The sequence below is a fragment of the Heterocephalus glaber genome, unplaced genomic scaffold (genome assembly GCF_053883595.1).
Source record: "Heterocephalus glaber isolate CG9 unplaced genomic scaffold, H.glaber_assembly_v1.0 deba00001452, whole genome shotgun sequence".
Taxonomy (NCBI): domain Eukaryota; kingdom Metazoa; phylum Chordata; class Mammalia; order Rodentia; family Bathyergidae; genus Heterocephalus; species Heterocephalus glaber.
Genome location: NW_028258302.1, coordinates 8,480,377 through 8,587,152, shown reverse-complemented (window position 1 = coordinate 8,587,152; position 106,776 = coordinate 8,480,377). Strand labels below are relative to the sequence as shown.

General features: G+C 38.4%; 2 protein-coding genes across 13 annotated transcripts; both read right to left on the bottom strand.

The window, feature by feature from the left end:
* Positions 1-12,882: 12,882 nt before the first annotated feature.
* Positions 12,883-49,129, bottom strand: Tmem35b (transmembrane protein 35B). 3 transcript variants are annotated; one of them, XM_087215340.1, is made up of 4 exons: positions 46,393-49,129; positions 44,655-44,835; positions 43,583-43,701; positions 12,883-18,758 (listed from the first exon to the last, which is right to left on the bottom strand). In XM_087215340.1, exons 1-4 carry the CDS (start codon positions 46,708-46,710, stop codon positions 18,753-18,755), a joined length of 624 nt encoding a protein of 207 aa, XP_087071466.1. In that variant the 5' UTR covers positions 46,711-49,129; the 3' UTR covers positions 12,883-18,752. The 3 variants fall into 3 exon arrangements, with proteins under 3 accessions (XP_087071466.1, XP_087071465.1, XP_004850972.1); XM_087215339.1 differs by lacking the exon at positions 12,883-18,758 and adding an exon at positions 21,490-32,853; XM_004850915.3 differs by lacking the exon at positions 12,883-18,758 and having other exon boundaries at positions 43,305-43,701; positions 46,393-46,564.
* A 125-nt stretch (positions 49,130-49,254) lies between these two features.
* Positions 49,255-85,973, bottom strand: Zmym6 (zinc finger MYM-type containing 6). 10 transcript variants are annotated; one of them, XM_087215336.1, is made up of 17 exons: positions 85,790-85,973; positions 85,143-85,206; positions 84,454-84,620; positions 77,090-77,174; positions 76,037-76,286; positions 71,651-71,825; positions 71,363-71,554; positions 69,233-69,383; positions 68,387-68,502; positions 66,953-67,222; positions 66,147-66,297; positions 64,999-65,171; positions 63,221-63,368; positions 61,852-61,992; positions 61,394-61,431; positions 52,996-53,149; positions 49,255-51,231 (listed from the first exon to the last, which is right to left on the bottom strand). In XM_087215336.1, exons 3-17 carry the CDS (start codon positions 84,544-84,546, stop codon positions 49,400-49,402), a joined length of 3,969 nt encoding a protein of 1,322 aa, XP_087071462.1. In that variant the 5' UTR covers positions 84,547-84,620; positions 85,143-85,206; positions 85,790-85,973; the 3' UTR covers positions 49,255-49,399. The 10 variants fall into 10 exon arrangements, with proteins under 10 accessions (XP_087071462.1, XP_087071458.1, XP_087071457.1 ...); XM_087215332.1 differs by having other exon boundaries at positions 85,143-85,201; positions 85,790-85,808; XM_087215331.1 differs by lacking the exon at positions 85,790-85,973 and adding an exon at positions 85,449-85,540.
* Positions 85,974-106,776: the final 20,803 nt, after the last annotated feature.

Below are 106,776 nucleotides of genomic sequence, written 5' to 3'. Positions count from 1 at the left end.
TCATCAGGCTTTGTCAGTTCTAAGATGTGTACTTTGTAAACCATACTGAAACTGGAAAGCATGTTACAATGGATGAGGGCATTCAGTATGTTTTTTTCTACTTTTCTCTTAAAACTGTCATCAAAGAATTGTGTTTTAAAAATTGTACTTTCGTTTGTTCACTCAACAACCATTTACTGATTTTACCTGACACCTTGCTAGCCTTGGGATATAACAATTAATCAGATGGGCTTGCCTTAGAGAACATACCCATCCAGTGATTAATAAAGTCAATGAAGAAGTAAAGCAATAATTCCCATCCATGTCAACTTCACATACAGTGCCACATAGAAGGACCTCACTCTTATTTTAATGCTCTGCTGTCACTGTCTTAAAATTTTTAATGATTTTGAACAGAGGCCCTGCATTCTAAATTATAATAGCTGCTATATTAGGAATTTCACATTTAAACAGAGGTGGGCACAGAATGAGTTCAGTGTCTAGAGGCAATAGCTAGCTCTGCCTAGGTGCAGAAAGGCATTTTGAGTAAAGTCTCAAAGGTCTGGAGAGAGAATTTCAGGAAGTCACACATGTGTAAAGACGGACTCATCAAAGTTGTCAATCAAGTGCTATGGCAGATAAGGTGCTTGATCTTCCCACTAAAAACATGATGAATTATTTAAAATGATAGATAAGATTTTTTAAAAATCTTAAATGTATCAATATGCTGATAAGAAAATAAGAATCTCTCCAGCCCAAATCTAAATGAAAGCACAGAGACTCCTGGAAAGATGGCAGAATGGTGAGCAGCAGAGAAACAGCCTCTCCAATATTCGGAATCCAGACACTGGAATATAGCAACTTGAAGAAGAGAAGGAGGAGGGAAATGGGACCTCAGGGCCCAGCAAGGATCTGAAGCGAGAATTAGAGCCCACAGAGAGAGTGAAGAGAAGGACCATAATGCAGAGGAGGGAGGTGGCAAGTGGTACTTTCTCCCTGGGCCTCCGCTTACAGTGTGGGAAAGGCAGCTGGAATTTGCAGAGGCACAGTGACTACTGGCGACCCCAGAGGCCTCCATGGAGAAACACACCAGTGGAAAAGAACAGTGAATGCTGCAAACTACAGTGGCTAGTGAGTTATTTGGGTTTAGACACCCCCAGGAAAGGACGATTGGCCAGTAGCCATTTTGGGAAGGGGCCAATGGAAGTCAGAACTCAGAGCATCTTTGGGTTGGCTCCATTTAGCAACTCCAAGTGTCAGGGTGAGACACAACTGAGTTGAAGTCAGCAGAAGTCACTTGGAGTGTTGCAAGCTGAAAAAACTCGGGTCCTACCCTCACAGCCAGAAATCAGAAGCAGTCTGAACTTCAATGGAACTAAAGGCCTGGGTTTGGTGGGATTAACCACCACTGCCATTATTCTACTGCTCCCTTTACTAGGATCAAACAAACTGAATCTAGGCTCTGTCTGCTCCCTCTGTCAATCAGTGACAGCAGAGACATGCCCTAAAGTAGACACTGTTCTTCCACTTTTCTTTTCTTTGCTTTTTTATTTTTTAATTAAAAATATTTTTAATTTTTCTATTTTTTTCTTTTTCTTGATTGTTTTATATGAGTGAGAACATTGTTTCTAGTTTTTTTGTTATTTGTTTTGTCCTGTTCTTGTTTCTGTTTCTTCCTTCTTTCTTTCCCTCCTGTCTTCTTCACCAGTTCCCAAAGCTTGTGTAGTCTTCCTTTGTCTTCCATCTATGCTTCCTTTTTTTTTTTTTTTAATTTTGGTACTGTGGTTTGAGCTTGGGTCCTTGCTCTTGCAAGGCAGGCTGCAGAACCACTGAGCTAAATCCCAGGCACATCTTTTCTTCTAAACCCTTTCTCTTCTTCTATTTCTCTATTTTTCCCCCAGTCTTTTAAATTTTTCTCACCTGAGGGTAAAATCACCATATTGAGGGGATAACTACTGTAGACAATTTTCTGGTTTGTTTTAGATTTGGTTATATAACTACAAATCCTGATAATATGGTTAAAGATGGCAAATTAATAGTCACCACAGTTTGTCATTTTCTAGGGTGTGTTTGATGCTATTGTTATTACTGATTGTACTGCTTTAGCCAAGGTGACATAATTGTTCTAATCAATTGTTCTTCCTTGTATGCCAAGAGTGAGATGGCTGGAGGTTCATAAACAGTACTATAGACCAGTGCCAAAGAACCAAGGGCTAGGCCAAATAGGCAGCAATTTTGCATCCCCAATAAATTGAAGAGGTAGAATCTTGCAACTGACTCAAAACCCAAAAGTCAGCTACACCTGGAAGACATCTCTGAGAAGTAGTCATTTCCTAAAGGTTCTCAGTACTAGCAATAAAGATACCTACCCTAAACAATTTACAAGCATCAACCCAGGAATTAAATTAAAAAAAAAAAAGAGAGAAAAAGAAAAATGAGAAGACACAGAAGCAAGATGAAACCCCAAGCTTCTAGTTCACCAAAGGCAAACCCAAGGGGCAATGGAGTGGAACAATTTGAAAGACACCCACCTGGACTCTCTGAACTGGTAACGGCAGAAGTAACAACACAAATGAATGAAGCTGTACAAAAAAATCAAGTCAGAAATAATTTCTCAAAAAGTTTCAGAGATGATGACCACAATGAAGGGCATAATTAGTGAATCTAGAGAAGATACAGATTTTTAAAAATAGAGGAGCCTAGGAAAATGATGGAAACCATGAATGCCGGACATAGGAAAGAAATGGAACCTATGAAACAGATTCAATCAGATATCCAAGAGATTAAAAATTCTATTAATAGTATACACAGCAGGGCCAGGGATTTAGCTCAGTGGTTTCACAGCCTGCTGCACAAACACAAGGACCTGAGTTTGATCCCCAGTACCAAAAAAAAAGCATACACAGCAGAATGAGCCAATGTGAGGACAAATAATCAGATGTAGAAGACAGCAATCATGAAAAGAAAGATTTGTGAAAAATAGCAAGGGACCACAAAAAAATCAATCCAACAGCTGCTAGTTGATTCAAAGAAGAATAACATAAGATTGATCAGAGTCAATCAAAAAGCAGGAGAGAGTGCAAATGACATAAAAAAAAACAAAACTGTTCACAGAAGTAATGGCAGAAAACTTCCCAAGCATGGAAAAAGAATTTGACATACGGTTAAGTGAGGCACATAGGACTCCAATTAGCCATGATTAAAAAAAATCTTCCCCAAGGCATATAATAGTCAAGATTCCAGAAATTCAACACAAGAACAGAATATTAAAAGCTGTTAATTTGAAAAATTGCACTACAACACTGTGGGCAAAGCTTTTCCAAGGATCTGTCTGCCTTTTTCTTTTCTTTCTTTCTTTCTTTCTTTCTTTCCTTCCTTCCTTCCTTCCCAGAGTTTAAACTTTCATTTGGCAATTTCTTATCACTTGCGGTGTCAACATTTACTAATTTTTGGATATTCTTTCGGCCACACCAAAGAAAAAAATATGGCTATTTTTTTCCTTACTGCCTGCAGTATCATGTCCTAATTTAGAAAGGTTTACCAAGATTTATGATATATTACCTTACTTGGAAAAAAATGCTGAATAGCTTTTGTTAATCAAATAAACTGATAAAAAATTTGTAGGGCTTGGCTATTAATTAGCCCTGGGAAATGAGTTTTTAGATTAAAAGTTTTTTTTGCAGTATTTGGTTTGTGTGTTTTTATATTTGTTTATAAATGAGTTGCTAACTACCGTCTAATCTTCTCCAGTCCAAATTTCTGTACTTTTAGATATGGGAGAAAAGTGTATATTTATTTTAACATAACATTTTTATGAGTCTCACTCTCTTCCATCTTCTGTGTACTTAAACCAGAAAGTCCTGTCTTCATCATCAGAAGGACCTACGATGACTGTACTGAGAGCCTTAGTTTACACATGGTATGACTTTTGTCCATTGCCGTCTGTTTTGTATGAAAATATCACCTGAATGTGGGACTGCACAGGTCAAAGCATCATAAAGCTTATGAAATTTAAAAAAAAGCTGTTAGAGAAAAGAAACAAATCACTTACGAAGGAAAGCCCATTAGAATTACAGCAGACTTCTCAACACAAACCCTTAAGTCAAGGAGAGCTTGGAGTGAAGTATTTCAAGCCCTAAAGAAAAACAACTTCCAACCCAGATTTGTACCCTGCAAAACTATCTTTCAAAATTGCTGGAGAAATGAGATATTTCCATGACAAAGAACACCTGAAGAATTCATGACCACCAAAACAGCACTCCAAAATGTTCTGAAGGACATTCTAGAAAGAGATAGTGAAGACTACAACTCCATGGACCCCAACAGAATGAATCCAGCAGGCAAGGCAAGTAGTTAAACAGAGGGGAAGGAAATGGAACCAATGGTAAAATAACATGACAAGGATAAATCAATACATATCATTTATAACCATCAATGTAAATGATCTCAATTCACCAATCAAAAGAAGCAGATTGGAAGAATGGATCAAGAAACAAGATCCAAGCCAGGCATGGTGGTAAACACCTGTAATTCCAGCACTCAAGAGGTTGAAGTGGGAGAACTGCCAAAAGTTTGAGGCCAGCTTAGGCTACATAGTGAGTTAAAGGCCAGTCTGAACTGCACAGTAAGAAACTGTCTCAAAAAAATAAATAAATAACAAACAAGATCCAACAACATGCTTCATACAAGAAACAAATTTATTTATTTATTTTTAATTTTTTTTTTGTACTGGGGATTGAACTCGGATCCTTGCGCTTGTGAGGCAGGTGAAGGAACACATTTAATTAAAAAAGAAATTCATAGACTGAATGTCAAAGTGTGGAAAACTGTACTCCATGCAAGAAGAACCTGGAAAAAAGCAGGGGTAGCTATCCTATTTGTAGATAAAGTGGATTTCAGGTCAAGACTAATTAAGAGGGACAACAAGGTCACTATGTCCTTGTTAAGGGAATAATAATACATATATATGCACCAAATGCCAGTGCACCTAACTATATAAACAATTTTTTTTTGGTATCAGGGATCGAACTCAGGACCTTGTGCTTGTGAGGCAGGTGTGGCATCACCGAGCTACATCTCCGGCAACAAATATTAATGGACATGAAAAATCAAACACTAAAACAGAACTAAAACTGGAGGTTGACCCTCCTAGATATCTTTCCGAAAGAATTAAAAACATCACACCACAGTGATATATGCACACCTATGTTTATAGTGGCACAATTTGTAATAGCTAAATCTTGGAAACAGCCCAAATGCCCATCAACTGAAGAATGGATAAAGAAGATGTGGGTTTGTTATACAATGGAATATTACTCTGCCATAAAAAAGATAAGCTTGAGAAATTTATAGCTAAATGGATGCACCTTGAGACCATACTCTTAAGTGAAATAAATCAGACACACATTTAAATATCACATTGTTTCTCTGGTATGAAAAACTGAAAGTGGAAATAAGGACTAAAATGTATCACAGACATTGGGGAATGGGAAGGAAATGTTCACATGAGAAGGGGAACAAGGAAGGGGGAATGGGAAAGGAAAGAAGGGACAAGAAAAAAAGAGACAAAATTGAAGGAAAAAATGTACACAAAACTTTTGGACATAAGGGAGAGGGGAATGGAAGGAGGATAAGAAGCAAGATATATTATGTACTGGTACAAATTCCCTATGATGAATGCTATCATTATATATATAAAATGTACCAATAAATGTTTTGCTAAAAAATTGTAATGAGGGGCTTTGATACCCCACTGTCACAAACAAATGAACTAGACAAAAAAAAAAAATCAACAAAGAGCCAGGGATGTAGCTCAGTGGCACCATGCCTGCCTCACAACCACAAGGTCCTGAGTTCAATCCCTGGTACTGGAAAAAAAAATCAACAAAGAAATATCATAATTGAATCAAACCTGTGAACAAATGGACTTAGTACATGTCTACAGAGTCCTCCACCCCACATCATCAGAATACACATTCTTTTCACCTCCACATGGGACATTCTCTAAAACAGATCACATACTAGCTCATAGAATGTGCTTAAGTAAATGCAAAGGAATTGAAATAATCCCATGGATATTATTGGACCATAGTGCAATAAAATTGGAAATCAATGGTAAAAGAAACCACAAGAACTTCATAAACACATGAAATTAAATAACACCCTCCTGAACAACCAGTGGGTCACAGATGAAATTAAAGAAGAAATTATAGTTTCTATAATTAAATGATAATGCCAGTACAACATACTGGAACTTATAGAATGCAATGAAAGCAGTCCTATAAGGGAAATTTACAGCAGTACATTCCCACATCAGAAAAACAGAACAAGCTCAAATAAACAACCTAATGTTGAACTTCAAGTTTCTAGAAAGAGTAAGTCAAGTCCAAAGCTCATATGAGGGAGGAAATTATAAATATTAGAGCAGAAATTAATCCAATTCAGACCAAGATAGAAATACAAAGAATCAATGAATCGAAGAGTTGATTCTTCAAAAGATTAAATAAAATTGACAAACCCTTAGCCAACCTTATCAAAAAAAGAAGGAAAAGACTCAAATCCATGCAATTAGAAACAAAGAGTGAAATCACAATGAATCCTGCAGAAATCCAGATCATTAATGTCTACTTTGAGAACCTGTATTCTAATAAGATGGAAAATTCAGAAGAAATCGACAGATTCCTAGATACATATGAATTACCAAAGCTGAATCAAGAAGATATAAAGATTCTAAATAATCCAATATCAGTCAATGAAAATAAAGATGTAATTAAAATCCTACCAAGAAAGAAAACCCTAGGTCCTGATAGACTCACTGCTGAATTCTACAAGAAATTTAGAGAAGATCTAATGTCACTACTCCTCAAACTCTTTAATAAAATTGAAAGGGAAGCAATACTCCCAAACTCATTCCGGGAAGCAAGCATTGCCCTGATACTAAAACCAGAGAAGGATCTAACCAAAAATGAGAACTACTGGGCAAGCTCCCTGATAATCATAGATGCAAAAATCCTCAATAAGATATTGGCAAACTTAATACAGCATATCATTAAAAAGAGTATACACCATTACCAAGTTGGATTCATCCCAGGGATGTAGGGATGGTTCAACATATGCAAATCAATAAATGTAGTACACTATATTAACAGAGCCAAGGAAAAAAACCACCCGATTATCTCAATGGACACAGAAAAGTATTTGACAAAGTCCAATACACATTCATGATTTAAAAAACCCTAGAGATACTTGAAATAGCCTTTACCTCAATCTAATAAAAGCCATCTATGATAAACCAATAGCCAACATCATACTAACTGGTCAAAAACTGAAAGCTTTCAGTCTAAAATCAGAAGCAAGACAAGAGTGTTCACTATCACCATATATAGTTCTGGAAACATTAACCAGAGCAATTAGACAAGATAAAGATATAAAAGGAATAAGGGTAGGAAAGGAAGAAGTAAATTATCATAATTTGTGCATGACATGATACCTACATACAATGACATACATGATAGGATACCTACATACCTACATGATACCTACATACATACAAAAAGACTTCTAGATTTAATAACCAAATTCAGTAGTGTAACTGGATACAAAGTCAACACTCAAAAGTCAACAGCATTCCTGTATACAAATAACAAACTCACTGAGAGAAAAATTAGGGAAACAACACCTTTCACAATAGCATCTAAATAAAATGAAATACAGTTTTCAGGCCTCCGTACCACTGCCCCCGAACGCCAAGGAGCAGAGCTCCCCCTGCCCCACAGCACCGAGGAGGTGAGCTGCAGGAGCACCAGCTGCACACTCCCCCACCCCCTGCCACTGTTGAAATGAGAACACAAGTAAACAAGTCTCAAAACCAGACTTCCAGATCACCTAAAGCAACCCCGAAGGGAAACGAGATGGACCAATCTGATACTCAACCACCTGGACTCCCTGAACTGGCAACAAAAGAGGATCTGGAAAAAATGAAATAAGAAATAATTTCTTAGATAACAGCAGAGATTGTGCCCATAGTGCAAGACATGATTAATAAATCTAGAGAGGAGCTGAAGAACATTATGCAATCCCAACATAGGAAGCAAATGGAATCCATAAAACAGATGCAAACAGATTTCCAGGAAATTAAAAACTCCATCAAAAGTTTATGCAGCAGAATGAGCCAATGTGAGGACAGAATTTCAGATATAGAAGATAAGATTGCAATTAGTGATCAGGAAAAGAAAAATTTCTTCAAAAAAATGAAATACTTAGGAATCAACTTATCCAAGGTAGTAAAAAACCTTTACATTGAAAACTACAGTACTCTGAAAAAAGAAGATCAAAGGGGATATCAGAAAATGGAAAGATTTCTCTTGTGCTTGGGTAGGAAGAACCAATATAGTGAAAATGGCCATACTCCCAAAATTATTATACAAATTTAATGCAATTCTGATCAAAATATCAATAGCATATCTCACAGAATTCGAAAAAGCAATCCTAAAATTCATTTGGAACCAGAAGAGACCTAGAATAGCAAAGGCAATTCTGGGCAACAAAGGCAAGGCAGGGGGCATCATAATCCCTGACTTGAAATTATACTACAAAACTACTGTGATAAAAACAGCATGGTACTGGCAAAAAACAGACCTGAGAATTAATGGAACAGACTAGAAAGTGCAGGAACAACTCCAAACATACTCGGCCACATTATCTTTGACAAAGGGGCCAAACACCTCTATTGGAAGAAAGATAGTCTCCTTAAGAAGTGGTGCTGGAAAAACTGGATTTCTACATAACAATGACTAAAACTAGAGCTGTATCCCTCACCATACACTAAACTAAAATCAAAATGGATCAAAGATCTAAATATTAAAAGAGAAACAATCTGCTGGAAGATAGAATAGGTGGAGCTCTTAAAGACATGGGTGTAAGCAAAGACATTATGAACAAAACCCCAGTCACACAGGAAGTATCACAAAGAATCAACAACTTGGATCTCATCTTATTAAACAGCTTTTACACAGTAAAAGAAACCACCAAGAGAGTGAAAAGACAACCTACAGGTGGGAAAAAACTTTTTGCCAGCTGTTCTTCAGACAAAGGACTACTATCTAAAATATATAAAGAACTCAAAAAAATCAGATCCCCCAAATTTAAAAATCCAATCCAAAAATGGGCACCTGAAATGAATAGACATTTCTCAGATAAAGCAGTAGAAACAGCAAATAAATATATGAAAAAATGTTCAACATCTCTGGTCATTCAAGAGATACAAATTAAAACAACTCTGAGATTCCATCTCACTTCAGAAAGAATGGCTATTATAAAGAAATCTAACAATAACAAATGCTTGTGGGCCTGTGGGGAAAAAGGAACCCTTCTCCACTGTTGGTGAGAGTGTAGACATGGTGGAAATCAGTGTGAAGATTCCTCAAAAAGTTAAAACTAGGGGCCGGGGATTTAGCTCAGTGGTTTCGCTGCCTGTTGAGCAAGCTCAAGGACCTGAGTTCGATCCCTGGTACCAAAAAAAAAAGTTAAAACTAGAGGTTTCATTTTCATTTGACCCAGCTATTCCCTTTCTTCTCCCTCTTCTTCTTCTCCTTCTTCTCCTTCCTCCTCCTCCTCCTCCTCCTCCTCTTCTTCTTCTTCCTCTTTTTTTTTCAGTACTGGGAATCAAACTCAGGACTTTGCACTGGCCAGTCAGGTACAGCATCCCCATCTTGATATCTTCCCAAAAGAATTAAAAGCATCATACCATAGTGATATACGCATACCCATCTTTATAGTGGCACAGTTTGTAATAGCTAAATCTTGGAAACAACCCAAATGTCCATCACCACTGAATGGATAAAGAAGATGAGGGTATTTTTTATACAATGGAGTATTACTCTATCATAAACAAGGATAAATTTGAGACATTTCTAGGTAAATGCTTTGAGACCATACTCTTCAGTGAACTAAGTTGGACACACATGTTCAAAAATCACACGATTTCTCTGGTGTGTGAAACCAAAAGTATAAATATGGACTAAAATGTATAATAGATACTGTGAAATAGGAAGAAAGTGTTCAAATGGAAAGGGGAAATAGCAAGACAGAGAGGGAAAGGAAGGGAAAAGGAATAAAAGAAAATAGAAGAAAAAAATGGAAACAAAGCTTTTGTAAATAGGGAGAGGAAGAGAGGTTGAAGGAAGGGGGGTTGAGGGAAAGGGAAAAAAAAAGAAGAATCAAGATCTATCATGTACAGGTACAAATTCCATATGATGGACATTATCATTATGTATACCTAAAATGTACCAATAAAATTAAATTTAAAAAATAAATTAAATAATCTTTTTAAAAAGCTGGAAAAAGTAAAAACAAATGAAGGCAGAATCAAAGAAGAACGTGGGGCACTGAGGCCAACTTTAGTATTGGGGGTGCCAGTTCTCCCCTCACCCTTGTTGGAAATAAGTCCCTAGACTCAATTTGTCAGTCCGGATAATAATGCACTCAGGCATCAAGAAATCTTGACAAAGCAAGTTTTTGCTTTTGCAAAAGGGTGCAAGCACACCCCAGCAATGAGGTAGCAGGTGTGCAGGACAAAGGAGGGTAGCCCCTTTTATCCCTAAGGAGAAGCACCTATCCTTTAAATTCACTAGCTGCATTCAAAGGTTTACACTCTCTTATGGCTGACTAACTCAAGTGGCATGAGGAGGGTGCATTGCTGGGTAAGTTAGAGAGAGCAGATGTGCCATTTGAAACAGAAAGTCCTTGGTTCTTACCTGGGGAACAAACTGTGTTCTGGGAAAAAGTACATAGTTAACATTTCTCAGAGCTCAGGATATTAACAGAGGGGGGTGAGTAGTGAGTAGATGTCCAGGTCATTTAAATCCAAAATGGAGTTGTTTTGGCCTTGTGCTTTGACAGAAAAGTCAAAGCCTGTTTCTTACACCCTGATCCCATGTCCTTTGCCGTATGATTTTATAACTCTCTGATCAAGAGACAAATTCAATTTTCCCTTCTCTTGAATCTAGGTGGACTTGTGACTTGCTTTGACTAATATAAATGTGGAAGAAGTCATGATGTACCAGTTCTCACTGTAGCCCCAAAGAGGCTGGTATACTCCTACTGTTTCCCTGGTCTCCTGTCTCCACTATGAGAACAAGTCTGAGATAGCCCACTGGACAGTGAGTGACAAGGTGGATGAGAGCCATGTCATCCCAACCATCTCATCCAAGCCAGCTATCTCCATACATGTGAGAGAGCCCAGCCAAGATCAGCAGAGATACCTACCTGGCCACAGCTGATTGCAGACAAATAGGTACGAGAGCCTAGCTGAATGGAAAAAACATTAAACCACTTAGTGGAATCTTGAGAATCATAAGTGCTGAATTTGGGGATGATATGTTATACTACAATGTCATGGCAATAAATAACTGACACAGGAACATTTGCTAACAGATGAAATTTAATTTCAGTTTTCATGATATCTCTGAGCATTAGAGAAAGGAGATAAAACCCACAGTCTGCCCACGATGGTCAAATACTCCTCTGCATAAACTTAGAATACAAGGGCTGTATTCTTACTATACAGGAGAACTAGAAAACACTCACCCCAATCCCACACCTAGGAAACTGCAAGAAAATTGGCTGCTTTAAACTTGACAATAGCAATTACTGTTGGGGAAACAACCACCTCCAGAGAATCCAACAAGTTAGACTTCACACCATATCCAGTCAAATTCACTGTACCTACGTGAACTAGAAAAGGCTCACATCAAGAATTGAGCCTAAAATGGTCCCAGAATGGTAGTGTCCCACCCCGGTCTCTGGTGAAATGAAATGTAAATCTTTGTTAACTCACTTTCATCTCTGGCCTCAAATTATTTCTATTTACAAAGTTCCCAAGCCTTCAGCCTCAGACTGCAAGTTTGGTCAATGGTTTCCCTGATTCTCAGGCCTTTAGATATGGCCTGAATTACACTGCCAGCTTTCCTTATTTTTCAGCTTTCAGGGAGCATATGGGATTTCCTGGCATCCATAATTGTAGTATAAGTCACTTCCCATAATAAACCCCTTCCTATGTATCTATATCTGTATCTACATAGATATATCATAGATTCTGTTTTTCTGGAGAACTCTAATACAACCAGCAAAAGCAACAAATAGAAACACATCTGCCAAGAACTCAATGATTAGAATCATGAGTCACAGAATATAAAATAACCATGTTTAGGATATTTAGAAAAATAATCTTATTACCTTTGGCTTATTTTTCTTGTCTTATTGTACTAGCCGGGTTCTACAGTGCAATGTTTAATACAAGTGGTGATAGTGGATATATTTGTCACATCCATAACTTTATTTTCTATTTTGGGGGGAACGGGTCTCACTCTGTAGTTCAGGCTGGCCCTGAATTCATTATGCAGCCCAGGCTGGCCTTGAACTCACAGTGATCCTCCTCCCTCAGCCTCCTGAGTGCTGGGATTACAGGCATGCACCATCATGCCCGGCTTATATTCATAACTTTAATGCTTCTGATTTTCTTCTTTAGGATGACATGTTGTAGTCTTTTTAGAGACCCCTTTTGGTCATATAATGAAAGTCTCATATTATTTTCTTTTTTTTTTGGTACCGGGGATCGAACTCAGGACCTTGCGCTTGTGAGGCAGGTGGCGGAACCACTGAGCTAAATCCCTGGCCCTCATTTTATTTCTAATTCACAAAGAGTTTTTGTATGTAATTTTTTAAGTACATAATTTATAAAAGCTATAATAATAGCTGTGTTAGATATTTAATAATAAATCTAATAAAAGATGCATAAAATTATAAATACTGAAAGTCATTTAAAAAAGAGTTAATAAATGAAGAGATATTTCACATTCATGGATTAAAAACTGTCATTTTTTAATAATGTTAATTCTTCCCACATTGATCCCTGGGTTCAGTGTAATTTCAATCAAAATGCTATGTAGTTCTAAATATGTGATTCTAAAACTAATATGGAAAAGTAAGAAGCCAAGAATGACTAAGACATTTTTAAAACTTTTTATCATGAAAAATAATTTTTGTTAAGACAAGTTCTCACTATGTAGTTCAGGCTGGCCTTGAATTCATGATGCAGCCCAGGCCACCTCGAACTCACAATGATCCTCCTGCCTCAGCCTCTCAACTACTGGGATTACAGGCTTTCACCACCAAGCCTGGCTGAAAAATTTCAAACATGTAAAAAATAGAGAACATAATGCCTCCATGTGTCTGTTCCCAAAATGCAATGATTATAAACTCATGGCCAATTTTGTTTAATCTATAACTTCCATTTTTTTCTCTTTGTATTATTTTGAAACACATATTTTAATAAATATTTTATTATGTATTGCTATAATGCAAGAACTTTTGTTAAACATAATTATACAATTACTACCTCTAAATGAATTCAACAATAATTTCCTAATTTCATCAAATATCTAGTTGAATATTTAGTAACATTTCTCTGATTCTTCTCATATACTGTAATCAATTGATGTCACTTAAAGGTTTTTTTTAACCTATATATTCCCCATCTCTCTCTCTTTTTTAAATAGCAAGTTTACTTGTTGAAGAAGCCAGATTGATTATTCTGAAAATTTCCCACAGTTTGGATTTTGCCTGTGGAGTTATCATATTTCTCTATCCCCCATATTTTCTGTAAATTGGTAGTTAGTGCTAGAAATTTGATCAGATGGTGTTTCAATTTTGGGGCAAGAATTCTCTATATATGGTGGTGTACATTTTCACTAGTAGATATACTTGGTTGTCTCTCTTTTTATGATGTCTCTTTTATAAATCAAAGTTTGCAAAATGTTGGTATACCAACTATATAATTCCCTATTCAGTTATTGGCTGGAACATTTCCATAAAGAGAAATTTCCTTTGCAAAAGGTAAAGGGACCAAGAATTCAAGGGAGGGGGAGAGAGGGAGGGAAAGAGAAAGGGATGGAAAAAGAATTAAGATGTGTTAGGTACATGCACCAACTTCCTATGAGGAATGTAATCATGTATTGCAAACAAGTATAAACAAAAATAAAAATTGAAAAAATAAACTTCCTCAATTATAATGCACAGCTTACACAGGAAAAGCAGGAAAAACATTCATTCTCGTTCAGTTTTGGTTTTTAAAAACAATGAGTTGGAGGGGGAAAAAAAATGAACCTTGACCTAAAAAAATAGAAGAAAAAAACCTTAAACACAGAAAAACCAATTAAACATGGATCATAGACCTAATTGTGAAAGGTAAAACATTAAAGCTTCTACAAAAAAAAAAAAAAAAAAAGAATGTCTTTATGACCTTGGATTGGACCAATATTTCTTAAGCAGGATGCAAATAGTGCTAACCATATAAGAAAACACTGAAGAGGAGAAGGGGGTGTAAAAAGAATTAAGATGTGTTATGTATATGTACCAACTCCCCGTGATGAATATAATAATTATGTACTGCAAGCATGTGCTATTAAAAATAAAAAGTAGGGCCGGGGAATTAGCTCAGTGGTGCTGTCGCTTGCCTCGCAACTGCAAGGTCCCCGAATTCAATCCCCAGTACCCCCAAAATAAAAATAAATAAATAAAATAAAGAGTAAAAGAAAAGCTAATGAATAGTATTTTGTTAAAATTAAAGAATTATGTTCATCAAAAGACACCATTAAGAAAGTGACAAACCACAGGGTGAGAGAAAATCTTTGCAATTATGTAGCCAATAAAGAATTCAGATAGATAGATAGATCTACATCTACAAATCAATAGGAAACAAACAAGCCAAAAATTGTGAAGGGCAAAGAACCCTGAATGAGTCTTCTTAAATGAGGATCACCACCTGGCAAATAAGCATATAAAAATGTGTTCAACATTATTACTCATGAAGTAAATTAAATTAAAAACCTTGGCGGGATAATACCACACATCCAACAGAACACTACAATGAAAAATATTAATGATACCAAGTGTTGGTAAAATGCAAAGCAACTAGAACTCTGATACATTGCTGGTAAGAGTGTAATAGGACAACCACTTTGGTAGACTGGCAAAATGCCTACCTATGACTCAACATTTCTACTCTTTGCTATATGCCCCCTCAAAGTGGATGTATATATCCATCAAAAGACATGTACAACAATGTCCATTACAACTTATTTCAAAATATCCCTGTCTTAGTTACTTCTCTCTTGCTGAGACGCTATACCTGACACCCACAACTGTAAATAGGAAAGGTTTATTTTGGCTCACAGTTTTAGAATTTTTAGTCCATAACCAGTTGGCAGCATGGCAGAAGGCATGGCAGAGGAAAAACAGCTCATGACATGGTGGCCAGAAGCAGACCACAAGAGATCAAGGGCAGAGGGAGGAAGATATACCCTTCCAGGTCATGCCCCCAGTGGACTAATCCACTCATGAGTGTCACATCCCTATGACCCAATCACCTCCCAAAAGCCCACCTGTGAGCACATGAGCCTTTGGGGGAACATGTAGATATAAATCATAACCAGTTCCAAACTAGAAACAACAAAAAAGTCCATCAGTGAGGAAAATAAGTAAATAAATTATGAAATACTGATGCAGTGAAAAAATTATGAAGCAAGAAAAAAGAACAAACTACTGTTACATGCTACCACATGGAATTCTATACCACAGCCTCACAAAGAATGGTCCTCAGACAAAGAATGGTCCTCAGACCTCCAGGATCAGCATCACTTGGAAGCTTGTTAAAAATGCAGACTCTCGGGCTAGAGTTTTAGCTCAGTGGTGCCATTCCTGCCTGGCAAGGACAAGGTCCTGAGTTTGATCCCTGGTACAAAAAAAAAAAAAGGCAAAATTCAAAGTCCCATCATAGACCTACTGAACCAGGATCTGCAGATTAATGAATTTACCAGATGATTAACACAAACATTAATGCTGCCAGACAGCATAGTGTCTGGTAGTTCTAGGCTCTTTCTGTTCCACCCAAAGAATTGACTGGGACAACCTATGAACAGTAAACACACCTTTTTTTTTTTTTTTGGAGACAGGATCTTGCTATGTAATTCAGGCTGCCCTTGAACTTGTTATATAGCCCAGGCTGGCCTCAAACTCATGGCAATCCTCCTGCCTCACCCTCGTAAGTGCTGGGATTACAGGCTTGTGCCACCAGGCCCAGCTTCACAACTTTTATTTAAAGTAAAGAAGAAAAGGAAAGACTGAAGAAAAGAGACAAGTAAGAAGAGATGTCTTACAAGTAAGATGGACCACTGCTGAAACAGGACAGCAGAATAGAACACTGCAGTGGCACTGAAGTCAATGGTTGCTGTCATTTTTATAATTTCAGATCCCGACTGTCAGAAGTTGCTCTGCCCATGCATCCTGGCTGACTGATAGGTCACATCCTGTTGCTCAGCTTCTGTTCCAGATCAGTTTACATCTTGTTTTTAGCCTTCCTGTTCCAACTCTTTGTAATTTGACTGATTATAGCCTGTTTTCCAGCCAGCCCGCCATGCCCTAATCTCTTTCTAAGATGGGGGGAGGGGGGACGACAATGACATGCTTCTCTGCAGTTAAAGCCAGGCTTACTGACTGAGAAGTTTTCCCCCCTTCCCTCATCATGTGCAGGCTTGCCTGGCTGGAAACTTCCTCTCAAGCATCTCAGGAATTTCCTTTGTTCTCAAACAGTTTTGTTACTTCTACCTCCCAGCCAAATGTAAATGAGGTATAACTCTGTACACTGAGCTTGCTGTCTGTAATGCCTAATAGTCAATGAATTTGCTGAGCCCATATTACTTGTCCTCTTTGTAACCAATGAAAAAATACAAAGTGTTCAACTCCTGCAAGCCACTCCCTCCTGAGAGTATAACCTGCCCTGCTCAAGCCCAAAGGGGCGAGGGGTCAGTCTCTTTGTGGAGAAGTCCGAGACTAACCCACTGGAGTTAAAAAATAAAACTGTAAAATAAATAAATAAAACTGTATACTTTGCCTCCAAAACTTCTGGGTGCATCTTCATCTTCCATTCTCCTGGACTACCTGTGTTGAGTTGTAGACACTAGAGCTGTATATTCTGACTGGCACTTTGCAGCAACATTGCCTCATTAAGTTTGAAAAATAGCCTATATCTTCTTTTGAGTGATGGTTATACCAATTCATAGTAAATTGTTCATCAATTGATACATTAAAATTATACTTTAGATTGTACATATTAATATCTATAAACCAGACACAGTGGAATATGCCTGTAGCCCCTACTTGGGAGACTGAGACAGGAGGATTGCTTGACCCCAGAAATTTATTGCCAGCCTAAGGCAGGAGGTAGAGAAAAGTTCCGGAGGGGATGGCCTTAGGGGCAGAGGATAAAAGAGGAAGTTAGCTCTCTAATTCTAAATTCTAACAACTAGACCACACCTGGTAAAGATGGGAAGGGGGTACTGGGCACACATGCACTATAGCCTTCTAGGGTGGCCCAATACAGCTTTCTTAAAAACTGTCACAAAATGAGGCCAGGGATTTAGCTCAGTGGCTAAATTTTAGCTAAATTTAGCTTAGTGCCTGCCTGAAAAGCTCAAGGTGCTGAATTCAATTCCCCTATACCAAAAAAAGAAAAAAAATCACAAAATGTATCCAGCTCTAACAACTAGGCCATACCTGGGACACATGGGCTATAAAATCTCTTCAACACTAAAAGCAACCCAAAATTAATTATAATTAATTCCAACATAATTTGCATTGTGGTTCTGACCCCTCCATGGAGTCTGGGCCCCATGATACTTCCAAGAAGGTCTACATTAAGACAAAACCAACCTCCTCCAACAGAGGGGAGATTTGCCCCTAATAGAAGTAGATTGCTGCAGGTACTCCCTCCTTGTAAAAACCACATATAGATTCTGATAATGGGCTTCTTTGAGGCTGTGAACTCTTCTCACTGACCTCCTCCCACCCTGAGGAGTGTTTTGCTAATAAATCTATGCTTTCACTTCTACTTCTGTGTGTCCTGCTCAGTTCTTCATTTGGGATACCAAGAACCTAGACTGTCACAATCCCTGACAAGTCTGAGCAACACAGTGAAACCCCATTTCAAAGAAAAAAAGAAAACTTAACATTTAAGATATGCTTTATGTGTCTTTTTCTCCCAGTCCTGGAGACTAAGCTCAGTGGTGCTCTCCCACTACACACTATATCCACACAGCGCCCTCTCTCTTTCTCTCTCTCTCTCTCTCTCTCTCTCTCTCTCTCTCTCTCTCCAGGGTCTCTTTAAGTTGCTAAATTGTCCAGGTTGGAATAGAATTTGTGATTCTCTGCCTCAGCCTCCCAGAGTGCTGGGATTATAGGAATGCACCACCATACCCAGCTACCTATGTCTTTTTTAACTCAAAAAAAAAAAAAAAGAAAGAAAGAAAAGTAAAAACTTATCCCCTAGCATATTCCAAAGGTAATTAATAAGAGCTTTTCATCATAAACATATTTTATATATTTTAATCCATTGAAGCTATTATTCTGTTACCAGACCCAAGTCCAGATGCTCACCACATGACAGGCCAATTATATCCAAAGAGAAGTGGTGAAGTGAAGCAGGCAAATGTACTGAAAAAGTTGGCTAGACGAGAAGACGGTGGACTCTTGTCACAAAGTCCATCTTGCAGGGAAACTAATTTAGGAATGGTTTATACAGGTGGCTGATGGGTGTTCCCAGACTGGTTGGTGCCTTTTCACAGCAGGTGTTGAGTAACTGCATTCTGGTGGGTGCCTTTCCCAGAGAGTGGGCCAGTAGAAACACATCTGGTCCTAATCACCTAGTCATGAAATGTTTTTCAGTCCTGCAAATTTCAAGAACAAAATTCATTTTTTCCTTAAGCTATTCTTGTCACCTATTAGTTTTCCCACATGCAGTTCCTGACATATTACACAATGGACAGGCTAGAGGGGGTAGCAGCCCCAAAGTCATCTTGCTGATTGCCAAACTCACAGTAATGAACAAAAACATCCTTAATGCTTGGCTTCAATTATACTCTATCTTCCCCATTCGGGGGCCAAAGAAAGCCTCTTTAAATTGGATGCTGGGTCCTTCACAAACTCAGAAATACTTGGTAATTTCCTTGTTTTCTAATATAAGAAAGTATTTAACTTATTTTGTACATTCTCCATGCCAGACCTGAAAACAGCCATTTTTCCAAGGATCCAGGTTGCTCTTAGTTTAAAATGGTATTAAAAACTTCAAACTAGGTACTAGAAGACCTCATTAATTACTCTAAACACTTCTGAAAAAGACTAAAGAGATGTCATTTGCCCTATCACATCCAGGACTTATGAGGAAGAGATAGCGGCAAAACCATATGATCTCTGTTGGCTCAGAGAGACAAATTGATCAGTACAATAGACTTCAGAGCTCAAAACTGACTTAAATATGGAGCTTGGATATATGACAGAAAAATAATTTGGAAAAATAATTAATTGGATCCCTATTTCACACAGTGTACAATTCAACTCCAGTTGGGTTGAGTCAATGAATAAATACCAAATGCAAAGTTCTTAGTAGAAGCTGTATTAATGTGAGTCATCCAGAGAAACAGAACCAACTGTGTGTGTATCTAGATAGATGATAGATAGGTAGGTAGGTAGGTAGGTAGGTAGATAGAGAGATAGATAGATAGATAGATAGATAGATAGATAGATAGATAGATAATAAAGAATTGTCTCCCATGATTATGAAAGCTGAGAACTCCTACAATCTAGAGATAATAGAATGGTCCATCTGAGTCCCAGAACAGGAGAAGGCCATGTCTCAGCTCAAAGGCAGTGAGGCAGAGAGAAAAAACACTTTCTTATTCAGCATTTTTTGGGGTTTTTTGGGTACGGGGGATCAAACTCAGGCCCTTGCGCTTGCAAGGCAGGCGGCAGAACCACTGAGCTAAATCCCTAAGCTGAGCTAAGGCCCTCAGCCTTTTTATTCTATCCAGCCTCCAAAGGACTGGATGAGGCACATCCACAATTGAGAAGGTAATTTGCCCAACTCAGTCTATGACTCAAATATTAATCTCATCCAGAAACATCTTTATAGACACATTCAGAAATAATGTTTAACCAAATATTTGGACACCCTGAGGCCCAGTGAAGTTGACACATAAAATTATCTATCACAGAAATGTAGGTAAATATCATTTTTTTGAAATGAGTTATCCTTACATTGCCCAGACTGATCTTAAAATCCTGGGCTCAAAATATCCTCCTGCCTCAGCCTACAAGTAGCTGGGCTTACAAATGCACACCACCACACTTGGTTAAGTATCCTTTGGAGATTTTTCTCAAAGATGCACCAAAAAAACACTATCTAGCCAAGAAAAGATGGGTATATCTGACTATATTAAGTTAAGAACTTCTATTCATGAAAATGTAAAAAGAATGAAAAGATACAAATGAGGAGGAGATATAACATACATAACCGAACAAGAATTGGCATCAAGATTTGATTATTTCTATATCCAAACTTCTTAAAATCAAATTTAAAAAACAATCAAACAGAAAAATACATCATATAGGAACATGATATAAGAGCAGGAAATTCTTACAGGAAACACAGATGGGTGATATGCACGTGAAAACATGTTCAAACTTATCAGTAACCAGGAAAATGCAAATTAAGACCAGAATGAGATACAAAATTAAACCCATTAGATTGGCAAAAATGTTTAAAAATCTGACAATCCCACATGTTTGACAGAATGTGAATCAACAGAATCTCTTCCACATTTCTGGTGGAGTTATAAATTAGAGCAACTATTTTCAAATTAACATTATCCTGCAAAGTTTGGCATTCATAGAATAATAGAATCCTACCTTGGTACTTGAAACTCATCATATTTGGTATCTGAGGCATTTTGACATCAAACTTTTTTCCTGGTACTCAACACAAAAAAACTAGAACTTGTCGCTGTTGACTGCCTAGTGACTGGTAACCTTTTCCAAAAGGAATTTTCTGCCACTCATCATTTTTGGTACTTGTCCTGCCTCATGGAACCAATTAAAGAAGAGTACCGAGGTACCATGGTACTCAAAATATAACCAATACTACATGATGCTGATTAAATCAGAGCTGATACCTAACTAGCCAAACAGGATGCTATCCTTTAGCTCTCTGGTGTGTATTGGCTAACTATAACCCTATGTATACTACAACTCAGCATTCCACCCCTGGTTATGTACCCAGTGGAAACAGCTGCTCATATTTGTCAGTGACAGGTACAAAAAATATTTTAAGACTGTATATTGTATATAATATATTGTATATATATAATAAATTGAATAATATATTGTAAGACTGTGTGGCGTAGGAAAAAGAACTAGAAACAACCAAAATGCCATTAAGAGAAGAATGAATAAAATAATCATAAAATAGTTACATAATAGAATACTATATAGAGTATGCAAAAATATGGATAAACTCTACATTTAACATTGAGTTTTTTAAAATCTCGCAAGATTATATATACCATAATATCCTTTTCAAAAAGTTAAAAACTGACAAAAACTGGATAATATATTTAGGCCACATATATATTTGATAAAACTAAAAAAAGAAAAGGAATGATAATGACAAATTTAGAAAGGAGAAAACAGAGTTCTAGGATAGGACAGGAGCCAATGGATAGCTCCTGTAAATCTTAGGTTGGGTGATGCGATTACTATTTAGGTATCCCTTACACTCTTTTAGGAATATACACATACATTCATACAGAAAATATGGAGCCTGTGTCTAATGATGATAGTGAACCATCAACCAAAGATTATGATTTATCCATTTCTGTATGTCTCAGCTCCATTTCTTTCTTAAAAAAGGAAGTTTGCATCTTGGGGTTACACACCTGTAATCCCAGCACCTTGGGAGGTTAGGGCAGGCAAGTTTGAGTCCTGCCTGGGGAATTTAGTAAGACTCTGTCTCAAAGTAAAAAGAAGTGGGGATGTAGCTCACTGCGAAGGTCCTGGGTTCAATCACTACCAAAAAAAAAAAGAGAGAGAAAGAAAGAACTTGAAATATGAGAATTTTTAAAGAATGGCCAAACATATAAGAAGAAAAGGAACTAAAATTTACTTCTAGAAATTAAAACTATAATAATTGAAATTAGAAACTCAATAAATGGGTTTAAGAGCTGACAAAAGGCAAGTGCTAATAGAATCAGTGAACAGGAAGATAACGACCGAAAAAATACCCAGAAATCATCATAGAGAGATAGAGCTGTGAGCTAGAGGTTAGGAAATACAAAAGGTACCATAAGATGGCCTAATGTACTCCTAATCAGAAGCCCAAAACCAGAGGGAGAGAAGGAGCAGAGGCAAAATATGGAGAGATAATGGCTGATGATTTTCCAGAATTGATGAGGATATCAAGTGGCAAGCAGAATAATTTGAAAGAAACCCACTCCTAAACAACACATTAAAACTGGAAAACCAAAGATAAAAAGAAGTATTTAAAAGTAGCCAGAGGGGCTGGAGATTTAGCTCAGTGGTGCCTCTCAAGTGCAAGGTCCTGGGCTCAATCCCCAGTCCAAAAAGAAAAAAGTAGCCAGAGGGGCTGTGGGATATAGCCCAGTGGAAAGCGCTGGCTCAATCCTCAGGGTCAAAAAACAAATAAACTGGCAATTTTCTTAATAAAGCAACAATGGAGACAGATACAGATTATAAATACAGATATATAATTGTCATGTGTTTTAGCAGTATCTTTGAAAAACCTTTGAGACCTTACTACTACTGTTTTATACAGCGAATATTTATTTTTAATTTTCCACGTTTACCTTTTCTTTGTTCATTGCTTCTTGAATCCTAGACCTTCATTGTGAGAAATATTTATAAAATCTCATGATTTACCTCAAACTCTGCCAGTCGATGAGTGCAACTGTCATCCACTAACACTACTAAATCTTGGTAGCAGAATTTTTGAAAGCAAGTGAAATGTGGGTGGGGCTTAGGCCGAGATCGGCCAAGTCAGAAATCTGCAGGCTCCAGACCCAATCATTCATGGAAGGGCTACTCCACACTGGCAGTTAACTCCTACCATTGCCATGTCCCATTGTCAGTGGAATTGAAATGCTGCTGCTTTGGCTTGACACCTGAGATCAAAGTTATCGCTTGCAAAATGGAAAGAATGCTTTTTTCTGTGTTATGCTCAGTCGGAGAGGTCCTAGGGTAAAATTGCTTGAACTGTTAGTTACATTGTTCTTTTTCTCATTGCATGGACATCCAGGCAGGTACTCTATAACCTCAAGCCCTAATGATTCCACAAGAGTCATACTCCTGCTGAAATTCCATTTCTGCTGATGTTATCATCACCACCACCACCACTAGGAATGAGTGAAGCAGGAACTCAGCTGGGCCACATGCTGGTGGAGCTGGAATTCAACTCTAGCCTGAAGGCATAAAAGTTAGAGACTGCATTGCATTCATGGCAGAACATCCATGTCTTTACTCTGTCAAAGTAACAAAAAGCCTCTCTTGAGGAATGCTCAATGGAAGAGAAAGAAGACTCACAGCAATGTTGAATGAGCCCCAAGATGGTCTAAAGATCCATAATCTAACTCTTCCAATTCAAGCTCATAATCCATTTCTCTTAAGGTACAATTCTGCCATCAGAAGACTAGGTTGGAATTAGTTTCAATATGGCCCTCTGTGTTGCACCTGGAACTAGCACTCCTCTCCATTACTTGGGACCTATTGCTCCAGGTGGTCCATGTGACCAACTCCTTCTTCCATTCATAGAGGGTTCTTCCTTGGTAACTTCTGGTCTTCTTCTCTGACATCAGACTTCTGTTGAGGATACCCCAGTCCATCAGTAATATTTGTATGTGTTGTCTGAAAAGATTTCAGGACTTCTCTTTAGGGGTTCTTCGGGCCTTGTGTAAATCTTACATGCAAATGGATACAAGGGGAGGAGGATTTGCTTACCTTCTCTCAGAAAGATCTGAGCCCTGGTTCTGGCCCAACCATGGCATTCTGTTACATATATATAAAATATAAAAGCAGTTTCAGAAGTAGGTTTAGAGGTAACTTTTTCTTTTTTAAGATATATTAAATTTTTAAATAATTTTAAATTTTAATTTTATTAAATGGCAATTGCATTGTATATATATGTATGCCTGCATACAGTCCATACATTGTAAGTACAATAATTAATGACTATGTCACAAACTAAACACATTCCTATAACCAACCCTAATCAAGAAACAGAACATTATCAGCACTCAAGTATATGCCTAAATGAGGAGAACTCAGAGAAGGAAGGAATCACCTGGGATCATTCCAAGGTCTGTGTTAGTTAACAGTGATTGTGGTGACATTCACCAAAATAAGAAACCCAAGAGGAAAAGTGAGTCTGGAAGAGAAAGCTATGAGTTTGATTTTGAACAAATCCAGCTGGAGGTGCTTGTGGAACCACACAAGAGATCATTTCCAGTTCTCAGTTGGAATTATGGCATTAGAATTGCTGGGAAAGTTTGGGCTAGATAGGTTGATTTTTTAAACTAAGGAATTAATACGTGCCACACATACTTTTTATTTACTGATTTGATCCGATGAGATAAATGAAAACTTGGTGAGAAAAATACTATTCTTTTTTTTTTTTTTTTTTTTTTTTTGGTACCGGGGATGGAACTTGGGTCCTTGCACTTGTGCAGCAGGCAGCGAAACCACTGAGCTAAATGCCTGGCCCCTCTATTCTTAATCCCATTGTACAAAAGACAAGACTAAGCACAGAGATCCAGTTTACTCGGCCAGGGTCACAAAGCAGTTGAATAAATAGGTAGACTTCATGACTTTATTTTTTGAATCAAGAACTGAGTTTCATGGTTTGCAATGGACTTTTGTATATTTTCTAGACATCAGAGAGAAAATTCTAATACTGAAGTATTGACATTCTTGGGATTTTTCAATGTTTTAGGCCATTTGCTTAAACTCTGTACCTTTCCCCTCATCTATGAAATTGAAATAATCATGGCACCCACTTTATAAAATTCTTATGAGTAAATATTAAGTACTGAATGAGTAAATGAATATCAAAGCCTGGCACACAGGAAACATTCAATAAATGTTAGCTAATTCTGCTTATGGAGACGACAGGACTAATGTCTAATTCACTTGAAATGAGAATTTTTCTCAATATTAGGAGACTTAATAATTGCTTAGTACAGACCAGTTATTAGAAAAGGAAACTGACAGAATAATAAACTGACAGGAATCCCCTTAAACTGAGGCAAAAGGGGTCTACCTGTATCTCTGGTCCCTCTGCTTTGAAGTGCCCCACATCTCACACACACACACACACACACACACACACACAATTTGTTAAAGAGTATATGGATATCTGTTGCTCTAGATCCAGAGCTGCTGAAGCAACAGGTGATAGTATTTTTTTTTTCTCTCTTTTTTTTTTTTTGGTACCGGGGATCGAACTTGGGAGGTAGGCGCCAGAACCACTGAGCTAAATCTCCGGCCTAACAGTTGATAGTTATTAAATGAGTATAAACTTTGATTAAAAACATTGGCATGATGTTCTTAAAAGAATAATACTATGTTTTGATACTTACCTAACAAAACCCAAACATTTCCAGAAAAGAATAGGTATTTCCTAGGTATAGTAGAAATAATTTTTTAATTTGATGATAAGATGGAAAAACATGTAATATGGATAAAAAGGTAATGATTAATAAACAATTACTGTCTGAAAGAGTTCAAAATGAGGCTAACAATTTAATGAGCAATATAGTGAGAGAAGAAATTACACATAAAATTTCAATAAGTAGATAAAATATTTGGTAATTTTGTTTAGTTGCTGGATTGATTAAAGATGTGTTATATTAAAAATTGTCAGCAAGCTTTGGTATTCTCTTACTTCACTCCCTAGACTTTTTTAAATAGAAAAATTAAAGAATCTTTATGACAAAACTGTATGGCGGTATTCACAATATCAGTTTTTTTCCTAGTTGAGATCAAGAAAAAAGTGTGCTCTACCTTTTCTCTGGATTATATGCCACTATTTAAAGCTAATTTCCAAAAATGAACAAAATAAATTGAAACCAATGTATTAAGCCTTATTTCCCTTTGTTGCCAGCTGGCAATTGCCTTAATAAAGTTTCTGTCACCTGCAGATTATAAACTTCTAATAGATAATTTTAAAGTTATTAAAATATTTTTTGATATTGAAGACTGAAAATTTTCTGACACTAGTATCTTTTCATTAATTTGTATATTTTGAGTTGCTGACTTCCCTGTTCAGCATCCAGATGGTACTTTCAATTTCAACTTTTCATAGTAAACTTATTAAGAAATAAAATATTTCACATTGCTTAATTTTATATTACTAATATTTATTGGTTGCATTTATTCATTTTTAGGAATTTTTCTGTCGTTGATTTTTGCCTTGTAATTCTAATTAGAATTTCTGTAGTAATATGTTAATTTATATTAGCAACGTTGTATAGTCTGTCAAGTAATTTAAAGCAGTAAAACTTAAGGTGTTTTATTTTTTAAGGTGTTTGTTTCCCCTTTTGGCATTTTACAAAAGCTTACAACATTATGCTAAAATGAAATTTGCTTACCAAATTGTATAACACATCTTTTTTTTTTTTGGTGCCGGTGATCGTACTCGTGACCTTGCGTTTTCGAGGCAGGCGCCAGAACCACTGAGCTAAATCCCTGGCCCCTATAATACATCATTTTAAGAGGGGTATTTTGTTATCTTTGGATACTGTTCATCTAAAATATTAATAATGAAGTGCTGGTAGTTCTGGAAAAAGATTTTCAATAAGTAGATATTATTCCACTCAACTAGTTGTACAAGAACAAGAGTTATATGTTGAACAATTCACTTTATTATATATATTGTAAACTACCAGAAGAAAATATGGAAGTCCAAAATAATTAGCATATCTTTGTATCTGTCGTAAGACGCACACGTAAAAGAAATTTTTGGTGATACTGGGGATTGAGCCCAGAGCCTTTGTGCTGAACTACATCCCCAGGGCTTTTTTATTTTTTATTTTAAAAATGAAAAAATTTGATAGCCTCTGTCTCTGGCACTTTTAATTTCTTTCTCTAGATCCATGTTTCCATCAAGGATTATTCTTTTCTACCTTAAGAATTTCCTTTAATGTTTCTTTAAGTGCAAATATAGTGACTATGGATCTCACAAAGTAATTGAAGTACCCAGACTGCTTGAACTTGCAATTTGCACTCTTGCAATCTTGCTACTGTATTTTATATGTTTTGCCACAATTAAAAAACATAATTGGCATTTGAAGCAAAACAAAGTGTTTTCGCATTCCAAGCTCAAGGTCCCGAGTTCAATCCCTGGTACCATAAAAAAAAGTGTTTTGGGAGTTTATAATACATGTAGAAATAAAATGCAAGACAACTCTAGTATAAAGATGGAATAGAAGACATTTAAATATTACTGCTGTGAAGGTCTTACATAAGATATGAAATAGAAAAATATTATTTAGAAGTAATCAGTGATGGGTTAAATTTTATATTATAAATCCTAGATTAACCACTAAATAAAACAATATAGCTAGTAAGATAGTATAGATTAATTTTAAAACAAATCCAAAAGAAAATCAGAAAAGAGGATAAGAGAAAGAGAAGATGGGAGAAATAGAAAACAAATAGCAAGATGATAACTTTAAAACTAACCAGTAAGAGCTGAGGATGTAAAAAAAAAAAAAAGAGCTGCAGTTGTAGTCAGTAGTACAACACTTGCCTAGCATGCTCAAAGCCCTAGATTCATTCCCTCATACTGCAAAAATGTAGGAGGCTGAGGCCAGAAAGTTGCAAGTTCAAAGACTGAGTAAGATAGTGAGATGACTGTCACAGAAAGAAAAGGAAGGAAGGATAGAAAGAAGGAAGGGGAAAAGAAAAAGAAAAGATGTCAATAATACATCAAGTATAAATAGTCAAAACACTTTAATAAAGAAACAGATTTTACTTTAAAAAGACACAGGTTAAAGGTAAATGGGTGTTAGCATACAAACATTAAACAAAATAAAGTGAAATGTCTATATTAGTGTCTGACAAAGTAGACTTCAGAACAGGGACTATTACCAAGGATAAAGACTACATTTCACAATAGCAAAAAGTCAATTTAAAAAGGGGACTGTCTACTTCTACATTCACATATATCTGATAAAAGAGCTAAAAAGCATGAAGCAAAAAGTGAGAGGTAAGAAAAAAAAGAAAAAAAAACTTATCAGGCATGGTGTGGCACGCCTGTAACTCCAACACTCATGAGGATCACTGTGAGTTTAAGGCCAGCCTGAACTGTATAATGAGATCCTGTCTCAAAAAAAAAAAAAAATCAATGAAACTTGAGCTAGTTCTTTTTAAAAGAACAATTAAATTTGTAAACTTCTAATTAAATTGATCAGGAAAAGGGTGACAGAACCCAATTTATTGATAATCACAACTAAAAGCAGAAACATCATGACACTACAGGTATTAAAAATCTTATGACAACTTTATTCCAGTAAGTTCAATAATTTATGTGAAGTTAACACGTTCCATGAAAGAAACAAATGGCTAGGCCGGACATTTAGCTCAGTGGTGCCGTGCCTGCCTTGTAAGGCACTGAGTTCGATCCCAGTTCCAGAAAACAAAACAAGAAACAAAAGGCTAAAGCTTACTGAAAAAGAAATAGAAGCTTCAGTAGCTTTCTATCCATTAAACAAGTTGAGTTCCTAATTTAAGCCCCCCCCATACATACACATAAATAAAACCTTCAACTCAGATGAATTCCTGGTGAAGTCTATCAAAATATTGTTCCAACCAGCTGAACTCATACCTGCAGTCTCCACAGAAGTGGTGGCAGAGCACTTCCCACAGAGGACAACCCTAGACCTTCTGGAGATGAGGCCAGCTGAAATTTCAATGAAAGAAGCACTACATGCCAAGGTGATTAGTCCAAAGCATTTAGTAGAGGAATTTATTTAAAGAGTGCTGCAGAAGTCAGGCACAGTGGCATGCACCTATACTCCTAGCTACTTGAGAGGCTGAGGTGGAAGGATCACAAGTTCAAGGCCAGCCTGAGCAACTTAGCAAGATCCTGTCTCAAAATTAAAGAAATAAAAGACAGGAAAGAAAAGAAAAAGAAAGAACGGCTAGCTCCAGGCATGGTGGTGCAGGCCTGTAATCCCAGCACTCAGGAAGCTGAGGTAGAAGGGTCTGAAGTTCAAGGCCAGCCTGGACTACAAGTGAGGCCCTATCACAAAACAAGATGAAAGGAAGATAGCTGACTGGTAGAGCACTCCTGGGTTCAATCTCCAGTACTGTTAAATAAATAAACAGTGCTGCAGAGATCCTTGAATTGGACAGCAAGAAAAACAGATGTTCTATCTGTAAGCAAGGGGTCAGATCATGGAGTTAACATGAAGGTTTAAAGAATTTAGCTCAGAGTATATGTCCTCTCCCCTCTCCCTCATTTTCTCTCCTCTTCTGATACATTTACAAACATATTAACATTATAACTGTTTCATATGTCTTATTATTTTGTGATGTATTCTTTATTTTCTCTATATTCTGTTAGAGTATTTTCTAACAACCTGCCTTCAAGTTCGTTAATTTTATAATCTGGGTTCAGTCAGCTGTTAAGCCCATCTAATGAATTTCTAGTTTCAGATTTTTCCATTTTTTAGTCCTAGAATACCCATTTGGTTGTATTTTTTAAGGGAAAGAAAAGAAACTCAACTTTAATTTTTGTATTCTCGGTAAATAGTGATGCCTGTGGTTTTTAGACAAAAACGAGCTATAAATTAATTTGGAAGGTCCAACTCTCAGGAGTCACTGCCAGTCACAGTCTTTGGGAAGAAATACTAGAAAGGACCCCTCTTTTATTTATTTATTTATTTATTAAATTTTTTTGGTACTGGGGATCAAACTCGGGTCCTTGCGCTTGCACAGCAGGTGGCAAAACCACTGAGCTAAATCCCTGGCCAAGGACCCCTCTTTTAAACAACATTCACTAATACATTGGCCATGGACATCTGTGAGCATTTCAGAAGGGGATAGAAGCTGCTGACCGTATTCATTGAAGCTAGTCCCCTCTTGTGACAGCCTTTGCAGAATAGCTGTACCCCTGCATTGGCCAGAGGAAGATTTTTTTTCAGCACAGACTCTTGCTTTAGTTAAAATTCACAATGCAGAAGATAAATTATAGTGCAGAATTGCAAATGTCTCCACTTTTGTCTGACATTTGGGCTGCTAATTAGTTTCTGCTTATTGTTAACATTCCATCTTCTCTGTTCTTCTTGTGAATAAAAAATACATAAATGTAAATACATTTTTATATATCCAGATTTCCATTTCAATATTCAGAAGCAGATATATAATTTCAGTGTCTGTCCTGAGCATGTGACCAGTGTCTAGATGCCATATTTTATACCCCATTATACTGCATTTTATTCCTAAAGCACTTTAGAAGCAAATTTGCTCAAAGAAGGTCCAGTTAAAAATAAAAATCTTCAAAGTAATAAGGATTTCATCTTCAAATGTGAGTCTCTTCCCAGATATAAGGATTATCTCTACTACCCAGTGACCCTCTGATGTTCCAAGCAGTATATGAAATGCATTGTGGATGCTGTTGTCCCCTTTATAACTGGAAAAAAATTGGGCATGCAGAGAGGTAATGCTTTATTAAGGGTCTATACTGGAGCATGGTGGAGCTGGGATTTTATACCAGGTCTTTCTAACTCCACAGCCTGTACTTTCTTCATCTGTATTCCAGGCTTTTGTCCTTCCTTAATTTCCAAGCAAAATTTGACAATCCAAGCAAAATAACATGAGCTAAGTGGATATTAGGCTTTGCATTTTTTAAGTCATACTGATATACAGTTTTTTTCTCAGCTGACATTTTTACAAAGACAATTTGTTCCTGTGACTTACCCTTTCCCTATGAAACTGCTATTGTCTTTCGAAGTTTCAAGGGTAACCTACTCCATCTCTGATTTCCTCTAATGCCCAGGGAAAGAGCTCTTGGCAGCCTACAGCTGAGGAAATCACTTGACCATTCATCTTCCCAACATCCTGCCAACTGCAGGCTATTCTTATTTTGTTTCTATCGATGTTGAAACATCTGTGATTCCTTCCTCACAGAAATCTCTGGTGAAAATTTACCAAATAGCATAAATGACTCCTGTTTATTGATTGACTGATTTGCTTCCAAAAAGAGGTCAAACATTGCTGTACTTTAATACATAGGTTTTGAATTAGTTGAAATTATACAATTCTGCTTATTATCTGTTATTCTATTGTAAAAGAATTACATCCTTCCATCATTATGTTCTCTATAGTATTCAAGTCATTTTATTCCTTTTTATGAATTCCAATTCTCTGATGAAAGTACCCATTTTTATTCATTTGTCCTTATTTTCTTTAGTCATTTTAATTAATTCTAGACATTTAAAGTCTTTGTCTTATTACTCCAATACCTGGAGCACTTATGGGTCTGTTTGTGTTGTCTATCTGTTCTCTTGATTACCAGCCACATTTTCCTACCTCTTGGTATACCTAGTGGCTTTTTATTGTATATCAGATATTTATATCTGGAATATAATAAAAAGTCTTGTAGAAGCAATAAAAACACTTGTGGACACCTTTTTACAGAAGGCCTGTAGAGATTCTGTATGGGTACCTCCTGCCAGACAAAGTTTCACCTTTCTTCTGTTAGGCAGATAGGATGAGGTACTGATCATCTCAATCTAAGCAGCAGTTAATTGAAACAGAACTAGTATGATTTAGTCCGTGGCCACTCTATTTCTGTTTCCAGGCTGGGCCTTCTTGGGCTTTTGTTTGAAAATCTAGTGGTTCTCTGTCTTCCCAACTTTGTATGATTGGCAGCAGATTCAGTTCTGCTCTTTGGATGTTCTGTCACTCTGTCTTTTTCCTACTTCCTCTTAACCCTCACAGCTTTCAACTGGCAAATATTTTGCAGAGAATACCAGCTATGTTTTGGCATCAGTTCTCTTTTTTTTTCAGTTCTCATTTTTCTAGGTGGACTTAGGGCCCTAAGCATCTCAGAATTATGGGAGATTTCCCCTTGCATTTTGCAACCCTTAGTCCAGCTTCCCAGATTTCCACATCCAGTCTCAGGACTCAAAAAATGTCCTATGGTGAAACATAGCTGTTTTTGGAGACCCTAATTTGTTCTACCACAGCCTCCATTTAACTCTCAAAAGACTTACTAGCTCCTTTCTCCCTGCATAGATCAAACTAAATACTCAATTCACACACAGAATGGGGAGGCAAATGTGCCCAGGAAAGAAAACATCCAGAAACTGTCAGCTCAACTCATTTTTCTGGTCATTGTTGCCTCTGCAGCTCTCTAGTATCTTAAAAATATGTTTTTTGTGAGTTTTAAACTTTTTAAAGTTATTGCAACCATAGCACAGTGTTAGAGTGCTATGTCCTATGCAAATCAGGATCTCAAAGCATGAGTTTTGATCTGAGTAAAGAACTGAAAAAACAGCTTTCAATGTTCAGCAATGATTTAAAACATTGCCAAGGATAGGTCTGAGGTGACGGTGCTCATACGATTAATGAACAAAGGTATACAAACCAGAATTTTGGTCACAACTTCAGAAGTAATTTTTGGCAATAAAGACATGGCTTCAACTGTGCCAATTCACATGATAGTATTTGGAGTAAAGATTATACATAATATTTTCTGGATGGAATATATTGATGAAACACATCAAATAATCTCAACTAAATTCCATTAAATCAATTAAATTGAATTTCTTTAAAATATGAGATATACTAAGAAAGTTAAGTGAAAAAAACTAAAATATTCAAGTAAAGAACAAATTGTGGGGCCGGGGATTTAGCTCAGTGGTTCTGGCACCTGCCTCAAAAGTGCAAGGAACCAAGTTCGATTCCCAGTACCTGAAAAAAAAAAAAAAGAATAAATTGTGATCTTTGGCAAAAAACATTAATTTTACATATGTATTATTAACAGTTACTTGATTTGCACTATCACTTGCTATTTAAATGTTAATAAAAACTTATTCAAACAGCTGATTTAGTTTAACTGTTTCATTTTTAAATTTAAAAATTCTTAAAATACTTTTATAAGTATTAGAAAATAATTTTTCTAAATTAAAAAAACTGCATGTGAAATATGCAACCAATGAGAGTTTTCAATAAAATATAAGGCAATTAGAACAAGAGATGTTTGCATGACAATGAATAAAATTCACAGGCAAATAATCTCAAAACTAATTTCTACAGAAACTTTTTTTACTGTAGCAGATTAAAGTATAATCTTAATTAAAGAGAGATTTGAACAAGTGTAGCAACTGTCATTTGTTGTTTTTTATATAATAGCTCATTGAAAATTTTGACAAAAGAACTTTAAAGAATGTATGAATATAAATATCCCTAAATAAATGTTTTTTAAAATTACATGGATAACAACATATATGATGAAATTAAAATATTGTATATTTCCTGTGATGATAATTTGTCACACATAATCTAAATATGATACTTAAACATAATATGTAAAATTGAATTCAATCATCTTTAATAATTTGCTGACTTTCACTCCACAGGCCATAACTTTACACATATTAGAAAAATATGACAGTCATTACAAAGATATTTATTAAGCCAGGAAGTTGGAATGCATTTTTTTTTAGAATAGGATAGCTTAATTCATAACTTTTAAATATCTAGACATTATCATGTGGGGCTCCATTTTGAATTCTTGCCAAGGACCCCACAAATGCTAGCGGCCAACATGAACCCAGCAACTCAACCACCAGTACATTTCAAGACAAGGTTGCTGCTCACTGAGAATTAGGGGTAAGGAAGCCTGATTTAATGACACTAGCTACTATTAGGCTTAGGTGTTTGGTAAATTCCACACTGTCAGGAAAGGGCAGTCTGAGGAGTATCCTAGAAATAATTGTTCTGGAAAGGATGTCATAGTCCCCAAAGCTGGTATATAGTTCAAGGAAGACTTCAGGGTCAGGAAAGGACAGGTGAAGCCACTGGTCTGCAGGACCCAGAGAAGGAAACACTATCCCCCTCCTGGGGCCAGAAAAGAGGGAGACAGATGTCAAGGCCAAGAACTAGGCACAAAGAGAGTCCCACAGGGACCAACAATAGGGAGAGAAATCAAGCTGGACTCTAACACGCTTCTCCCATGGAGGTCAAGGCAGCTGGTGGGGACTGGGCTAGAGGTGAGGATAAGGAAGAGCAGGCAGGTTACAGAGAACACAGGACTGGCAGAGAAGCCCAGGTAGACATGTGCAGAGCCAAAGACCTGGGCCAACCCTGGCCAAATGCAAGAATCTGGACTGTGATTAGGGTGAGGGAGACAGTAGGGTCAGGTAGAGAAAGGGAACTTCACTTTTTTCATACTAGGTGCAGCTTCCCTGCACCATGCCTGTACCTCACAGCCACAGAGTGCTATCTGGGTGGGAAAGGCCAAGGACTGGGCATTCCTGGCTCTGTAAAACAGCCAAAGAGTCCAGGACATACTAATTGGTAGCTACTGAAAACAGTTTGCAGATGAGTTTTCTCTGATTTCTGGAGAGAAGAGATGTCCAGCATCAAGTCAAAGATCAACACTTGCTCCCTTCTCCTTCTCCCTAGATTGAAAGAGGGTTTGGGGACAAATTCTTGAAGGTAGAGGGACTGAGAACCCAAGGAATGATAGCAAAAAAAGCATTCTGCTCTCTCTCACCCCTCAGGCTTTTTGCCCCTGCATATTCCTCCCAGGTTCTTCCTTTCCTAAACTGACCCAGAGGGAGGAGGGGATGCCCACACATTGTAACTTTAGAAGACATTCCATCCTGTCTGACTTCCCAGAGGTAATTGACTCTCAAATTCTTTTTCTCCAGGTCAGTCACAGAAGACTAAATTGGACATGTCCCAAAGGAAACTGACTAATTTACTAGGGGAAAAGTCACATCAAAAGCATGATAGTATAAGACCGCAGGGATGGATGAGGCCATAGGGAATCATTTTTTATTAGGACAGAATCAGATGCAGCCTCAGGAGATTCAGCTGGCCTTGGTGTGGATGCCAGGTCATTTCTCAAAGACCCAGCTTTACATGGCCCCCAGGGTTGAGCAATTCATTCCACCAGAGCAAGTGAATTAATGATGTTGAGAGACTGGGCTGTCTCCTGGCCTTGGGCTGAGATACTTGTCAGCACTGCACGGGATAAGCTAGCTTGATTCCCAAGGGAAAATAGAGAACTAACAACTATTGTGGGCCTACTCATATAATGTTTTAGGGCTCTCATCCCTACCACCACCATCATCATCACCCCCTGCTTCCACCTTGGTACTAGAGATTGAGCCCAGGGCCTTCACACTGAGCTACATCCCCAGCCTTTTTTTTATTGTTTTTTTATTTTGAGACAGGGTCTCCCTAAATCATTAAATTGCCCAACCTGAGCTTGAATTTCCAATTCTTCTGCCTCAGCCTCCCAGAGGGACCATACCCAGCTTAGTTTGGATCTTAAATATCCCTCAAATTTCCATGTGTTAAAGGCTCAATCCTCACTGTGGTGATAGTGGGAGGTGCTGTGGTTTGGGTCTGAAATGTCTCCCAAAGGCCCATGTACTAACTGCTTAGTCCCCAGCTTGGGACTTTTGGGAGCTGGTGGATACTTTAAGTAGTAGGGCCTAGTGGAAGGTTTTAGGTCACTGAGGGCATGCCCAGAAGAGGACTGCAGGACTTCATATCTGTCTGTCGGTCAGTATCTCTCCTCTCCCTCTCCCTTCCCCTCCCTCTCTTCTCGTCTCTCTCCCCACCCCCACTATGTATCCCAGGCTGAACTGTAATCACCATCTAGCCCAGGATGGCCTCCAACTTGCAATCCAGTTGCCTTAGCTTCCTGAGTGGTGGGATTACAGGTGTGTGCTACTATGCTTGATTCTCATTCATCTTCTCTCTCTCTCTCTCCCTCTCATCGTAAAGTAAAAGGCTTCGCTTCTACATACTTCCTGCCATTATATGCTACTTTGCCACAGGTCCAAAAGCAATAGGTCCACCTACCGATAGACTTCAACCTCCAAACTGTAAGCTAAATTAAACCTTTACCTTTATAAGTTGATTATCTCAGGGATTGTGTTATACTAATAAAAAGCTAACATGGGAGGTGATGAAACTTTTAAGAGGTGGGGCCAGCAGAATGTCTTTAGGTCATATGGCCTTCAAGGGGATTGTGGAACCTTTATATCCTCTTTCTTTTGCTTCCTGACCTTGAAGTCAGTGGTTTTACCTTGCCCTGGGTTCCTCCCATGATGTGCTGCCTAGCTACAGGCATAAAAGTAACAGAGCCAACCAATCACAGGATGAAAACTCCAATACTGTGAGCCAAAATATATTTCCCTTTATTAGGTGATTATCTCAGGTATTTGTTATAGATAGCAGTGATGGCGAATCTTTTAGACCAAATCCCCAAACTGCAACCCAAAACCCACTTATTTATTGCAATTAAACCTGAATACTGAGGTTTTAGTTTAGAAAAAAACACCATGGTAACTTGTCTCCCATGCCAACAGAGAGGGCTCTGGGCACACAGGCCAAAGGTTCGCCACCACTGTGTTATAGTAACACAAGCACCAATAAGAATACAGATTCAGGAAAGCAGGTGGGAGCTAGGCATGATGGCACATATCTATAATCCCAGCTACTCAAGAGGCTGAGGCAGGAGGATCACAAATTTGAGGCCACCCTGGGCAACTTAATGAGAACTTGCTCAAAATAAAGTAAAATAAAATAAATTAAAAGACAGGTGATAATACCCAGTGCCAGTGAAGGTATAGTAAAACATTACATGCTGTTGGTGAGTATATAATTTGTACAATATTTTTTGGAAGCAATTTGGTAATATCATTAAGCAATTTAAGCACACACTCATACTTTTTAACATAGCAATTTCATTGCCAAGAATTTATTTTACAGATTTACAGGTATGTAAAAGTTTCTGAAAAAGAACATTCATGGCAGTATTGTTTATAATGGTAAAATAATGGAAACAAATACCCATCAGTAGAGGGCCAATTGAGTAAAATAGGTCTTATATCTTATAAAATGAATGAGATAGAACTATAAGTGCTGCTATGGAAAGGTATACAAGATAAATTCAGAAAGGAAAGCAAGTTGTAGAAGAGCCTTTTAAACTATCCCATTTGGGGTTTTTTGACATGAATTGGTTCTCCATGTATTTATACTAGAATAGAAAACATCAAGAAATATACACATATACAAGAAACTGAATAGTGGCTGCCACTTGGGGGACCTTCACTTTTTATTTTACATTTATTTTCATGAACGTGTATTACTTTCAAAACATATAAGAAAAGTTAAAGAAGGAAAAGGAGACCAATGAGAAGTAATTTGTCAACATGAAAAGCAGAAATTTATTATTAGAAGAAAAACTCAGGGAACGGGCCTAACGGTAAGCAAGACATGGTGGCTGATGGATGGACCTTTCCTGACCACATAAACTTGCTGCTAACACTTGCCAACCTCCAATTCCTTGAGACTCAAGCAGTCTTCTGTGGGGCCCATTCAACATGGTTGAGGCCAGAGCGCAGTTTCCTTCCCTACTAGAACTGGATAGCTGAGTTGTCCAGGAACAGGAGTGGGGAAAACACTGGTAGCCAGAGTCATTGGCAGAGATTTGCACCTGGGAAAGTCTCAGATCAGCTGAAGCTGAAGGCAGCAAGTCTAGCCAATCCCTGTCCCAGCTAATGACACTATTGATCTCCAGCTTGGTTACCACTGAGTCTTGGCACAGCTGAGGTAATGGCAGTCACAAGTCTCCAACAACAGCAGAAGGAAGCAATCATCATGGCTGGGTCAGGAATGCACTGGGTAAGACAAGCTTGGAAAAATCCCAGAAACACTTGAAATTTTACCAGAGACCAGGCTGTCTGAGTACTTTAAGAGTCTTATATTAATGATATTCATATTTCATTCCTTCATTTGATACTTTGAGCTCTTACCGTACCAAGTACAGGAGTTATTACAGTGAGCAAGGAAAACCATGGAATTTATGAGGTTGAATTAAATGAAAATAGAATTGCCAATGTTCAACTTTTCTGGACCCACAAAAATGATGAATTTTAATGGATCATTGTAAATACATTCTGGCAAGAGAAAAAAAAACTGCACTGCCCAATTAATGGCTTGATTACAACTGTGAAAAGAACTATGAAGGAGAAATCAGAGGTGATCCAGTCTCATGTGCACGCATGCATGTCTGTGTTGGTAGCCAAGAAAGGTTTCCCTATGTGAGTTACTTTTGAGGACACAAGAATGAAGAAGAATTAACTTAGTGATGGAGAGAGAGGGAGATCACTCCTGGCCAAGTCAGGTACAAAGGCTGGAAGGACAGGAATCGGGCATGTTCCCTGGCTGAGAATGTGACTGAGCCAGAAGAGAGTCAGGGATGACAGAGGATGAAGCTGGAGGCAAGCAGGAGCCACATCAGGTAGAGCTTCATAGTTGCATTAAGATTTTATGCCATCAGGTTTAAAAGACAATGGCATATTATTTATATTCAACAGGTGGCAAAGTCTAGAGTTACAAAAAATGCTCTCTCCCTTGCTACAGACAGCTATTCTGCTAGGATAGGGTTGCCACAGGATTGGAACCTAGGTTCTTCGAACAAGCTTTCTGTTTTTTTTGTTTGTTGTTTTTTTGGTACCGGGGATTGAACTCGAGTCCATGCGCTTGTGCAGCAGGCAGCGAAACCACTGAGCTAAATCCCTGGCCCCTCAACAAGTTTTCTGAACACCAAATCCCCCTGGGAGGGTGAAAGCAAACTGCAGCAGGCAGGGAGGCCAGGGCCTCTCTTGGTGGAGGTCAAGGAGGCTCTATGCAACCCGGATGCCCACCTGGGGCTGCCTGGCAGCTTAGTGCCCAGTAGTACTGTAGGAACCAGCACATGAAGAAGCAGCAGATGAGTTTTTCCAGGTAGCTATTAAGGCCCAGCAATGCCAAGCTGAGGGGGTGCAGGATCCAGAGCATGGGGATGGCACAGCACCTGATACCCTCATCTTGCCACCCAGGGCACCAGCAGTGTGTGGTAGGAATCCAGGCCAAGGACAAAGCAACAGCTGTCCTGACACCATGGTCATTCCTGGCCCTGTGTCATTGTGAACTGGCAGGGCAGGGTAGGGGCTGAGAGCACCACGCCAAGCCGACTAGGGCACAAGCACCTCCAGGAAGGCCACAAAGAGGGCCCCAGTGGTACTAGACAGGCCCAAGCATGCCTAGCCATGCTCCACCTTGGCCAGGTTGAGCAGGTAGAGACTCAGGGTCTGGCCCAGGCACTCACTGCTGCAGACAAACACTGCCAGCAGAGCCTCAGTGGCAGGTAGCCCCAGGTCCAACATCGTCATAGGCCAAGGGCACCATGATCATTCCCACCAGGTCATCCCAGGGACTACAGCCTCCAGCACCCAGGTCCTCAACACTATTGACCTTGAACTGGGGGAGAAGAAGAGAGTCACTGTAGAGGCCTGCCTACAAAAAGAAGACCCCATTCTATCCTCTTCCCATTGCAGTCCCCTCTCCTTCAGTCCTTGCTGGGAGGGAATACTAGAGGCAAGGAAGACCAGGAGAGAAGAGATGAGAACCAAATTCAGCCAGAGAGGAGGGGAATGGATCCCAGAGTTCTTGGTGAAAAGCTGCGGGGAATGAGAAAAAAGCAATTCCAGAAAGCTCAAAAATTTCCAGCCTTGGCACCTGGAAGGTGGAAGTGCCTCTTATGGATGAAGTATGGTCAAAGATGTGGGCCACAGATATGTGAAGCAAACCCACAGAGGGCTGAACCAACAAGGAGTTCTAGAGAAACCAAGCTGGGATATAAAGAGAGCCCTTCCCAGAGAGAGGTCCAGCCCCCTCCCTGCACCACCCAGATCAGTGGTAGAGGGAGTGAGGCATAGATGGAGGAATGGTCTTGTGATGCTGGAACAAAGACAGGCCTAGCCATAGTGACCCTGGACTTGCCTTGGTGAAGGTCCCCTGGGAAGATGCCCCAAGGTCTGCAACACCCTTGGTAGAGCCAAAAAGGTTTCACATCTCTCAAGCCTTCCAGGCTGTTTCCTCATACTTCACCTTCTGACCACAAAGAAGTCCTAGGTCAGACTCATAACTCTGGACAGCAAAGCAAAAACAACACAGGCCCAGGAATCTGGCAGCTTCTGGATACAGACATTTATTTGCCATGTAACCTTGGGCAAGTTACTCAGCCTGAGGCTGACTTCACTGCTGTAAAATGGAGATTACAATACCTATCTCATAGGGTTGTTGGGAGGATTATGAGAAAACATAAGTAAAACTCTGAGCCCTGAGGGTGACACTGGGGAGATACTTCATAACTGTTAGCTCCTTCCCTTTGAGGCAGCACACAGATTAATGTGTACACCCACACAAGCACATATACAATGTTAGAGACAGACACCCTAAGCAAGTAAAACACAAAAACATCTGGCATCTGGGCATATCCTACCCTCTCCCTAAGGGCTATAAGTGCATAAACCCATTTCCTGTTACTATTTTCGACACGTAAACGTATCCCTAGGATGTTCTAAAACTCAGTCCCTCCAATACCAAAATCTAGACTTCTGCCATTGAGCCTCTCAGCCTCTGGTCTTCTGCAGGATTGAGTATATTCTTCTCCTCCTTCAGTTCTCGGCTCTAGTCCCCATAAACCCCATCTACAACTCCCTCCATCATCCAAGATTATTCAAATTACCTCTTGTTCTAGGTGCTAGAGCTCTCTAGGGTCCTGGGATCCTAGCTTTAAGGTGTTGAGACAGGACAGAATCCCCTCCCACCCACACATGTCAGGAGCTCCAAGTTAATCCCCAGGACATGACCTGAAGAATGGGCTCAAAACCGCCAGAGGTGGCAGGTGTGAGCGGGGTTTGTGGGGGTGCAGCCAGGGTTCCAAGGGAAGGGAATGTCATGCAGGGTAGGAGCGCCTTCAGCACAGGAAGGCAGAAATAAGGTGTTAGGAAGACTAGGCAGCTGAATGTTATTGTGCTGAGCTGACCTGGTCTTAGGCTGCAGATTGGGGGGGGGGGCATATTTTCTGAGGCCTGGCTTCTCTTTGGGCTACCGAAGAGGTACTGCTGAGGCTCAAGATACTCCTATGCTGTCAATCCCAACTGCTCCTCCACATCAGGTGGCCAGCCCCTTTCTCCAGCACCTTGCCTATTCCACAGTTGCTGGGCCAGCCCTACAGCCAAGCTTGAGGAGCTGGTTGCTGCTAATCCACCCAGGGCCCAAGACTTGGTAAACAGATGCCCTCAAGAGCATGCCAGCTGTGACAGGTTTTACTCAAAGTCCCGACTAAAGACAGGCTCGCTATAGCATCCTGGAGAGAGTGGAGAAACTATGAGGCCATGATCTCAGGGGCTCCAGGTTCTATTTTCACAAGTCTCAAAATTTTCAGGCAGAGGGGCAATTCTGGAAAGCAGGAAAAATTTAATCACAGTAGACAAGTCTTCCAGGTGTCATGCTTGCCCATTTTCAGCTTTGGCAGCTGGTACAGTGGAAAGTGTGGGTTCTGAAATCAATCAGGCCTTACTTTTAGACTGTTTTGATACACAGATAATAACACTTTCCAGTATTCTCTTTGGTAGAACAAATCAATATTTAATAGCCTTTACTGAGCACTTACTATGTTTCAGGCTATGAAATATTTACTGTTATGGTCCTTTTTTTTAACTTAAGTTATGAAGTGCCAGCTCAATGGTGCACATCTGTAATCCCAGCTACTCAGAAGGCTGAGGCAGGAGGATCACAAGTTCAAGGCCAGTCTGGGCAACATGGTGAGACTCTGTGTCAAAAAATAAAAAGGGCTGGAGATATAGTTCATTGGTAGAGTACCTGGGTAGTATGTACAAGGCCCTGGGGTTTAATCTCCATCATGGAGGGGTGGAGAGAGCTAGGAAGTGGCAGATAATACCTCCTCCCAGCCACCTTACTAGTGATTGGTTTAGGAATGGAAATGTGACACAATTCTGGCCAATGAGATATGAAGGAAAATCTAGCTTTCCTTTCTCTGCCTTTTCATCTTTGGATGTTATGTGCAAATATGCTGTCTGGAGCTGCTGCAGCTATTTTGCAACGCTGAAGGAAGTAGCCAATGAACTGAAAACAGCAGAACAGAAAGCTGAAAAGTTGGTCCTTACTGTTTTTATTAGTTAGCCCAATTAGCCAACACTGAAACTGAAGCTATCTCTGAACCCGTTATGTGAAAGAAAGTCTTATTGACTATGCCACGTGCATTTACATACTACTGATTCATCCTTGTTATAGGTAGACTGAGTGCATTACTGTGCTTGAAGACACAAGGAAAGAGCCAACTAAGAGTGTCAACTTGCTTGAGGTTCACGTCTGTCAGGGACAGAGCAGGAATTACCATTGTATTGTATAGTGAACACAAAGTGGAATAATACACATAGATGTCTTTTACTACTGTGGCTCCCCAAATCTATTGTCCCTACTCCAAAAGATTTACAGGCAGATGGCTAAATACTTGCTTAACTAAATGAACTCTTTTCCTTCATTCTTTTCCCTTGTGATTCCCACAAGGACCCCACTGGACTGCTTGATGACACAGCAGTAGGTGCCGTAACATGTTGCCTACTTTCCCTTGAGAACTGCCATACACATATCCTTCTGATCCCCAAGGACCTCTCCAATGCCTCCCAAGCCTTGGGCCCTGCTGTACCATTCAGCATTCCAGGGAGCTGGCTGTCTCTTGCGTCCATGTAGAAGTCAAGAAGCACTGAACTGAGTGCCACACCTCACTACCATAGGCTGGTGATTTCTGGTCTTATGACTTGAGCCCACCTTTGTTAGTTCTGTAAATCTAAACTATGAGAGATAAAAAGAAATGGGAAGGAATCCCTCATATGGCTCAGAAGGGTATAGGCAGAAGCAGATAAACACTGCCTCCAAATTTTTGAGTATGTATTAATAACCTTTACAATGTGCATGCCTTTTGAACCAGCATCTTCATTTCTAGGGAATGCAAATACAGTATAAGTATGCAAAGGTGATTTGTTGTGAGGTTTACAATTACAGAAAATTGGGAACAACCCAAATGTTCCTTATAGGAGGTAAATACAATATACACCCTTACAATGGAATATTATATAGCTATTAACATTGATGAGGTAAAACACAATGGCAGAATGTCAGGTTTAAAAAGTAGATAACAAAGTAGATTAAATTATCTCATCTTCATTTAAAAACATGTATCTGTACAAAGGAATAGAAAAGGTTGAGAGGTATAGTTATACCAAGGCAGGAAAAGTGGTTATCTGGGTGATTCAAATTTTTGGTGATTCAAATGTTTTCTATTTATTTTCTATTTTCACATGACATGAGGATTATTAATATGTGTAATATACATCCCTCAAAACAGAAGAGCATAGTTACAGAGAGAAATCAGGGCCAGGTAGACCAGATGTTTCTTTCAACACTGGATGACTAGGAACAAACTGATAATAAAATGGTAGGCTCTGTATGTTCAAGCATGTTCCTGCTGTCATAGCTGGCATGAAGAGACTCTCTGCTCCCAGGGTTTCTTCAACACACTCTTCTTCCTACAATATCTGCCCACCTTTTTAGTTTGGACTAAGGATTGGCAGATATCCAGCAGCCTCAGAAGCCCCAGGCAGATGATGGCGGGGATGCACGTACTCAGGCACTCTTTCAGGCATGCCAATGTGAAGATAGCCCCTGGAATGGAAAGTGAGGTCCCTGAGTCTCCCCGGGTCACTAAGGAGATCCAGGGACTCAGGAGTTCCATCCTAGGCTGACCTACTCCAGTCCAAGCTTCTGGTTATACACTGAACCACGACATACCCCACACCAAACCAGATATACTCATATCTGATCTCACAGAGAAAGCAGGACCAAGAATTAGAACCCTTTCAAACTAAGGCCCTCTCCAAGAGCAAGCAAGAAAGAGAAATGATCCAGCCAAACCAGGGACTGAGGTGGGAGGACGGGGACTGGGGAACAAATTCTCCCTGATTCTTTTCCTGTCTTAATTCTACATCGACTGAAGGGAAGGAGGCCAGAGGACTGGTGATGGAAGTGTGGCAAAGATCTTAAAATGAAGAAAGTTCAGGAAATGGAAAAGAATGCTTGGGGAGCAGGGTGGTAGTAGTGGCAGCAATGGTGACATTGGCCAGGGGATGTAGAAGAGCCTGAAGATGTCTGGTCACTGAAGTATGAGCTGTCTTTGCACATAAGCAGCCCCTGTGGGCAGAGATTTAGGAGGGGCCTCTCTAGGGAAATTCTCTACCTTCTTGTTCAAGGGGCCCCACTTCCCTGCTCTCTACTCCCACCTGTAAGACTCATAATCAAGAGGCAGCTGCTGCTCCACCCCCTCATCCCAGGATTGGGCATGTAGAGGAAGGGGTAGGGGCTGTGAGGTTACAATACATCCTCACAATGGAATACTACCTAGCCATATAAGTGATGATGGAGAAAGTGTACTTGACATGGGTCAGTGTTATGATATGTTAAGTTGCAAAAGCACCTGTCCTAGCCTGAAGAGTAGAAACTGAGCAGAGCAGAAGTACTCCTGTTCCCAGAGAAAAAAGGTGACAGCAGTAAGGTGGAACAGCTAAATCTATCATCTTCCCCCAGAAGACCCATTTCCCCAGGCCAGCTGGCCCCCTTACCCATCATTAGCAGGGTCAAGAACAAGTTACTGATCTCTTGTAGTATCGGTGGGCCCAAAGCCATCAGCAACCCAGCCAGCAGTTCCAGCCAGCCCACAGTTGTTTGGTAGTTCATGGGATCAGGCTGGTAGCCAAACAACTTCAAGGGAAACACTTCAGCAAACTGCACGAACAGGGCTTTCTAGGGGTGGCAGGGAATACCTATCAGCCACACTGGCCAAGGTTGCACCGCCCAGAGGCCCCACAGGGGCATTGTACACCTGTCCCCTCAACTTTCCCAGGAAAGCAACTACTATTCTACACCAGATCCAGGCCTGAGAGAGGAGAGGACCCCTCATGAGGGTGAGCACTGGAACCAGGGAACCAGCCTAGGCTCCAAGTGAGAAGGGCTGGGTGGAGTTGTCGAGACTACTTGACTTCCTTGAAACAGATTATAACTCAGATCCAAATCCCAGTTAGAGGGAATGTGCCCTGGGCCTTCCCATCTAATGCCAAGGCCTTAGGAATGCCACAGATCTTTCCTTCCTGCCGGGCCTGGTTTCTCTTCAGGCTGCTCAGCAGGGAATATATGAAGATGGGGTCAGAAGAACTCATTAAACAGATTTTACCTCCAATCTCCAGTGTGGGGTCCTACATCCCTCTGTGGTAGATAAAAGGAGTGGGTGAAGGAGCTCAAAGTGACTTATCTGGTTGTTCAAATGATTCATTTTGCCCTGAGTCAAAGGACAGATTTACCCTGACCCTCAGGGCTATCTGCTCTTCACCTTAGCACTACCTCTCCACTCAACCCTGGAATGAAGAAACTCTAAGCCATTTGGCTCTAGCCATGTACTGCTCCCTATAAACCACCACTCTACGCCAAAGAAGAGGGAATCACCAGGCCTAGGAAAGGGAGACCTCTGTTACCTTGCTGTTCCAGCCCTGGCTACTCCCTCTGCTTAGCTAGCCATAGTGGCACAGCCTGGAATCTGAGCACTCTGGGAAGCTCAGGGAGGAGGATGGCAAGTTTGAGCCCAGCCTAGGCAATCTAGTGAGACCCTGTCTATAAATGTAAACAAATAAATGTGGTGAACATAGCTCCGTGTGAAGGACTTGAGTCAATGTTACAGTGTGTTAAGGTTCAGTTCCCGATAAGAACAACAAACCAAGTCTGGCTTCTTTGAGGGACTGGGGGGATTGGTGGTCAGGGCATGAAACCTTGCCCTAGTTTGGAATCAAATACGAAGGAGACTGGCAAGGATTTCTAGGCTTCTCTTTCTGGCTTCATGGGGGAAGAATTCTGGATTCTGAGTTAGAAGCCTCTAGTTTGGGTCCTGCTTCCTGTCTGGTCGAATAACCTTTAGCAGATTACCCTTCACCCTCGGGGTGCGTTTCCTACCCTGCAAAATGAAGATTAGTAGAGCACTGCCTCGCGAACATCAGAGTACTCCGAAGCGAACGAGGTACAGGTGGGGAGCACGCTCGGCCACTCCCCCAACCCCACCCTCGGGTCCCCGGCCTTCTTCGCAGTCTAAATTTGCCTGGGGCCAACGGGGCTCAGCCAGAGGGAAAGTTCCGTCCCCTCCCGCCTCCGGAAGATCCCAAGAACTCGAGTAACTCCGTAGGAAGGCCCGGCGCTGCCCCCTAGCTCCAGGGCAGTCTAGCCGGGAGGCAGGCGGCCCGCGGGGGCTCGGCGGGGCAGCCAGGCCAAGCACACGCCGCCCCCGTCCCGGCCCCGCTGTCCCGCCGCACCGCTCACCATCTGCTCGGACTCCGGAGCCGAGAGCGGCCAGAGCTTGGCCGCCCCGGTGAGCGCGAAGAAACCGCCCAGCAGGACGCGCAGCGCGACGAACACGAGCGCCATGGCCGCGCCCGCCCTCCCGGACGCCCTGACGAAAGCCCGCCCCGCCCCCGGCGCATCTCCCCCAGAGCGGCCGCCCCAGCTGCTCGCCCTAGCCCCCCGGGGGGTTGCCGCGGTTTGCGCCAGTCGCGTGCGCAGGGCGAAAGCGTGTGGGTGGAACACCTCGTCTCGCAGAGGGATACACTGAGGCCCTAACTGGTAATTGGCCCCTCTCATCTAGAGAAGTCTGTCTCCCAGGCAACACCAAGCGAAAGCAAACGCGGGGATGTGGCTGTAAGACCCGGCTTCATTCCTGCCTGGGCCACACTACTGGTGGATCTGAGCTGTCACCCTACCCCAGCAGTTCTCCTTGAGTTGGTAACAGGCCTACCAAAATTTCCCCTCAGTAAGGGCTAAGAAAATTAGTTGTAAATTAAGCTAATTTATAGTTAAATCAATAACCAGTAATTGTAAAAATGTCCTTTTCCATCTTTGCCTGAAATATATTTTCCTTCTAAGTTCTCTCAGCTGAAATTGAAATGTGAAAAGTTTGAAAATTCAGATAACAAGCCACGGGAAGAGAGGCTTTCACCGAACAAAGGCCTGACATCTAAGGGTAGATGGGCAAACACAGGCCAAATTCTGCCATCGGTCTTTATTATTATTATTATTATTATTATTATTTTTAACTCTCCTCTCCCTTCAAGAAGTTTACTTTTTTTTCCAGTACCGGGGATCAAACTCAGGATCTTGGGCTTGCAAGGCAGGCGAGGCAACCCTGAGCTAAATCCCCTGGCCAAGATGTTTACACTTTTTTTTTTTTGGTACTGGGGATTGAACTCAGGGCCTTGAGCTTGCAAGGCAGGCAACAGAACCACTGAGCTAAATCCCTGGCCCAAACTTTTTTTTTTTGGTACCGGGGTCAAACTCTGGTCCTTGCGCTTGCGCAGCAGGCAGCGAAACCACTGAGCTAAATCCCCGGCCCATGTTTACACTTTTTAATGATGAAAATTTTTTCAAGTGTCTTCCATAACACATGAAAATTATGAGAAACTCGTATCTCAGCGTTCACAGATTTAAAGGATTCTTGAAACACAGCCATTATGTCTATGGCTATTTTGCATTGCAAACTGCAGAATAGTGGCCAAAGTATTGAGGCAGGAGAAAGGTTGTGACGGCTTAGGTGACAGCTGGTGGCCAGGAGAAAAAAATTCTTTTGGAGGCAAACCTTTGCTCCAACCTTACCTCACTCCACTGTTTGATGTAAAGGCAGGTCTCAAACGTGTTAGTTGTAAATTACTAAGAAGAAAATAGGATGGGCACTAAGGAGTTGATTTTGGCAGAGATGCAAAGTAACTGAGACCCTCATTTAAATGATCAGACACCCATTAAGGGGGGGTACTACTGGCCAAGCACAAAACAAGAGTTGAGTACAAAATCATATGTGGACTGTGACTGCTACATGTTCTTGGGTATACAATATGATACACTTCTTACACTTGCTAAAGCTTTTACAGTGGATCCTCAACATATGACAAACTCAGTTTGTTCCCAAAGGCTGGTTGTAACTCAAGTTAGTTAATTGCCTTCAAAGTCTCTCTCTCCTTATAATTTTAGGCCACCTTCTTCCAGGCAGATCTCAGTGCTCTTAGAAAGACAATGGCCCAGGATTTCTCAACCCCACAAAGGAAAGGATGTTGTAACGTTCCTTCCAGAACTCTTTAAGCATTAAATCTGAGACCAGCTGGAAACACAAGTGACTGGCATGCATACATGTCGTAACTCATGACTCTATTCGTAAGTTAAAACTAAAACTCCAGTCATAACCCAAGTTCATATGATAGGCCGGTTGTAACTCTAGGGTCCACTGTATTTTAAAAAGTATATTATCCAGCTAAGCATGGTGGCACATGCCTGTAATGCCAGAATTCTGGGAGGTTGATGAAAGTGATTTTGAATTTCAGCCTAACTTGGGCAACTTAGCAAAACTGTCTCAAAAAATTTTAAAAGGGCTGGGAGGTAGCTGAGTGCAAAGGCCTTGGGTTCCATCACCAGGAAAAAAAAATGCATGTAATTTCACTGAACCTCCAGCACAGGACTTCTCTGTAGAATAGCCTCCCTTGCTGTTCTTTATCCTGTCAACAGAGCAGCCCAATACTGCATCCAGGTGATTCTAATAAACTGTCCCTTTACTAATTCTCTTTGGCAGTGTCTTTCATCTTTTGTGAGTCAAAGAACTCATGGTGCTAGTGACAGGATAGCTACAAAGCCTACAATATTTACTACCTAGCCCTTTATGAAAAGTCTGGTTTTTGTTTTTGGTTTTTTGGCACAGGGTCTTGCTATGCAGTTCAGGCTGGCTTTGAACTCTAGGCAATCCTCCTGCCTCAGCTTCCCAAGTGCTGGGATTACAGGCATGCACCACCACACCTGGCTTTATGAAGTCTGCCAAGCCCTGGTCTTGTGGGCCAGAGAAGCCCCAAATAAGGGTCTCAAACTTGCATGCTGCTTCCAGTTCCAGTTAGCCAAGCTACTTAGATCTGTTTTACATAACCTACTGTGGATAGGTGGTTGCTTGGATGAAGACTGAAATTTCTTGTCCTGTTGAGTTCAAACTCTTTCAACATCCAGGTTGTGCTATTACATTATCAACTGGGCCTTTTATTATCTGGAATCTTGGTCACTAATCCAAGTTTATATGCCCATTTAAGAACTAAATTCTCTACCTTCGATTGTTAAAATTATATGTAATAATGTACAAATGTGTAACTATTAAATCTCTCCATGAAAAGGGAAAATTTATTAAAGCACTTATTTAATCGCAAATCCACAAACAAATTCACATTAGGAAATTATATTTTAGCATATTTATACAAACTTTAACACAAAATTATAGACTTTGATGATATCAGCAATATGCATGTTGCTATTCTTTCTCTTTTACTAGTTTTTCTATCCTTGGAATTAATGATGTGACTGCAAGTCTTAAGGCAGGGCCAGAAACCAAGAGGTTTCTTTGTTTTGACTCTGTCAAAGCTGAAAATGTAGCATCACACAAATAAACAGTTGAAAAAGGCAATAAAACTTTCACTGCCTTTTCATGGAGTTCTGGATAACTTGTTTTTGCATTTATCCAAAACTGAGTTATAGACATTGACTTAAATACTGATTGTAATCCTAAATCTGAAGATAACTGTGTTAGTTTCTCTTCTTCAAAGTCAGTGAGATTATTATTTTGGTGATTCATAAAAGGATTAATTACCCACAGATTCCCTGAACGCAAATCATCCTCTGGTGGGTGACAGTCATGGAACATTTGAGAAAGTCCTTTCAGGTGCTCAAAAATAATGCTTCTGAGATTTTTCACATTCAAGTCTGATGAGTTTGAGAATTCAGAAAATGAAGGGAACATGTCATAATCATTCTCTTGTGTGCGCTTCAACCACATCTTTAACTTTTTCTTAAATACATCAATTTTGTCACATAAACTGAAGCAAGTAGTCATGGTTCCTTGGAGACTTGAATTTAATTCATTTATAAGTGAAAATATATCTGCTAAATAGGCCAGCTTTGCAATCCATTCCTCATCATGAAAGTACTTGGCCAAATCTGAATGCTTTTGATTTAAAAATATTTCCATTTCATGTCGTAATTCAAATAATCTTGTTAAAATTCTTCCTCGTGATATCCAACGTACTTCAGCACGAAGAGGTAAATTCACGTGCTCAGATCCCATCTCATCACACAAAATTGTTAGCATTCGTGAATTCAATGCATTGCTCTTTACAAAATTTAAAATTTGTGCTGACTGCAAAAGAATTTCATGTAAGCACAGAGACAACTTTTCAGCTGCTAAATGTTCACGATGAATAAAACAATGTGTAAATGCCACTGAATTCATAGCAACTTCTTGAACTTTTGCCCTTAAGCCAGAACATCTGTCAGTCATACTTGCAGCACCATCAGTACAGAGACCAACACAGTATTTCCAGTTCAGAGATTTACTATCAATATATTTATTTATTAGTTCAAATATTTTAAAACCAGTGATTTGAGAAGACATTTCAATGCAAAATAATAATTCTTCTTTTATATCACTACAATCATAATCAATGAAACGAATATAGCATAACAGAAGGGTCACAGCAGAGAATTCTGATGACTCATCTATCTGAAGGGCAAACCACTTTGACTCTCTGACCTTGTGAATCAGCTGGTCTTCAATGTCTGCAGATAGTTCATCAATCCTGTATCCAATTGTATTATTAGAAAGAGGAATGGTTTGCATTTTGTCTCCAGCACTTGAACCCAAAACCTCTGAACACATTTCTACTAAATATGGTTTAATTAATTCTTCTGCAATGGAGAATGGCTTCTTGCTGGCAGCAATTTGGAAAGCAATTAAATAAGAAGCTTTCACAAGTGACTTTTCAACTAGTAAACACTTTTTTAAAGAACTGTTTTGACATTCCATTTCAAGAGATTTCTGTTCAAAAAAATCTACTGGCTTGTCTTCTAATTCTGAATGTTTTGTCTTCAAATGATGAGAAAGATTTGCTGGCTTCATGTTTTCACTGGGTAAAATTTCTCCACAAATGACACACTGTGGTCTTGGTGAGCTCTCTTTTGATCCAGGACAGATAATAAAACCAACTTTTAAATATTCTGCATCATAAGTGTGGAAAAACCCTATTCTCTTTTTCTTTGCAGGTGGAGAATTAAACTCTGCATCACTTTTCTCATTAAGCATAGGTAAATCTGAAGGAAATAATTGAGATCACTGTTTTAGGTTCAAGAACAAATATGCAATGTTCTTTGTTTTTCCCCTACACATTTAAAATTTATATTTGGCTACTTGTATTTATCAAAAGAACACAGTGATTGAAAACAAACCATAATCCTCCATGATGCCATTAAAAACTGAATTTCTCCTTTGCCCAAACTTGGTCACTAACTATAATAAAACTGGAGGCTATGGAACAGGTATAAGTAATCCCAAGTATCCAACAGATTTCTGGAATTAGCTTTGAAGTCCAAAGAATACATCAAATTAAGAGTAAATTACTTTATTTCAAAGAGTTTAGAAAAAACAAAAGACAAAACAAACATCAGAAAAAGTTAACAATTTAGTGAATCTAGATAAAGGATGTGCTGATATTCATTATATTTTATTTTCAACCTGTCTGAATTGTGAAATTTTTGAAAATTAAAGTGAGTAGGGCCAGGGATTTAGCTCAGTGGTTCCGCCACCTGCTGTGCAAGCGCAAGGACCTGAGTTCGATCCCCGGTACCAAAAAAAAAAAAAAAAAAAAAAAATTAAAGTGAGTGAAAATATAAGGGTAATTATTGACTTTAAAAACCAATGTCGGGCTGAGGATTTAGCTCAGTGGTTCCGCCGTGTGTTGCACAAGCACAAGGACCCGAGTTCGATCCCCGGTACCAAAAAAAAAAAACCAATGTCAGTGAGTGTAGATCAATGGATCCTCTCTAACACTGATGGTTAAAACATAAACTGATACATAACTTTTCAGGAAGGCAATTTAGCAGCAGGTTTCAAAAGCCTTAAAAATCTATGATAGACTTTGAATCAGTAATTCTACTGCTTAGGATTTATCCTAAAGACATAATAAAGCAAGTGGACAAAAATCCATTAACACAGCTTAACTAAAAACTGCTTATAAATATTAAAAATCTAGGGCCTGGAAGTATAGCTCAGTGGCAGAGCACTTACCTAGTATGTATGAGACCCTGCATTTGACCCTGGACAAAAGAACCTAAACATCTGCTCTTACAAGATTAGTAATGTTATATATACTGGAGTCTATATCTATTAAGAATCTCAGTGTAGGGCTGGGAATTTAGCTCAGTGGTGCCGCCGCCAGCCTCTCAAGCGCACGGTCCTGAGTTTAATCCCCAGTACAAAAAAAAGAAAAAAGAAAAAGAAAAAGAATCTCAATGTAACTGAGTGTGGAGGATCATGCCTATAATCCCAGCTACTCCAGAGGCCAAGGCAGGGGGACCACAAATTCAAGGCCAGCCGAGACAACCCAGTGGTACAGAGCTCCTAGGTTCTTTCCTCAGTACCACACACATACACACAAAATCTCCCAATGTATATTTAAATTTCTATTGACATGGACTGTTTTCAATGCAATGTAAAATGACAAAGTAGCTTACAACATTAGACATATGAACTGTACTTTTAGTAACTAACAACTGAATTCGGTATTTAAAAAAATAAAACTAAGGTTTAATCAATAATGCTTTTAACCAAATCCTTATCTTAGAAATTATAATAGTTTGTACATTTAGAAAACAGCAATGTATCCATGTAGGAGATATCTGTCTACTCTGTGCATAATGCTTTGTGTGCATATGGATTCAAAGTATGTGATCTAGAAATTAAGGAATGTTTTCACATTCAAGAAATTGCCAAATACGTTCTTTAAAAAATCAAACAAAGTATTCAAAAAGAAACAATAAACAAAAAACTTTTGACAGGGAAAGCACAAGAACACGTACCTGTCTGACATTCCTTGTGTTGGGTATGTGGTTTGCAAGAGATGGCCTTGGTCTGTGTGACAGGTTTGCATAATATACCTTTGTTCTTTAGAAGCTTAGGAAGCTGAGAAGACTGAGAAGACAGACATTTCATGGCATCTGACTGTGCAGTTTTCTGGTTAAAAACAAATTCAAGAACCAAAGAGAGTTTTTAGTACCTTATCACTGACTATAACTGTTATCATATGAAAGATGATATATCAAGAGAAATACCATTCTGAAAGAACAGTTCCCCAAAAGGCCTACTTTGGAAAATATATACTTTAATTCCTAATTCTCCTAATCAGTGTTAGTTCCATTTACTGATGGGGCGGGTACCAGGGATCGAACTCTCGACCTTACACTTATGAGGCAGGCATGGTCCCACCGAGCTAAATCCCTGGCCCATTTACTGATTTTTTAAAAAACATTCAGGAGGCTGAGGGTACAGCTCAGTGCTAGAGCCTTTGTCTTGCATGTGGGAGGGCCTGGGTTTGATCCTCAGCATTGCAAGATAATAACAGCAATAATAAAAATTCTATAATGTGATCTAAATAACAAAAACAATTCTTGCTGATGAGCAAATAGCTACTCAGATAAATTACATCCAATCTCCAACTATATGCAAAAATATATTCTTTCTCAATTAAAGACCTTAACATGAAAAAAACCAAAATTTAAAATTACTGGAGAATTTTCAAATTCCTAGAGCATAGAGAATGTATTCTTAAACACAAAATAAAAACAAAGTAAAAAAAGACTAAGATATTTGACTACTTGGAAATTTAAAACTTTTGTAAACAAAGGTCTCATATAAATAAAGTCAAAGAACAAACAGGAGTAGGAGAATGTATTTAAAACGTGTTTATTCATTCAAGAAATATTTATTAAATTTATTTATAAATATTTATTAAATTGTTCACCACAAGACTCTTCTAAGCCCTGGAGGAATAGCAGAAAACAAACTGGAGTCCTGCTCTTATAGACCTTACATTCTAGACAGAGACATGGAAAACACATATGACAAACCCCTGATGTACAATTTGAGGCAGTGATAAGAGCTGTGAAGAAAAATTAAGCAGAGTAAGAAAATGGAGAGTGAGAGCATGGAGGAGGGATAATTTTGTAGTAAACATCTGAGCAGAGGTCTTCCAAACTACTCAAAAGAGTAAGCCATGCAAAGGCTGAGGTTACAGGAGTCCAGGCAGAGGAACTGTAGGTGCAAAAGCTCTGAGTTGGAAAAGGCTTGGCTGGCACACTTTAGGAACAAGGCTAACAGCACATAGCTAGAGTTCTTACACCCTCCAACACATTTTCGAATCTCTTCCGGTGTTAAAGTGCAATAAACTGTTACAATGTAATTTCCCTTTTGGCCAATAATGTGGCCCAAAAAAATGTGCTGGGGGGGGTGGGTCTGCAAGGGTGGAATGGTGAGACTGGAAAGGCGGGCAGAAACCAAACTACATAAGATCAGAAGGTGCTAGTTTAAAACAACAGCAACAACACAATTAGGACTGAATTTTAAACGTGATGGGACACACACTGGAGATTAAATTTACTTTTTTTTTTTTTGGTACCGGGCAGGACCTTGAGCTTGCAAGACAGGCGGTGGAATCACTGAGCTAAATCCCTAGCCCTAAATTTACTTTTAAAATAAGTAATGGACACATTCAGTATAAAATTTAAAAGGTATGAAAGTATAAACATGAATGATTGCCAGACATTCAAACTGAACTCTGAATACAACCACTGTTCCTAATTTCTTATATATCCTTCTGGAAATGGTCTATATAAGCAAACAATGATAACATATTAGAAAGTTCAGCACCTTGCTCTCATCACTTAGCAAGCTATCTTGGAGGTGTACATAACTTTGTATGAAGCTGCTTCATGACAGTTTACATAGTATTCCATTACTGAATGTACCATAAATAATTTGAAGAATCCTTGCTGATAAACAATGGAATGTTATAAATCTTGTGCTATTATAAACAATGCTACAGTGACCATTCTTATACACAGATTAATTCTATGTGTTTGTACATTTATAGAATAAAGTTTAAGTATTATTGATGGGTCGCAGGTGTATGATTTTAATTCTGGTGGTACTGCCAAATTGTTTATAGAAATTATAATTGTGTGCCTATATGCAGTATATGTCTGTTTTCCAACATCCATGTCAACAGAGCAGTATCATACATTTTGCTATTTCTCAGTAAGTGAAAAATTATCTTACGATAGTGTGGTTTATTTTTCTTGTGTGAGCATTACTTATGTTTCCTTTTCTATGAACTACCATACCCTTTGCCCTGTTTACTTTTATCTTTAAAAACTTCTATGCATATTTTTGTATTTGTTTTTGTTTTGGGGTACCAGGGATCGAACTCGGGTCCTTGCTCTTCTGCAGCAGGCAGCGAAACCACTGAGCTAAATCCCCGGCCCTTCTATGCATATTTTTGAATAGTAATGCAACATAAAACTCAAAAGATTCAAACAGTAAACAATGGAAAAACCATTTTCTCTCTTAATTTCTCCCCCACTGAGTTCTCAGAGGCAACCACTATAACCTATTTATTGATGGCCTTCCAGGAATATTCTACACATATGAACAAGCACACATTTGGGGGGGGGGGAGGTTAAAGCACAGATGGGAATACAGTATACAATCATATGTCTTGTATTTTTCACTTTAGATTTCAAATTGTTCTATGCTTGTACACACAGAGCTGTTTTTCTTTTAACAATTTCACGGTATTCCACTGTATGGATATACCATCGTTATTTTGATTGCAACTCCAAGACCATTATGAATGTGTAGGGGACTCCACTTGCCAGACTATGTAAACAGATGTGGGGTTGGAAAGGGGTGCATTTTAGACTCTGCCTAATTAGGAATATTTTTTCTAATTAATAACTCTAGAGTGAATTCACCATGGCCCTGGTCACTGATGAAAAAACTCTTTTCAAATTTCTGCCATCATAAGCAATGCTGCTTAATATCCTTGTGCCTAATTCATTTCATAAATGTATAAAATATATCTGAGGGATAAATTCCTAAAAATGGGATTCCTGGGTAAATGGTATTTACATTTTAAATTTTAACAAGTTCTACTAAATTGCTCTGAAGCAGTTTTATCCATTCACACTCCTAATGACAATATGTATGGATGTCTTCAAAGTGTTATTCATCATTTTTATCTCTACCAATATGATTAAATTGTACCTCTAATGGTATTTCTCCAGTGTTGAAAATGAGTGTCTTTTCATATGTTTAAGAATTATTTTTATGTCCAGGCATATAAACTGATGAATCATACTTCTGCCCATTTTCCTATTGGGTACTGAGTCTTTTTTTGGGGGGGGCTTTTTTTTTTTTTTTTTTGAGATAGGGTTTCGCTATGTAGTTCAGGCTGGCCTCAAACTTGTTATATACCCCAGGCTGGCCTCGAACTGGATACTGAGTCTTTTTATTGATTCACAGACACTCTAAATATTTTTTTACTAGCTTTTAGTGACACAAGTTGAATACAGTTGAATTTTCCTATGGATTCTTAAATTTTCCAATGGATTCTGTTATGCTCTGGGTTTTGTGATTTAGAAATACTTTCCCCACTTCCAGCTTATTATATTTTTTCCTATACATTTCCTAGTACTTTTACGGTTTCTTTCATTTAATTTTTTTCTCTTTTCTCTGAACTTCATTGTGGTCTGAGAGGTGGAAATCCAACTGTTTTCTTCTATGTGTCTACTGAGTTATCACATCATTATTTATTGAATAATCAGTATTTCTCCTACTGCTCAGAAATGTCATCTTTATCATTACTAAATTCCCATGGATATATCTGTATCTATTCTCAGTCTTTTCTGAGTTGTCTGCATATTCATGCACCAATATTGGATATCTTAACTATATATGGAACTTTATAATATCTGTAGCTTTTCTATAACTTCAACATGTGTCCCCCTTCTATCTCTCTTAGACAGAAGCTACCTTTCCTCTCAATAAATTTTTCCTACTCTTAAAAAAAAATATGTGAAAACTAGTTCTTTCCCTTCTTTATTCTTTTCCAGGACTTCACTGAAGGTTTCCAGCACAGGGGTAACAGGATTTGATTAGTGTCTTTAAAAAAGATTATCCTGCTGCCGCCTGCCTCGAAAGTGCAAGGTCCCGAGTTCAATCCCCAGTACCAAAAAAAGAAAGATTATTCTGGTAACATAGTGGAGAAAAGAGTACTGTACATAGGACAAGAATGGATTCAGAAACACAGGTAGAAGATCGCTAACAATCCAGAAGAAAGACAATGGGGTTCACATTATGGAGGTAGCAGGGGGTTAAGAAACAGTGAACAATGGAGAGAAGCCTATGCAGAATACAAGGTTTCTGTTTTAGACATGTTTGAGACTGCTATTACTCATCCAACTGTAAATGTCAAGAAGGCAGTTAGATACATGTTTAGAGATCAAAGGTCAAGACAACAGAAATAAATCCGGAATCAACCACTGCCTAGATGGTATTTAAAAACCACCTAAGGTGGGCCAGGGATTTAGCTCAACGATACCTACCGTGCCTGCCTTGCAAGCACTAAGCACAAGGTCCTGAGTTTGATCCCTGGTATCAAAAAACCCCACAAAACCACCTAAGGATGGAGCAGGATGGCACAAGATTTCATAATGGTATTCAGAACAGCAAGCAATTTAAAACTTATGAATTATTTATTTCTGGAATTTTCCACTTAATATTTTCAGACTATGGTTAACTGTGGGTAATGGAAACCAAAGAAACAAAAATCACGACTATAGGGAGACTACTGTATATAAAGAGTTCCTAGGAATCAAGAAGAAAAAGATAATTCAATACAAAAATGGGGGAAAATTTAAAAAAGGAAATGCAAAGAAAAAAATCCAAATTTTAAAAACCCCACAGAAATATAAGCAAACCTACATGTAATCATTGACTAACAAGATACCATCAAATAGACAGGCAAAAAAAATGTTTAAATATGACAATATTAAATAATGATGAGGCAGTAGGAAATGAGTACAATCATTAGTTAGTGGGAGTAAAACATGGAACAGCTACTCTGTACAGCAATTTGAAACCTAAAAATCTAAATACTTTTTGACTCAATGATTCTACTCTTCCATTTCTACACTAGAGAAATATCTCCATGGGGTACAAGGAGACATAGTCAAGGATATTCATTGTGGTAGAGATATTTAATAGTGAAAAAGTAAAAACCCAGTCCATCAATAGGCAATGAATAATATGATACTCACAGATAACACAATACTATATACCAGTCAACAGGAATGTACTAAATCTATTAAGTATCAACATTAATGGATTTTTTAAAAATATTAAAATTTTTCCATGGATTATATATTTGAAAGATTACAAAATTATCTGAAAAGACAAAGTCATAATAGTAGTAGCTTCTGGAGATGTGAACAAGGGACTCCAAATAGTGATTAAAAAAAAAATGGTAGGGGAGGGAACTATGAGCAAATAAGCCAAGTATAACATTAGTTAATTCTGGGTGGTAAAAAGACAGTAGAGCAGGGGTTGGCCAACTATCAACTGTGGGCCAAGTCAAACCCCTACCTGTTTTTTGAAAATAAAGTTTTATTGGAACACAGCCACACTAATTCACTTATGTATTAAGTGTGTCCACCTCTGCACTACATTGTCAGAGGTAGCAGAGTCTCACATTGCAACAGAGACTGCCTGGTATACAAAATCTAAAATACTATTTAGGCTTTTACAGAAAATGTCTTTGACTTTTTCAGATTTTCTTTTTACTTTTTTGTATGTTTTACCATTTCCCAAAATGTACGACCATTTAAATAACCAGAGCAAGATTTACACTAATGTTCGTGGAGGAAAAGAATATTCTAAAACTAGCAGGGCTTTTTTCATAAGTGTGCTACATTGCTTATCATTACATGTTTTAGAGAATAAACTGAAGATAGTAATCAAGAACTACCTGGTAACACAGTTTAAATTGGTGAGTTATAGAAATATTCCACATGAGAAAAACATACAATCAGTCACATTAAATATGAAGTATATGTCCTTGAAAAACCTGAATAATTGAAAAATAGCATAATTAAGACTAATTGCCCCATATACATGAAGTAGAAGGATATATTCTCAGAATACATAAAAATACAATATGGAAAATTTTTATAAATGCACATTAATATTTATGTAGACAACACATTAACACCTTAATTGGACAACTTTGTAGTTAATAGCATCATTAATAGTACAAGAATAATTTATTAATCACATATTTAAAAATATACAACATAATGTATAAAGTTAATTTAATGATATTTCATTAACTAATGCTGTATATTGCCTGAAAATAATTATAGAAAAAGTAATAATTAATTAGAAATTATTATCTTCCAACAACATAAATAACGGAGAGTTTACTAAATTAAGACAAGCTATCTCTCCACATTATAGTGAAAGCCAGTCTGGTTCTCTGCAAGACTTTTGTTAAACAGTGAGTCTGATATAGTTTGAGCTTTCCTCATTTTTTTTTCCACTGAGAATTTCTTGACATGCAGATGCATTTTCCACCTTTTTTGCCTTGTCATCACAGACTAACAATCCATATTTGGAATATCTTCTTCAAAACTAGTAACTGCTACTAAAATATGGTCAAAAGCCTATGCCAGTAGCTTTACTGTTAGTTGAGCTAAAGGCCTAGGCTAACTGCTATGGTCTTTGTCCTGCTACCTTTGTATTTCTAATTGCAGCCCAAGTGAATCAATTTTGTGCAGGTCTACCTTATATACAAATATACTTTACATATAAATATATAAATATACCTTATACAGACTGCTTATTAACAAATGCTATACTGTCATTCAAGTTAAAGCCTCTTTAAGATTTTGATAGCTGTAGATAGCAGATACACCTTGCCTGCTCATTTTTGTATTATTAAAACTTCAATGAGCTTTAAAATTGGAAATGCATCCATGACTTAACAAAAACCTTGTACTCACCGAGTACATTTGAATGAAATTTCAAATCATCAAAAATGTTGTATGCCTGTATTAGTAAGATTTTTTCCCCACTTATTCCATTATCTTTGGCTGGCCATAAGATACTTTATAAACTATGAAGAGTACCTGTTTTAATGCTGCTTTTGGTGTTCTGAGCACTATCTCTAATAGTGGGCAGGGTACACTTTTCTAAATTAATCATATAAGGTATCATAACAGTGGTTTGGCCATCTTCGTAGATTTTCATCACATCTAACTTCTGTCCAAAGTTACTGAATTTGGGGACACACATTTCAGCACTAATACCACCATGTAACAACATTGTTATGTGACATAAGAAAAGATTTTTAATTATATCAAGAGTAATTATATCAAGAGTAAATTAACATTTACCACAACAGTCACCAAAAATATTAACCTAAGATCTGGTATAATAGCATGCGATACTAATAAAAGGTGATAGTAATTTTATTCCTCTGCTAAAAGGCAACAATGGCACAAATTTGTAATCTTTTCAGCCCACCAGATTTGAAATGATGCACTTCTTGAAAAAAATAATTTCTTTAATTTGGGGGACATTCCACAGTACTTCAAATTTGAAATATAAAGTAAGAGTTTAAACGTATTTTCATTTTGTACTATTTTCAGCCTCACATACTTCAAAATTACAATGATACTAAACTTTCAAAACATTTTCTAGTCCAAAAAGAAAATGCTGAATATAGTAAAAGAGAAAAATAAGCAACTAGATTGAATTATCAAGCATTTAAAGAAATTAAGAAACCTGAACACAAATGAATAGTACAATAAATCCAGAATATTTTCATTTTGTACTATTTTCAGCCTCACATACTTCAAAATTACAATGATACTAAACACTTTCAAAAAATTTTCATTTTGTACTATTTTCAGCCTCACACACTTCAAAATTACAATGACACTAAACTTTCAAAACATTTTCTAGTCCAAAAAGAAAATGCTGAATATAGTAAAAGAGAAAAATAAGCAACTAGATTGAATTATCAAGCATTTAAAGAAATTAAGAAACCTGAACACAAATGAATAATAAAATAAATCCAGAATATATTTTTCTTTTTTTTTTTTTTTTTGGTACCAGGGATCGAACCCCGGACCTTGTGCTTGCGAGGCAGGCGGTGGAACCACTGAACTAAATCCCCAGCCCAAGAATATATTCTTATTAATCATCTAAGGTCAAACTGTAAGATTCAAAACAAGAAATTAATGCACAAATACTACTGTATCTTCTGTAAAAAGTAAGCCACAAATAGAAAAGTACCCAAACATATAAATGAAAGTAAACCAAGTAGGTTCATCCAGAAAAAATATTAACAATAAAACTTACGTCTTCAATGATTTTTACTGCTTCTTTACTAGCTGCACCTGTTATAAATTAAAACACACATTATTATTCCCAGGATATACGTAAGTAAAAAGTTAATTTCCTCTAAAGTGGGCTATGGTCTGAACCAAAATTTCTCAAAAATGGTACAAAGAAATGCTACATCAATATCATCTGTGGTACCTGGTAAAAGTAAGGATAACCATGTCACAGACCAATCCAACTATATTACAATGTCTGGTATAAACAACAGGTATATTAAATCATTTGCATTCTCAAAAAAGTAAATCACACATACCACTTCTTTTCCCATCCACATCACTTTGCTTAACCACTCTCTCCAGAGACAGAGGGATACAGTTCCTTACATAACATAAAAAAGATATTACCAATAAGAGCCACTTAAACTAGGCAACACTCATCTCTGCTTTCTAGCCAAATGTCTTTACATCAAGTCATACCTTTTGAAACAGTCTTAGTGATCCCTGTAGGCTGGGCAGCAGGTATTTTTGCCAATGATACCACATTGGTTATGACTGGTGTTGTATTTGTTCTTGTAGAAGGGAGTGCCATCATAGCAGTTTGTGCCTTAGAAATACTTACTGGTTAAAATGAACAAAAGTATTAAGTCCTGATATAAACAAAAGGCTCAGACAAAAAACACTGTTTAACAACTAAGTTTTCAAAAAGCAATGTAAATATTAACTCTGTATAATATTGGCTTGGGAGATTCTAATCAAATTAGTGTTCACTAGGGCTTAACTAGAGCCTGATTCTGTAAAATGAGAAGATTCAAATGACATATGATAGGTAAAAATACATGTATCAGCTTCAGAATTAAATGGGCTACTCTATTAGTGAATATTAAGACTCCTACACTTACACATGCTTTGAATAAAAATTTAACATGACAATTTTTATAAGTAGATGAGGGAACTGTCCATTCATATAACACTGATATTCTTAAGCCATATTACAAAATGAATATTCTACCACAAACCAGAATGGTCCCAGGGAATAGATGGTAACATAAAAGTTCAGCACAAAGCATATATGATTAAGGTAATGATTAGTAAGACTGCCAAGCCAGGCAAAGAACCTGAAAGCAGATGGATTCTATCAATCAGGCAGCAAGCACTTCAGACCTCAATAAGAGAACATAACATTTATCTAATACTCAGAAAGTGATATGTAGGAGAACTACTTTAAAAACATGCCAAAGGGCCGGGGATTTAGCTCAGTGGTTCCGGAGCCTGCTTTGCAAGTGCAAGGTTCTGAGTTCGATCCCTGGTACCAAAAAAAAAAAAAAAAAAGAACATGCCAAATATCTATCTATTCTTCTGAATATTTAGACCACATTAGCTGTCCTACTTGCAAAATTATTTTATCCTTAGCCAGGAAAAACTTTACTACCCACGAAGAACTGGTCTACTTTATTTTTTTCTGAGATAATTAATGTGCTGTTCTCTTTTCTTTGGTGAAAAGCAATCTACAGATCAAATCTTACACCAGTCACAGTAACTATATTAGCATACTTCTATCTTCTCTTTGTCCTGATTTTCTATTTATATTCCTAGTTTATTAACTGAATAGTATGCATCCTTTAGTATTAAAACTATATTTTCTGTATATATAAATTCAATCAAAAGCAATCAAATCAAATTTTTCTATAAAAATTAATAAAAGGACTATATTAAAGGAAAATTTAAGAAAATTCATGCTCTTTGAATCCAGTGAAATTTTGATTTTATTATATTATTTTCCACTGGGTATGCTGATGGTATATCCTAGCACTAACATAAAGATTCCATTAGCCAAGTTTAATTTTACCTTTATTTTGTGAAAGAAGATCATTCATACTTTGTTGATGACAAAACTTCAAGACACAAAATAGGTTACAGAAATGTTTGATATTGCCTCGCCATTTTATGGACTCACTTAGCTTACCCTGACGATTACAACCATCACACTTGGCCATCTGAGAAAGAAGGCATGAGAAGAAACACAAAATTATAAAACAATGAATAGATAACTTTAATAATAAATCAGAGACACCATGAAAACCAGATACTATATGATGAGCCAGTTACAATTACAAAATGTAAGGTTCATACCTTAAAATACTTTAGCTAAAATAAATGTTTAGGGGCCAGGGATTTAGCTGAGTGGCACCGTGCCTGCCTCACAAGCCCAAGGTCCTGAGTTCCATCCCCAGTACCAATCAATCAATCAATCAATCAATGTTTAATTATTTATTTTATATAGTTTTATGTCTTAAACTGGCAGAATTACTATAAAAGTTCTGTTTTAAAAATTACTGATGAAGGAATCTAAAGACAGGCTCTATTTTAAAAGATTAAGAAGCAGCATACTACAGAAGAAATATGGGGCTGTGAAGTCATAAAGACTGATTAAGTCAACAAATATCTAATTAGACATTCTCTGTCTGAAGCACTGTGATTGGTCCTGCTCATATAATGATGAAAAAGAGATAATCTTCCTCCCCAAGAAAATTACATTTTGGGGATGAGGCAAAGAGGTAGTCACTTGACTAGTATGCTATCTAGTTGTCATCTACCAGCTTCGTTGAGGGCATTTAACCTCTCTGGACTTCACACCTTTTCCTTTTTACACACTGGCAATAACACACCTACCTCTTGGGACTGTGGTAAGGATTAAATGAAACAATAGTAATGGAACACCTGACATGTATTAATGAAAATAGTGGTTATCACCGTCAGCCTTTCAGAAAGGTAATTTTTTTTAAAGTAAGTTGGTAAAGTTGTCAGTTATTGTCCTTTAACCTATGAAGTGAGAACAAGGTCTGACTCCAAATTTCTCTGTGTAACCTGAATGAGAGAGCCACCTAAGGCAACATTATGTAAAGTTCTAACCTAAAAGAATTCAAATTTTCAAACAAGGTCAATGTGCCTTATAAGAAAGTGAAAATAAAAGGCACAGAAGAGTATGAAATTCCTAACATATGAAAATGACTGACATATTGTATTCCTAAAATGTACCGATGTAATCAATGAAAAACTGATAATCTGAAATAGAAAAAGGTCCAAAGGGGTAGGGGAAGTGGGAGGGGCAGGGAAAAGGAAAGAAGGGAAAGGAAAAATTATGAGAAATGGAAAAAATGGAAACAAAGTCTTCATAAATAGGGAAGGGTGGAGGGGGTGAAGGGAGGGCTAGGAATGGGGAAAAAAATAAGAACCAAGATGCATCATGTAAAGATACAAATTCCCAATGAGAAATGTAAATGTGTTGTATACCTACAATGTACCAATAAAACATTAAAAAAAATAAAAGAAAATGACTGACAGCTAGTTTGATAACACACACTATATAACTTATTGAATTGCTACAATGTGCCCAAAATATACAAATTTAATAAATAAAAGATACATAACCTCAATCAACATAGTCTCCAGAAATCCTTAACTTTTTCTCCAAAGATTTTGTCTGTATATTCAATCAAATTTTGTACTAATGGCTCATAATTTACTTTACTCAGCTCCAAATGCTACATTTTTCTTCACATAATTTGAACATACAGAAAATAGTTTGTACTAACTTCATAAAACAAATCACTGTATCACATTTACCTGATAAAAAAGGACTGTAAATTTGGACATGCACTCTTCACAACAAAACTCTTCTAATTTTCCCTCCAATCGATTTTCTACCAAGTTTGGGGATGTCTGTGAACAATAACTGCACATCTTACAGTAGTTTCCCCATCGTTCTCCAAAGTCTCGAGCAGAGAGGAATTTGCAAACTGAGCACAAAAAGGGATGAAATGAAGAAACATGAAACTCACATTAACTTCAAGGAGATAAATTGATTTTCTATGGTCTTAGACACAAACTTTAAACAAATGTGGATATAAACTTTAATTTCTAAATATATGACATAATTACTTGCCTCTAGATTAAAGAATAGTCTCTATATTCACAGAACAAACTTTTTAAATAAAATCACCTTTTAAATATACTCTAAATATAGACCACCTGTTTCACAAACATCATAGGCATAAACATTTCTTAAACCAAGGAGCCTAACTCCCTGCTCTACAAACAGGTACAAGAATAAAAAGATCTCTAATGTTATAGCTAAATGTATGAGATTTTTATGCTAGTATCATTGATTTAATTCTACTTTGACAGTTTTTCTTTACTGAGATTATTGCAACATATAAAAAGAAAGACGTCAGGGGTGGGGATGTAGGTCAATGTTAGGGCGCTTGCCTAGCACGTGCGAAGACTTTGGTTCAATCTTCAGCACTAAAAAAATAAAACTAAAAAGATATGGCAGGGAGGGTTACTGGGGATTGAACCCAGAGCCTTCACACTGAACTACATATGTAGCCCTTTTTATTTTTTTATTTTGAGACAGAGTCTCATTAAGACTCTCAAACTTGGAATCCTCCTGTTTCAGCTTCCCAAGAAGCTACAATTACAGATGTGCACCACCATGCCCAGAAAAAAGACAGACTTAAAACTAAAGTATAAACCCAACATACAAATGCTCAAATTAGACCTCATAAGAGAAAAATTATTGGGCCAGGGATTTAGTTCAGTGGTTCTGCCACCGGCCCCGCAAGCACAAGGACCTGAGATCGATCCCGGGTACCAAAAAAAAAAAAAGAGAGAGAGAAATTATTTGACAATTAATCATGTATTTGTCCAGTCATCATGAATTATTTTATATTATATACTATGCTATGTGAATAAAATTGAACTCTTTTCTTTACCTTCACTACAGAATGGCTTATCAACTCCTGAGAATCGCACAGTCTCCTTTATAATTTTCTGCAGTTTACAGTAGTCACACATTGCCATAACTTTATTTTTCTTTTTGTATTCATCAGAGCAAGTCTTGCAACAGAATAGAAACATTTTGCCCTGCAGAGAAATAAGTCACTGAGATCGAGCTAAACAGCTGCTTTAAGAAACCTTTGAGATTCCTCAAAAAAAAGAAAAATAGAAATTCCATTTGATCCAGCTATTCCCAGATCTCTAGGTATCTTCCCAAAACAGTTAAAGACATTATATTACAAAGATATATGTATACCCACATTAGCAGCATAATTCACAATAGCTGAATCTTGGAAGCAACCTACATGTCCATCAACAGATGAATAGATAAAAGAAAATGTGGTATTTATACACAATGGAGTACTACTCTGCCATAAAGGAAAAACTTGAGTCATTTGTAGGAAAATGGACATATCCTGAGACCATAATGTTAAGTGAAGTAAATCAGCAGGGGATTTAGTTCAGTGGTTCCACCACCTGCCTCTCAAGCGCAAGGACCCGAGTTCGATCCCCAGTACCAAAAAAACAAAAACAAACAAACAAAAAAGTGAAGTAAATCAGACACATAAGCTTAAGTATCACATGGTTTCTTTTATATGAGAAACCAAATATATTTAAAAGTACAAAATTAAATGTGGGGGGGACACTTTTTCCTTCACATTTCAAAGCAAACTGAGTAATTGTCAAAGACAGAGACAAAAGTGCATCTACTGGATGCAATCCTTTCAGGAGTGTGCTTTACCTTGTAGAAAAGCAGTTCTGGCTTTGTAGCAAACATCTGATTACATTGCTGACACTTCAGCTTCACAAGTGTATGGGCTAAGGCAACCTGCTGGGATTGTTCAGCTAGAGTCTGGAGGCCAGCTGGGGCAGCACCACTAACAGAACTGGAGGAAGAGGTGCCACCTCCTCCTGCTGACACCGCTGACCTGGAGGGCGTGCTCACAATCACTTGACCTTGAGGTGGGAGTGCTGCTGAAGAGTTTGTTCCTTTTGGCTTGTTAAATACATTCTGAATGAACACAAATAAAGCAGAGATTTTACCAACTGAAAAAAAAATGTAACTTACTGATTTTTACTTCCTCATTTTAATAAATTCTCCCTCAAATGTTTTTTACATCTTATTTCTCAGAGAAAGTGTTTCAATGACACACTGCTAGTATAGAAGAATGGAGAAATGGAGCATTAAAAGATAGAGGCCTGGAATCCAGGCTTTTTAAAGATCTCCTGGACAGAGCTCTAATAAATTCAGCATGCCTTTCTTCTCCCCCAAGGTACTCTCCTCCTGCAAGTCCAGCAGTAACCAACACCTGATGGCTATTACAGCACAGTGGCCACTAGTAGTCTCTCTCGCTCCTGGAGCCAGTGATACCACATCAGGCATCTGCCTATCTGCAGGATCACTAAATTCTATTTTTTTGTGTGGACTGAGGTGAGGAGAAAATGGGACAACTGGATGCTTACAATTCCATGCCAAGGGGCATCAGGTATCTGGCCCAGGATGAGGAAGAGGCACATGAGCTCCGACAGGCTACCGTTCAACTCCATACAACCTACTCAACCCATACCCTATTTGACAGGGAAGGAGCCAAGAAAGAAAATGGAAGGGAAGGGCACCTTATGCAAGGACCCCAAGGAAGGAAGCCCAACATCTGGGCTGAAACATTTTGCAAAAATGATCTCTGGGATTCTAGATGAGTAGATTTTTTTTTTTGGTACCAGGGATAGAACTCGGGTCCTTGCACTTACGAGGCAGGCAGACAGCAGAACCACTGAGCTAAATCCCCAGCCAGAGTAGATTTTTTATTTTAACTTACATTTAAAATTTTCTAAGTATCAGCCAGGCATGGGTGGCACATTCCTGTAACCCCAGCACTCCAGGAAGCTTAGGTAGGAGGATCACCACGAGTTTGAGGCCACCCTCAGCTACATAGTGAGTTCAAAGCTAGCCTGGACTACACAGCAAGACCCTATCTCAAAACAAACAAAAAAACATTTCTTTTTTTTTTTTTTTCGGTACCAGGGATCGAGTTCTGGACCTTGCGCTTGCAAGGCAGGTGCCGGAACCACTGATCTAAATCCCGTCCCCCAAAAAAACATTTCTAAGTATGGACCTTCAGCAATCAATGTTTTGCCTAAGAGAACTACATAGATGAAATACTACCTTCAATCATACCTGGAAAGCCACTACACAACTGGAGCTGCAGAAGCTGTATATAGTTCCATTTGACATAGCTAGGTGGTACTGAGGAATTGCTGAGGTTTTACAACTATGACAGGAAACCTGGACACCTTGATGACAAAAAATTAAAAAACAATGACTATGTTACCCCAGTGAACAAATGACCCAAAATTCTAGAAGTAAAAAAACAACAAATAGTACAGTCATACTTCAGTATCCTCAGGTTTCTAGTTCTAGGATTCCCCAAGGACACCAAAATCTGCAGATGCTCACCATATATATAAAATGGCACAGTATTTGTATATAATCTGCATATATTTTCCCAAATATCCACTTGTATACTTTAAATCATGTCTACATTACTTATGATAACTAATAAAATATAAATACTATGTAAACAGCTGCTATACCACCTAGGGAATAACAAGAAAAAGTCTACATGTTCAGTATAGATGAAATTTTTTCCCCTGAATATTTTTTTTTCCCCTGAATATTTTTAATCTGTCTGGCTGAATCCATGAAAGCGGAACCCACAGATATGAAAAGCCAACTATAATAAACACACATACACAAAATCAACAAACTTTATAATCAGTTCTAAATCTAATTACAACTAACCTTATTAAACTCCCACTTACACAACATTTTCTCACATGTGAAACTATAAAATACACACCACAACTATTTAAACTAAAAAAATCAGTTCTTTAAAAATAAGTCAATCTTGAGTTTTTATTTAACCATATAGATAAATTTAGTTTGTAACAATATGAGAGAAAAGTAGTTATGGTCTTTTTCAACAGTTACTAAATCTATAAATTGATGAAATTTAAATATTACCTGAAGAAGTGACAGTTTTAACTCTGTATGCAGATAAACAATTAATAGAGCAGAAAAGCTCTGTTTTTCCTGAGTCATTTGTAGTCTCAATCATTTCAGCTGAGGGCCTCAATGATTTCCCCAGGGCATATGGAGGCATTTGGGCTGAATTCTATTAAGAAAATAAAATAACATTTAGATACTTAGTTCAAGTGTGTACGATTAAATACTGGCCCCCGCCCCAAAGGCCACCTACCATCACTGCCATTCCTGAAAATATTTGAACATGACAATGAACATGACACTCTAAGTATTAGGCTGTTTTGAAAGTTGGGATGTGGGAAACACAAGTTCATTCAGACAACAATAAAATACAAGCTGAAGAAAATTAGATAAAAATTAGATATTTTAGTGACAACAAAACATGTTACAAGTAATGAATGGGGCAGTCAGAACAGTTTTCTCATCACAAATAACCAGAGGGAACCAGACAGTCCATGAACCAGAAGGCCATACTCAGTATAGAACCGGACCTCAGTCCAGCAGAGTCTACCATCTTTATGGCTACTTAATTTATAAGACTCAGGGGCTGGGGATTTAGCTCAGTGGTTCTGCCGCCTGCCTCGAAAGTGCAAGGACAAGAGTTCGATCCCTAGTACAAAAAAAAAAAAAAAAAATTTATAAGACTATTTAGCAAGAGACAAAAGTGATGCTTAATGCACATCAGGAGATCCTACAGAACTACCTATTTTTCAAGCTAAGTTTCATAATAAAATTTGCCTGTAAGTTTACTCATGTTTTAATAATAGTGGCTATTATTTATTATTTTTAATGTTTACCATGAGCCAGATCCCATGCTAAACAATGTATATATACTGTAATCATAGAATTCTTTCAGTAACACAATGAGGTACTTTTAAAATTACATTAACAAAAAGTTTAAATTAACTAATTCACAGACAAGGGCTGGGAGTGTAGCTCAGCAGTAGAGTGCTTCTCTACCACACACAAGGCCTTGGGTTAAATCCCCAGGACTGAGGGGGAAAAAAAAATCACAAGATAAACACAAGTAGGAAATAAAACATTTCATCAGACTATAAAGTTCAGGCTCCTAACCACTACACCATCCCGTCCCTGATAAACTAGATGGTCTCTCAGTAACAGAGTAAATGGCAAGGAAATATAAATGTAAAATTTCACATAATCTTCCTAGTAAAAGAGGAACCGTATTTATGCACTTGGTACAGTACAATACTACTGTAAAAAATTAAGGATGGAAGTGATTTTTTTGGATCATTTACAAAATAATAATCTCTTCCTGTGACAGCAGTAACCAGACTGCCAAAAGTGGCAATTCCCAGGAAAAAGATACTTTTTAATGATGAATAAAAACTACCAACTGATCAGAGAAATTAAAGAATCAAAGTTTTGCTAATTGAAAAAAATTTGTACTCTTATTTTTTAAGAGAACTTTTTTTTTTTTTTTTGGTTTTATTGAGACAAGGTCTTACTATGCAATTCATATTGGCCTTGAACTCACTATGTAGCCCAGGCTGGCCTTGAAACTACAGTGATCCTCCTATCTCATCCTCCCAAGTGCTGGGATTACAGGTGTGCGCCACCACACCCAGCTAAAATAACTTTAAAAATCCAAATCACTCAGTAATAAACTGACACAGTGATATATTTAGAACCAAATTAACTCATTAGTTATTGCAATAAATAAGATTAAATTATTTTAATAGGATGAGATTGCCAAAATAACTACAATTCATTCCAAAACACATTTTAGAATGAAAAAAATATACTTCCTTGAGATTCACTGATTTTTAGAAAGTTTTAACTTGCTCAAAGTTTATTTACAATGTTTTCTTCACTATCACTATTTTACAAAATACTTCACATAACCAATCATGAAATTACATCTATAAATTCTCAGTCATGAAGAAAACCTTAAAAACTGACCTATTTCACCTATATCATGTCATTCCGCAATCATCTCTACAGTATTAAAATCTATCCTATTTTTCTGAAGAGGAAATCACACATAAGGATGAAAGGATGGGAGTTCACTCTTTTATTTTGCAGTCCATCTCTGTGCAGCCAATTTAGGATTAGATTTAACTATGTGTGACAGACTGATGTTCATACCTGCTTATATGCCATGAAACTTGTTGAACTAAAAACCTTCTGGGATTGGCTAGGTCCACAGCTACTATAGCAATAGCTCCCGCAGTTCTCACAACAGTTCATGGTTAGGTTGTTGGTGGAATGAAATTTTGAAAAACAAGCATCACTACAAAGACCATGTACCCCATTTTCATACATAACTTCAAATCGAGTCTAGGAAATAGAAACACACACACATACAAAATAAGCAGAGCCAGTTAAAATGTCTCTGATCTTTGAACAGAATCTCAAAGTAAAAATGTCACTTACATCAGCATTTTTTTGACACATACTGCACTTAGTTGAAATACTATTGGTATATATGGTAACAACAGGTTTTTTCTTTAGCTCATAAGAAGACAGACATGACTGACTGCAGAAATCTTTGCTAGCAGAGGAATTTTCAAATTGGGTTGTGATCACATCCTTTGGATTTAAAATGTCTCTAAAAATAAATAAAAGGCAAAATGAAATATGTAACAAATGTAATTCGTTCCTCTTTGTAAGCTAAAGTAATATTTACTAGGGGGCCGCTATTGTATAGTGGGAAAAAGCCCTGGATAAAGCATCTGAAAATCTGGATTTGATGACTAGTTCTGTTACTTCTAGCTGAGTGATGATGAGTAAGGCAACTACTGTGTCAGTTTCCTCATGTGTTAAAATGAGGTTTATGATCTCTAATTATTAGCTGTGTAGATGAAGAATTATATTTAAAATATAACCAGCCAGATGCTCATGGCAAAAAATTTCATTTGCTGGAGCCAGTGGGACTCGATTCAGTGGCCACCTCACAACTCCAGACCCTAAGACATACTTCCTTTGAATACCCAACCACTGCTAAGAGTAGAAGCATGACTGAGACAGTAAATAATTTTTTTTTTTTAAATTAAGATTTGGGAAAAGATGATGTACCAAAGATTAATATAAAAATTAGCATGCTATATTTAGCTATAATTTAGAATTTAGCTATAAATGAGAGAGGAAGAACATAAATAACTGAGTTCTGTGAGATTTATGGAGACATTTTATAAGACCTAATTATTGCAATAAGCATTGATAGCAATACCCTGGTAAACAGGAGCTAAGTATTGCTATTCTTCACACAAGAATAAAAATTGAAGGAAATAGTCATTAAAAACATTAGTACAGGCCACAAAGACAAGAACAATAATGGCAGTAATATTAAATGTCACAAGTATAATGAGTAATTACAACATGCCAGGCATTATTCTCTTCATTCAAATTACCTAATTTAAATATCACAATAATGAAGGAAGTATTATCATTTCCACTTTACAAATAAGGATACCAAATCAGAGGTTAAAACACTTGTCAAAGTCATACTGAGGGTAAACAATGATACCATGACATAAACTTGGGCATTTTGGGGTTAATCATTCCACTATCCTGCCTCTCATATTATATACCTTTATTATCCAAGCCTGTTCCATGATAGATATGAAAGAAAAACAAAAATTATTTTAATTTTCTAAAATTCACCTAACCTTAAAAACATGACTATCTTTGAAACCAAATGGATACTTATATGCAGATGAAGGATTAACTTTGGAGAAAAGTAGCTTATTTTTTTACTAAAACAGCAATAAATCTTATTTAATAAGGTGAATCTGCCACTGATACATATAAGTTAACAAATGAGAATAAATTCATAATGAAAATATGTACATATAAATACAAATAGACTCTAAACCTTATGTATCCAAATGAGTATTTTTTTTTTCTTTTTTTCCAAATGAGTTTTATCCCTTTTTTTTATCTTGGAAAAACACACCTCTTCCTATGATAATATGAGCTCAAAACATTCTTTTCTTATTTCTTTTTTTTTTAATTTCTCTTCTAACTTACAGAAACCCAAAAAAATTTTTTTTTAATTTTATGGTTAAATCTCACCATTTAACAGCAGTATTCCATTTAATCACCTAGTATACTGACCTAATAAGGTATCAAGTAGCTTTTGGCAATTTGTAAAAATTTGGCACATGCTGAAAAGACAGATTTGTCACCTAACCTAGTCTAAACAAATATTTTATAGACTCTGAAGGCAATGGCAAATCTAGAGAACAAAACAATTTTGAAGGGAGTAAGGGATAGCTCAGTGGTGGAGTCTCTGCATTGTATGATGAGGACCTAGGTTTAATCCTCAGCACCACACACACACACACACACACACACACACACACATACACACACACACATACACAAGAGCAACACTGTGGTAAAAAGTAAAAAAAGTCACAACCAATATACATTTGGATGGATAAATAATGCTGTGATCTTCAAAATTTAATTCATTTTAGCCTGGCATGATGGTACAAGTCTGTAATCCCAATACTCAGGAAGACTGAAGCAGGAGGATTGCAAGTCTGAGTCCCACCAAGGCAACTTAGCAAGACCTTGTCTCAAAATTTTTTTTAAAAAGTTAAAAAGCTGTGGATATTGCTCAATGATAAAAGTGCCCGACTTCAATCCTCCAGTACCAAAAAAAATTGTTTAATTCATTGTATTCTGATATTTGATATGATGAAACAAAATATCTTAAAAATAGGAAACTAAATTTATTCTTTCATATCATTTTCATTAAAATGATAATGTATTAAAGTAAGGTGTTCTAGAGCCAGGGATTTAGCTCAGTGGTTGCGCCACCTGCTGCACAAGCTCAAGGACCCAAGTTCCATCCCCGGTATCAAAAAAAAAGTAAAGTGTTCTAAAGGTGTTTTAGAACACAGTAGGAATATTTAGGTGGAATATTTAGGTAATATATTTAAAAGCCCCTCTCTCCTTCTTAGTTGGACATTTTCATCTTAGCAGGATTAATTCTTAGATAATTTAGGCTAGGTGGATATGATAGTGCACACCTGTAATCCCAGCACTCAGGAGGCTGAGGCAGGAGGATCTCTGTGAGTTCAATGCCAGCCTGGCTACATAGTGAGTTCAAGGCCAGCCTGAACTACATAGCAAGACCCTATCTCTAAAAAACAAAACAAAAAAGATAACAAGCTAACACACCAAGCAGATAAACTGTTATATATCTCCAAAGTCAAAAGAAAACCCTATACATTTTGTTATATATACATATTACATTAATTGTAAGTAGTGTATCATGATTTGAATTTTATTACATTAATAAAATCTCACTTACTAAGTACTTGCGATGTGGTAGGCCATGTGCTAACTTTGTGCTATTAAAACCCTAAGAAACTGCCTCGCAAGAACAAGGTCCGGGAGTTCAGTCCCCAGTACCAAAAAAAACCCCTAGGAATTAGTGGCACACACCTGTAATCCTAGCACTGAGGGGGGGGGGGGCAAAAGCTAGAGGCCAACTTGAGCTACATAGTGAGTTCAAGGCCAGCCTGAACTACACAGTGAGACACTGTCCAAAAAAACCAAAAACATAAACAAAACCTAGAAATTAGATATTATTTGCAAATAAAAAAATGTAGGTTTAGAGAAGTTAAAATATCTAACCCAAGATCACTCAGCTAGTTTAAGTCACAGTCACAATTTAAAACTCAAGGGTTTTTTTTGTGTGGTTTTGTTTTTTGAGACAAGGTCTTGCTCTGTATCCCAGGTTGGCCTTGAACTCACAATCCTCCCACCTCAGCTTCCCAAGTATTGGGATTACAGGCATGCACTACCATGCCATTCTCTCTTTTTGGCAGTGCTGGGGATCTAACCTAAGGCCTCTCCCATGCTTGGCAAGAACTCTACCACTGAGCTATATCCCTAGCAATAAAACCAAGCTCTTAACTTTTCTTACTCTATGTTAATGACCACTGCCAATACAAATTTTTTAAAATATCATCTGTTTCATTCCTGTTTCCACTCATGGAAGCTGCTGGCTAGCAAGAAGACACATATCTCATGGTACGGGATTACAGGGTGGCCCCTGAATCTACTTCCATTGGCTCCAGTGGATGAAACCTGGCTGGAGCTGGAACCTCACACTACAACCCTGGAATTATGATAGCACAGAAATAGGCAAAACATGCCAAATTCTTCAAATATACTAAGACAGAAAAAGGTTTACATAACTTTGCTGTTTCTTCCTCTCTCTGCTTCTAAGCATTATTTAAAGCAATAATGACCTCATGAAAGTTCACAAGGATATTAGAAACAAACATCTATAGTCATGACCCCTTAGGGTTTTTTTACCTTCTAAAGAATTAACTTTCACATACTACTGTTATTATTTTATTCTAAATTTCAATAACTTTCAAGATAAAAATAATCTTAATGGTTGCTCTTCACAATTATAAGATATACAAGTGGTCCTGTAACTCCCACAAATAGTTTATTTCTTTCTATAGTAAAATTTACACTAAGAGAGACAGGAAACAGGTTTAGGCAACACTTCTAACACTAAGTCACTTATCTGATGTTGAAAAAGTAAACTAATTTGCAAATTCCCAAATAAGCTGAAAAGCAACTTCCAAAGAAATGTGCTCAATACATTGAAAGAAACACTAGCATCTTTGAAATAAACTATATACACATTTGAAAAAGTAAAGTGAAAAGGGATGTCATTAAGAATTTGATACTTGGGCCTGGAATCTAGCTCAGTGATTCCGGCACCTGCCTCACAAGTGCAAGGTCCTGAGTTTGATCCCTGGTACCAAAAAAAAAAGAATTTGATACTTGGAACAGTTTGTGCAGGTTTTCTTGGGAGGAGGTTGCAGGCAGACAGGTGAAGAAAATCCAGTGATGCATCGTGTAGAACAGAAGAGCTGAGTAGATCCTGTCTTGTGATATGCAGTTTGCCCCTTATAAAGCATTTTTTTACAACCAGAACAAAAAACTTGAATAGCTATAGCTGGAACTGAAGGAAACAATATATTTGGGGCAGATGATGGGAGAGAAAGTTGAAAGCCTGGGGTCAACTGTTGAGCTAGCAAAACAAATATAAAGAAAAAACAGTTTTAGTATCAAAATGAGGGCAAATACATTGTTTTTGTTTTTTTTAAGACAGGGTCTCACTTCGTAGTTCAAGCTGACCCTGAACTCACTATGTAGCCCAAGCTGGCCTGGAACTCTCAGCAATCCTCCTGCCTCAGCCTCCTGAGTGTTGGGACTACAGGCATGCACCACCATAACTGGCTGTAAATATATTCTTTGATAGTACAAATTTTCTCAGCTTTGAAATCCAATACTAATGAAGTAATAAGTACTCCAAAACAAGGAATTTTAAACTTTTTTTTAACCATTACCTATAGAAAGGATTACATTTTAAATTATAACGTATTTCTCACATACATATATTTGTGGGGGTTGAGCATTGTTTAGTAACTGACACAGGCCAAGTATGGTGGCACACAGAGGTAATCCCAGCACTCAGGAGGCTCAGGCAGGAGGCTTATCATGAGCTCAAGGCCAGCCTGAGATACATAATTTGCTTAAGGTCAGCACGAATTACAAAGTGAGACCCTATCTCAAAACAAAGCAGAACAAAACATACACCCATACACAAGTAACTGAAACAACAAAGTTTCATGAAACAGTACATTTTCTTACTACATGCATCATATTTTGATGTAATTTTATTCTATTTCATTTTTTTAAATGCTGGTAAAGACCAGCTCCCACTGTCTGAAAAACATGAAAGAAAAAGACACAAGAAGTGCTTTCCCTTAATTCTACTAGATAAAATAAACAATATTAACCATAATAAACTTTTAGAGTTCAATTTCTTACCCAGAGGACTTTGGTTAACTGAAAATACAGCACTGATTTTCAGTTCACTTCCTTGAGGTTTTGGCTGTTGGGCATGTGCATACTCCTTTTTTAAAAAGAGCAAGAGAGAGAGAGAAATAAATATACTTAAGAAAAACTAGAAACTCAACCAAATACTAATTCTATCATATTCATCACTTACAAATCCTAATCATAATTACCTTTACAAAAGTCAGAATTTATAATGTTTTGTACTAGATTTAATCTTTGCAAAGACACTCTTTTAGAACCGGAAAATATTTTTAAAAGTTACATTTATTTTTTAAATGTAATCTTGATGTATAATACATAGTTATTCCGATCTGGTATATTACTTGTTTTTTAGAATGTATTTACAAGAAAATGATAAATAAAGTTAAATATGAAAGATTCAGAATTTAGAGCTAAATTAGTTAACTGTAGTCAACAGACTTACCAGCTGTCATATCTATTCACAGCAGAAAAGATACAAGAATTTCAATGCAATCTGCTCACTATACACAAAATCATCAGTCTAAATCAGATTAATCCTTAACATATTCATTTTCTTTTTCGTTTTGTTTTGTCTTTTTGAGACAGGGTCTCACCATGTAGTTCAGACTAATCTTGAACTCACTATGTAGTCTAGGCTGGCCAAACTTGTAGGGAGTCTCCTGCCTCTGCCTCTCAAATGCTGAGATTACAGGTGTGCATCACCACACCCAGTTTAACATATTCTTTAAAATGCTATACAATAAAATGCAATCTTTGAATACTTTAAATGTCCATCTATGTATCCTTTTTTTGTACTTTTTTTTGGTACCAGAGATTGAACTCAGGACCTTGTGCTTGCGAGGCAGGCATGGTGCCACGGAGCTAAATCCCCGGCCCCCATCTTATGCATCTTTTAAAACAGTTTAAAAAGAAACCGACTTCTTTGAAAAACAGGAATAAATAGTAGTGGTATTTCGCACCCAGCAAAATAAACCATTGTTAATTTCAAAATTACCTTTGAAGTTTCTTTAGACCATTAGATACTAAAAATAAGGAACCACTGCATTAATTCACCATTTCCCATGATATATATTATCCCACCAAAAAAGGTGCTCCCTATAAGACAGGAACTATACGTAGGTTCTTTCTTTATAGGCCCAGAAAGATGTTCAGTAGCTTGTCCCAGTTCACAAAGACAGTAAGTACACAAATAGTAATCAAACCCAGGTGCCTCAGTTCCAAAACCCATGCTGTCTCCCTCACAGATGTACAAATACAGTGTCACTGCTACAGTGAATTCAAACTCTTGCACCCAACTGAAATTAAGTTCCCTTGCTATAGTTTCTCCCACCTCCTTTCTCTCACAGCACTTATCATAACATTATTTCATATTTATTTGGATTATAATTAATGGGTAACACAATCCCCATACACTGGACTGGAAAGACTATATCCACCATGTATAGAAATCATATCTGTTTCTTCACCTCTGTATGCCCAATACCCAGCTCAGTAAATATAGCACAACAGAGAAGATGATGGGTTCTGACAGAAAATGTAATCTTGACTCTTAAATGAGTAACTGAATCTTTCTTAGTTTCAATTTACTTATCTGTAAAATAAAGATGATATTACTTAATTCATGGGCCAATAAAGTAACGACTTAAAAAAAGGATATAGGATGATAGACACATAAATATGCTAGCTCTCACACTTATTAGTTTCATAATTACAGCACCTAATAAATATTTGTGGAATGACTGAATACAAGTCCATTGAACTGGATGTTCTTAAATATTGCTCTATACCTAAACAATTATTTATTGCAAAGAGGTAGATGTTTAACATACTGTACACATTTCCTTGTACTTATCAGAAAGAATGCTTAACATAAAAAAACTATTCTGCTTTATCATCATCTCAATCTCTTAATATTTTTACATCACAAAGTAACTGTTCTAAATCTTCTTCACTCACAATATTTCCTCACATATTTCTGCTCACGTTTCAATTTCACCAGCTAAAAATAAGCAACTAAAAACTCCCTCTCAACCTCCTAATTGTCCCCTCCACCACAACTACAAACTGATCAGCCAATTGTCCTCTTACCTCACAGGAAAAAGCAACATTCTTAACCACAGCTAAAAGAGTGCATATGTTCTGAATTCCATCCCTCTCCCTTCTTGGGCATTCCATTCTACCCTTCATTTTACACCTTTCTCTGTTTCCATAATGTTTTCTTCCCTCCTGGTTTATAAATTAATCTGTTCCCTTAAGAACTGCCCTCTCAGCTAGGTGTGGTGGCGCACACTTGTAATTCCATCATTCAGGAGGCTGAGGCATATGGATAGCAGAGAGTTTTAAGGCCAGCCTGGACTACATGGTGAGTTCAAGGCCAGCCTGAACTACATAGTAAGACCCTGTCTCCAAAAAACAAAAAAGAAAAAGAAAAAGAAAAAGAACAAAAGAAAAGAACTGCCCTATTTTCTCCTTTCCTTTATAACCAAACTCTAAAACTCTAAAAATACTTTTCTCTACTTCTTCACTTTGAATCCTCCCAAACCCAATACAATCAGACTATTAGTTCAATTGAAACTCTTTTAATTCTAAACCCATCATTCCACCAATTGCCTAATCCATAAACACTTTTAAGACTTCTATCTTACTTGGCCTCTCAGATTCATCTGACAGTGCCAATGATTCCACTGTCTTTGGTTTGGTAATTTCAATTCATTACGACCTGTTATTTACAATGAACTGAATATCTGTGTCCCCTCCCCACAAATTTGTACTGGAACTCTCATCCTTACAGTGATGGTATCTGGAGGTGGGGCCTTTGGGAGGTAACTAAGACCTAAGGATGGAGCTGTCATGAACAGAATTAGTGCCCTTTTAAGAATAGGTTAGAGAACTGATGCTCCACCTCTATGTCCTCAAAAAGAAGTAGGTATTAACATCCTGGAAGAAGGCCTTCACCAGAACCTATTCATGTCTGATCTCAGACTTCCAGGCTCTGGCACTACAGGGATAAACTTCCACTATTTGTAAGTCATCCACTCTATGGTAATTTGCTATAAGAGCACCAAATAACTTAGTGCTACAATTTTCATGATTTGCCCCCTCTGAAACTCATGTTGAAATCTGATTCCCAAAGTAACAGTGTTTAGAGGTCACATGACCCTTAGGAGGTTTTACAGTTTATCCCAAGCATCACTTGGGCAGCTGTGATTTCAACTAGTTGATGCTTGTATTGAATAAATTTGATTAAATTGCCATTTTTACACTTCCTGTTATATTACCTTATAAAATCAATGAAAAATATGCAATTTTTGGTCATCTTGTATTTAAATAATTGGACTGGTAAGTGGTTAAGAGGGATGCTTTCTCATGGTTCTGGATTTGTTACCAAGAGCAAGCTGTTACATAGTGAACCTGCTATGTTTTTTCTTCCATGCACATCTGCTCGCCCTTCCACCTTTCCACCTTTCCAAAACAACACCACATACTGACCAGAAACCAATCAGATGCTAGTAACATGGTCTTGGATTTCTAGGCTCCAAATGTTAGCCAAAATAAACTTGGGGGCGAGTGTCTGGGGATTGAACCCAGACCTCAGGCATCCTAAACATTGTGCTACTGAGCTCCATCCCCAGGCCTTTTGACTTTTGCTGTTGTTTTAAGCCAGGGTCTTGCTATGTAATTCAGGCTGGTCTTGAACTTTCTACGTAGCCCAGACTGGCCTCGAACTCTCAGTGGGCCTCCTGCCTTGGCCTCCCAAGTGCTGAGATTACAGGCCTGTGCCACACCTGGCCTTTTTTTTTTTTGAGACAAGATCTCACTACATTGCTCAGCCTGGCCTCAAACTTGACTTGCTGTCCTCTGAGGAGCTGGAATTACAGAAATACACTACTATGCCCAGCTAAAATAAACTTCTTTATAAAGAAGTAACAGCAACAGAAAATGGACTAACAGACAGTATCCTTCATTGTGTGACCGTTAACAAGTTAGTAGCTGTGTCTCAGCTCCTCATGTGTAAGATGGGAAGAACAACAGTATGTAACTCTGGCTGTGAGCGCAGCATGTGGATTAATATATGCAAACTGCTTTCAATAGTGTTCAAATGTTATGGATTATAATAAGCAGAAATAAAAATGCACTGAAAATTGGAAAGCTCAACTCTAATATCAGATAATATTAAATATTTTAGATTTGTCTCTTATTTTCCAATATTCTAATAAGATTCCTCAATATAGCATAGAAAAATCACATACACAATTTGTTCAAATGGCCGTTTGATAATAGTCCACATACTCAATCATGAAAAAATACAGCCTAGTCAGATAGAAGCATTAATAAAAACCAAGAAGAACTAAAAGCTCCCTAAACACTTAAGTTTTCATTTGAAGATGTTAGGGCCATTTCCATTATCACAATTTTATATTCAGAAAAAACAACTTACAGCACAGTATTTGTTAAGTTTATATATAACAAGCAAGGTAAAATGAAAGAAATACTTGATCATAAGTGGGAAAAAAAACAGGTTTGTATCCCAGCTTAGAACACTGGGAAATCACTTACTCCTTTACACTTATTTTCTCTCTGTAAAACAGAAGCTCTTCTATTCTGATTACTGAACATGTACTTTGGGCCAGTCATTGTGCTAGGAATTGGGGATCAGTTCAAGACCAATCTCTGGCTTCAAAGAATACAGTCTAAGATATGAATGTAAGGGAAAGAGTTGAAGAAGAGGATGACAGGATCAGCATGATCAGCATAAAAATAAAATTCACTGATGCCATAATAAAAGTGACATACACTATAAAACAAGAAAAAAATAATTCTGTATCTGAGTAACAGACAATTAAACTTGATCTTAAAAGAGTAGAAAATTTTTGTCAGGCTACCTAGTTTATTTCTTTTTCTGCAAGTAAAAAAAAAGAAAAGGAAATAAAACTGAATAAAATATATCTTTGAGTGACCTGCAAAAAGTTCACAAGAGCACAGATTAGAAAAGGTGGGAAATAGGGCCGGGGATTTAGCCCAGTGGTTCTGTTGCCTGCCTCGCAACCACAAGGACCAAAGTTCAATCCCTGGTACCAAAAAAAAAAAAAAAAAAAAAAAAAAAAGGTGGGAAAGGGGCCGGGGATTTAGCTCAGTGGTTCCGCTGCCTGCCTCGCAAGCGCAAGGACCTGAGTTTGATCCCAGGTACCAACAAAAAAAAAAAAAGGTGGGAAGGATGAATAATGACACTAAAGGCTAAACATGGATGGTCTGGAAATATGTAAAATTCCAGATAAGAAACAATGAAATAGGGAGGAAAAGGGACAGACTCAAAAGCTATTTGAAAGGTGGTATCCTCAAAACCAGGCAAATGGTTACTTCTGGGAGAGTGAGAAGAACAATTTAAATAAGTGTCATGGATGCCACGACTCCTCACCTCCATATCCTGCGGACACTACCTCTAAGACCATCTTGGCATCACTCTAGGAAGGCATGGAATTCATGAGTGAGACAAAAATCTATCTGGGATCTCTATCCTGGAATGATACTACCTGTGCGATGGTGCAAGATATTAAATACTACTTTTATTTTTTATTTTATTATGTGATTTATTATTTTAAAATAATATTGTTTTGATTATGCAATAAAGTCAATAAATATCAAGTATAAAACAAAGGAATTGTCCAAGAAGAAAAAATCTGTGCCAAAATAACTACTTGATTCTCCACAGTAATTTTGGTGTTTCTAATCTGGATCCCTGAAGGGTAGTGAGAAAGCTCTTTACAAACACAGATCAGAGGGCCGGGGATTTAGCTCAGTGGTTTCGCCATCTGCTGAGTTCAATCCCCGGTACCAAAAAAAAAAAAAAAGAAACTGACAAACACAAATCTGTTTCATATTACTGTCCCATTTATGGAGACCAAAATTTATAACAAGGCCCACGAGGTCCTGTAAAATCTGGCCTCAAACTATATACAGAGGCTTATCATAGAAGCAGGACACCATAGGATCTGAAGTCTGAATATCTGGGTTGAATAGTCTTCACCATTTACAAACTGTGGCTTTTTTTCTTTGGTTTTCTCATTTATAAAAGAAAGATAATATGGCTATGAGAGTGATACGTGGCATACTCTAACCATATATAAAAGAATGATAATAAGTAAATATTAAAATATGTCAACACTATGATATAGTATATATTGTACATTGATATAGTAATACCATCTATTATCATTGTTAATCATCATCACCATTTTTATGCCTTTTATACCAGCCCACTGATTTTACAATTTTTCCAAAGAACCATCCATCATTCCAACTCAACTTGTTTGTAGTTTTTAGAACATTCTCCCCCATGCCCTTTGCCTAGTCCATTCATTCTTCATAATTCAGCTTACAAATTCTTCCCTCAGGGAGACCTTTAACCTTAAATCCTAGCCAAAACCAGGTCTGATTCCCTGTTTTAGGCTTTTCTTCCAAAGCACTTGTCATAGTATATAAAATGATTCATCACTTGCATAATCTGTCTTCTTTACTAATCAATAAGCTCTATGAGAGGGGGGACTAGGCTGACTATTCTCTCCTAGATTCCAGCACCTGAACAAGAAATACTTAAAGGAAACTATCAAATATAAGAGAATTTTTAAAATGCCAAATATGAAGAAATGGCAATATATAATACTTTACACATAATCGCTTAATTAGCAAGATCTTTTTCATTCAAAGCACAGAAAACCTAATTAAATCATTATCTTAGTCCAGTGAGGGTGAACCTTTTAGAGCTCTCAGTGATAGCAAATAGCCCACTGCAGCATACACACCACAAGGTTTACCACCACTGTCTTAGTCTATTTTGTGTTGCTGTTAGAGCCTCACAGACTGAATAATTTATAAGGGAAAGAATTTTTTTCTCACAGTTCTGGAGGATATGAAGTCCAAGATATTAGCGTTGCATCTGGTCAAGGCACTGTTACTGTAACATAACGTGGCAGAAGGTAAAAGGGCAAGATGACCCAAGAAAGAACAAGAGAGCAAGAGAGAGCAGACCTGGCTTTTATAACAAGCTACTCTTAAAATAACAAATCCACTCCTGAGATAGCTGCATTAATTCATTCAAGGGGGTAGAAGCCACACTGATCTAATCACCTCTTGCTAGGTCCCAATCCCCAGCAATTGGGAATTAAGTTTCCAACACATGAACTCTGGGGGACACACATTTAAACCACAGCACCCATCTAATGATAAAAAAAAATTATTTGGGAAAAAAAAATCATTTGGGTTGTTTTAACTTATAAACCAGAAACTCCCTAGCTAAAATTTTCAATTCAACCGACAGAACTTTTAAAATTTAAAAATCAAGAGGAAATGCTTACTGCAGCATTGTCAGGTTCTTCTTTAATTTTATCCAGAAGCTTCTGCTGTGGGGCCATTGCTTTGCCACATTTACCATCCAAAGGTTCTTTCATTCTACTTTTTTATGTAGAGGTGTTCCTCAGTTTAAAACTAATAAATTTCTTCTTGGCAATGAATAGTTGGACCCCTAAAACACAACATAAAGAATTGGTACTCAGGTTGCTGGTTTGTTTCTTCTTGTTTATCTATATAAAAAGGTTCAGGGTTCACCAATGAAAAGCAATTCTGGGGCCATGACTAACTATTCTTCCTTTCTGCTCCTTAAGTAGCTACCTTTACATAAAATTCTAATAATAGCTCCCACTATTACAGTATCTTTAAAGACAAGTACTGGGGATATTTGATATGTTAAAAGGAGCTATGAGGAGTTGTTATGAACTTGTCTGAGGGAATGACTCAAGAAATATTCCATGCACAAAAAGAGAAAAAAAAGAAAGAAAGAAAAATAAATATTCCATGCAGTAAATATTATGATTTGGAGGCTCCCATCAGTTTTTAATTCTCAAAATGGGGCATATCAACCTTCATATCCCCACCTTTACTAAACCTTCACAGAGCCCATCAAGGACCCATTTCTTGGCCTAACTAGATTAAAGGGCTCAGGAGTCCATCGCAAGTGAACAATAGGTATAATCTTAAAGAGAGCTACCTGTAGTTTTCAAGGTCTCCGTGAGTGTCAGGTCCCTCTGAACCCCACTTTGCAAACACCTTCCCTTAAACACAAAAGGGTAAAGACCTTTCAGGAGAAAGTCCTTTCCCAAAATTGTAAACGTAAATATTCAAACTACAGCAAAAAGCAAGCTCTCCAAAGTTATCATTATCCAAACAGGCATGGACATGAACAGATGTTTTAAAAGCCTGTTCCAAAAAGAGAAGAACTTTTGACCACTTGCCACTGCCTAGTAATCTACCGCTACTCATCCCTCCCGAGTATCGCACGCGTCCCCAGATTTACCTTTCCCACCAAGAATCCCCAACCCTGTAAGTCAATGCAGTCAGTCTCAGAAGGCGAGCCCAAGACACGCGAGTGCAACTCACCTCGCCCCCGAGGGGGCGGTCTGCAACAGCCGCCACCGTGACGCCAGCCCCGCGCCGCCTTATCACGTGGCGCGGCCTGCTCCACACCCCCACCCACCACCCACCCACCCCCCTCCCGCGCCAGCCCTCCGGCGGCCGCCGCGGCGCGCCCGCCTTTGGTCGCCTCCCCACCCCTAGAGGAGCCACGAGCGGAATTCAGATAGGACCCATGGCCCCCACTCCAGGAGGAAGAGTATATTCTCTTACAAGAATTTTTACCTGATCCATCGGGAAACAACTCCCGGCAAACGGCGCGTGTGCAGCCCAGATCTCCGCTTTCTTTCCCGTCATGCCCCTGATCAGAGCTGAGTGGACCTTCCCAGCCCTGGTCTCCGCCCTTTTTACCCGCCATGCCGCAGAACTGAGCTGAGTGGACCTTCCTACCCCTAATCTCCACCCTTCTTTCCCGAAATGCACCAGACGAGCTGAGTGGGCCGAGTGGGCCTTCCCGGCGTCCCTCTCGCCTGAGTTATGGTTGACTTCTTAAAGAGACCAAGGCTTGATTTTGAAAAATGGGCGGGAGGGGGCTCTGGTATTAGAGTCATTAGATGGTGTTAAAAGTGCCTGGCTCTGTTCTTTAATGGCCATATTCAGAAAGGTGTCCTGCCAAGAAACATAATAATAACTAACTGGGCATGGTGGCACAAGCTTATAATCCCAGCACTAAGGAGGCAGAGGCAGGTGGATCGCCATGAGTTCGAGGCCAGCCTGAACTACTTAACGAGACCCTGTCTCAATAATAATAATAATAATAATAATAGTAGTAATAATGGCAACAACAAATACATGACATTCACTGAGCCAATTGCTTGCTAAAGTTGACCACATCCTAAGAGATGATAAGTTTTTAACTCTGAGATATAAATGAAGATATTGATTAACTAGACAAAGTCAAGATTTGGTATTTTTAAAATTCAACATTGTTTCAGGTATACATCCATGATTTATGAGGTTGTCGTTCTTTCATTTTAACTGCTATCTCTAACTCTATAAAGTATGCTACAATTTGATCACCTACAATTTTTTTTTTAGTTCTTTTATTGGTACATTTTAGGTATACAATTCATTTACATTTATCATTGAGTGTTTGTACCTGTACATGATATATCTTGGTTCTTTTTTTTTTCACCATTACCTGTGCGCCCTTCACCCCCTCTGCCCTTCCCTATTTACATAGATTTCATTTACTTTCTTTTTCTTTTCTCATAGTTTTTCCTTTCCCTCTTTTCCTTTCCCCTTCCCCTCCCTTCACTCCTTTGTCTTTGGACCTTTTCTCCTGTTTCAAATTATCAATTATTCATTTTAATCATTTTAATACTTGTTTACACTATCAGTTTCTCACACTAGAGAAACTTCGGTATTTACACATGTGTGTCCTATTTATTTCACTTAAGAGTATGGCCTCGATATGCATCCATTTAGCTATAAATGACTCTAGTTTTTCATTCTTTATGGTTGAGTAGTACTCCATTTTATTAAAAAACCACATTTTCTTTATCCAGTTTCCAGTTGATGGGCACTTGGGCTGCTTCCAAGCTTTAGCTTTTACAAACTGTGCCGCTATGAACATGGGTGCACATATGTCACTGTGGTATGATTCTTTTAGTTCTTTTGGGAAGATACTCAGCAGGGAAATAGCTGGGTCAAATGGGACCTCTAGTCCTAGTTCTTTGAGGTATCTCCATACTGACTTCCACAGTGGTTGCACCAGTCTGCACACCCACCAACAATGGAGAAGGGTTCCTTTCTCCCCACAACCCCACCAGCATTTGTTATTTGTTGATTTCTTGATAGCAGCTATTCTTTCTGGGGTGAGGTGGAATCTTAGTGTTGTTTTCGTCTGCATCTCTTGAATGACAAATGATGTTGAACATTTTTTCATATATTTGTTTTCTGCTTTTACTTCTTTGTCTGAGAAATATCTGTTCATTTCAGATGCCCATTTTTGAATTGGGTCTTTGAATTTGGGGGGTCTGATTTTTTTCAAATCTTTATATATTCTAGATAGTAGTCCTTTGCCTGAGGTACAGCTGCTAAACATTTCTTCCCATATTGTACATTGTCTGTTAGCTCTGTTGGTGGTTTCTTTTGCAGTGCAGAAGCTTTTTAATAAGATGAGATCCTAGTTGTTGATTCTTTCTGCTAGTTCCCGTGCTGCTGAGGTTTTGTTCATGAAGTCTTTTCCTATGCCAATGTCTTCAAGAGTTCTACCTAACTTATCTTCCAGCAAGTTTAGTGTTTCTGTCTTAATATTTATATCTTTAATCCATTTCGAACTTAGTTTAGTGTATGGTGATAGGTATGGGTCTAGTTTTAATCTTTGGCATGATCACCTACAATTGATGGGACACTTGAGTTTTCAATTTGAGGCTATTAGGAATAATGCTACTATAAACATTATTATTTTTGTATCACATATGCACACATTCCTGTTGGATTTATACCTAGTAGTGAAATTGCATGTTATGTATGTAAAACTTAAGTAGATGTCGAACAATTTTAGAGAGTTGCTATTTCAGTTATATTCTCACCAACTATATTTCAGTTACCCAGCATCTTTGCCAATAATTACTACTATACATCTTTTTAATTTTAACCATTCTGTTGGGTATACATTCAATGGGTATACCATTCTGTGGCTTTAATTTGCATGTCCCAGGTTACAAACAAGGTTGAGAATGTCTTCATGTTTTGGAATATCTGAATATGCTCTTGAAAGAGACTGTTCAAGTCTCTTACTCATTTCTTTTATTGTCTTCTATTTCTTTTTCTCCTGATGTTCTTTTTTATTTTATTAGTGCATGTTCATATTACATAGTGGTGAGGTTTGTTTGGGGAAGTTGGTACATGCATTTAACATATCTTAATTTTAATCCCATTATCCCTACCTTTTTTCCTCCCCCAAACCCCACCTGGTCCTCTTCCCAGTGTCCAGAAGTCTACCTCCTGGTTTCCTGTCATCTTTATTTTATTTATTTTTTTTAGGTTTCTATATAAGAGAAAACATGATATTTAACTTTCTGGCTAATTTCACTTACCATGATGATTTGTAATTTCTAGTTCCATCCTTTTTTTCTGCAAATGACATGATTTTATTCTTCTTTATGGCTGAATACTATTCCATTCATTATATATACCACATTTCTTTAACCATTAATCTGTTAATAGGCATTTAGGCTATTTCCAAAGCTTAACTATTGTGAATTGTGCTATAAACATGGATATGTGTGTAACACTCTATTATGCGGTCTTTTTTTTTTTTTTTTGGCTGTGCAAAAGCTTTTTGGTTTGATATAGTCCCATTTTTTGAGTCTTTTTTTTTTTTTTTTTTTTTTTGGTACCGGGGATTGAACTCTGGTCCTTGTGCTTGCGCAGCAGGCAGCGAAACTACTGAGCTAAAGCCCCAGGCCTGAGTCTTAATATGATTTCCTCTACTTTTAGAGTCCTATTTAGGAAGTTTTGGTGTTTTTCTATGACTTTTAAGAGTTTCCCCATGTTGTTTTCCAGTAGTTTCAATATTCCCAGTTTTATATCTAAATCTTTGATCCATTTGATTTGATTTTAGTATAGGATGAGAGACCAGGATTTAGCTTTAATTTTTGCCATGTGTATATACAGTTTTTCCAGTACCATTTGTTAAAAGAGACTGGTTTGTTGGTTTGTTGGTTTATTTGTTTATTTGTTCCCTCCAGCATATTTTTGGCCCCTTTGTCAAAAATCAAATGGCTCTAAGGGCTTGGGTTTGTGTCTGTGCCTTCTGTTCTATTCTACTGTTCTACATTTCTGTTTTCATGGTAGTACCATGTTGATTTTGTTACTATGGCTTTATAGTATGTTCTGTGATGAAAAAATACAATGAATGTTTAACTTTAAACATTTATTACAGTAAAAGACACATTGCCATTAATCCTTCTCAAAATATTTCCCTTTGCTTTGAACACAATTATCATCACTCTTGCCACTTTCTGAAGCAGTTCTGGAAGTCTTCTTTCATGTCTTTAGTTGTGTGGTTGTGTCTGCCTCAGTGTCCTGGATCAATTCAGAACATTTACCTTTCATGGTCATTTTGACTTTGGAGAAGAGCCAAAAGTCACAGTGCCAGATTCAGGGAATAAAGTGGACGAGGACACACTGTAATGTTTTTTATAAGCCTGTCTTTCTACTGGATGGCAATCAGCAGCAGCATTCACCATACTTTCTATCAGCGTCTCATAGACACAAAAGAAGACTTCTAGCAGAATGATGTGTATTCAAATATGGAATATTTTGAGGAGGCTTAATAGAAATCTGTCTTTTACTGTAATAAAAATTTTAACTTAAATATTTACCATATATTTCAGTCACCCCTTGTATAGCTTGAACACAGTGATGCTTCCAGAATTGACCTTTTTGCTCAGGTTTGCTTTGACTCTTCTGGGCATGATCTGATTCCATATGAAATTCAGGATTGTTTTTTCTAGCACTGTGAAGAATGTTATTGGTATTATAATAGGGATTGCTTTGAATCTGTAAATTGCTTTTGATAATATGGCTGTTTTCACAATACTGGTTCTTCTGATCCATAAACAAGGGCTGTCCTTCCATTTCCTAATGTCTTCTACAATTTCTGTATTTAATATTCTGTAATTTTCAGTGTAGAGGCCTTTTACCTCCCTAGTTAGCTTGATTCCAAAGTATTAAATTTTTTGGAAGCTATTGTGAATGGAATTAATTTCCTGATTTCTTTCCCAATGGATTCACTATTGGTGTACTGGAACACTCTGTATACTGGAACGCTCTTGATTTTTGTATGTTGACTTTGTATCAAATGTGACCTTATTTGGAAACAGAGTTGTAATCAGTTAAAGAAAGGCCTACCCTGGGTGTGAGTGCTACCCACCTAAGGGCATGTAGCCTGGATATAATACAAGGGACAGAAAGAGGGCTGCTGTGGTCACTTACTGCTTTGCTTCTTCACTACTTTGCTGCCTCCTGCCCACTATGAACTGTTTCTCTACAATGTCCCACTGCCATTCCACCCTGCCTTGGAGCCATCCAACTATGAACTGAAACCTCTACAAACTGTGGGCTAAATAAACCTTTCCTCCTTTAACTTTAGGTATAAGATATTTTGTCTCAGTAATGAGAAAAAGTGACTAAGGCAGTATCGATCCATCGCAGCCCCCCTCTAAACCCCATTTCACTTATACCCAATCCTAACCTCAAGGGGACTTCAGAGGACCACTCCTATCTTGAATTAATAATAGATTTCTCCTTAACAGTTTTTCACCACCTGACCTCTATTCACATCCCAGGCATCCCAACTGGTTTGTTGATAGCAGTGCTTCTAAAACACCCCCTTATCAGGCCACATATGCCATAGTAGAGGACTGTCATGACAATGAATGTGCCTTTCCACCTCAGGGAAGAAATTGAGGCTGCCCCACTTCCAAACAGCATCAGCTCACAACAGACTGAGCTCATTGCATTAACCAGGGCACTAATCTTAGCAAAGGACAGGGATATTAACATATATACTGATTCTAAATATTTCCACAATATTCTACATTCTACTGCACAAATCTGGCAGGAAAGAGGATTTCTAACACCCAAAGGAATGCCTATCATAAATGGGAAACTAATCCACGCACTATTGCAACCAGCCCTTCTCCTAGCCAAAGTAGCAATCATACTTTGCAGAGACCATCAAAGGGAAAAAGGATACCACTGAAGGAAACAGCACAGCAGATCACCTAGATTGGGAAGTGGCTTTAGGCTTCCCCCCACCTAAATCTCTTCCCTTTATCAGTTTGCCCAAGCTACACAGAGCAGGGGAAACAAAGGCTGCAGGAGCAAAGGGCCACCTTCTATAAATCGTGGTGGTATTTGCATGGAAAATTAGTCTTCCCTGAGCGCTCTCATATCCCTCTCCTTATTGAATTACACTCCCATTTTCATGCAAGTTCTCTTCCCCTTATCTATATTCAGACACACATACATTTAACCCCACAGATGATAAAAATCCTACACCAACTCTCAAAAGATTGCTCCATCTGTCAATGAACTTCCCCCCAGACTAACATCCATTCTCCTCTTTTTCCTACATACCAGGCTAAAGGCCACCTGCCCGTTAAAGATTGGCAAATAGATTTCACTCATGATTCTCCATCAAAAGGATCCATTATTTACTGGTTCTAGTGGATACATTTACAGAATGGATAGAAGCCTTCCCCACCACCAATAAAAGGATATCCACTGTGACTAACTTTCTCTTAACAAATCATTCCAAGGTTTGGGCTCCCAGCCTCCCTGAAGTTAGATAATGGGCCAGAAATTACTTCTCAGATTTCTCAACACCTGGTAAAATCACATGATATGAACAGGCATTTTTGTATTCCCTATCATTCTTAGTCATCAGGAACAGTAGAAAGGGAAAATGGGATCTTAAAAAACACACTTACTAAACTCAGAATGCAAACACAAAAAACACTGGATTCATCTCCTACCCCTAGCCCTCCTCAGGCTGAGGGCTCTCTTCCCAGTAAAACCACCAAGCTAAACTCCTTTGAATTTTTGTAAGGAAGGCCCTTCACCATCAGACAGTTAGATTCCAACTTCTCAGTGAACTAGAATCCCTCACCTCTAAGTCCTCTACTCTCATCCCTATTAAATGCAGCACATACTTCCTTGTGGTCATATGCTGAGTCTCACCTTCCCCAGCCAGCCCTGCTGCCTGACAGGTTTAAGTCCTCCTTTATGCCAGGCACCTGGGACTACATGAGGGTGTCACTAGATCCCTTGCACCCTAAATGGATGGATCCCACCAAATATTTCTCATAACCCTAGTAGCAGCTAAACTTGAAAGCTATCCTCATTGAGTTCACTTCTCTGTTCTAAACTGGCCAAACTTCCTCTTATCTGCTCCCCTACAGGACCCACATCAATCAAGATCTCATGCTTACTTCCTATAATAGAAGACAGTGACTGAGTAATGCTTTTTCTCTCTAACTTCTTGTAAAAACATTTCTTAATATTATAACACAAAAACTTCCCTTTTGCTTCTCCCAGTGTGATCCTCTAGAGATTGTGATCTCTAGTTTCAGGGATGTTTTTGTGATTTTACTCCAACCCAAATAGAGGGGTTTTTGTGTTTTGTTTTGTTTTTCACTTTTGTACTCTAGTTCTGCTTTCTCCCACTCAATAGCTTGAATTTCTTGAACATTTAAAGGCCACTTCAGCTGATCTAACAGTGGGAATGAACAGTCACTGCCAATAAATGACACAAATCTGGCTAATTCTTGGGAGTTGTCTCATGGAGTAACTATGGCAAATAATATGGTCTTATGAACATGTCCACAATGCACAGGTCCACAATGTCTTCCACTGCTGGGTATGTGTAGAAATCCCCACAAGTACAGAGGGAGGTCTCCCCTGGCATCTTGCAACACCCATGGCTGAAAATTTGACAGCTTTGTCTCTTTGAAACATGCAAGAATCTGAGTGGGAGGGACACCACATGACCATAGAAAACTTGCTCAGATGAGATAAAACAGGGCAAACACTCACAGGATATGCTGGCCCCAGTGGTAGGTGATGAGTAATATCTGAACCCGTTACAATAAAAGACCCTGTTATACAGTGTATTGAATAACATTCTGACCTTAAATGTGTGGTAAGATGAATACCTAACCACATCACATGTGCTATCACATGTGCTACTGTTCCCCATGTGTGGTGGAATGGGGAAAAATATCATGGAACAGACCCCATAGACATGTTCCATCAGGACATTTATGGGTCTGCAGCCAGTACAGCTGGCCATATCTATCTGCTAATTGGACAGAACGATGCACATGAGGATGTCCTTATATTCTTGGCTATATTCTCCCCTCTCTCCTAGAATCAAAATTGGGATGATGTTTACCACCAATGGCACCATGTAAAATGAATTCCCTGGTGGTTTTACCCCCTGCCTGTGACCCTTCCAAGAGTAGCTACTTTTAAGGTAGACTTGGAAGTAGAAGCTTTGCTCTAACACCTAGTCCATGCATTAAATGCCACTCAACAGGCTGGAATATTATTAATAGATGAAACACACCAAATGAGAAAGGTAGTTTTACAAAATCACATGGCTTTAGATCTCCTTACAGCTGCCCAAGCACATGTGCTATGCTTCATACATGTTGTGCTTTTATTTCAGATAATCATGATAATGTAACTGCAGCTCTGCAGGAGATAAATACAGAGGTTCAGTACACAAGATCCCCTCAAGGAGTTCATGGGATTCATGGAAGTCCACTATTCTATCTTGGATTCTTCCCTCTATAGTGCCTATTCTTCTTTACTCACTATTTATTATTGCCATGCCTAATCAATCTGTTTCAAAGATTTCTTTCCAACAAGATTGTGGCCACTTCACAGGCAATTGCCAAAGACCATGTCAATAGTGTTCTCCTTCAGTCCAAATGAAACCACAGCCCCTAATCAGCAGGAAGTAGATAAGGAAGAGATGCACTGCACGTTTTCCCTATCTAGCCGTAGAGTCTGGAATGAAGGAATCTGACCACCCCCATCCTAGGCTGACCAGAGACCACTCTAAACAAGCCTCTTCCTAGGTTCTGAAATAAACTTTTCCTGTTGAGCTCATACGTCTATTTCTCTTCCTCCTTTTTCCTAACCCTTACTATAATACCAAATAATAAAAAAGAAGTGTTTTGTTATTTAGCAATAGGTAATTGTTGCAGAATTGACATCTGGAAATAAAGTGCTGCTGCAACTGAAACATAAAACAGGTCCCATTGACATTGGGCCCAAACAGCAGACAGTCTGGAAAGACAGCAAAGAGACAGTGTGGCTAAGAGCAGTGAAGAAATTGTTATTAAAGGCCAGAGAAAGACCAACTTGTGTTATCATGTGGCAAAATGTCTGGCAGCACTGTCACCTGTAATAATATACAAAAAGTATGCTTCATGCCCTGATGGATCTGGCTTCGAAGATTTCCATGCAGAATATTAAAAATGTTTATTCATGGGCTGGGGATTTAGCTCACTGGCACCTTGCCTGCCTCACAAGCGCAAGGTCATGAGTTTGAAAAAAAAATTTATTCATTTATTTTAATCACCTATGATATGATATGGGCAAAGAGCTATAAGATAAAAAAAATCGTTCAGTTTTCAAGCAGAAAATAGACAAAATATAAATGGCTGAGGACAGGCTATCCCACTAGAAAAGATCATCAGAATAAGAAATGGCCTCAGAACAAATGTAGGACATTGCAGGAAAAATATGGCCTCAATCTCAAGGACAAATCAAAAGTGCAGCTATCAGACTTCATAAAGACTTAATTAGTGCCTCGTTGACCCTTCCACCTACACAAATGTGCTTCTGTGAAATAAAAGAGCATTGTGGTAATCTAATACATATAAAATAGAGAGTCCTGTCTCAGAAAGAAGTATGGATGTGATTTGGGGAGCATGGAGTGAATCTCAACCTTTATAAAACACCCACAAAGTTTTTAAGAGAAGTATATTGGCAAAAGCAAAACCATGGACTGTAAGGGGCAAATACAGTTTGAATGAAAAATATATCTGGACCCCCAACTTTATTGGACAGAAAGAAGCTTAAAAACCACTCAATTTGGGCCAGGGACTTAGCTCAGTGGTTTCGCTGCCTGCTGTGCAAGCGCAAGGACCCGAGTTCGATCCCCGGTACCAAAAAACCCCCAAAAAACAAAAACCACTCAACTGCTGGGGCCTGGGATTTAGCTTAGTGGTTTCACCACCTACCTTGAAAGTGCAAGGTCCCGAGTTTGATCCCTGGTACCAAAAAAAAAAAAAAAAAAAAGCACTCAGCTGCAAATATGAACCATTTTCTATGAATTCGGAAGGTTTCTATGGTAGGAAGCCAAGAACTCAGGGGGCAAAAGCAAAAGCTGCTGGAAAATAGGAATTATGAAACCACTCCCAGGAAAAAAAAAATCAAAGAATATTCTCTGTCCTCCGAGTAGGAGAACTTGACACTAGGTGCCTAAGTAGAACTCAGAATTTTTTTTTGAGACCTTATGTAGCTCAAACTGAGTTTGAAACTCATGATTTCCCTGCCCCAACCTCCTGAGTGCTGGGATTATGGGATTATAGGCAAGCACCACCACACCCAGCTGGATCAATTACTATTCTTTCTATTCTTCCCCTTTTTGAACAGGATTTTCTACTAGAGTCATTATGTCTCTGTATCAGGAGGTATATTGGATGTGTGGAGAAGAGAAGTGAGAATATGGGAAGCAGATAACTTATTTAGTTCACTGGTATCTGGGTTGAAGAAATTGCACCTGAACAGCTGCATGCAAAGAACTATACTTGAGTTTTTTTCTTTAGAGGTCTGATTCAGACTGAGAATCTGGACACTTGTACTATGCTGCCATAATGGTTTGAGACTTTAGATGGATGAGTGAATGTATTTTGATTGGGAGTGTGGGACTGCATGATTCCAAAATCAATTATTCCCCTAGCCTCTATTGTACTTGTAAATTAATGGTTAAAATGTGCTTGTTAGTTCTGGGATAATAGAATCTGTAACAAAACAGAGTTCCTAAGTAAAATTGCTCAACCGCTTGTTTGTCCAGAGAACGAATGTTCCCGGGCCCACTACCTATAGAACAATCCATCAATGTGTCTGCTGACCATCAGTACGTGACGGTCGTGACCATTAGTGTGTATGTCTGCTGACCATCAGCACGTGACAGTCGACCACTAACCTTTGTTCTTTTTTTTTCGTAAATCTACATGTTAACCTCCCCCTCAACCCCCTGTAAAACAGCCTCAGACTCTGAGCCAGTTGCCTCTCTGAGCTATTTTGCTTTGGGAGTGCCGTCTGGCCAGACTAATAAAGGTCTGTTTTATTTTCCAACTTGTCCAGTGTGTTTCTTCCCGGGTGTTCGTCACTGCAGTCAGCGCCTCGGTTCGTTTGGTAAGGCCCTCCGTCTTACATTTTGGAGGCCCCAGTGAGATCCCTGGATCAGGAACCCCGGTTCGGCCGAGACTCTGTGGCGGGATCCAGCAGGAGACTCATAGGCACAGACCTCAGAAAAACCTCCGGAGGTAAATTTTTGGCAGGTTGCAACCATTTGTTGTTAGGAGTGAGGTGGCTGTCAAGCCGGTAAGCCTCCCCTAACCCCAAGGTTCCTGATGAGGAACAAGGGAAGGTTTAGTTTCGGTTCTGTTGTGGTGCCTGTTCGTCTTGTTCGTCATATGTTAATGTCCTGTCTGTTTTGTGTTTACTTCTTTTCCAAACCATCAAGGGCAGAGATGGGAGGATCCAGCTCCAAGAATACTCCGTTGGATTGTTTTCTCACTAATTTTAAATTGGCTTTTTCCCCAAGCAGGAGGACGAATATGGGGTTAAATTTTCTCGTGAAAAACTTCGCTCCCTGTGTCAATTGGAGTGGCCGGCCTTTGGAGTTGGATGGTCAGCAGAGGGCTCCTTTGATCCGAGCCTCTGCCGGGCAGTATGGAAAAAGGTCACTGGACACCCTAGCCATCCTGATCAGTTTCCATATATAAATATCTGGGTTCAGGCTTGTCAGGAGCCTCCGGCTTGGTTGCAGCATTGTTTCCTACAAACAAGCTCTCGCATTTTGGTTAAACCCTGAGAGGCAAAAGCCCAAGCTCCCAAGCAGGTGCTCTCGCAAGATCCTGACCCCTTAGATCTTGAAATAAGACCTCCACCTTATGTGGAGCCATCATCCTCCTCTGATAAAATCAGCCCCAGATCTCGGAACCCCTTCTATCCTCCTCTTCCTGAAGAAGAAAAGTCTCCAGATTCTGTAACCTCCCCTTCTCATACACGAACAGGAGCCGCTTATGGTCCCAGCAGGGCTCCCACTGAAGGGAGTAATTCAGTTCCTCTTCTACCTCTTAGGGAAATAGAACAGGGTCATTATGTCTATATCCCCTTCTCTACCAGTGATTTGTATAATTGGAAACATCAAAACACCCCTTTTTCAGAAAAACACCAGGCTTTGATCTCCCTCCTAGAATCTGTTTTTCATACCCATGACCCAATCTGGGATGATTGCCAGCAACTTCTCCAAGCCCTTTTTACCTCCAAAGAAAGAGAAAGAATTCGAGGACAGGCCATAAAATCGGTGTTAGGAGGATCAGAGGGCCCACTCGATGAACAACAGCGGGCCCATATTGAGGCGCAACTTCCATCCACCCGTCCCCCGTGGCAAGCTAATTCCTCAGGTGAGAGAGAAGCTCTCCACAACTGCTGTCAGCATCTCCTAGCTGGCTTGAGGGGAGCTGCTCGAAAGCCTACCAATCTGAGTAAGGTAAGCAAGGTCCTTCAAGGGCCTGAGGAATCCCCTTCTGCCTTTCTGGAGGGTCTATTGGAAGCATACCGTACGTATACTCCAATTGACCCAGATGCCCCTGCAAATCGACAGGCAATTAATTTGGCTTTTGTTACTCAGTAGACCCCAGATATTAAAAAAAAAAAAAAAATTGCAGCGAATGGAGGGGTTTGAGGGAGAAAACAGGGAAAAGTTGATGAGTGTGACAATAAAGGTGTTTAACAACAGGGATCCTTTTGAGGATAAATGGCTAAAAAGATAGGGAAAGAAGAGGCTGGCAGAATCGAGAGTATCCGCAATTCTCCAGATTCCGAAGCCAGGCTCCAAGAAACAGGTGCAAGAGTTCCTAGGAGTGGTTGGCTATTGCAGGATCTGGATTCCTGGCTTTGCTGAGATTGCCAAACCCCTGCACGAGGCCACTGTGGGAGGAAATACACCCCTTGAATGGACTGAGGCTCGCCAGCAGGCATTTCAAATGCTTAAGACTGCACTTGCATCGGCACCAGCCCTGGCATTGCCAGACTTAAACAAGCCCTTTACCTTTTATGTGACAGAGAAAAAAATGGGTGGCTAAGGGAGTGATTACTCGGCTTTTGGGGCCATAGAAGCGGCCTGTGACATACCTCTCAAAAAAGCTCGACCCAGTGGCCTGAGGGTGGCCTACTTGTTTAAGGACAGTAGCAGCAGCAGCTGCTTTAACCTGAGAGGCTGACAAATTGACCTTTGGACAGGATTTAACTTTGATCACTCCCCATGCCATTGAGCCCTTGTTGAATAGCTCACCTAACAAGTGGCTGTCTAACGCCAGACTGTTACAGTATCAAGGACTCTTATTAGAACAGCCACGCATTACGTTTGCCACCACCGCTAGCCTCAATCCGGCTACTCTACTCCTGGAATCTGACGAACAATTGCCCATCCATGATTGTCTCGAGACTCTTGAAAATTTGAGGGGAGGGCGTCCGGACCTAACGGACCAAGCCCTCCCCCACACAGAGATAACTTTCTATACTGATGGGTGCAGTTTCGTTCGGGATGGTGTATGATATGCTGAAACAGCAGTAGTCAACCAGGACCAACAGGTAAAATGGGCACAGGGGCTACCTCAAGGGACTTCAGCTCAGAGAGCTGAGCTGATTGCCTTGACCAAGGCTCTGGAATTAAAAAAAAAAAAAGAGGATAAATATATTCACTGATAGCCGTTATGCTTTTGCCACGGCCCATGTACACAGGGAAATTTATCAAAATAGAGGACTGTTGATGATAGGTCTCCCACCACCTCAGCAGCTATTATGTATAGTTGCTGCCCTCTTCCTATGGTGCCTTGCCCCTTCCCCTGTGTGACGTCATGCCAAGATGGTTGCTCCCACCAAAGAACAAACCCTTCTTCCCAGCATGCCCCTGTTCCCACCTAGAGAGTAACCTAATACTCACTCACCTCCTACCACCTAGTGACATCCCCGGCTCCTCCATTCCCTAGTCACTACCTCAGTCAACCCCGCCTCAGCCCCTACAAACCCCACCCCAGTCTCTATAAAAGACTCTCCCTTCCCCAGCCATATTGCTTTTGTCTCTCCTTTGTTCAGAGACAGCCCGGCAGATCTATTCCCCTAATAAAGGCTTGTTGTGGCCTGGTCTGGTCTTGGTCTTCGGCCCTTTTACCTGACAGTTGACCTCTAAAAAAAAAAAAAAGAAATAAAAAATAAGACTGAGATATTGACATTACTACAAGCCATCTGGATGGCCAGAGAGGTTGCCATCATCCATTGCCGTGGGCACCAGAAGGGGCTTAGCCCCGAAACGATTGGTAATAATGCTGCTGACCAGGCAGCCAAACCAGCTGCCCAAAAATCAGTGGGGAGACAAATGGTTCTGCTTCCCATGCCGGTGCTCCCAGAGAAACCAGAATACACAGATAGAGAAATTAAAAAAAAATGAACAGGAAACATTGGACTTGAGGAGAACATGGATGGTGGACGACTAAAGATGAAAAGGTGGTGCTCCCAGCTGCTGTGGCAGATACGTTGCTGCGAGAACTACATGAGTCCACCCACCTCGGCGAGAAAAGGATGATGGCTGACCTGCAACCTCATTTCCTCAGTGAGGGATTAGCCCAAAAGGCCCAGGACATGGTGAGACGATGGCCCACCTGCCTCAAGGTAAATGCTAATTGGGTAACCTGGTCCCCCGGGGTCCGACACAGAGGACTAACTCCAGGAGAACATTGAAACTTGGACTTTACTGAAATGAAGCCTGGCATGTATGGGTACAAATACCTGCTAGTTTTTGTGGATACATTTTCAGGATGGGTAAAAACATACTCCACTAAGAGGGAGACAGCTGAAGTAACAGTTAAAAAGCTCCTGACAGAAATAGTTCCCCGATTTGGTTTGCCCTTAGCTCTGGGGTCCGACAATGGTCCAGCCTTTACGGCTAAGATATCTAAATTAATTAGTAATATCCTTGGAATAAAGTGGAACCTACACTGTGCCTATAGGCCTCAAAGTTCAGGACAGGTAAAAAGAACAAATAGGACTTTAAAGGAGATTCTGACTAAATTATGCTTGGAGACTGAACTAGGTTGGGTAGAGCTTCTCCCTTTTGCCCTCCTCCAAATAAGGTGTAGTCCCAAGCCTCCCCTCAATCTGTCCCCCTTCCAGATTGTTTATGGGTGATCTCCCCCAATCATTCCATTAATAGATGTAGAATTAAAGGAAAAGTTTTCCCACCTTCGCCTTCTTTAATCCTTAAAAGCAGTTCATCAGCTTCAGTCAGAGTTACATGAAACATTACGAAAGAAAATGACTAGTCCAAATGAAAAACCTTTACAACCTCTACCCTATAAGCCGGGAGATTTGGTTTTTATTCACAGGTTTGATTCCAAGACTCTGGAACCTCGTTAGAAAGGACTGGTTCCTGTTATCCTGTCAACTCCCTTGGTGGTGAAGGTGGCTGGACATTCTGCCTGGATACATCGCAACCATCTGAAAGCAGGACCCCTGTGGATGTCAAAAAGGACAAATGGAAGGTTATCAGCCAACTAGACAACCAAAAGCTAAGATTAGAGCGGGTTGGAGATGTTTCACCTTCATGATAATATTCTCTGGGACACTAACAGTATTGCCCCCAAGAGGACTAGATCTCAAAAAAAAAAAAAAAAAAAATGTATGGATTCAATTGACAAACTCGCTTAATTTGTCTGAATTCTATCTAAATGTTGATGTAAATTTCCATCATGTATTGGGGAAGTGCCTCATGTCGTAAACCTAAAAATGCTGTCAAATTATATACACCCAAGGTAATTATGTCAAATAATACCCAATGTGCTATGTATAAAAATTGTACAACCAAATGTCTGAGGATAAAACGGTCAGAAGGGATGTCCTGCCATATAAAACAAAAAAATTGTGTATAACAATTGCCATATCTCCCTGCCAATGGGATGGTTTTATACCTGTGAAGGAATAACCTTCAATTATATTCTGGCCAATTTAACCAAGAGTTACAAAAACAGAGACAGGCAATCTTAGATAATAGGGCAGTGATAGACTATTTGTTGCTCTTCCACCACCAAGGTTGTGAAAAAAAATAAAAAATATGATAGTTCAAAATCAAAAAAAGGTAAAACAATTGAAAGACTTGGCTCAAAAAGTACATGATGAGGATGGCAGAGATCTGTTTAAATGGCTAACTGAATGGCTGCTCAATTTACAATGGTTAAGACAACTATTCATTGCCATTATAATCATATGTATATGCTTATTATTATCATGCTGTTGTATACAATGGATGCCTACATTTACGCGTAAGATTACTTAGATTACAGAAAATCAGTGGGGAATGTGGGACTGCATGATTCCAAAATCAATTATTCCCCTAGCCTCTATTGTACTTGTAAATTAATGGTTAAAATGTGCTTATTAGTTCTGGGATAATAGAATCTGTAACGAAACAGAGTTCCTAAGTAAAATTGCTCAACCCCTTGTTTGTCTGGAGAACAAATGTTCCCGGGCCCACTACCTGTAGAACAATCCATCAGTGTGTCTGCTGACCATCAGTACGTGACAGTCGACCACTAACCTTTGTTCTTTTTTTTTCGTAAATCTACATGTTAACCTCCCCCTCAACCCCCTATAAAACAGCCTCGGACTCTGAGCCAGTTGCCTCTCTGAGCTATTTTGCTTTGGGAGTGCCGTCTGGCCAGACTAATAAAGGTCTGTTTTATTTTCCAACTTGTCCGGTGTGTTCCTTCCCGGGTGTTCGTCGCTGCAGTCAGCTCCTCGGAGCGTTTGGTAAGGCCCTCGGTCTTACAGGAGGAGATGTGAATGAGAGACAGAGACAGAGACACAGAGACAGAGACACAAAGAGAGACACAGAAACAGAGACAGAGAGGAGAGGAGAGATCTCATAGAGCTACTCTGCCAAGATCCCAGCATGTTTGTGGCACTCTCTTGGAAGTTCAAGCCAAGCTCCTAGCTGAATGCACCCATGAAATGACCACTGTCAACTTCATGTGAAACAGAAGTATTCCTCAACTGAGCCTAGCTAACCATGAGAAATAACAAATTGTTTTAACCCATTAAATTTCGAGCTAGTTTGCAATATAACAATAGATAATTAACATACTGAAATAGTTTGCAACTTTTAACCTGATGTTATTAGGAAATTCCTTTCAGATGTTGGCCTCAAATACCTGGGCTTATAAAGAGTGAGAAATTAGAGACATTTATAGCTAAATGGATACACACTGAGGAGATACCCTTAAGCCAAGTAAATAGGACACACATGCAAATACCAAATAGTTTCTCTGGTGTGAGAAACTGAAAGTGTAAATAATGATCAAAAGATACAATAGAAAAAGTGTGAAATAGAAAGAAAAGAGGCAAAGAGGAAGGGGAAATGAGGGGGGGGAGGAAAGAAGGGAGTGGAATTAATATGAGAAAATGAAAAAATGGAAACAAAGTCTTTGCAAATAGGGAGGGGTGGAGGGGTTGAAGGGAGGGCAGGGGAATGGGGAAAAATAAGAACCAAGACATATTATGTGAAGGTACAAATTTCCAATAATGAATGTCATTATATTGTATACCTAAAATATACCAATGAAATTTTTAAAAAATATCTGGTTTTGAACAAACCTCCTGCCTCAGCCTCCCAAGTAGCTAGTACTACAAGCATATGTCTTTGCACTCAACAGAAATTTCCTTTCAGCATTGGTGTTTTGTTTCAAGAATTTTCACTTTCTCTTTTGACGATAGACTCCCAGTTGCAATATATGCTCTATTTAGATTTAACTGTATGAATTTATTGTTTATCAGTCTTTCCCCCTTTCATTTTCCACTATCTTGAAAACTAGAGTACTCTTTCAATTGTTCTCTTCAGATAAGATTATAGATGATGCTCATCCTAAATCCCTGTGAATTAAAGACCAAATCTATATAACCAAGAAAGCCCAAAATGCAATAGCTCAAATAAAATTGAAGCTTATCCTTTTCTCATATTGCAGTTCAGAGCATTAGCAGTTGTGCTTCTACACATAGCAGTCTTCCACCTCATTTTTTCATCAGTGGGACTGGATCAACATATATCTTCCTGAGAGTATAGAGGAGGCATACATGGTCTTAAGTTGCTGAACTCATAAATGGCACATAACCCTTCTGATCAAATTCTAACAGAGACACATTAATCCACATATAATCAGGCTGGGGACTGAGAGAGTCATGTTCCAGGCTACATTTATAATCTCATAGGAAAGAGGATGAGTGGATTTTACTGAAAGATTAGAAATTTGCACCTCACCTTTTATGATATTTCCAAAAATGCCAGCATTTAACCCAAAAATGATGTATTAGCTATGTATAAGATCCTGGGATTTTAGTTGTAGTGTAGAAAAGAAGTCCAAATCTAACCTAATCTTCTTTCCTTTGTAAGATGTTCTTTTTGGTTCCTGGACTCATATAAGCCTTTTTTCTTTACACTTATTTCATTTAGGATTTCCCTCATATACTATTCACACATTCCACACTGTGCTCAGGAACTAGACTTGTATCTCAACAATTTTTTAAAAGGTGGCAGCAATTCATAGGCACATATGTTACATATTAGCAAAATTTGATAAGTGATCATCCTAAGTAGCGTAAATATAACCTGAAAATAGCCTGGAAACAGTTCTGGTCAAGCTTTGCTGCTAAATGAGTTCAGATCAGGACATGTGCCACCAACTGAAATATTTTTTAAAATGCTTTCCATCTTTCATATGAGAATGCCAAAGTATAAATAATTTAAAGAGCAAAATAAAAGATGAGAGGAAACAGGGACATAGACTTTTTGCAGATGGGAAGGGGATCTAGGAAAGGTGGGGGTGGGCAAAAGGAAGGGAAAATAAAAAGGATTAAGATGTGATATGAATATTACCAATTCCCATGTTGAATATATTAATAATATATTGCAAATATGTATTAATAAAAAATAAAACTCTTGGGACAACAGTACAGAGAAGGAAATGAAACAACCTGTACACGCTCCCTAGCTCCCAGCTTGTGGAGGGGACCCGGCTCTGAAGAAGCAAGGTGAGTGCTGGAGACTCCAGAGAGAAATGGCAGCAAACAACTGGGCCAGGGGCATAGACTCCAGTGGAAGCCCATAGTTGTTGTGATCTACACAGATATTGCATGGTTTTACACCAAGGGAACTCTTTCCACACAGCAGACAACAGCCATACAGGGATCCCAAGGCAAGAGTATGCCATATTGTCAGAGAGTGCTTGGTCAGGCACTATTCTAGGAAGGGATTATTTGAATTGAGGACTCAAAACTGCCAGGGGTCAGCTTCACTTTGGGGTTCCCAGTGTTACCCTCCCACGGTGACTGGGTGGATTAGTTAGTGCTTACTCCTGAAACAGACTTAATGCAAGATGTACAAATATATAAGAATTTACAAGATTGGCTTACATGACTGCCCAGAGTCAGGTGTTGAAAAGTGCAAAGGATTCAGTCAAAGGCCTGGAGCTCACTATAGCGTTCAGTGCAAATTTGTATCAGGAGGCCAAAGGGTCTGTGCTGGAAAGCTGAATAGTCTGCACTGGAAGCCAGGAGATGACATCTAAGGTGAAGGTGAAGACTGGAGCTCCTCAAAGAAATAGAAGTGAGGGCCAGGGATTTAGCTCAGTGGTTTTGCTGCCTGGTGCACAAGCGCAAGGACCCAAGTTTGATCCCCGGTACAAAAAAAAAAAAAAAAAAAAAGAAGAAGAAACAGAAGTGAGCCTTCCTTCTTTGTTTCCGTTTTATCTCATTCAGGCAACAAGCCTATTGGTTGGTGCCAATCACCCACAGGTTGGGACTTCTGATTTCAATAAATCCCTTTGGGCATATGCAGAACTATGCTAATCCAATTTAGTTGGATGTTTCTTACTCAAATTGACACAATCAGCTAACTATCACACTGGGTGAAAGACAGCCAGGGGAGACAGCTACAGACAGGGAGCAGGCTGGAAAGAGATCCTCTGAGGGTTTGACCTCAGGCCAGGAAAGACACAGGCCCTGTCCCCAAGTGGGAGGCCAAGCCCAGCTTGAGTTGTGCTAGGTGTACTTGAAACCTTGCCTTACTGCCTGCATCCAGCATGGACCTGGGGTCTGACTGATATCCTTATCTACCAGCACAAGGGAGGACGTGTCTCATCTTGAAGATTGCCACAGTATGGGTAAAACAGAGGGGCCTCTCGAATAGGCCAGACACCTCACAAACCCACAGGTCATAAGGCTAGGCAGAGAGAACCGTGACTTGCTGGACTCCAAAACTGCGGGTCCAGGAAGAAAACCACTCATTCAAAAATGCAGAGATTTTTTTTTTTTTTTTTTTTTTGGTTTTTGGACTCTTTTTCTTTTCCTTTTTTCTTCAATGGTTTATTGGAGCCTAGGAAATTTTCCTTTGTCCTTCCTCCTTTTTTCCCCCTTTGTTCTTTCAATTTTTCCTTACTTTTATTCTCCATATTATTTCTTTACTTTTCTTTTTCTTTCCTCCTTTTTTATCTTCTGTTTTCCATTTGTTTTTCTGTTACTATTACCTAATCTTACAAATATCCTTCTAGCCCTTAATAGGATCCTTTATCTCACTTCTTCCTCCTCCTTCTTATCTCTCATTATTTAATTTTTCAAAAATTTTCTCTTGCTTTCTCTCATTCCCAACCCCTCTATTTTTTTTTCATTAAGTTTATTGGTACATTTTAGGCATACAATACAGTTACATTCATCATTGGGAACTTGTACCTTTACATGATGTATCTTGGTTCTTAGTTTTCCCCATTCCCCTGCCCTCATTTCAACCCCTCCACCCCTCCCTATTTACAGAGACTGTTTCCATTTTATCCTTTTCTCATATTTTTTCCTTTCCCTTCTTTTGTTTCTCCTACCTATCCCATATCCCCTACCCCTTTAGACCTTTTCTTCCTATTTCACATTTTCAACCCCTCTATTTTTTAATAACTATTAAGCTTTATTAATCTTTAGATAGTTAACTCTACATTATTACTGTTGAATTCCTTTCCATCATTAGTAGAATATAGTTGTTGCATTTAATACATATTTGCTGTGTGTCAATATCTGGGTTGTCTGAGTGTTCATACTATAATTGTAGATTTCTTTTCTATGATTACAGGTGGTACATTACTGGTTCTTATGGTATGTTGATATTCAATTGGTCTTGGATGGTATTATTGTTGCTAATTTGCTTGATATTGCCAGGGTCATATAATTGTTGCTATTAATAGGTTTTCTCTTTATGCCAACACCTGGATTACCCTTGTGACATTAATAATTCTGAGGTCCATTCCTGGAGAACTGGGTGTTGGGCCAACTATACTGCACCCTTCACTCCCAAATCAACA

Excerpts from the sequence above, each read along its gene's own strand:
- Tmem35b (XM_087215339.1), bottom strand. The coding sequence starts at position 46,710 with ATGAGAGGGGCCAATTACCAGTTAGGGCCTCAGTGTATCCCTCTGCGA. Across the intron at positions 44,836-46,392 it reads CTCCGGAGTCCGAGCAGATG|AAAGCCCTGTTCGTGCAGTT; the intron begins GTGAGCGGTGCG and ends TGCCACCCCTAG. Across the intron at positions 32,854-43,582 it reads CCTTAGTCCAAACTAAAAAG|GTACTGGGAATCGAACTTGG; the intron begins GTGGGCAGATAT and ends TTTTTTTTTCAG.
- Zmym6 (XM_087215329.1), bottom strand. The coding sequence starts at position 84,530 with ATGGTAAATGTGGCAAAGCAATGGCCCCACAGCAGAAGCTTCTGGATA. Across the intron at positions 67,223-68,386 it reads GTTGTGTAGTGGCTTTCCAG|AATGTATTTAACAAGCCAAA; the intron begins GTATGATTGAAG and ends GTGTTCATTCAG. Across the intron at positions 53,150-61,393 it reads CAGTAAAAATCATTGAAGAC|AAAACTGCACAGTCAGATGC; the intron begins GTAAGTTTTATT and ends GTTTTTAACCAG.